The 121,896-nt window shown below is 43.8% G+C and overlaps 1 protein-coding gene across 4 annotated transcripts; it reads right to left on the reverse strand.

Annotated features, from left to right (window-relative positions):
• Positions 1 to 21,040: 21,040 nt before the first annotated feature.
• Positions 21,041 to 120,368, reverse strand: IARS1 (isoleucyl-tRNA synthetase 1). Of its 4 annotated transcripts, none has more exons than XM_054727720.1 (34): positions 120,326 to 120,368; positions 114,201 to 114,326; positions 110,941 to 111,097; positions 110,579 to 110,698; positions 107,957 to 108,039; positions 102,200 to 102,317; positions 94,522 to 94,669; positions 88,924 to 89,011; positions 88,573 to 88,633; positions 84,100 to 84,195; positions 77,825 to 77,947; positions 76,360 to 76,451; positions 74,478 to 74,576; positions 72,435 to 72,561; positions 70,660 to 70,733; positions 69,917 to 70,111; positions 68,264 to 68,350; positions 66,366 to 66,449; positions 65,061 to 65,205; positions 63,486 to 63,606; positions 56,063 to 56,154; positions 54,482 to 54,559; positions 47,001 to 47,122; positions 46,161 to 46,263; positions 45,828 to 45,911; positions 41,472 to 41,646; positions 39,503 to 39,615; positions 37,666 to 37,761; positions 36,696 to 36,872; positions 35,909 to 36,014; positions 28,591 to 28,716; positions 26,691 to 26,834; positions 25,963 to 26,115; positions 21,041 to 21,575 (listed from the first exon to the last, which is right to left on the reverse strand). In XM_054727720.1, the coding sequence occupies exons 2-34, from the start codon at positions 114,317 to 114,319 to the stop codon at positions 21,493 to 21,495; spliced, it is 3,789 nt and encodes a 1,262-aa protein (XP_054583695.1). In that variant the 5' UTR covers positions 114,320 to 114,326; positions 120,326 to 120,368; the 3' UTR covers positions 21,041 to 21,492. The 4 variants fall into 4 exon arrangements, with proteins under 4 accessions (XP_054583695.1, XP_054583698.1, XP_054583696.1 ...); XM_054727723.1 differs by having other exon boundaries at positions 120,291 to 120,363; XM_054727721.1 differs by lacking the exon at positions 28,591 to 28,716.
• Between the last annotated feature and the right edge of the window lie 1,528 nt (positions 120,369 to 121,896).

The raw sequence follows: 121,896 nt of genomic DNA on the forward strand, positions 1-121,896 counted from the left end.
ATTATACCAGCCTTGCACCCTGGGATGAATCCCACTTGGTCATGGCGGAGGATCTTTTTAGTATGTTGCTGGGGCCATGGGGTCGAATGTCTGCCAAGTTACAGGGCAGGTTCGCCTCCCGCCTGGGTGTGGCTGCTGTGTAACTGGGGAAGTGGCATGGGATCACAGCAGGCGGCTCCGGGCACGGGCCCTGCATCTTCTGGCCCAAACCCCAGCAGCTCACTGAGGTTTGGGAGAGCCCCTGGGGTCTGGGGAAGTGGAATTCCCGGCCAGGTCTGTTTCTTTTTCTGAGTCTGGAGACATGTTTCAACAGTAAAAGTGTGCGTTTCCTTGGGTCCCCTACGTCCCCCCCTTGTGGGGAGCTGGGCTCACGCGCATGCCCTGCACAGGAGGGGGCAGTGTGGCCAGGCCGCCTGGGGCAGGGCGGGATCTTGTTTTCATTGGAAGAGGCTGCAGTCGCTTAAATAGGAGCGAGGAGTGTGGAGGAGTACTGATTGCATGTGGAACCATGTGAGTCGCCGTGACACTGGCAGTGTCTCAGTCAGGCTGTGGGATGAAATAAGGTGCATCAGACCCCAATGGGACGTGGCTGCGCTGGGGGCCTGGCAGACTCATTCCTGTCCTCCTGGCCAGGGGGTCCGTGCCTTCTGCCTCTTAAATTCCATCTGCCTGAGTCAGACTTGGCTAGTGGTGCTTTTCCTGGGCAGTGACCCGCAGCCTCCCTGCCTCCTTGCCTCCCTGCCTCTGCTCCTGCAGGGCCCCACGAGCCTCTTCAGAGTCCCAGGGCCTCAAATTTGTCTCAGGGTCCTCGGGAGAGAGGCAGACATGATCCAGACCAAGAACTCAGGAAGGCTCCTGCGTCCATAGGCCCGGACAGCGAGGCCAGGACGCCTGCCATCCTTTCAGATTGCAGAGCCTGCCCCGGGTGAGTGAGGGTTTGTGTTTACATGTGCACAGCTACCGCACAATGCTGGCCACTGGATTGCAGGAAGTTTTTGCAATTCTATGCAATGAAACACACACAAAACAGGAGGCCTTGAGATGAGGTAGTAAGTGGTACAAAAGAGTATTTAGAGAACATTCACTCAAGGGAAAGATCAAAATCTAGGAAATTGCTTGGCCAGGTGACTCAGTTGGTTGGAGCATCCTCCCATACACCTCCCGCCTTGGACTCAAACCACAACCTTTTGTTGTGCAGGAGGCAGTGGATCCGTTTCTCTCACATCATGTTCGTTCTCTCTCTCTCTCTCTCTGTCTCTCTCTCTCTCTCTCTCTCTCTCATCTCTCCTCTCCCTCTTTCTAAAATCAATAACCATGTCCTCAATAAGCATAAGGAGTAAAAATATATAAAAAAAATAAAAAATCTAGGAAATTATGAGGGAAAATGTCTTTTGAGACATGATTTTTAAAAATCAACTGGAGATAATGAAACTAAGTTTACCTTTCAAAATAAAATCTGATTGCATTTGGCACCAATTCTTGGAAAGGGCAGAGAATGTTGAGACCTGACTGCTCTTGATCTTTGTAAAAAAACATTTGAAACATACAAAAGTGCAACGATAACAGGAACTTCCAGGCATAATCATACAGCTTTAAACGTTGTCAATTTGTGTAATTGTTCTTTTTAAAAAAATATATTTTATTGATTTTTTACAGACAGGAAGGGAGAGGATAGAGAGTTAGAACCATCGATGAGAGAGAAACATTGATCAGCTGCCTCCTGCACACCCCCTGCTGGGGACGTGCCCACAACCAAGGTACATGCCCTTGACCGGAATCGAACCTGGGACCCTTCAGTCCACAGGCCCACGGTCTATCCACTGAGCCAACCCGGTCAGGGCTGTAATTATTCTTTTTTTTTTTTTTTAATATATTTTATTGATTTTTTACAGAGAGGAAGAGAGAGGGATAGAGAGTTAGAAACATCGATGAGAGAGAAACATCGATCAGCTGCCTCCTGCACACCTCCTACTGGGGATGTGCCCGCAACCAAGGTACATGCCCTTGACCGGAATCGAACCTGGGACCCTTGAGTCCGCAGGCCGACGCTCCATCCACTGAGCCAAACCGGTTTCGGCTGTAATTATTCTTTATTGGAAACAATTTTTACCACAAAATTAGATAACTAGTGTCGGCAGAAGGCACACTCAATGGTGTACATGGTTGGCACTTTCAAGCAGTGAACTTCACATACACGGTCAGGGAGCAACTGGATGTCAGGGTTGGTGCTGGCTATAGGATTACTGGATTGAAGTGTTTTCAACATGCTGATAGATAGAGCTGTTAGGGCAAGAAAAAGGCCTCTTTTTCCTTACTGTAACCTTCCATAAGCTATGAGCAGTACCTGGCAATTAAACTCCATGGTTGTTAGCTCCTCTGATTCAAACGGCCCCTCTGTTCAAACTGCAAGACACCCTAAGCTACTTTCAAGGTTACATCCTTACATCCACCTCCTTCCTGCTGTGTTTACAACTCTGGGGTAATTTGCACCAAGGAGTCTCTAGTTAGAAAGTCCCCCCACCGCATCCCCACCCCTTCAAACAGGCCTCTTTAGACTTCTTCATAATTTTTGCTCTAAGCACGTTTTACATGCTTTGGAAAAATGCTTGACAAGACATCTGTCTGGCCTGTCTCCTGGAAAACCAACTCAGCTGGAGCCCTAAACCCCTCCCTCACCCTTTAAAAGGAGAAGCTGCTTTTTCCCGCCTTTGTATTCTTTATCCCTTTCTCCTCGGGACGTAAAATGATGTCCTCTCTGCAGCTCTCTCTTCTCCACTTGTGAATTCTTTCACAGCCCACATCACCGGCCAAACGCTAACAATAGCCAACCCGATTTCCATGAACAGTCTGAGAAACTGTGCCGCGGATGCTGGCCATGTACACATGCTTCTATGTACTTGGGTCGTCCCTGTCAGGACACATATAGTTAACCTAAAAGTAAAAGACCAAAGACAGGCAACAGCATTTATTTGAGATTGAAAACAAAACAAAATAACTGAAACAGCTGTTTGGGAAGCACTGATTCAGGCAGAGCCAAAGCCGAAGTGTTCCAAACAGAAGACAAAGGCCAAAGGAGCGATTACATCACCAGAATGAGGGGTGACTAAGGTCCAGACAGATAATACAATGATTGCTAATTCTAAGCAGTGTTTGTAATTTCCAATCTGGAATCACCAAACCAGTCGTCACAACACCTGCTCCTGTAAACGGTTCTTCGGAACACAATGTTCTTCAGGCCCAGCGCAAAGGGCCCTTTGCTCTTCATTTCCTCCTGGTCACTGACCAAGTGGGGCATCCCGTGCCGAGCCGATTGGGCATTTGTGTATTTTTATATGTGAGTCCATTCAAATCTGTTATACTTCTTTTGGATTGTCATTTATATTATGTCTGACTCATTCTATTCTGGATACAAGTCCTTTGTCAAATGTATGCATTGAAAATATTTTCCTCCAGTCTGCAATTTTCATTTTTATTTAATTAACATTGTATTTTGATGAACAAAAGCTTTTAATTTTGAGGAAGGCCTTTATCCAAGCCTTTTTATCCAGTCATCTATCAAAGGATACTTTGGTTGTTTCCATGTCTTGGCCACGGAGAATAATGCTGCAATAAACATAGGTGTGCATATATCTTTGCAAAAAAAATGTTTTCAAAATATTCAGGTCATATGGTAGCCCTATTCTTAATTTTTTAAAGACCCTCCAGACTGCTTTCCACAGTGGCTGCAGCACTAGACCTCCACGGGCAGAGAATGAGGGTCTCTTTTTCCCCACAACCCCTCCAACACGTGTTATTACCTATCTTATTGATGATAGCATTCTAACAGGTGTGAGGGGGTATCCCGTTATAGTTTTGATTTGCATTTTCTAACAGATAGTGAAGTTAAGCATCTTTTCATACATCTGTTGACCATTTGTATGTCTTCTTGGGAGAAGTGTCTGTTCAGGTCCTCTGCCCACTTTTAAACTGGATTGTTTGTTGGGTGTTGAGTTGTATGAGTTCTTTATATACTTTAGATATTAACCCTTTGTTGGAGCCGTTATTTGCAAATATCTTTTCCCATTTGGTTTTGTTGTTGGTTTGTTTGGTTGGTTTGGCAGTTTCTTTAACTGTACAGAAGCTTTTTAGTTTTATATATAACTAGAGGCCCGGTGCACAAAATTTGTGCATGGAGGGGGGTGTCCCTCAGGCCAGCCTGTACCTTCTCCAATCTGGGAACCCTCGAGGGATGTCCGACTGCCTGTCGATCCAGTGGGATTGGGCCTAAACGGGCAGTCGGACATCCCTCTCACAATCCAGGACTGCTGGCTCCCAACCGCTCGCCTGCCTGCCTTCCTGATTGCCCCTAACTGCTTCTGCCTGCCAGCCTGATCACCCCCTAACCACTCTGCTGCCAGCCTGATTGATACCTAACTGCTCCCCTGCCAGCCTGTTTGCCCCTAACTGCCCTCCCCTTCAGGCCTGGTCACCCCTAACTGCCCTCCCTTGCAGGCCTGGTCCCTCCCAACTGCCCTCCCCTGCTGGCCATCTTGTGGTGGCCATCTTGTGTCCACATGGGGGCAGGATCTTTGACCACATGGGGCAGCCATCTTGTGTGTTGGAATGATGGTCAATCTGCATATTACTCTTTTATTAGATAGGATAGAGGCCTGGTACACGGGTGGGGGCCAGCTGGTTTGCCCTGAAGAGTGTCCTGGATCAGGGTGAGGGTTCCCTTGGGGTGTGGGGTGGCCTGGGCGAAGGGCCTGTGGTGGTTTGCAGGCTGGCCACGCCCCCTGGCAACCCAAGCGGAGGCCCTGGTATCTGGGATTTATGTATCTTCTACAATTGAAACTTTGTAGCCTGGAGTGGAGCCAAGCCTTCTGCTCGCTCCATGGCAGCAGCCATTTCTGTTGGGATTTATTTACCTTCAATAATTGAAACTTTGTAGCACTGAGTGGAGGCCTAGGCCGGCAAGGCAGGCGGAAAGCTTGGCTTCCTCCATTTCCGGGGAAACCCAAGCTTCCTCCTGCTCTCTGTAGCCACGGCCATCTTGGTTGGGTTTATTTGCATATTTGCTCCTGATTGTCTGGTGGGTGTGGCTGGTGGGTGTAGCGGAGATGTGGTCAATTTGCATATTACTCTTTTATTAGAAAGGATAGTTCCATTCATTTATTTTTGCTTTTACTTCTCTTGCCTTTGGGGTCAAATTCTCTAAGACCAAGGTTCAGAAGTTTAGTATCTATGATTTCTTTTATGTAATTTATTGTTTCAGATCTTATATTAGGTCTTTGATCCATTTTGAGTTAATTTTTGTACCTGGGGACAAACATTAATCTAGTTTCATTCTTTTGCATTTGTCTTTTATATTTCCCCAGCACCATTTATCAAAGAGGCTTTATTTTCTCCATTATATGGTTTTGGCTCCTTTGTCAAAAATTATTTTCACATATACATGTGGGTTTATTTCTGGGCTCTCTTTTTTTTAAAAAAATAAATCTTCATTGTTCAGATTATTACAATTATTTCTCCTCCCCCCCCCCATTATATCTCCCCTCCTCCCAGTTCCCACCCTTCCCTCTGCCCTTACCTCCCCCTCTCGCTATCCTTATCCATATGTGTATGATGTTGTCCAGTATCTTCCCGTATCCCCCACACAGGCACCCCCTTCCCCTGAGAATTATCAATCCACTCCCATTCTATGCCCCTGATTCTATTATGTTCATCAGTCTATTCTGTTCTTCAGATTTTTAATTCACTTGACTTTTAGATTCATTTGTTGATAGGTATGTATTTGTTGTTCATAATTTTTATCTTTACTTTTTTCTTATTTTTCCTCCTTTTAAATGATATCTTTCAGCATTTCATGTAATACTGGTTTGGTGGTGATGAATTCCTTTAGCTTTTTCTTATCTGTGAAGCTCTTTATCTGACCTTCAATTCTGAATGATAACTTTGCTGGGTAGAGTAGTCTTGGTTGTATGTTCTTGCTATTCATCACTTTGAATATTTCTTGCCACTCCCGTCTGGCCTGCATGGTTTCTGTTGAGAAATCAGCTGATAATCGTATGAGTGCTCCCTTGTAAGTAACTAACTGTTTTTCTCTTGCTGCTTGTAAGATTTTCTCTTTGTCTTTTGCCCTTGGCATTTTAATTATGATGTGTCTTGGTGTGGTCCTCTTTGGATTCCTTTTGTTTGGGGTTCTATGCGCTCCCTGGACTTGTAAGTCTATTTCTTTTACCAGGTGGGGGAAGTTTTCGGTCATTATTTCTTCAAATAGGTTTTCAGTGTCTTGCTCTCTCTCTTCTTCTGGCACCCCAAAAATTCGGATGCTGGTACGCTTGAAGTTGTCCCAGAGGCTCCTTACACTATCTTCTACTTTCTGAATTCTCTTCTCTTCTTGCTTTTCTGGAGGCATGTCCTTTGCCTCTTTGTATTCCAAATCTTTGACTTGATTGTTGTGTTCCTCTAGTCTGCTGCTGGGTCTCTGTATAATATTTTTTATTTCAGTCAGTGTATGTGTCATTTCTAGTTGGACCTTTTTCATATCCTCGAGGGTCTCATTAAATTTATCGGCTTTTTCCATGAAATTCTTGAAAAACCTTATAACCGTGGTTTTGAACTCTATGTCCAGTCTTTTGTTCTCCTCCATTTCTTTTGTTTGGGATCTGTTTCCTTGCCTCCTCATTTTCATTTTTGCTGCTTCCCTGAGTTGGTAGGGTAGCTTTGTGTCCTATTGTGTCCTATTGGTTCAACGGGTCAGCCTCCCAGTTACCTGAGGTGGACACTCTTGGTGCACCCCTTTGTGGACTGTGTGTACAGCCTTGTTGTAGTTAAGTCTTGATTGTTGTTGGTGTCACTGGGAGGAATTGACCTCCAGGCCAATTGGCTGTGAGGACCTGCTGTATCTATAAAGGAAGAATTGCTGTGCTGGAGACATGCTTATGGGCTGGGACTTGTTGCATTAGGGTTTTGGTGCTCACTGAGTCTGCCTCTTGAATGTGTCCCTTATGTGAGTGGTTGAAATCTGGTGTCATCTCACACTGACCACAAGATGCCCTCGTTTCTGGGTCTCCAATGGGGTGCAGGTCAGCTACTGTCTGAGGCCACTCAGCAGGAGTTACAGCAAAAACTGCAGTTTTCTCCTCTTTGCTTGAGTGGTTTTGGAGCAATCTGACTGGAGCTGCAGTTTTTTTGGTTAAGCTGCCACAGGGCAGGCCATTTATATGCCATTTATATGCTGTGTGGAGCCTGGGCGGGTTTGTAGAATGTGCGGGGTGGGTCTCAGGGCGGGGCAGGGTCTCAGGGCGTCACTAGGCTAGGGCGTGGCAAACAGCAATGGCTGCTAGTCTGCCTTTTCTGCCTTTCCACGTTTCCAAGTCCCTGCGTCCCACGCTCCAGCGCAGTAAACACTGATTGCTGGGCGCACCACTGCAAAAGTCACTCTCACTTTCCGACACGATGGCCGAGAGTCCAGCTTCTCCCCATAGGTGTCTGGGTCCCCCGTGCGTCCCCAGAAACTGGATTTCAGAGTGATCGGGAGCTTATCTCCCTTTGGGTTGGAATAAAAGCCGCGCATCCCGTCGCCTGCCACCAGCCCGATTCACGTGCCTCAGTACCTCACCCCTTCCGCGTTTGTTCTTTCTTTTTCCTTCTTAGTTGTAAATCTACCATTCAGCCAGCTTTCCCGTGGTTCTGGGCGGTAGACGCTTTGTCTTTTAGTTGTATTTTTGAAATTGCTGTGTGCAGCGCAGTTTAGTTGTTTAACTTTGCCGCCATCTTGGTTCTTTCTCCCCTATTTCTGGGCTCTCAAGTCTGTTCCATTGGTCTGTGTGTCCGTTTTTCTGCCAATATCATGCTGTTTTTTTTAAATATATATGGTTTTTTTTAAAAAATATATTTTATTGATTTTTCACAGAGAGAAAGGGAGAGGGAGAGAGAGATAGAAACATCACTGATGAGAATCATTGAACAGCTGACTCCTGCACACCCTCTACTGGGGATTAAGCCCACAACCTGGGCATGTGCCCTAGACCAGAATCAAACCCAGGATGCTTCAGTCCCCAGGCCAACACTCTATCCACTGAGCCACACCGGCCAGGGCACCATGCTTTTTTGATTATTGTGGCTTTGTAATGTATTTTGAAGTAAAGGAGTGTGAAACCTCTGGCTTCATTCTTTTTTCTCAGGATTGCTTTAGCTATTCAGGGTCTTTTGTGATTCCATCCATACAAATCTGATTACTTTTGTTCTATTTCTTTAAAAAATGTCATTGGAATTTTGCTGGGGATTGTATTAAATCTGTATACTGCATTGAGTATTATGGACGTTGTAACTGTGATTCTTCCAACCCATAAATATGGGATACCTTTCCATTTCTTTGTGTCTATTTTGATCTCTTTTATTAATGGTTTTTGGGTTGCAGTGTATAGGTTTCTCACATTCTTAACATTTATTTCTAGCTTTTTTATTCTTTTTGTTGCAAATGCAAAAGGAATTTTTTTTCATTTCTTTTTCTGAAATTTATGGTTTGTACATAGGAGTGCAATAGATTTTTGCACATTGATTTTGTAGTCAACAACTTTACTGTACTAGTATTTATTGTTTATAATAGTTTTTTGGAGTTTTTTGTTGTTTTTTTTTGTGTGTGTGGCGTCTTTAGTGGTTCTATATAAAAAATCATCATCTGCAAAAAGGGACAATTTTACTTCTTCATTTCCAATTTAGGTGTCTTTCATTTTTTCTCTTGCCTGATTGCTCTGTCTAGAACATCCAGAACTATCTATATACTAGAGGCCTGGTGCACAAAATTCGTGCATGGGGGTGTGTGTCCCTCAGCCAAGCCTGCAACCTCTCCAATCTGAGACTCCTCGAGGGATGTCCGACAGCCCGTTTAGGCCTGATCCTACCTGGGCAGTCGGACATCCCTCTCACAATCCAGGACTGCTGGCTCCCAACTGCTTGCCTGCCTGCCTTCCTGATTGCCCCTAACCTGCTTCTGCCTGCCAGCCTGATCACCCCCTAATGACTCCCCTGCCAGCCTGATTGATACCTAACTGCTCCCCTGCCAGCCTGTTTGCCCCTAACTGCCCTCCCCTGCAGGCCTGGTCACCCCTAACTGCCTTCCCCTGCAGGCCTGGTCACCCCTAACTGCCTTCCCCTGGAGGCCTGATCACCCCTAACTGCCCTCCCCTGCAGGCCTGGTCTCCCCAACTGTGCTCACCTGCAGACCTGGGTCCCCCCCAACTGCCTTTCCCTGGAGGCCCAGTCGCCCCCAACTTCCCTCCTCTGCCAGCCTGGTCACCCCTAACTGCCCTCCCCTGAAGGCTTGATCGCCCCTAACTGCCCTCCCTTGTAGACCTGGTCCCTCCCAACTGCCCTCCCCTGCTGGCCTGATTGCTCACAACTGCCTTCCCTTGCAGGCCTGGTCCCTCCCAACTGCCCTCCCCTGCTGGCCATCTTGTGGCAGCCATCTTGTGTCCACATGGGAGCAGCCATCTTTGACCACATGGGGGCAGCCATCTTGTGTGTTGGAGTGATGGTCAATTTGCATATTACTCTTTTATTAGATAGGATATAAAAGCCTAAGTGACCGTCCAACTGTAGCTATGATGCACAATGACCACCAGGGGGCAGATGCTCAATGCAGGAGCTGCTGAGCTCTGGTGACTTGGAAGCTGTGGTTCTTCGGTGATGCACCCAGAACCAGAGAGGCGGGAGCCCGATTCTGGGATGCGTTGCCCAGAACCACCCTCTTGCAATTTGGGACCCCTAGAGCAGTGGTTCTCAACCTTTCTAATGCCGCGACCCTTTAATACCATTCTTCATGTGGTGGTGACCCCCAACCATAAAATTATTTTTGTTGCTACTTCATAGCTGTAATTTTGCTACTGTTATGAATCGTAAAGTAAATATCTGTGTTTTCCGATCGTCTTAGGCGACCCTGCTAGCTCTTCTCAACCCACAGGGGAGACACAGATATTTACATTATGATTCATAACAGGAGCAAAATTACAGTTATGACGTAGCAACGAAAATAATTTTATGGTTGGGGGTCACCACCACATGAAGAATGGTATTAAAGGGTCGCGGCATTAGAAAGGTTGAGAACCACTGCCCTAGAGGGATGTTTGAGAGCCAGTTTCAGCCCGCTCCCTGCAGGCCAGGCCGATGGACCCCTGCAGGCCTGATCATCCCTAACTGCATGGATTCATTCACTGGTGCATGAATCCATGCACCAGGCCTCTAGTCTTGAATAAGAGTGGTGAGAGTGGACATCCTTGACTTGTACCTCTGAGCTTAATGGAAAAGCTTTCAGTTTTTCACCATTGACTATGAGATTATTTGAGGGCTTGTCATATATGGCCTTTATTATGTTGAGGTGTTATAACTTATAAATGGATGTTTTAACTTATCAAATGGTTTTCTGAATCTACACTAATAAGAGAAAAATATGCAAATTGACCATCACTTTGTGACACCACCAGCCAATCTGGTGTGAGTATGCAAATTAACCCAACAAAGATGGCGGTGGCCCCACCCCCCCAGCCGCTCCGGGCCTCTGGGCAGCCGCATGTAGGTGCAGAGCGGCCAGGCAGGGCGGGATGCCTGCTATAACGGGGAGTGCGGGGAGAGGAGGGAGCGATAGGAGCGGTGCTCTGGCCGGAGCGAAGACTGAAGGCTCTGGCCAGAGTGAAGATGGAAGGCGGCAGCCAGAGCAAAGGCCTGGGTTCCAGGTGCCAGAGGAAAACTGGTGCCGGTAGCCAGGGGAAGGAAGGCCTATGGCACAAATCTTCGTGCAATGGGCCTCTAATCTATTAATAAAATCATATGATTTTATCCTTTGTTTTAATATGGTGTATTACAGTGATTGATTTGCAAATGTTGAACCATCCTTGTTCCTCTGGAATGAACCCCATTTGATGTATTTTTTTAATGTACTGTTGGATTTGATTTCCTAGTATTTGTTTATGATTTTTGTATCTGTATTCATCAAAGATATTGGTTTGCAATTTTCCTTTTTGTATGTTAACCTTGCGAGGTTTTGGTATCAGGGTTATATTGGCCTCATAAAATGTATTAGAAAGTATTCTCTCTTCTTTAATTTTTTTGTAAGAGTTTGATAAGGTTAAGTACCACATGTTTTTGAATGTTTAGTAGAATTCACTAGTGAAGACTCTGGTCCTGGACTTTTACTGTTTGGGAGTTTTTTTTATGGATATTTCAATTTCCTCATTGTTGATTGATCTATTTAGATTTTTCAGTTCATGATTCAGTCTAGAAAGGTTATATATTTCTAGGAACTTATCCACTTCTTCTAGGTGGCATAAATTCTTGATGAAATTTGATGGCATATTCTAGGTGGAATTTGATGACATATAATCTTTCATGGCATTCTAATATGATACTTCGTATTTCTGTGATGTTTATGGTGACTTCTCTTTTTTTCTGATTTTGTCAACTTAATTTTTTAAAAAAAAAGACTGTTGTATTTTTTTTGTATACTTTGTTCTCTATTTAATTCAGTTCAGCTCTAACATTTATTATTTCCTTTCTTCTACTGCTTTTCTTTTTTTTTTTTTAGTTCAAGATATAATGTTAGATTATTTACTTGAGATTTTTTTTGAGATAGGTTTGAAATGCTATAAACTCCCTCTCATTACTACTTTAGCTGCATTCCATAAGTTTTCATATGTCATATTCTCATTCTCATTAATCTCTCCATATCTTTTGATCTCACCTTTTATTTCTCATTTGACCCGGTCATTTTTTAGTAGTTGTGTAATGTGTGTATTTTATTATTTTTGAGTTCAAATTTCAAAGCACAGTGGTCGGAGAATATACTTGATATAATTTTAATCTTCTTAAATTTGTTGAGATTAGTTTTGAGTCCCAATGTATGGTCTTTTCTTGAAAATGTTCCATGTGCAGTGGAGAAGTATATACAATTTGATATTTTGGGATGTCAATAATGTCTATTTGGTCTAATGTGTCATTTAAGGCCAATATTTCTTTATTGATTTTCTGTTTCAATGATACATCTAAATCTGTCAATAGAATATTTAGGTACCGTACTATGATTATTTTTGTCTGTTTCTTCTCTTTACTTCTGTTAGCAATTGCTATATATATATTGGTTCTCCATGATTGGGTGCATATATATTGAGAAGTGTTATATCTTCTTGATGTAGTTTTCCTTTTATCACTATAAAATGTCCATCTTTGTCTCCTGTTACCTTTGTTCTCTTCACTATTTTGTTAGATATACATATGGCTATACCTGCTTTTCTATGGATATTATTTTCTTGGAGAATCATTTTGCACCCTTTCACTTTTGAGTCCATATATGTCTTTGTAGCTTAGATGTGTCATTGGAAGACAGCATTTGGTTGATTTTTAAAATATGTATTTTTGTATTGATTTCAGAGAGGAAGGGAGAGACATCCATGAGGAGAGAGAATCATTGACCGGCTGCCTCATACACACCCCCTACTAGGGATCAAGCTTGCAACCTGGGCATGTGCCCTGACCAGGAATAAGATAATCATTTCCTGATTCATAGGCTGGCCTTCAACCTCTGAGTGACACTGGCCAACCTTGGGTTTTGCTTTTTTATCATATCTGCTACTGTGTCATTCCATCGGTGAATTTAGTCCACTTACAATTGTGTTAATTTATGTATAATGATCCCCTATAGCCACTTTATCTCTTCTTTCTTTCTCTCTCTTTCTTTTTCTTTCTTTCCTTCCTTCCCTCTCTCTCTCTCTCTTTCTTTCTTTTTCTTTAAAAAACATTTTAAATTAAATCTTTATTATTGAAAGTATTACATATGTCCCCTTTTTTCCTCCATTGACCCCTTCTAGCCCACCACCACCCCCAGTCCAGGTCTTCACCACCCTATTGTCCGTGTCCATGGGTTATGCTCATATGCATACAGGTTCTCTGATTGATCTCTTCCCACACTTCCCCACCTTCTCCACCTTCCCTCTGAGATTCCGCAGTCTGTTCTATGCTTCCGTGTCTCTGGATCTATTTTTTTCATCAGTTTATTTGTTCATTAGATTCCACATATGAGCGAGATCATGAGATACTTGCCTTTCTCTGATTGCATTATTTCATTTAGCATAATACTCTCCAGGTCCCTCCATGCTGTCTCAAAAGGTTATAAGTCCTTCTTTTTTTGCTGCTGTATAGTATTCCATGGTATAAATGTACCACAACTTTTTTATCCACACATCTACTGATGGGCACTTGGGCTGTTTCCAGATCTTAGCTATTGTAAATTGTGCTGCTATGAACATAGGGGTGCATACATCCTTTCTGATTGGTGTTTGGGTTTCTTATGATATATTGCAAGATGTGGAATTGCGGGATGAAATGGCAGTTCCATATTTAATTTTTTGAGGAAACTCCATACTGTTTTCCATAATGACTGCACCAGTCTGCATTCCCACCAGCAGTGCACGAGGGTTCCCTTTCCCCACATCCTCACCTGCACTTGTCATTTGTTGATTTGTTGATGGTAGCCATTCTGACAGGTGTGAGGTGACACCTCATTGTTGTTTTAATTTGCATCTCTCCTATGATCAGTAACTTTGAGCATTTTTTTTTCCATCTGTCCCATGGTCATCTTTAGGTCCACTTAGGAGAAGTGTCTATTTAGGTCCTTTGCCCATTTTTTAATTGAATTGTGTGGCTTCCTTTTGTTAAGTTGTGTGAGTTCCTTATATATTTGGGATATTAACCCTTTATCAGATGTATCATTGCCAAATATGTTTTCCCATACAGTGGGCTCCCTTTTAATTTTGTTGATGGCTTATTTTTCTGTGCAGCTTGTTATTTTGATGTAGTACTATTTGTTTATTATCTCCTTAGTTTCCTTTGTCCTAGGAGATGTATCTGTAACCATAGTGCTATGAGAGACGTCTGAGATTTTGTTACCTATGGTTTTTTGTAGGATTTTTATGGTTTTATTGCATACATTTAAGTCTTTTATCCATTTTGAGTTTATTCTTATATGTGGTGTAAGTTGGTGGTCTAGTTTCATTCTTTTATATGTATCTGTCCAATTTTCCCAACACCATTTATTGAAGAGACTGTCTTGACTCCATTGTATGCTCTTGCCTCATTTGTCAAATATTAATTGAGCATAATGGCTTGGGGTCTCTGTTCTGTTTCATTGATCTATATGCCTGTTCTTGTGTCAGTACCAGGTTGTTTTGATTGTGGTGGCTTTGTAGTATAACTTGATATCTGGTATTGTGATTCCTCCAACTTTGTTCTTTCTCAAGATTGCTGCAGATATTAGGGTTCCTTTTGGTACCATATAAATTTTTGGGGTATTTGTTCTAGATCTGCAAAATATGCAGCTTGTATTTTAATAGGGATTGCATGGAATCTGCAGATTGCCGTGGGTAGTATGGGCATTTTAATGTTAATTCTACCAATCCATGAACATGGAATACTCTTCCACTTGTTTATATCTTCCTTTACCATTTTTTCCAATTACTGTATCTTTCCAAGTACAAGTCTTTTACTTCCTTGGTTTACTCTTAGTATCTTAATTTTTCTTGTTGCAATGATAAATAGGATTGTCTGTTTCTCTTTCTGAAAATTCATTATTTATGTATAAAAAAGCTACTATTGCCTGTCCGGTGTGGCTCAGTGGTTGAGTGTTGACCTCAACCAGGAGGTCATGGTTCAATTCCCAGTCATGGCACAGGCCCAAGTTGTGGGCTTGATCCCCAGTATGAGGTGTGCAAGAGGCAGCCAATCAATGATTCTCCCTCATCATTGATGTTTTTATCTCTCTCTTCCTCTCTGAAATTAATAAAAATATATTATAAAAAGAGCCATTCATTTCTGGGTGTTAATTTGTTATCCTGCTATATTGTTGAAATCTAGTACTCTTTTGATGGAGTCTGTAGGGTTTTCTATGTGCAATATCATGTCATTTGCTAATAATGACAGTTTTATTTCCTCCTTTCCAATTTGGATGCCTTTTATTTCTTCTTTTTGTCTGATCGCTGTGGCCAGGACTTCCAGGACTAGGTTAAATAAGGGTAGTGAAAATAGCCCTGACCAGTTTGGCTCAGTGGATAGAGCGTCGGCCTGCAGACTGAAGGGTCCCGGGTTGGATTCTAGTTAGGGGCATGTACCTTGGTTGCGGGCATATCCGATTGGTGTTTCTAACTCTCTGTCCCTCTCTCTTCCTCTCTGTAAAAAATCAATAAAATTTTTTAAAAAAAAGAGTGGTGAAAATATTCCTGTCTTGTTCCTGTTCTTGGGTGAAATGGTTTTAGTTTTGCCCATTGAGTATGATGTTCGCTATAGGTTTATCATATATGGCGTTTATCACGTTGAGATATGCTCTCTTTCCACTATGCTGAGAGTTTTTATCAAAAACGGGTGTTGGATTTTGTCAAATGCTTTTTTTGCATTTATTGATATGATCATGTGCTTTTTGTCTTTAAATTTCTTTATGTGATGTGTCACATTTGTTGATTTGTAAATATTGTACCAATCTTGCATCCATGGAATAAACACCACTTGGTCATGGTGTGTAATTTTTTAATATATTGATGGATCCGATTTGCAAATCCTTACCCCCATGCAAAATCTGACTGGATGGCAGTTTTTGCCTGAGAAAGAGGACCTCCACAGCGTGAGGGAATGGCTCCGCACAGGAAACTGGGGTGTCTGCTTCTGCGCTCTAACCTCAGAGCCCCCAACCCTAGCTTCTACTCACACAGCTCCAGTCCACTCTGCCCTCCCTCTGCCGGAGCACAAGATAAGTGGCTGCACACACGATTTTCGCATTGGCCCTTTAAGAGGGTGCCTGCATTTCCTGCCGTCCCTCCCTGGCAGACAGCAGCCTTGCTGCTTTTCGCAGCCAGAGGTTATGTGGACACCTCTCTCGGTTCTGGTGCTCTGCGCAGGGTAGGGTGGGGGAGCAGCTTAGGGTTTAGATCCGAGTTCTCAGTGGTACCCCGACCCCAGCTGAAATCTCTCTCCAGAACTTCAGGTGCTGTGTCTGGGAGCTTGGCCAGCCCTTTTGCACCTCCACCCCTCCGACCAGTCTCTGTGCCATCTCCACTTCCCGTGCTTGGTTATCAGGGTTCTCGCCAGCTGGTCTTCAGTTGATTCCTCAGGATTTTTTTTTTTTAATTTTATTTTGTATTTTAGTTGTCATTCCAGTTTAGTCCTGGAAGCATATCAGTGTAGCATCCTCTTACTCCATTGCCATTTGTAATCTCTAAAAGTATATTTTTATTGATTTCAGAGAGGGATAGGGAGATAGAAATATCAATGATGAGAATCATTGATCAGTTGACTCCTATATAACCCACACTGGAGATCAAGCCCATGACCTGAGCATATGCTCTTACTAGTTGAACCGTGACCTCCTGGTTCATAGGTTCTCAACCACTGATCCACACTTCCTGAGCTAGCCACTCTCTTGTTTTCTCTTGGCTCTGTCCTCCATTGATTTTCCCCCTTAGTGTTTCTATTAAGTGGTATTCCATACCTTTTCTGATTCATTGTGTCTCTCCTTTGGGGTTTTGTGTGGTTACCATTAGGTTTATGAAAAAAAAGTTTGATATATAGTGGTGTGTTTTTTTTAACGCATGTAATCTTCACTTGCAAGCTCAGAACTTTATCTCCCCTTTTGTTTTGTCAGAAATTAACCCTAATTATGCTGTATGTTTGTAAACCTCCTTGAGCATTCCCTGAAATGGAGGTCTTCTGGTGGTGAATTCCCTAAGTGTCTGTGTGTCTAAAGAAGTCTTTATATCTCTTTAATATCTGAAGTATAACTTTGCTGGATATCTTTTTTTAAAATATATATTTTATTGATTTTTTATAGAGAGGAAGAGAGAGGGATAGAGAGTTAGAAACATCGATCAGCTGACTCCTGCACACCCCCTACTGGGGATGTGCCCGCAACCAAGGTACATGCCCTTGACTGGAATCAAACCTGGGACCCTTGAGTCCGCAGGCCGACGCTCTATCTACTAGCCAAACCGGTTTCGGCACTTTGCTGGATATCTTATTCCTAATTGGTAATCTCTTTCAGTAGTTTATTTGGTCCCACTCTCTTCTAGCTTGTAGGGTTTCTGCTGAGAAGTCTAGTGATAACCTAATGGGATTTATTTTATAGGTTACTTCTTTTTCCTGGCAGCCTTGAGAATTTTTGTCATGAATCTATTTTAAGTTTATTTGATTTGAGAGAGGAAGGGGGAGGGGGAGGAGATATCGATTTATTGTTCTACTTATCTATGCACTTACTGGTATGTGCCCCGATTGGAGATCAAACCCACAAACTTGGTATACCGGGACAACTGTCTAACCAACTGAGCAGCCTGGCCAGGGCCTCATCATTGGTGCAGTATTAATACAATGTGCCTTGGAGAAGGCCTTTTGGACTGAGGTAACTAGGTGTTCTGTTTGCTTCTCGGATTCAAGGACCTAGCTCTTCCCATTAGGTTTGGGAAGTTCTCAACTGTTTGAAAATCTCCATTCCCTTCTCCCTCTCTTCTGCTGGTATGACTATTCTTACATTGCTCTTTCTGACGGAGTCATGGTTCTTGTAGTTATTTTATGCTCATTCCTCTCTTCTTCCCTCTGCATCAATTCTAGATTTCCATCTTTGATAGGACTAATAATTCATTTCTCCATTGGTCAGCTCTATTTCCTATGCCTACTAGTTCATTTTTCTCTTTTATTGAATCCTTCATCTCCAGAATTTGTTTGGGTCTTTTTAAAAGTTGTAATCTGTTTGGTAAAGTACTAATTTAGTTAGTTGACTCTGAGTTCATTAACCCTTTGCACTCGCTTGCTTTTTTCTCGATTCCTTTATTCTACTCGGGATTTAATTTTTTAAATACCCCAGATTTTACAAAGTGCGGCAGTAGAATAAAAAACTGGAGTTTCTTTTCATACAAACTTACTTATTTGGATTTTTTTATATTTCAAATTATTGATACATTCAAAGAGTAATTTTAATCTCTATAATTTTTCATGGTGTGATATTTTTTGAAACATTCACCCACATGAAGACCTGGTTTACATTCACATGTTTCACAAATATAAATCGTCTCTCTTCTTCCTCCTTTGATTTTTCTCTTAGAACAAACAACACAATCTTTGCGTGTTTTGTTAGGGTGAGGTGTGATTATATGGAGCTTTCCATCTAAATGTTGCTCTAAGTTGGTGGATAATAATCTACCCCTGGAAGTTAGTGTACTGGTCTAACCTTTTTCACGTGACTGACGTGTCTTAGAAACAAATAGCCTTTGAAGAGGCCATTGGTGAAGCTTAGGTGGTGGCATCAGTTGAGACGGCATTTACATTTTACTTGTCCTTTCATGCTAATGAAAACAAGAAAAGATACTGGAAAAATAGACAAAAATCCCCCTTCCCCCCCGCGGTGAAACTACGTGTCGAGTGTGGCTCGACATCCGAGCTGCTACCGATGCTAACCGTGTCGAGTCACACTCGACATCCGAGTGCAAAAGGTTATAAATTGCCCGTTTTCTTGTATCTTGTTTCTGAGAACTGAAATCCTGAATTCTCTGTCATTTAAATCAGTGGTCGCCAACCGGTGGTCTGTGAGGTCCGAAAGGTTGTCGACCACTGACTTAAATCACATATTTCCATTTTATTTGGGGGATAATTTTCGTTTTCTTTCTGGGCTGCCATGTTACCTTGGTTGTTCATGGTATTTGATGGATTCCTCCTCGCGCTAGATCTAGATATCTACGTATGAATGGCACTCCTCGAATAGATAAGTCTTCCTATTGCTTTACAGTAGGTGGTGCTGAAGCAAGATCTTTAAGTCTCCAGCACCTCTCTGGCATTCAGATGTATGTGGGTGGTGGGAAATCACCTGTGTTCCACTAGAAGGTATGTCTCCTCTGTGCTCTGGTCATCTTGGTCTCAGAAAACAAATCCCCCAGGGGAATGAATGTAGTGGCCACTGGGGTTCCAAATGCGTGAAAGGCCAGTGCTGTCACTTCAGCCAGACACGGCCGACAGAAGCTGTGACGTGTTGGTGTGAGGTGAACTGAATTTGGTCACTTCCTTTGTTGCTCTGCTTTCCCAGTAATGCTGACTGGCAGACATCTGTGGCATCAACTCCATGTCTCCACCCTACCCTGGGATTAGTCACATTGTGCCGGTCACTCAGGGAAAAAAATTTCAGACAATGTGCCAACCCTCCACCGCTCCAGCTTCTCCCGGGCCTGCTGAGGGCTCTGGGGGGTGAGGGGCAGTCAGGCCCCTGGCTTTCTGGCCGCACCTCTGTCCTTCCTCCCTGCCCCGCTCACTGGGCTCAAGAACCAGCAACCTCTCAGTGCACAGGCCGATGCCCAAGACACTCACCAGGGCTAAGTCCACGCCTTTAAAGTGTCACTGATTGGAATATCAGATGTTATAGATCTAAGAAAAGGGTAATCCATTGTATTTATCATATTTCTGCTCTATCTGTTGGTATTTCAAGGTTTTTTTCCTTTTGTATTTCAGTAACTTCCTCTAGCCATTTTTTAACAGTATGTCTTCCAGTGACAAATTATTTTCGTTCCAATTGTCTGAAAAAACATTTCACTCCTTAATTATTGAAGTACAGGGAATTTATAGTTCACAGTTTTGTTTTGTTTTTTTCCCCCTTACAAAATATTGTGCCACTGGTTTCTGGCCTCTAATGGGCAGGTAGCGTCTGACACATGGATGGATATTCTGAACAAAGGGATGATTCACAAACCAGCAAGGATGGACAACAGCTCAAGATTCATCACCTACTCAGACTATGTGCAATTTAAAACTGATTTTTAAAAAATAAGTGTTCTTTTTACTTACAGCTGACATACAGTAGTATATTAGTTTCAGGTGTACAACAGTGAGTAGACATTTATGTAAGTTAAAAAGCGATCCCCCTAAGTCTAGTACCCACCCGGCACGTGATCGTAGTATTGACTCTATAGTCCCTAAGCTCTACTTCACATCCGTCACTCTTCTGTAACTACCCATTTATACGTCTTACCCACCCCGACTCCCTCCCACAGGGCAGTCATCAAAATGTCCTATTTCTGATTATTTCAGGTTCCACGTACAAGTGAAATCAGATACCTGTCTCGCTCTGATTTCACTTAGCACAGCGCGTGGCAGGCCTCAGCACAGCTCCGTGGTGCTGCAGATGGCAAGATCTCGTCAGAACCATGGCCCTGGTCCGTGTGGCCCAGCCTCATGTCGGCATCATCACACACTGTGAGTCACTGATCGGACTCCAGGCTGCAGACTCAATCCCCAGTGGGGGCATGCAGCAGGCAATGGATTGATGTTTCCCTCTCCCTTAATTCAATAAAGGTATTTTAAAACAAACAAAAGTCGTATGCATTATTTTTGAACCACCGCTGACTGTGTAACTGAGGCCATAAACAAACAAGCTGTAGGTAAGGCAGACGGGGAGAACAGCTACCCAACCTGGACTCTGTTTGGAATCTTTCTCTGCCAGGGACTCTGGATTGGCCTGAGCAAGCTTCTCGGAGAGCTGCAATGCAGTCTCAGCTTTCTCCAACCAATCTTCCTTCTGTCTGCTTAACTTTTCACAGGTGTCAAACCTCCATTGTCGCCTGAAGGTTCCCTCTACCTATGTGTTACCCCCTCCCCCTTTATCCTTTATGTATGTTTCCCCCAATAAATCTTACACATCTAATTCTGTTTGGGCATCTGTAAACATAGGGTTTTGGGAAGAAGTAAAGTGAGATTTTTATTTAGCACATTATTTTTTTTAAGAAATCTTTAAAAAAAGACTTTTAAGAGAGAGAGGGAGAGAGTGGGGAGAGAGACTTGTTCTACTTATTTATGCATTCACTGGTTGATCTTTTATGTGCCCGGATGAGGGATCAAACTTGCAACCTTGGCCTACTGGGATGATGCTCTAACCCACTGAGCTAACGGCCAGGGCTTAGTCCACTGTCTTAATACAGAAGTCACTATATTAAGTTTTTGTGTTTTTTGAAGATTATAAATTTCAAATTTCAATAAATAATGGGAGAATGAATTACTTTTAACATATTTATTATCTGAGAAAGCTTGTTTATTTTTCTTGCTTTAATGGAACATATTCCATCAAATTATCCAAGGAAATCCAGATAATTATCAATTTCTTCAAGGTTTTAAGTATGTTTTAAAAGACCATAAAAGGATAAACATTATGCCACTTTAATAACTTTCTCCCCCTATACGTAAGGAATTCAAGTACAGAAATACACTCTAGTGCTGAGGTAACATTGCAATCTTCTCCCAACATGACTATATAGGTGCTTAAGGTTATGTGAATATTGCTGTGAGGATTTAAGCTACTTGATGAACCAATACCACGTCACATTTAGACCGAAGGCAGCAATTTAGATCAAATGCACCTGAAAGGAATATTTTCAATACATGAATATATGCGTGTGTGTGCGTGTGTGTGTGTGTAAAGGTTGACTGAACCACACTGGTAACAGGAAGTTAGAAGTCAGCCGTTGTTGGGAATACAGAAACATACACAGTCTTCGTGTTCAAAGTCTTCAGGGGTATTTCTTCTGTAATTTCTAGAGTGAAAAGAGATGAAAAAAATAAATAAATTTTCTTCCTATTATGCATACCATAAAAATGTCAGCAGCCTGAGTAAGCAATAAATTTGGCCTCACCCCAAGAGAGGTTTGACCTTTCACCTGATAATTAATGCAAGGGAAACAGCTAACTCGGAGGGAGGAAGCCACACTAGAATGACCAACCATATAATTCAAGGTAAAAGTAAGTTCAACCATGTGGGCAAGGACTCAATCATGCCTATGTAATAAAGCCTCAATACAAAGCAAGGCACCAAGGGCAAGCTTCTGTGTGGGAAGCCTGTACACTGACATGCACCAGGGCCAGGAGAAGGAACTGTCTATGACTCCTGGGAGAGGACAGCTGAAGCTCTGCGTCTGCACAGCTCTCATATTCGGCCCTACACATTCATTTATTCCTTTCCCTGGAGTAAACGTAGTCATGAATGCAAACGCTTCCAGTGAGTCCTGTGCAACCTGCTAACATATTATCAAACCCGAGAGTAGTTGCAGTTGGTGCCAGAAGTGACGGAGGCCTTGTATGAAGCCCTCCCTCCACGTTTGTAGTTGGACCCTGACTGCTTATAGCTAAGGGTTCATTCTTTGTTTAACTTAGGAAGGACTGTGCCTCAACTGAAGTAATCCTGGGCATTGCCCCAAATGTCCTCATACCACTCCCTCCATATCACACCACAGGCATTTCCTATACACACAGAAAAGGCCTAGAACAAAACCCAGCCAGTGGCCCAGATTGGTGGTCTCTAACTATTAACTTCCAGTGATGGGAAGAGCAGCTATCTCCAGGCCTGGGGGATAAGAGTACGGGGCACACCGAGGAAATGCCAGAAAACAAGAACCACAGTGATAACAGGAACTTTTCTAAAGCTGAAGGGCTCATGTCAAAGAATACAGGGTCCAGTCTGCCCAAAGAGAAAAATTCCAGTATCCAAAGTGTAACACACATGCAATTAACACCGAACACATGAAAACTCAGAACGAGTGACAAAAGGAAAACTTAAAAAGCTCTTCGCCTACTTTGGTGCTTTTGCTTCTACCCAGATCTGAATTCAAAGAAGCAATCAACTTTCTCTAAAAATGGCTCTTGTCATTAAAAATGGCTCTGTCCAAGCAGGAATCCTGAATGTAAAAATACTCTCAAAGCTGCCTCCTTAACAGATAGTAACTCCAGGATCTGGAGATGACATTTAGAATCTAGTGGAACAAGCAAGAAGGCATCAGTGAGTTTTTAAAACTGTGAGCATTACATGGTCCTTCTATTTACCAAAGTATTAATACTTTATGAAAGACAATTTTTAGAGAAAAAAATACAGTGAGAAGGAGGCCAAAGACAGCACTGTGTGTGTCGTCACCTGCTGTCTTGGTGGCGGGCTGAACGACAGCAGCCCCTGTGCCCAGTGTGGGACGCTGGCACCTATTTCTAGGAGGAACAGAGCAAAAATACTGTTTGTTCGAACCTCTCTGAACGGCTTACATAAGGTACTTGTCTCTGTTTTGCCTAACTTGGAACTCGGTCAGGGCAGAAAGTGGTAGGTATTGCTTAAGAACATTATAAGGCAAACAAAAATCCCACAGCTGCGTGGAATAGAAGATTATCACTGAAACATACATAGGCTGCCTAAGGCCTGGGAGGAAAAGTAGGAGAGAGACTCTTTGGATAATTGGGCTTTAACAATTGCCGAGCATCCTGAGTAATTTTAGAAAGCTACATGTATGCCCTGGCCCAGATGTTTGGACAGAAAACACTCGAGAAGATCCAAATCTTTCAATTCTGAAAAAGGTAAAAGGCTTTTCTGGCTAAAGCCGGCTGCTCTTCAGGCTCAGCGCATACCGAAGGAGAAGGTGGAGCAGAGCTACCAACAGCTTGGCTGTGCTGAATGAGCCAGTCTCCAAAGACTGGAAGGTGGGTATTTTGTTGTTAAGCTTTTAGCTCCTGGGGGTCAAGATAATCTGTAAAACAGTATTTGAAAACAAGCTAACGGAACAGAGACTGAACTGATTACACACAACAAGGAACACAGTTTTTGCCAGGGGTTGGGAGCAGTGTTTGGCAAAGTCATTAAACAAATGAACAATTACAGCTTTCAAAAATCAGAAATAACCCTAGCCAATTTGGCTCAGAGGATAGAGCGTCAGCCTGTGGACTAAAGGGTCCCAGGTTTGACCCTGGTCAGGGCACATGCCTGGTTGCAGGCTTGATCCCCAGTAGGGGGCGTGTAGGAGGCAGCCAATCAAGGGTTCTCTCTCATTACTGATGTTTCGATCCTCTCTCCCTAGCCCTTCTTCTACCTGAAATCAAGTAAAAAAGCACAGAAATAGCACAGTCTGGGAAGGGGGAGAGCCTAATATTCAAATGTCCAACTTTCAACATTAAAAATATCACAAGGCATACAAAGCAGCAGAAAAGTTATGGCACAGTCAGAGGAAAAGCTAAATTGACAGAATCTGTCCTTTAGGAAGCACAAATATTTGAACTTACACTCTATAGAAAACCACAAACCAATGGAAAGGCCAATGGAAGCCACAAATAATTAAAGAAATCCAAGAAAGCAATGTATCAACAAATTAAGAATATCAATAGAGAAAGTATAAAAGAAACCAAATAGATATTCTGGGGCAGAAAAGGAAAACAACTAAAATAAGTTCACAAGAGTTGCTAAAAAAAATCAGTGATCTTGAAATAGAACATCTGAAATAATATAGTTGAAATGGACTAACATATACATTATGAGAGTTTTGGAAGGAGAAGAAAAGGTAGAAAGAACATTTGAAGAAACAGTCACCAAATCTTGAAAACAACAAAAGAGAAGCTACATGACAGCGATACTAATGAACAGCCAATTTCCAATCAGAAACCATGGAAGCCAAAGGTAGTGTGGAATAACATATTTAAAATACTGAAAAACTATCAACATCTGGCAAAACTGTTCTTCAAAATTAAGAAGTTATTAAAGCACTAGAGGCCCGAGGCACGAAGATTCGTGCAAGAATGGGCCTTCCTTCCCCTGGCTGCCGGCACCACCTTCACTCAGGCCACCTTTCCGCCTTCACACACTGCCCAGAGGCCCGGAGCGGCTGGGGCGGTGCAGAATGCCTGCGCCCCGTCCTGCCCCGTCCCCGGCCACATGACGCCTGCATATGCAAATTAACACAATTTTGTTGGGTTAATTTGCATACTCACTCCTGATTGGCTGGCGGGCATCGCGATGGTATGGTCACTTTGCATATTACTCTTTTATTAGTGTAGATCCCCCCCCCCCCCACAAAAAAGAGAGAAAAGTTAAGGGAGTTCATTTCCACTAAATGTGATAAAGGGAGTCCTTCAGGTTGAAAAGCAAGTGTGCTAGGCAGTAACTCAAAGTCATGTCAGTTACATAACTTTCCACTGTTATTTTACAACTTGAGGCCGGGTGCATGAAATTCATACACTGGGGGGGGGGCCTGGAAGGGGAGGGCCTGTCCCTCAGCCCAGATTGCAAGAGGGCGCAGGTCAGAAACAAGGGACCCCACCGGTATACAACTGGGGCCAGGGAGGGACGCGGGAGGTTGGCCAGCCAGGGAGGGACCATGGGAGTGCTCCAGGGCATGTCCGGCCCATCTCACTCAGTCCCAATAGGCCAGACCCCAGCAGCAAGCTAACCTACAAGTTGGAGCATCTGCCCCATGGTGGTCAGTGTATGTCATAGCAAGCAGTTGAGGGGCTTTAGCATATCATTAGCATATTACACTTTGATTGGTTGAATGGCCGACCAGATGACCAGACATTTAGCATATTAGGCTTTTAAAAATATATTTTTTTAATTGATTTTTTACAGGGAGGAAGGGAGAAGGATAGAGAGTTAGAAACATCAATGACAGAGAAACATCGATCAGCTGCCTCCTGCACACCTCCTACTGGGGATGTGCCTGCAACCAAGGTACATGCCCTTGACCGGAATCGAACCTGGGACCCTTGAGTCTGCAGGCTGACGCTCTATCCACTGAGCCAATCCAGTCAGGGCAGCATATTAGGCTTTTATTATATAAGACTAGAGGCCCAGTGCATGAAATTCGTGCACAGGGTAGGGTGGCTGGTGATCAGGGCCTTCTTTTGTTTCATGCCACCCCCTGATGGTCAGTGCACCTCATAGTGAGCAATCGAACTTCCAAGGGAACATTTAGCATATTAGCCTTATAGATAGATAGATAGATACTGGGATCATTTTGATCCTGGGGAAGAGAACAATTTAGAATCAGCAAATTTAGAACATGCTAATTTTCCTAGAAGCATATTCAGGGTGGGGCAAAAGTAGGTCTACAGTTGTTCATATAGAAAATAATGCAACAAAAGAAAAATAAAACAAAAATTTAGCATGATCTACAATCTCACCATCCATTTGAGACTCATTCAGAAACAGCTTTAACTTCCTGCTGCGAAGGCCAAACATCTTGGCTGCTTCACGCAGAAGACCTTCATAGGTGAGTCCATTCTGCCCACGTGGGTTTTCCAGCAGGAGGGTGCCCACTGTTCCCAATAAACACTCTGCAGAAGAAAGAACAGACTGGATTAAACCCTGAGAGTCCACACCATCAAGCTACAGCATCCCTAAAGGGGGGACTACTGCAAGCTTGGAAAGGCAGCCGTGAGTGCAGGGCGCCAGTGAGACAGCGGTACAGTTTGCAGAAAAGTCTCAAACATCTCCCAGAGGGAAAGCGAAAGGAGAAAAAGAAAACCGATCAGTATACAAAGCCCTGCAGCTTGGAAAAGAGTCATTCAGCAAAAGCATCATGCAGACCCTAAAGACTTTAGTAACAAATGTGCACAATGAGAACGCCAACAACGAGAAAAACTAAGTTTTCAAAACATTTCCCAAGAAGAAAAAAGAAGGCTGAGTTACAATGTGTTGGCACTGAAACAATTCAGCTTCCTTTAGCTGTGACTCTTACCTATTCAATTTACCTCATTCCTTTCCGCATCAGACGGATGGTGTTTCTAAGCCTGTGTGCGCTCATTTAAATTCCTACGTTAAAGCCAATGTGGAAACCCACAGAAACCTTACCATCCAACACCCACCACTCACCTGGCAGAAGAGGGTTACAACGAGGGAAGGCATGTACCTTGAGGGTTTGCATTCAGGAGCTGTAAGTTGATATACTGACAGAGAAGAGCAGTAGGACTGTCGATCACGGAGGGAGCTGCTCCTGCAGTCACACCCAGCATCTTTCCACTAAGACTCAGTAAGTCGGTTTGGTTTTGTATTTCTACAAATAACAAAAAAATAGTAATAAGACATCATTCTTTCAGGCGCAGATAGTTTATAGACCTGAAGTCATTCACTTTTCCATATTTATTAAACTACTATACGTATATCTTTACAGTGATACTTTCAACTTGTTTATGAAAGGACATTGCCTTTTGTATAGAATCACATGCAATTAGTAGGAAATGTTATTGGTGCAAAATAAATGGCATAATATTCACAACCTAAAATGCAAACTATTTTGTTTCCCTTTAGTTTTTCCCTGTATAGTTGACTTTTGAAAATGGGGAAGAATGCAGATTTTTTCAAAAAACACAGTTGGCCCTTTCTATACACAGGTTTTGCATCCAAGGATCAGAAACAGTATTTTCACATTCTCAACTTCAGATGGAAAATACTGCTTTATCTGGAAGTCAGATGTGGTTTACAGAGCCATGTACAGATGCCTAAATCACAAGGGGTGGATGGTGGAGATTTAACTCTGCTCACTTAGCTAAGCTAAAAGTTTCCCAGGACTTTCTGACTGTCCTGGATTGGGTAGGGCTGACCAGAGAAAGGTGCACAGGGTTTTATTTACAGCCCGTTTCCAAAAGTCAACGCGGGGCCCAGACACCACTCAGCCTTCAGTTACCGCCAGAGTCAGAGGGGCAGCAACCCGCCTACACTCCTGTGCTCATCCAGCGGCCGGGCCAGGTGCCGAGCAACTCGCTCGCCAAGCGGCGCCTGCAGGGCCTGCCAGTGTTAGAGGTGCGGACAGAGGAGCTCCGGCCCGTCCTTGCTGACCTCGACTTCTCATCATGGTTCTCCATGGTGCTTCCCTCCACTTACAATCCAGCAGGGAATGGGAGTTCCTGTTACACAACAGCTCTGACAACACTCAAGGCTGTGAAATTGTTCTAGTTTTTGCCAATCTGGTATCAAGTAATAGCACCACATGTGGTTTTTACTACTGAGGTTCAGCAGGTATTCCTTTAGTTACTGACCATTTGGATTTTCTCTTTTAGGCTATTTAAAAGTTTCTAAAATAAGCATTCAGGTTCATAAAATGAAGTTTCCTACACCTGAGAAACATAAATGAGGGGCTTAAAACAACAGGAATGTAGTGTCTCCCAGTTTGAGGCAAGAAGCCTGAGATCAGGTGTCAGTAGGCCCTCACTCCGTGAGGCCTCTCGGGGCGCCCTCCCTTCCTCCCAGCTCCGGAAGTCCCCAGCAATCCTCGCTGTTTCTTGGCTTGCACCTGCACAACTCCGTCTAGGCCTGACATCACACAAGGTCTCCGTGTCTTCACCATCTTCCCACAAGGACACCAGCCACACGGAATAGGGCCCACCGCACCTCATCCCACTACCTCTGCAACGACCCTATTTGCAAAGAAGGCCCATGGTACTGTGGGTAAAGACTTTAATGTATCTTTTTACTTCCTTTTTTTGGTGGATTGGTCTCACATTTCAACCTGTGACAGTGGGAGAGAATGTACATACATCTTCTAAAAATTCTATTTATGATGATCTTACTGAGAATCTGGATTTAGCAAGATGCAGACACTATGTTTAAGCAAGTTCAAACACCCCAGCAAAGTCTGTGAAGCTCAGAATCCTGCACCTGGCTAACAAGTGAGAATAGGGGGAGCTTTCATCTCCTGAGAAGGATGGTGTTCTTTCTGCCATAGGCACAGGCAGGCACCGCCGAAGAGCCGGACTGATTCACACACTCCGCCTGTGTCAAAGGCCATGGCTAGCTTTCCCCCTTCTGCACACCTGATTCCCCGAGGAAGAGCGCCAGCTCTGAATCCTTCACACCAAAAATGCTAGTAACAACACTCTTCAGCTTTAGGAGGTCTAACCGATTGTCGCCTTTGGGATTTTCCAGAAGCAGTACTCCACCTAAAAAGCCAAAAATATAAGTAAATCTGAAGAAAAAGGTAAATTTGAATGTAAAGTGAAGGGCACAGAGTGTTCAGCTGGCCTTTCTTTCTTTTTGAGCATGTACACCATGCGCTCTCAGGATGCACGTGGGCAGTCCTGGTGGGTCTATTCTGGGGGGAACTCCTTCAAGAAATCGTTTTCTAGATACAAACTTTTGTCTTATGACCCTATCTGATGTTGCAGCATTTACGAATCCCTAGGGCTCAGGGTGGTAAAAATACTATCTAATTTAAACACAATATCTCAAATGGTCCTTCATATTGATTAATCTATACCTGAGATTTAACAACAGATACTTTATTGATCTGTTTTATGTATTTTGAGATAATTAAAGAATCATTAAACTGGGCCCTTTAACCAGTTAGTTTATCACAGTTAACATAAAACTATCATACAATATCATACTCAGGGACTGACATTAACAGTCAAAACACAACAGTTCAGCCCAACCAGTATGGCTCAGTGGTTGAGCATTGACCTATGAACCAGGTCACGGTTTGATTCCCGGTAAGGGCACATGCCCAGGTTTCGGGCTTGATCTCCAGTGTGGGGTGTGCAGGAGGCAGCCAATCAATGATTCTCTCTCATCATTGATGTTTCTATCTCCCTTTCTCTCTGAAATCAATAAAACTATATTTAAAAAAGCAACACCCCAAAACACAGAACAGTTCAATCACCATGAGAACCCATTGTATTGCCCTTTAAAATCTACATCTGCCCTGGCCAAGTGGCTCAGTGGGTTGGAGCTTTGTCCTGTACACCAAAATGTGAGGGTTCGATTCCCAGTCAGGGCACACACCCAAGTTGCAAATTCAATCCCTGATCAGGGCCCATGTAGGAGGCACCAACAGAAGTTTCTCTCTCAAAAGTCCATTAAAAGGTCTACCCCTAATTCCCTCAACTCCCTATCTAATAACTGCTAGCAAGCAATCTACTATTTCTGTAAAAGTATCATTTCAGGAATGCAGTATAAATAGAATCACACAGTATGTACTCATTTGCAAATGGACTTTTTACACTCGGCACGGATCTCTGAAGATTTACCCAGATTGTTGTGCTGATCAATGGTTTACTCCTTTTTGTTGCTGAGTCAAATGCCATGGTGTGAATGCACCACAGTTCGCTCGGCCAGCACCTGTGAAGAACACCTGGGCTGCTGCCAGTTTGGGCTGTTGTGAATGCAGCCCCTATAAAATACTTGGGCAGCGGTTTTCTGGCCAAAAGCTTTCATTTCTTTGGACTGAATACCCAAGAGTGCAGCCGCGGGATCCCCGTGGAAAACACAGGCTAACTGCCTCCCGTTTGACATTTATAACGGCACCACAGGAGCCCAGTTCTCTACGGTTCCACCAGCATCTGGCATTGTCACTATTTTTTATTTTAGCCATTTGATGTGTGCAGTGATAACTCATTGTAATTTATTTATTTGTTGTTCATTTGACTGGCTTATTTCACTCAGCATAATGTTCTCCAATTCAATTTAAATGTGTATTTCCCTATTGATGCTACACATCTTCATCTGCAGTCTCCTTGGTAAATGTCTATTCGTGTGTTTTCTCATTTCCTAACTGGATACTTTTTAAACTGTTGAGTTTTAAGAGTTCTTTATATATTCTAGATGCTTCCTTTGTTGAATGTGTGATTTGGAAAAATATTCTTCCAGTCTGTAACTTGTTTCTTTCATCCTTTACAGGATTTTTAATTTTGGTGAAGTTCAATTTATCAATTTTTCCTTTTATGAAATGGGCTTTTGGTGTCATGTCCTAAAAATTCTTTGCCTAGCCCTAAATCCTAAAGACAGTTTACCATTTTGCATTTTAAGTATGTCTGTGATCAGTTTTGAGCTAATTTCTGTATAAGATGTAAGACTAAGGTCAGGATATTTTTTTTTTTTTTAGGAAGATCTCATTGCACGAAAAGATCCAATCGAACTGCTTTTTCTCCTTTCTCAAGAAGCCTTTAGCCACCTGCCGTCTTTGGAGAAGTGTTTATTCATTTATTCAGGTCCTTTGCCCAATTTTAAATTGGACTGTTTGACATATAAAAAAATGCTCTATGTCACTATCATCAGAGAAAGGCAACCTGTGTGACCAGGAATCAAGCCGCCGCCTTTGGGCGTACGGGAAGGTGCGCAGGTCTGCCAGGTGTTTCTGAGTGGACCTCCCGGGACAGGCTTTTGTAGTGGATGCACTAGGTGGTCCACAATACATAGCAACAAATTATTTTCCTTTTCCTTCGTTTGAGAATGTGTTGACTTACTCTTCTTTGTTAAAGGTATTTTTGCTCGATATCATCATGGGTAGAAAGCACACACCTTTTAACATTTGAGAAACGTCCTTAACCCTTCGGGCCTTCATGGGTTCTGGTGAAAACGCCAGTATTATTCCAATTTCCCCCCTAAGTTCGGTGTTGCACATTCCTCTGCTTTTAAGATGTTTTCTTAACCATAAATTCTCTTAAGTTTGACTACGCTCTCTTGATGAAGATTCTTTTGGGTTTTTCATATATGCAGTTTCCTCAACTTCTTGAATTTGTAGCTTATGAGTTTTACCAAATTTAGGACGTTTTTAGCCAGGTCTTTAAGTATTTTCTTAGTCCTGTCCTTTCTTTACTTTCTCCCAGAATTCATGGACAAGAAGATTGAACTTTTACTACCCTACAGGTGCTTGAGGCTCTGTTCGTGGAGCACTGTCCCACACCCCAAAAGGCTGCAGGTTCAATTCCCGGCCACGGCACACACCTAGGTGGTGGGCTCCATGCCCAGTCGGTGTCACAGATGTTTCCCCTCTCTCTCCACCTTACTCTTTCTAAAACATGGACCTATCTCTGGTGAGGATTACACAAACAAACTTTCATCCTGGGGTTTATAATCCGCTCCCTTCCAGAGTCCATGGTGTGATGGATTTAACACAAGCGGGATGAGCCAGAGGCAGCGCAGGGGCATTTCCTCACATGTCCTGTGGGGATTGTGGAAGAACAGAGTGCCACACAGCTGGAGACAGGATCTCTTCCTTCCTTTTAAATTTATTATTGTATCATTTTTAATCCGCATCTGAGGATGATTTTTATTTAGAAAGAGAGAAAAGGGAGAGAAAGAGAAATATTGATCTGTCGCCTCCCATAGGTACCCAAACTGGGGATTGAACCCATAACCTGGGTTATGTGCCCTCACTGGGTGCACAGGATAACACTAACCAACTGAGTCACCTGGCCAGGGCTGCATTTATTTATTTATTTTAACATTTTCATTGATTTCAGAGAGGAAGGGATAGGGAGGGAGACAGAAACATCAATGAGAGGGAATCATGGATCGGCTCCTCCTGCACACCCGCTATGGGGGATTGAGCCCACATGTGCCCTTGACCGAAATCGAAAGGACCCTTCAGTGCAGGCTGATGCTCTATCCACTGATTCAAACTGGCTAGGGACATTTTAAAAAATATATATTTTATTGATTTTTTACAGGGAGAAAGGATAGAGTTAGAAACATCAATGACAGAGAAACATCCATCAGCTGCCTCCTGCACACCCCTCTACTGGGGATGTGCCCGCAACCAAGGTACATGCCCTTGACCGAAATCGAACCTGGGACCCTTGAGTCCGCAGGCCGACACTCTGTCCACTGAGCCTAACCGGTTAGGGCACCATTTTTTTTTTTTTTTAAAAAAACAAGTTTTACTGTCTGTGGATCAGAATGGAGAATTTCTATTATTTTATCCTCCAGTCCACAGATTCTTTCCCATCTCCTTTAAACTGTTGTTTACCTCATCCACTGAGTTTTTGTACTTTAGTAATATTTTTCAGTTCTAAAATTTTTGTTTGATTTTTCATTTCTTTGCTGAGACTCTACTTTTCATTTTTTCCTATTGTGTTTGTAATTACTTTGGGAAGCATTTTTATTATGGCTGCTTTATATTGTCGAATAATTTTAACGTTTCTGTTATCTTAATGTTCATTCACATATATTGCTTTTTTTCATTTAGTTTGAGATCTTCTTGGTTCTTTTCTTTCCAGCCGGCACCGAGCCATGGGTCTCTCTCAGGACAACTGGCACAAGTGCCGCAAGACCAGGGCAAGAGAAAGCCCTACGACAAGAAGCGAAAATATGGGCGGGGACGCCCTGCTGCCAACACTCAGACTGGACCTCGCCGCACACACAGTCTGAGTGCTGGGAGGCTGATGTGGGCAACTTCTCCGGGGTTCGCAAAGCGAGGGCTACTGATGTTGTCCACAGTGCCCCCAGCAGCCAACTCCTAGTGAAGAACGGCACCGTGCTTCCTGACGGCACACCGGACCCACACCGGACCGACAGCGCTAAGAGTCCCACTGGGCACTGCCCCGGGGCCGCAAGCAGGGGCCCAAGCTGACTCCTAAAGAGGGAGAGTTTTTAAACAAAAAACCATCACCGGAAATTCAGAAGAAATACTATGGAAGGAAAAGAATCCAAAGCAGCAGCTTCTCGAGGAGCAGTGCCCGCAGGCGAGCTCCAGACCAGGCAGGTGTGGCCACCCAAAGGGCTGTGTGCTCGAGGGCAGGGAGCTGCAGTTCTACCAGGAAAATCACTTCCCGCCCATCTTAGCTCAGGTAATCAAGGTGTTTATTCTAAAAAAAAAATAAAAATAAAAATAAAAATCTTCTCACTTCTTGGTATGATGCATAAATTTCAGTTAAAATCTGGACATGGTAGGTTTTATGAGACCGGCTCTTAATTAAATCCATTTTAGCTGACCTTGTCTGACATCGCAATGTCAGGGGAAAGGTGGTACTGCTTCATTGCTGCTTAGTGAAAGGAAAAGTCCAGGTTTCCGATCACTGACACTCCTTGTCACTGCTGGGGCACGGGGACAGTGACGGTGACAAGGGAGTTCCCACTTTTCTCTTGGCATTCAGTGATAAGCCTTCCTGGCTACGAAGAATTGAATGGCCTCCTCACTGCTTCCCGAATGGCCTTCAATGGTAGCTTGTCAGGATGTATGTGGCCTCGTTACCTCTGGGGAAGGGACGCCTTAGTGCACACGCCTGGGCAGAGGGCTGGCTGCCCACCAGGTAGGATGGAAGTCCGAGCTCCCCCCGTGGTCTTCTCTGACACCACCACGGCGGTGGGCTGGGAGCTCCGCAGCTCGGCAGAGGCAGGAGTCCAGGCTCTCACTTGGCCTTCGTCAGTATGAGGAGTAGTAAGGTTACAAATGTCCGTTATGTTCACGGGAAGACAATTGTCTAAGTTTTCTGACTCGCTGGGCCGCAGGCTTTTGCCGGAGTGTTTCTGTCGGTGCTCACTGGCATTTCCAGACTGCCGGCGTCTTCCACTCCAACTCTGGCATACACACGCGGCCCAAAGTAAACCCAGAGAACACAGCGCTGTTTGGTGGCTGGGTCCCTAGGTCCTTGGCTGCTGTGCCTTCTTCCCTGCACTTGGAAGTGTCTTGGAAACGTAAGCTGCACTTTTTCTTGTTTGTAAGGCAAGTGCCGGACTTAAGCTTTGCTTGCCTAGGAGTCCATTTCAAAGACAGCTGCGTCCAACACACACGTCGCCAGCCACTTGACTGGACAAAGCCAGACAGCTCCTGCACTGCGGCTCCCTTGTTTTAGGGACCGTGGTTGATTTCAATAACTGACATTTGAGCTACTTGTTTTCTTTCCCAATGCTTTACATCCCCACTCTTACGTTTCAGGTTCACCAATAACCCAGGCCCATGCATGTGTGTGCTTGCCCCAGCCCCCACAACCTTACTGGGCAGTCCCATGTGTGCCATGTAATTTCTAGGTTTTGTTAGTCAGAAATCTGTATATTCCCAGTTTCCTGATGGTTACTGCTGAAGGGTGTCTTAAACATAGTAAGACTCAAAGACAGCTGCGTCCAACACACACGTCTTCTCAGTTCTTGGTACACTACCAATATCTTTGGTTACCGATAGGCTGAGACAGTACAAAACAGTATTCTCATGTTGATTTTATATGTGGTGGTGTTTACAGCTGTCCTTGTCGGAGGAAAAGGGAAAAGTACATCTACTCCAGCATCCCAGTGGTGCAAGTCTGAAAATTCACTCCTGCGGGTTCATTTTTTAAAAATGTTTTTATTGATATTTTAGAGAGAGGAAGGGAGAGGGAGATAGAAACATGGATCAACTGTACATTCCCTACTGGGGACCAAGCCTACAAACTGGGCATGTGCCCTGATGGGGAATCGAACCGTGACCTGTGAGGATGGGACAGAGTTCAACTAGCTGAGCTATATCACTGGGCTTTTGTGGGTTAATTAAAATACATATATATATGTATGTATATATGTATGTGTGTGTGTGTGTGTATATATATATTGATTTTAGAGAGGAAGGGAGAGGTAGAAACATCAAAATCATGAGAGAGAATCATTGATTGGCTGCCTCTTCCCAATCCCACACTGAGAATCCAGCCTGCAACTGGGGCATGTGCCCTGACCAGGAATCAAACTGTGACCTCCTGGTTCATAGGTCAATGCTCAACCACTGAGCTACACTGGCCAGGTTGTGGGTTCATTTTGATGATTAAAAAGAAAAAATTATAGTTTACCAACCCTATTTAATAAAGAGCTAATATGCAAAATGGTCACGCCCTTGCGCTAGAACTGCTCAGACACTCAACACTGGGGAGAGAGGAATGGGGACCAGCAAGGCACAGATGAGCTCACGAGAGAGGAATGGAGACCAGTCAGGCTGGGCTCTAGGAGAGGGACAAGCTGTCCACCCTGCCGTCCCGGGCGCAGCCTCCCGCCCATGGTCCCCTGTGGCTGCAGCCGGCCTAGGTCCTGAGTGCCTGCGCCCGGCCAGAGGGAATCCTGGGCCTCGGGTGCAGGGCAAAGTGAAGGCAATTAGGGGTGATCAGGCCAGCAGGGGAGCAATTAGGGGCAATCAGGCAGGCAGGTAGACGTGGTTAGGGGCGATCAGGCAGGCAGGCAGTGAGTGGTTAGGAGCCAGCGGTCCTGGATTGTGAAAGGCAGTCGGACATCCCCCGAGGGTTCCCAGATTGGAGAGGGTGACCAGGCTGAGGGACCCCCTCACCTCCGTGCACAAATTTCATGCACCGGGCCTCTAGTTCTATTATAATAGCTTTAAAGATATTCATAGGTTTAAGTAAAAAATAAAATACAAACCATGGAATTATTTACTCTTACCTTGCTCACTGCCATTTGCACAAATGTGAAGATTGACATATGCACAAGCAGGGCCAGGTATGGAGGATCCCCTGGTGAGTGTAATTTCCAGGTCAGACCCCTTTAACTGAACAACAAAAAGAGGTGATTGCATAACTGCAGCATCTGACCACAGGGCACAAATAATGCAGCAACCATTTCTTTAAGAGCAAGAACTTTCTACAATTCTGAGAGCATATTCAATGCCATCAATAAAACAGTCAAGGGCTACATTCCCCCCTTTTTCTTTTTACCTTGCTTAAAATATACAAAACAGACAATGAAACCATCTTATAAACTGCCCCACTGAAAAGATAGTCATTTTCAGCCCATACCTGTCTATCTTATTTGTCCTATACCATGTAGGAACAAGATAGGAAGCAAACAATTAAATAAATTACTGACAGATTTTCTTCTATTATAAACGACCAACTTCTGGCCGTGCCTTGTTATCAGATTTCCATAGTCACCTCTAAAATGTACCAACAGAAAATGAAATTTTAGTTTTATGTATAACCTACTACCTTAAAAGTTAAATGCAGTTTAACAATAATTCTCAAAACACACGACACTGACTTCTGTGGTTTTAGACAAACTGTAACTCCTGGCTGCCTTCCTTCCCCTCTCCTGTTCTGGACGTCATCTCTCTGACCCTCCTGACTGTCGGCCAGAGCCACTGCTACTGGGGAGACTGAATTATCAAGATGTGAGCACATAAACTTAACATAAAATTTAAAACTAAATCTCTGAATAGTTTCACAGAACTCACCTGCATTTTTTCTTGAATAAGGATTTTATCTGATGTAGGGACTGGATATGGTTTCAAGGGAGCCTTTATGGTGGCAAATATGAACTCCATGTGGCTTTCAATAATGGTGCTCAGATAATTTCCTTCAGACTTTGCTGTGTAATAAACTGTTATTTCATCAGTGGGAACCAGATTGCACTGAAAGCACATACGGAAAAAGTAAAACGGGAAGCACTTGATTAGTCAGCAGGTAAGGTGCTGTTGAACAAGGGCTGACAATTCCATGCTGAGTCATCGTCGGAGGGCTGAGCCTCTGTCCTGCCCTCCTTGGAAACTAAGGCGAAGGCGTGGCACAGTGAGAGCCACTCCCAGAGCTCTGCGCCAGCCCAGAGTCCGAGGCGCCTGTTTCTCTGTTGGGAGTGGCCCCTTCAGACCCTGAACTACAGGTTTCAAACCTGGCCTCACGAGGAGGGCCGGGGGGTGCCCTCCTAGGGATAGCAGCTCCCTGGCTCTCTCACCTGGTGAGGGCAGGCAATGGGCTAGGCCCCTGTCCTGGCTCCCAGCTCCTGAATAAGGAAGAATCAATCCATCTGTCCAGATACAACACTATCTCCCCTGAACCAGAAGCCATTTGACGCTGACCTGATTGCATCTCTCCCCTTCTCAGACCCTAACGGTCCTCTGACGGCCTTCTGTACCCATGGGGAGGGCTATGAATCCAGAAGATGATTTTGTAGAAGCCCAGGGAGGTGGAAATAGGAGGAAAAGGGGCCCAGGCTGGCTGAAAGCTCCTAGTCAGAGAAACAGAACACCCACATCCAGCTGGGAGTGAATAAGCAGGAAGGGGCCCACCTTCCTGTGCGATCTGAACGAACTCATTTTCATTAATTCATTACCTTGGTTTATATTACCCACCTCTCCCATCCTCCCCAACAAAGAAGACAAAACAAACAAAACTCCAAATCAGCAGCTTACTATCAATGTGACAAACCTTTTTGCGAAGTTTCTGGATGCGATTGATGACCTCACGAGCCACTCCTTCATCCACCATCGCCTGGTCAGGGGTGACATCTAAGAGAACCAAAGCCTGCAGGAATTAACAGATCATACCATGACAATCAAATAGAGAAAAACAGTTCTTTCAAACTCAGCAAAATGCGATTTAAAACTAAATTCTGGGAAGTCTAATATGCAGCACTATTTATTCACAAAACTAAGCAAAGGACACAATCTAGTTCCTTTCTAGTTCGGTTCCTGTGTGTAACCAGCGATCCTGCAGATCTGGAGAGAGGGCAGCTTTCCTTTTTCTTCTGCAGGGTGTGCTCACAGGAGACCATGAGCCCGGTCCATTAGTCTCTCAGCTCTGCTCTTCTGGCCTGTTTAATGAATAGTGTCAACTCTTCCAATAAAAACATCAGTAGTCATAAAGCCTGTAGAACAGCTTTCCAAATGGATCTACCACAAACAAATGAATTAAAGGCCGTACCTACTATTTTCTTAAGCCATGACCCCTTTTTATTCTTTGGTTGATTAGTGGGAGTCAAGAAGCAAGTTCTACAATGGACACAGTTGTTGTTGTTGTTTTTTTTATAATATATTTTATTGATTTTTTACAAAGAGGAAGAGAGAGGGATAGAGCGCTAGAAACATCGATGAGAGAGAAATATCGATCAGCTGCCTCCTGCACACCCCCCACTGGGGATGTGCCCGCAACCAAGGTACATGTCCTTGACCGGAATCGAACCTGGGACCCTTCAGTCCGCAGGCCGACGCTCTATCCACTGAGCCAAACCGGTTTCGGCGACACAGTTGTTTTTATATGAGTTTAAATTGCCACCTTCTTGTCAACTTTGTCTATTTTTCTCTCTCACCTATTCTGAAGGTTGTCAAATGACGATGTACTAATATAAGTATCACTTCTATTAGAGGGGAATATACTTGTAAAGTAAGTAAGATCACCATTTATCATAAAGGAAACTCTATCAGAGAAGTTAAACTTTGCGAAGGTGCAGAAACCAGTACTGGAAATGGATGAGGAGTCGGGCAGGGCGCCAGGCCCACACCGACGACTTGAGGCCCTCCTTCCCACTGGCTGGAGCCCAACAGGACTGCGCCCACCGTGTTCACAATCCTCCCTGCCCTGCTGGGTCCCTCGCCTTTGGCTCTGTACCAGTCTGCCTACATGTTGTCTGCATCTAGCTTAAGCCCGGTGCAAAGGCTTGAGGAGGCTGGCCTCTTCAGCCCAGGTACTCCGCCCCTCCCCTCATCTGGCATGTTAGCCACAGAGGGTCTCCATCAAGCCCCCACTCCCACAGTGGAGCCCCAACAACCTATCGACCCCGAGAAGTCTGATCAGGAGTGAAAGGAGATGCTGTGCTCCATCACAATAAAAATGTCGACCCAAGAATCCAAAACTGCCCGCACTCCCTAGCCATCTATCTACCCACACTGGCTAGGAGCTCTTCCCTGTACTTATTTCTACCAGGTCATTTACCAGGCAGAATAACATGTGGCTCACTCTCCTGTCTCCATGACTGGCTTGTTCCTTAAAGAGTGGGATAACATCTGACCCATTTTAGTATGACCCAACACTTAGGACAAGTACTCCCATGTAGAAGTCACAAAATATCTATTTATGCACTGGTTAAAAGGCATATGTACAGAGCATATCATGGAGGAGTTTAATAAGCCAATTTAAAATAAATAACTGGTTTATTTAACACCACGACAAGCTGCAAACACTTTCAGGAAAGGCACAGGTACAGTATAATTTCTCCACTGTGGTCTTATCCTTTGATCGAGAAATGCTCTAGGGAACAGAAAAATACCTGAGCGTCCGAGTGTGCTTCAAACTGCGCTGTCTCAACTGTTGCTTGATCAAAAGTGTACAAGAGGCGAATGTCATCTTCATGCAATTCATGGCCTTCCACAACAATGGTCCCTAGTGGAGAAGCAATTGCCACTGTTAATCAGTCCCTCTTCCGCCACAAAATGCCCTGCTACAAGTACATTATGCCACTTTTTGATAAAATATTCGCAGCAGCCCTAACTGGTTTGACTCAGTGGATAGAGCGTCGGCCTGCGGACTGAAAGGTCCCAGGTTCGATTCTGGTCAAGGGCATGGACCTTGGTTACAGGCACATCCGCAATAGGAGGTGTGCAGGAGGCAGCTGATCGACGTTTCTCTCATCGATGTTTCTAACTCTCTATCCCTCTCCCTTCCTCCCTGTAAAAAATAAATAAAATGTATTTAAAAAATATTCGTAGCATTAATTTATAGAGGCTTCATAATATCAAGTCCTCCTAATCCAATGTCTCCAGCTGTATATAAACTCCCAGGTCCAAAGACATGCCAGGAGGCCATGAATCCCCCCATAAATACAGACTTCAGAATGGAATGAAGGATGCAGTCTTTAGAGTCAAATCGAACTTAGGCCCAGCCCTCAATGATGGGAGGGCCTCGGTCCCACTGTGTGCCATCAGGTAGGTTACATGAGGTGAACAGTGTGATATTCTCAGTGCCATCCCTGCCAGCCCACGCAGAGGAAGCACCACACAGGCAATGCCCATCTTCAGGAAGCCGTGTGGTTTCCATCATGCTCTTGGTCTCTGAGCACTGGGCTGCCATTCTCACTTCCTGTCACTGGGATCTCAAAACTATTTTGCTTTCCATCAGTGTAGATCAGTCTATTCAGAAACTACAGTTTAAAAATGGCTGCCTTTTGGTTTCAAATATGATGTATTTCAGAAATTTTTGACATTTTGGCTACCTACAACTTACATCCGTAACTGGAAAGTTGATCAAAGATTTTCATTTAACATAGCAAGTTAAATTAGTTATGACTCAACTTTTAGTTGCTAGCTTCTCATGTAAGATCTCCAGATAAATTTTATCAAACAACTTGAAAAATCTTAAGGACATTTCCATCAATTTCGATAATCACTCATATGAGCTGAGTCTAAATATCTTTTCATGTCACTTCTGTGCTTATGATTTTCAACTTTCAAGGGAGCACTTAACTTCCAACAGCTTGCGTCCCAGGACAGCTGCTGATGCTAAGCAGCTGTAAGAAGGCCAATCATGATTCTAATCACGGCAGAGCCGATAACTTCTGAACCCATAGACAGAAGAGGAGACAGAGCTGACTCCTTTCCTAACCTCCTCACAATGTGCCACAGGTTTCTATCCCAGCACTTACCAGAACAACAATTACCTCCATAAGTCTTCCACGTCCACCAGCAAGCACAATGAGGGTGAGGACAACGTCTGTCTCATTATTATTAAACTCTATGCTGCCAGTGCTACCCAAACAGAAGGGCTTTAAAAAATATTTGCTGGGTGAACAGAGCCAGCCTTGGCCAATTAAGAGACCAGTATGTGGATTCTAGAAATTTTAGAGAAACTGTGACAGGTTCTGACTTAAGTCATCATCCTCCCCCACTCCTCCCAATAGCACCCTTAAGGGTTCTGCTTTCTCTTCGACGAGGGCAGATTATCTGGGCCCATACTAACATCTGTAGAATTCAATGGTAACCATCTGATTCTGTAATTTCTACCTAGAAATTTAGTCCAAGGAAATCAATTTCATAAAATATTCACATGAAAACATTCATTGAAATATAACATGGTATTAAAAAGAATGAAAAAAACATAAGGCACCAATAATAAAAGACTGATTAAAACCATTACCAGGTATCAGTATAAAGGCAAATTAGACAGGCAGTGAAATAGCATTTTATGACAGTGAATGCCAACCAGAAGCCTCCCTGAGCCGAGGCTCCATCAGTGACACTCACCACGCTTCTGGAACTGCTCCAGCTCCTCACTGCTCAGCTGCTTGATGGATGTCATCACTGCCTTGAAGGCTCCCTTCAGCCGCTTCCCCAGGATCATGTGATCTGGCTCTGCCCTTAGGCGAATACCATACTTGTTTTTATCTGTAGACAGTGTAACCTTTCGAACATTCAACTCCTATGGTTGGTAGACAAGATGAAAAAACAAGTGAAATGACATAAATGTCGACAAAAAAGTGCTCACAAATACTGAGAGTAACGTTATTCACAATAAACAAAAAGTGGACACCCTTAAATGTCCATCAGCTGTGAACACAGCTTAGAAAATGTTGTCTAAAAAAAAAAAGAAAAAAAAAAGAAAATGTTGTCTATCCAGTCTGAGCTGGTGGATAGAACATCAAACTGCAAACTGAAGGGTCCCGGGTTCGATTCTGGTCAAGGGTATGTACCTTGATTGCAGGTTTCCTGGCCCTGGTCAGGGTATGCACAGGAGGCAACCAGTTGATGTGTCTCTCTCACATGTCTCTGTCTCTGTCTGTCTGTCTCTCTCTCCCCCGCTCCCTCTCTCTTCTACTCTCCCTAAAAAAGTCAGTGGAAAAATATCCTCAGATGAGGATTAACAACAACAAAAAAGACAAGAAACAAATGTTCATAGTAATAAAATTATTCACTAAACAGAAAGCAGACAACCTCAAATGTCCATCAACTGTGAACACAGATAAAAAATGTCATCTATCCAGCCTGAGCTGGTATGGCTCAGTGGATAGAGTGTCACCCTGCAGACTAAAGGGTCCCGGGTTCAATTCTGGTCAAGGGCACATGCTCGGTTGTGCACTCAATCCCCAATAGGGGACATGCAAGAAGCAGCCAATCAATGATTCTCTCTCTCATCACTGATGCTTCTATCTCTCTCTCCATCTCCTTCCCTTTCTGAAATCAATAAAGACATATATATTTTTTAAATGTGGTCTATCCATACAATGAATTCTTATTAAACAATTAAAGAAATGAAGCACTAATTCATGCTAAACATGAATAAAGTGGAAGATGTCATATACAAAAGACCATGTATCATATGATTCTATTTATAGAAAATGTCCAGGGACAGAAAACAGGTGTGTGGTTGACAGGGATGGTGGGATGTTGAGGAGAAATGGTGCATTAATTTAAAGGATACAGGACTTCTTTATGTGGCGATGAAAATGTTATAAAATTGTGGTGATTAGTTGCACAACTCTATAAATTCATACTAGAAACCATTGAAATAAAAGGTATGAAAACACGTTTCCTGTCCTGCTCAGTCAAAACAGTTTAGCATAAAATCAACTAAAAACAACTCTAGAAAAAGTTTCTCTCTCTCAAGGGGAGGTAATCTTTGCTGAAGCCATTTCAGAGCACCACAGGTTAACCAACAAGAAGAATCAGTTAACCAAAACATTTCATGCCTCCATCATGCTATTAAACATCACTAACCAAACAGGAGCTGATGACAGCACAGGAAATGTGACTGAAGCAAATTGTAAGGAAGTGTCTAGTTTTCCCATTACACATAACTGTGTTACATGACCTTATTATAGTGATTAAGATGTTCTATTTAAATATATTCTATTTTTATCCATTACTTACAAAATTTATAACTCTTTACTTTCTAATATTTTTCTGTAATTCTCTAGCAATTAATAGCCCATCTAATAAAAGAGTAATATGCAAATTAACCATCACTCCACAACAAAATGGCGGCGCCCATAGCCACAAGATGGCTGCGCCCAGTCCTCTCAGCCCCACCGGAGTCCCCCAGTCTCAGGGAGGGCTGCCGCTGAGAGCCTGCAGAGTAAGCGGCCTAGCTGAATGCTGCGCAGAGGCCCTCCTGATCCTTTATAAAAAACAAAACCAATTCACTCCCCACAGTCTGATCCCCTGCCAGCGGCGGCAGCCTGGGGTCTCAGCCTGGGAGGGGTGCGCACCCCACGGCACGATCCCCTGCCAGAAGCGGGAGCCTGGGGTCTCAACCACTGAGTCACACCAGCCAGGCAGATATGAAGGAATCTTAAATGTTTCTTTTTTATAAAAACATATTTTATTGATTTTTTACAGAGAGGAAGGGAAAGGGATAGAGAGCTAGAAACATCTATGAGAGAGAAACATCGATCAGCTGCCTCCTGCACACTCCCCACTGGGTATGTGCCCCCAACCAAGGTACATGCCCTTGACCGGAATCGAACCTGGGACCCTTGAGTCTGCAGGCCGATGCTCCATCCACCTAGCCAAACCTGTTAGGGATGTCCAATATGTTAAAGAAAAAACCCTATCTAATAAAGAGGGAATATGCAGGGGAGGGCAGTTGGGGACGATCCAGCTGGAAGGGGAGCAGTTAGGCGTCGATCAGGCTGGCAGGGGAGGGGTTAGGGAGTGATCATGCTGGCAGGCAGAAACGGTTAGGGGCAATCAGGCAGGCAGGCGAGTAGTTGGGAGCTAGCAGTCCTGGATTGTGAAAGGGATGTCCATCTGTTTAGGCCAGGGATCAGGCCTAAACAGGCAGTCAGACATCCCCCGAGGGGTCCCAGATTGGAGAGGGTGCAGGTTGGGTAAGGGACACCCCACCTCCCCCGTGCACGAATTTCGTAAATATTATAAATATTTAAATATTATAATATTTTCTACAATCTATACTAATAAAAGGGTAATATGCTAATTAGACTGGGAGACCTTCCAGGAGACCTTCCGGACGTTCTTCTGGACAAAGTCATGGTGGCGGGGCCGAGGTAGAGGGGGTTAGAGGCCAAGAGGGGAGGGCAGTTGTGGGTGATCAGGCCAGGATGTGATGGCAGTTGTGGGTGATCAGGCTGGTTGGGGGTAAGCAGACCAGCAGGGGGGCCAGTTGGGGGCAAGCAGGCCGTCGGTGGGGGTCAGTGGGGGAAGTTATCAGGACAGCGGGGGGGGGGGGGACAGTTTGGAGTGAGCAGGCCAGCAGGGGGGCAGTTGGGGGAAAGCAGGCCAGTGGGGAGGGGAGGTGGAGGCGAGCGCCCTGGCATGGGGGGGCATTTGGGGGTGATCAGGCTGGCGGTGGGGGGGCATTTGGGGGTGAGCAGGCCAGCGGGGGGGGGGGCAGTTGGAGGCAAGCAAGCCGGCAGGCAGAGTGGTTAGGGGCAATCAGGCAGGCAGGAAGGCAGGTGAGTGATTAGGAGCCAGCAGTCCCGGATTGCAAGAGGGATGTCCAACTGCCAGTTTAGGCCCGATCCCTGTAAACCAGCAGTAGGACATTCTTCGAGCGGTCCCAGATTGGAGAGGGTGCAGGCCGGGCTGAGGAACACACATACACACACACCGTGCATGAATTTTGTGCACCGGGCCACTAGTACAATATATATTTTTGTAAATCATCATGGAATAAAACTGTTTTGTAGGATAACTGACACTATTTTAAACTCTTGACCTCAAATCTTCCCTTCTAGGAATCTATCCAAGGTCCATACTTTGACATAGGCACAAAGATACACACAAACCTTTTGTTTGTAATGAGAAACCTAAATTTCCAACAAAAGGAGAGAAAGTAATTATGATACAGCCAGAAAGTGAACATGATGCAGCTGTAAAAAGAATAAAGTACATCTGTATATTTTAATCTGAGATGCACTTTAATGTGTGAATAGGTGTATAAAATGCTAGGAACAACCCAGGCAAAAGACAGCCTAGCGAGCATGCTTAGGAGGGGGTGAGATTCCAGGGAGCAAATGGGATGGGAAGGACTATGCTAGAGCTTGAACTGTTTACAACTAACATGTTCACTTGTACATATATAATCTGAAGGAACAAAGTTTTTTTGTTAATTATCAGAAAGTACGTTCCAGAAGAGAAGTGGCTAAAGGTATAAATGATCCAATTAAGGCAAGGAAATTGACCTTGATATCTTTTTGTGAATCCTTACCTAGGAAATTTTTTTCCATTGCTTTTCAGAGAATGGGAGGGAGGGAGAGAGGGGGTGAGAGAAACATCGATGCAAGAGACTCATCAACTGGTTGCCTCCCACACACAACCTGACCAGGGGTGGGGCGTGAACCCACAACCCTTGACCTGGAATGGGGATTTGAACCCACGACCATTCAGTGCAAGAGCTGATGCTCTAATCACTGAGCTGCCAGGACAACTTTGAAATAATGTATAGAGAATTAAAATAACAGTGTGAAAATTGATGATGATTCTTAGCAGCAAGGAAAAATTCAGAGAGTTAAATTATGTATATAAAAAATAAAAAAGGATAAATTATACACTCAAAGTGTAGTTTATTGGAGAGTCCTAATCAAAATAATCTTCTCAATGAAAGAAGTTTGTTTAGACCCAGAGACAAATCACATGCCTTACCTCAATAATATACTTCTCCAAAGATCTGATACTATCGAGAGCTTCCGGATCTTGATGGATAACGACAATTTCTTTCAAAGGATACTAGGAGGAAAAGATAAGAACGAGTTCACTAAGCAGCCAGTCCTCACAACCAGAGAAAAATGGAACGTTAAATGTTTTAACCTAATGTCAGGTTCCAAGAATAACTAGGCTCAACTTGTATTGTCATTCATACCCTTACTGTAGAAATGAATAAACACTTACGCCATTGCTGGAAGCTCTCTATACAAAGAAAATACTCAGACATAATTATTTAGGTCTGTGCAATGTAAAATAAACAAAATTTCAAACCTTTATTGGAATAGTTTTGCGGTCACGAATCACTCGCCCAAGTTCAATCACAGACTGCATTCTAGATACTGCACTCTCGGTTTTCTTGTCAATCAATTCCTCTCTGATTAGAAGCAGGGAAATAAAAGGTATTAAATTTTAAGGAAAAAATCCCAAATAGGCATGCCTACATAAGAAAGAAGGACAGGTTAGAGATATGATGGTGTGGCTAGGCCTACTGGTGAGGAGGCCCTTGGGGAAGGACGGCGTGCACGGGCCTTGGGGGTACATGGCATGAAGTAGGCGGCAAGCTGGAGTCTCCTAGTCAGTACCCAGCACTCCCCACCACCTGCCCCCGCACACACGCTGCAGCGCGGTCAGTGGTCTCACGCTGAGCATCCCGCTTCTGCCTATGCTGTGCCCTGAGGAGCAGCTCAGGTGAGAGGCAGGGACCGACGGCCAGCTGGGGCCCCCACACCAGTGCATCTCTGGCAGCTTCCCTTCCCATGTCCTGGTGAGGGTTACGTATATTTGATTCTTCTGTTTTGTTTTTTCTTGTTTTTTCTTTGTTTGTTTGTTTTTTCTTGTTAATCTTCAACCGAGGATATTTTTCCCTTTGCTTTTTAGAGAGTGTAAGTGAGGGAGGGAGAGGCAATGGAGAGAGAAAGAGAGAGAGAGAGAGAGAGAGAGAGAGACAGATACAGAGAGAAACATTGATGTGAGAGATGTTGCCTTCTGCACGTACCCCAACCGGGGCCGGGGATCAAACCTGGAACCCAGGAATTAAACCCATGACCCTTTGGTGTGTCGACGTATGCTCTAACCACTGAGTAACTGGCCAGGGCTGTATTAGATTCTTACCGAACACGGGGCAGCATGAGGTAGTGGATGCTGAGTGTGTCCTTGTCCTGGACAGAAACAGGGTCAATCAGCATCTTAAGATTCTGGTACATCAATTCAGTGAGAAAAGGTGTATACGGGGCCTATGTAAGGACAGAGAACATCATGTCATTCATATGCAACCATCATTAGCTGACCTCAGTGGAAAATGGGAACTAAACATTTTCGAGAAAGACAGATATCTGCACAGAAGTGGACATGAGGTAAATAAACATGTATTACGCAACAGAAAGGACCTCATTTTGACTTTGGAGAGAGGAACTTCCTGTGAAGCACAGTGGAGTACAGTCAGGACCCAAAGCATCCTGGAGGACTTCTGCAATAAAAAAAGAGTGACTGTCCTATGTCTAGACAGAAAAGAAAAATCCCAAGTAAACAACATCTTAAAGATCTAGAAAAAAAGAAGAACAAAAGTAGCCCAAGTTCCAGAAGAAAATAAAAATTAAAGCAGAATATAATGAAGTGGAGAACTAAAACACTACACAAAAAATTAATGCAACAAAGAGCTGCCTCTATATAAAAAGATTAACAAACTTGACAAATTCTGGCTACACTCATTACATAAAAAAAAAGAGAAATAAGCAAGATGAGAAATGAAAGAGAAGTTACCACAAACATCACAGAGGATCACACTAAAATAGATCACCAAATTCAATAACTTGAAAGAAATGAACAAGTTCCTAGAGATATAAAACCTTCTTAGACTGAATCTCAAAGAACTGGAAAAATCTAAATAGACTAACAGTGAGGAAATGGAAAGAATCATCAAAAATCTTCTAGTGTCAGGCAGTTGTGGCTCAGTGGTTGTGCACTGACTCATGAACCAAGAGGTCCCCGGTTTGATTCCTGATCAGGAGACATGCCTGGGTTGTGCAGGCTCTAACCCCAGTAGGGGAGTGCAGAAGGCAGCCGATTGATGCTTCTCTCTCAGCAATGTTTCTATCTATCTAAAAATCAATAAAAAACAGAATATTCGAAGAGTGAATCAAGATGGTGACGCAGGTAAATGCCAGTACTTGTTGCCTCCCACAACCACATTAAAATTATAACTAAAGCCCTAGCCGGTTTTGCTCAATGGTTATTAGAACGTTGGCCTGGGGACTGAAGGGTCCCGGGTTCGATTCCGGTCAAGGGCACATGCCTGGTTGCAGGCTCGATTCCCAGTAGGGGGTGTGCAGGAGGCGGCCAATCAGTGATTCTCTCTCATCATTGATGTTTTTATCTCTCTCTCCCTCTCCCTTCATCTATGAAAGCAATAAAAAAAATTTAAAAATAAACAAGGGATAATAAAGATGATTTAAAATGTATGTGTGTATGTGTATGTATGTATGTATGTGTGTGTATATATATATATAAAATAAAACACAGAACAACCATCATTCAGACCAGTTGCGATCTGGCTGAATCGAAGTCCTACAACTAGAGAAGTAAATAAGAAAGCACATGCCACACACCAGATCCCTAGTCCAGGTTTCCAGTACTGGGAAGAGAAGTCCCCACAACTTCAGGCTATGAAAACCAGCAGAAATTGAGGTTAAGTGACATGGAGTTCCAGCAGTTCCTCTTAAAGGGACGATACACAGACTTACTCAGACTTACTCCCTCTTAGCTCTAGTGCTGGGGCAGTGGCCTGGGGGGGATCCAGGGACATACGGGAAGGAACTGGATTGTCTGGTAGCAGAGTAAGAACTAGAATGTGGCTTTCTCCCAGAAAGGGGTGCTCACAGGGTTCATCGTTCCTATGCTGAAACCTCCCCCCTAACCCCTCCCATCCCAGAGCTGACTGACAGGTGTTATATCCGAGTCCCCATCAACCTTGTTCACACTGCTCCACCCTGGTGATTCTAAAACCCCGCCCCACCCAAGCTATTTGTAGTGGCTTTTCCATATGAATGTCCTGTCCTTGCTCAGGCTTCAGTCTTTCCTAAAATAGCTAAAACAAGCAGAAGCTGGCATCAGCATGCTCCATACCTCTTAATAAGAAGCCCCAGACCCAGAACTAGCAGCAGCCTGCCTTGCTTCACAGCTAGGCCTTGCCCAGGCACCTCCAAGCCCAATACAAATAGCAGCCATCTGCAGATCACTCTGTAGCTCCTGCCAGTGCACTCAGTGGACAGCTTCAGACCAGACCGTATTACAACTCTACCACATACACAAGTAACACATGCAAAGAATCTAATGAACAAAATAAACTAATGAATAAAATAGAAGCAAAGGCATGGAATCATGAAACGGACTGATGAATCTCAGAGGGAGGAGGGGAGAGGGTGGTCGGGACATCGGTAATACTCTCAACAATAAAGATTAAAAATAAATAAGTAAATAAACAACAGGTTTGAATATTTTTTAAAAAAATCAATGAAAACAGCCAAAACCGGTTTGGCTCAGTGGATAGAGCGTCGGCCTGTGGACTGAAAGGTCCCAGGTTCGATTCCGGTCAAGGGCATGTACCTTGGTTGCGGGCACATCCCCAGTAGGGGGTGTGCAAGAGGCAGCTGATCGATGTTTCTCTATCATCGATGTTTCTAACTCTCTATCCCTCTCTCTTCCTCTCTGTAATAAAATCAATAAAAAAAAATCAATGAAAACATAAAAAACAAATAAGCCATAGCCAGTATGGCTTATAGGGTAGAGCATTAGCCCACAGAATGAAGGGTCCTGGGTTTGATTCTGGCAAAGGGCACGTACTTCAGCTGCAGGCTCAATCCAGGGATTTGACTGGGACACGTTTAGGAGGCAACCAATTGATGTGTCTCTCTCACATTGATGTGTCTAACTCTCTCCCACTCCCTTCCACTCTCTCTAAAAAAATAAAAATCAATGTAAAAAATAATCTTGGGTGAGGATCAACACAAACAAACCAACAAAAACAAAACAAAAATGAGCCAAACTAAACAACTCCCCACAACAACAAAACAAACCTCCTAAAAGCCAAGTGCAGGACCAGAAGGCTTCACCAGTGAATTCTACCAAAAATTCAAAGATCCTGCTCAAACTCTTCTAAAAAACTGAAGAGCCAATACTTCCTAATACATCTTATGAGGCCAACATAACCCTGATACCAAAACCTGGCACAGATAACACAGAAAAATAAAATTACAGACCAATACCTCTGATGAATACAGATGCAAAAACCCTAATTAAAATACTAGCAAATTGAATACAATAGTACATTAAAAAATAATACACCATGATCAAGGGTTCATTCCAGTGGTACAAGGATGGTTCAACACACACAAATCAACTTAGCCTTTTATATATACAGAATAAACTTGCTTAATTAGACCTGCTTTCTGATGTAGCTAAACTTTTTCCAGCCCAGTGAAGCACCCCAACTTCTCTTTCAGGTAATTGTCAACAACAAAGCAGTAAATATCAACACAAAGAAGATTATTATTGTAGATCACGCAGTGAGAACAAAGGGTAAAATATTTAACTGCAGCAGTGTTTGACTATATTCTGTGCAGTGAGAAAACCTGAAGTCATTTTCAAGATCCACCATTTCTTCCTTCTTTTCAGTCAGGTTTCTAAACTTTCTAAATCTCCGTTTTCTGGCTAATGAGAAGAAAATAGAATCCCACCAAGTCTCCTTTCGACCTACTCCAGGACCTCTGTGAGGACCAAATGAGATGAGGCACGGGAAAACCTTCACAAACATTTGGTTAAAGTGTGAAATGTTTGCACCTGGCTATAAAGCAAGCTGTGTTCCTGAGCTGAAGAAACTGCAAGCAGGCTAGTCATTACTAGGGAGAGGAAGCCAGGCGTTGCTATGTGATGTCATTACCCAGTGCCCACACCAAACATTTCCGGGCTGGGCTGTGGGCTGCATTTTGCACCATGGAGTCTGGGCAGCATTAGCTGTGATTTGGTGGGCTGTCGCTCTGGGATGGTGGTGTGGCCTGTGTCCCACTTGGGAGAAGCCAGGTGTTGCTTTGTGGGCACCAGGTCCACAGTACCATTTCTCTGTCAATGGCCAGTGCATTGAGCATCTGACCTCTGGTGGTCAGTGTGCTTCATAGCGACCAGTCAGACACTTAGCATAAAAGCCTAATATGCTAAGTGTCCAGTTGTCCATTTAACCAATCAAAGAAGGCCACTCAACTGCTCGCTCTGATGTTCACTGACCACCAGGGGTCAGACACTCCGACCGGTAGGTTAGCTTGCTGCTGGGGTCTGGCTGATCGGGACTGAGCAAGACGGCCAGCCATGCCCTGGAGCCCTTCCATAATCCCTCCCTGGATGGCCAACCTCCCGCGTCCCTACCCAGCCCTGATCATGCACCATTGGGGTCCCTTGGCCTGGCCTGCACCCTCTCATAATCCGGGACCCCTAGGGGGATGTCAAAGAGTCAATTACAGCATGATTCCTCAGGCATAAAAGGCTAATATGCCAATTGACCAGTCACTATGATGTGCACTGACCACCAGGGGGCAGAAATTCAACGCAGGAGTTGTTCCCTGGTGGTCAGTGCACTCCCACAGGTGGAGCACCACTCGGCTAGAAGCTGGGCTCACAGCTGGTGAGCGAAGCAGCAGTGGTCGGAGCCTCTCCCACCTCTGTGGCAATTGGAAATCCCCCGAGGGCTCCCGGATTGCGAGAGGGCACAGGTCAGGCTGAGGGAACCCAAGTGCATGAATTTTGTGCACCAGAACTCTAGTATAAAATAGTAATGGAAGTCCTAGCCAGAGTAATGAGGCAAGAGAAAGAAATAAAAGGCATCCAATTTGGGAATGAAGAAGTAAAAGTGCCACCATTTGCAGATGACATGATTCTTTATATAGAAAACTCTAAAGACACCACCAAAAAAACTATTAGAAACAATGAACAAATACAGTAAGTGGCAGGATACAAAATTAATATACAAAAATACACTGCTCTGCTTTCCTATATACTAACAATGAAATTTCAAAAACATATTAAAAAAAGAACAAAAAATCTTTTTGCAATTGCAACAAAAAGAGTAGAATACCTGGGAATAAACTGAACAAAGGATGTGAAGAACCTGTACACTGAAAATTGCAAGATATTAAAAGAGTTTGAAAAAGACACAATAAATTGGAAAGGTATTTCATATTTATGAATTGGAAGAATCACAATAGTTACGATATATTATCCAAAGCAATATACAGATTTAATGCAATTGCCCATCAAAATCCCAATGGCACTTAAGAAATAGAACACAAAATCATCACATTTGTATTGAACCACAAAAGACCCCAAACACCCAAAACAATCCTGAGAAAAAAGAATAAAACTGAAGATATCACACTCCATGACTTCAAATTATGCAAAGCAACAATAATGAAAACAGCATGGTATTAGCAGAAAAACAGACACAAAATTCAAGGAAACAGAATTAAGAGCTGAGCCCAGAAACAAACCCACATGTATGTGGGCAAATGATTTTTGACAAAGGAGCCCAAAACATACAATGGAAAAAAGAAAGACTTTTTAATAAATGGTGCTGGGAACATTAGAAAGCCACATGCAAAAGAAGCAAACTAGTGTTTATCCATATATATTAGAACTTAGGTACTAAATTTTATGGACCTTGGTCTTACAGAGAATTCTATGAATTTGATCCCAAAGGTAAGGGAAGTAAAAGCAAAAAATAAATGAATAGGACTGTATCAAACTAAAAAACTTCTGAACAGCAAGCCACCATGAATAAAAACAAACAAACAACAACAAAAAAACAAATGAATGCGAGAAAATATTTGCAAACAATAGCTCTGACAAGCAGTCAATATCCAAAATATATCAAGCACACAACACTGAAAAAATAATCCAATTACAAAAGGGGCAGAAAACCTGGACACTTCTGCCCAGACATAGAAATGGCCAACAGATATATGAAAAGATGCTCAACTGCATCAGCTATTATGAAAATGAGAACCAAAACTAGAATGAGATACCACCTCACATTCCTTAGAATGTTATTATCAATAAGAAAGCAATAACAACAAGTGTTGGAGAGGTTATGAAAAAAAAAAAGATCATTCATTGTTGATGGGAATGTAAACTGTTACAGCAAATATGAAAAACAGAAACAGTATGAAGGTTCTTCGAATTTGTTAAGAATAGTTACTATATAATCAACAACCCCTCTTCTGGTACCTAGTGGAAAAATTTGAAAAAATTTATTTGCAAAGATATATGCATCCCTAGGTTCTGTGTAGCAGATTCATGGTGGACAAGACATTAAAACAACCAAATTGTCCTTCGATCGATGACTGGATCAAGAAGATGTGGTACATATATAAAATGGAATACTACTCAGCTAGAAGATGAAACACTATCATTTACAACAACATGGATGGATCTTGAGAATATCATGGAAGCAAAATTAAGTCAGAAAAATCTAAAACGATATGATTTCACTCATATGTGGGATATAAAATTGAAAACAACAACTGAACAAACAAGAAAAACAAACAAACAAAAACTCACAGACAGAGGTAACTATATACCTGTTACTGGAGGGAAGGGAGTGAGAAGGGAGGTATCAAATAAATGGTGACAGAAGATTTGACTGGGTGGTGGGCACACAGTGCAATATACAGAAAGGATGTGTCATAGAACTGTACACTTGAAATCTGTATGATTTTAATAATCAATGTCACCCCCGTAAATTAATTAACAAAAAAAAAAAAAAAGGAGTCACTGACCAGGTGTCAGCAAAGGCAATATAAAAAGGACTCAATGTCCCCAAAAGTTAGATCCTCATCTTCAACCTGGGGGAATACAACCTGCCTCCGAGGGTAAAATGAATGGGAACAGAGGTGTGGAACCAGCAGGAGACCGCACACAAAGCAGGCTCTCATTCTGGGTGTGGTTAGGAAATACACAGAAGGCTTATAATTGACAATGGAGTAGCCGAAATAGGATATGAGGAATTAAAACAAGTACAAATATACTGTATATTATTTAATTAATATTTTAATTGGTAGGAATACGTGTCAAGTAAAATACTGTTTGTTGTATGTTTGACGAGATATTAGTTCAAGAACTTCACTGTTACAATGACAATGAAGAAGAGGTCCGATGTTTAGGGGAACTTCGGCAATTCAATCTAGATGCAAGAACCATGACCTGAAACATACTGCCAGTGGTGAAAAGAAAAAAAATATCCAAATTGTTTTATAGTATTAACTTTTCACCGCCTATACTTTATTTAATTTTCCCATCACCATTTATCCCCCTTATCCCCTTCTTCCACCTCCCCATCACTCTCCCCCTGCAATCACCACAAAAATCCAACTTTTAAAACTATTGCTTAGTCCTTACTTGACACACGAAAGATTTCTGAAAAGGAACTAGAGATTTAAGTTGCTTTAAAACTCAGTTTCTATTTTTGGTGGATCCAATACAGAATATAGACAGAGGACACGGGTGCAGCGAACAGCCCCAGGACCAGGATAGAACGGGGCCAAGAATCTTACCATCAGTCTGCACAGAGAAAGCAGAACACTGAACAAGGTTTCCAAGGCCCTAACACAATCCTCCATCCCGTGTTCGCCCTAGTGAATGAAAAAGAAACACATACTGAACTGTTAAAACCAAGTAAGAAATTTACTAAAAAGAGGCAATCCAGCCCTAGCTGGTATGGTTCAGTGGAAAGAGCATCAGTCTGTGGACTGAAGGGTCCTGGATTTGCTTTGGTCAAGGGCACATACACACTGATCGAAATCCAGGACTCCTCAAGGGATGTCAGAGAGCCAGTTTTGGCTCGATCCCTTCAGGCCAGGTCTGGGGACCCTACCGGTGCATGAATCCATGCACTGGGCCTCTAGTATGCATATAAGATCTTTGGTTAATCTCTCCCCACCCTTCTTCTCCTCCCCTCTGAGATTCATCAGTTTGTTCCATATTTCCATGCCTGTGCATTGAGCGTCTGCCCCTAGTGGTCAGTGCATGTCATAGCTACCAGGTGAATAGTCACTTAGGCTTTTATATATAGACAGAACATAATTTATGAATGGCTTAAGTCTTGAGACAGGACTTATTCTTCACTCATTAAAGTCCCCAACATGCTCAAGGAACAGTTTTATCAGTCACTGACACTCTGGAGATCACAGTTGTATGACACCTTCGCTATGCCCGCGATTGGCCAGGAGGCGCGGGGGGGCGGGACTCGGGGTGGCCGATTGGGCCGGCGGGACACTGAGCTCACGTCGCCAGTGGCAGCTCAAGCTCAGCGTCTGCGCCATGGCTGTGCTGTGACACAGAAGGGGCCTCTGGGGCAGCAAGCTCACGTCCCGCCGCGGACGATCAAAAGCGGGGGAGCTGGGTGCCTGTCAGCTCAGGCACCAGGCCTTTCAGAAGCCTTCGCTGCGCCGGAAAGGACAGGCAACCAGCTCCCCCGCGATCAAAAGCAAAAGCGTGGGAGCTGGGTGCCTGTCCACCCAGGCACCAGGCCTTTCAGAAGCCTCCACCGTGCTGGAGGCTTCTGAAAGGCCTGGTGCACCAGCGATCAAAAGCAAAAGCATGGGAGCTGGGTGCCTGTCCGCTCAGGCACCAGGCCTTTCAGAAGCCTTCGCCGCGCCGGAGGCTTCTGAAAGGCCTGGTGCACCAGTGGACAGATACCCAGCTCCCCTGTGATGGAAAGCAAAAGCGTGGGAGCTGGGTGCCTGTCCGCTCAGGCACCAGCGGACAGGCACCCAGCTCCCCCGTGATCAAAAGCGAAAGCGTGTAGGGTACCCTACATGTGCATGATTCAATCATGCACTGGGCCTCTAGTTTGAAAATATTGGCAAAACTTGTTTTGGGTTTTAAGAGGTATACTTAGTTGACTCTTCCATGGCCCTGAGCCTCCCTCCAATATGGCATGTCCATAATTGTGTTCTGAAAACATGCACCATGACTTTTAAAATTTATAAGTCCCTATCCATCAAATGGCGATACATAGAGTTAATATGCAATGTAAAAAGAAAATAATTGCTTCAAAACATTATGGCATTGGGCTGTACTCATCTTCACACTTCCTACACTTTCTGCTCTTCTGAAGAACAGCCTGGACTTACCTTTAATCTTCGGCGGTTCATCCTGACATACCAATTGGTCAGAACATCGACAAACTTGACCAGGCGGGGCACCACAGTATAGAGCCTATAAGCTAAAAGTAAGACCAATCAATCAGGAACTGAGAATAGACTAAGCATTTAGGGTACTTGGGGAAGGGGTGAACACAAGGAAAGAACGAGTAGCCCTGTCATCCCAGGGTCCCCATGCTTGTTGAGACAGAAAGAACCAAAGGGAAGCAATCACACTGGCTCATGCACTGAGGACATACTCAACGGCCATAAAGTGTCTTGGGGTGCACACAACTGCCCTGTGAGTCACTGTCAGTGAGAGAAATGGATCCTGTATGTGTGGCCAAGAGGCCAACACTGCCCATCACACGACGCCAGGAGGCAGGTTTACCTGGAGCTGTGCTGCTCTGTACATCAAGTAAGGCTGACACACAGAAAGCCCTAATTAGGTGTTAAAGGGCATAGCATAGGTCAGCATTTCTCAACCAGAGCCACTCTGTCCCACAGGGGACACTGGCAATGCCTGGAGACATCCTTGTCATAACTGAACTTGTGGGTGCTCCATGCATCTGGCAAAGGGACCCCAGTGATACCTGCTGCTCAACATCATATAACACACAGCCCAGCCCCACCAGAGAACCCACAAGCCCAAGCTATCCTTCATGAGGCCACTGAGAAACTTAGCAAGAACCATAAATAAAATAGGATAGGCTTTCTGAAGACCAAAATATGAACACACCTTATTTTACCGTACTTGTTTTACTGCATTTCAGATTTTTTAAAATACAAACCGAAGGATTGGCAATCCTACAAGTTAATCGGCACCATTTTTCCAACATCATTTGCTTGCTTGTGTCTGGCTTGATTCTTTCAATATTTCAAACTATTTCATTACTATATTTGTTATGATCTATGGTCAGTGGTTGTTGGTGTTACTATTACAACTGTTTTGGGGTACCACGAACTATCCCCACAAAGCATTTCAAGCTTAATCGATTTGTGTTCTGTGTTCCAATTGCTCTACTGACTGGCCATTCCCCTATCTCTCTCCTATTCCTCAGGCCTCTCCACTCCTTGAGATACAACAACATTGAAATGAGGGCAATTAATAAAACTACAATGGTCTCCAAGTGCTCAAGTGAAAGAAGAGCCGCACAATGACTCCTGGTGAAGATGCTGTGAAGACTGTTGAAATGACAACAAAGGATTTAGAGTATTATATAAACTTAGTTGGTGAAGCAGCAACAGGGTCTGAAACTGACTCTAATTTTGAAAGAATGTCTACTGTGCATAAAATACTATCAAACAGCATTCCATGCTATAGAGAAACTGTTCACGAAAGGAAAAGTCAACTGATGCAGCAAACTTCATTGTTGGCCAATTAAAAAAAAAATTGACACAGCCACAACCACTCTGATCACTGAGCAGGCATCAAGATGAAGGAAAGAAACCCAGCCTGGTAGCTCATTTGGCTCGAGTGTCATCCCAATATGCCAAGGTTGAGGGTTCGATCCCTGGTCAAGGCACATACAAGAATCAAACAAATGCATAAATAAGTGGAACAACAAATCAATTTCTTTCGCTCTCTCCCCTTCCCCTCTCTCTAAAATTAATCAATAAATCCTATATAATAAAAGCTTAATATGCAAAGTGTCCGGTTGTCTGGTGACTGGTTGACCGTTCAACCAAAGTGTAATATGCTAATGATATGCTAAGCCACTCAAATGCTTGCTATGACATGCACTGACCACCAGGGGGCAATGCTCTAACCAGTAGGTTAGCTTGCTGTTTAGGTCCGGCCAATTGGGACTGAGTGAGAAAGTTTGGACACACCCTAGGCCCCTCCTGCAGTCCCTCCCCGGCCCTGATCGTGCACTGTGGGGTCCCTTGGCCTGGCCTGCACCCTCTTGCAATCTGGGACCCCTCAGGGGATTTCAGAGAACCAGTTTTGGCTCAATCCTGCAGGCCACTTCCCTCGGGAGGGCGCCAGACGCAGGGCTTATGACTGGTGAGTGCCACAGTGGCGTCGTGAGCCTCTTCTGATTGGGAGTGATTGGGCACGAGCCCACGGTAGGCGCAGTGGGGTCAGGATGAGTGGGAGCGACTGGTAGGAGTTGTAGGTGGCGTTGGACTGTGGGTTTCAGCCAAGATCCTCATAGGCCACCCAGAGGGACCCCATCCATGCACAAATTTGTGCACTGGGCCTCTAGTAAATAAATAAAAAAAGGACAGAACCCACACCATCAAAAAGGTTCCTACTGAAGGCTCAGATGATGGCTAACATTTTTTAGCAGCATTTTTGTTGTTGTTAATCCTCACCCAAGTATATTTTTTCTGATTGCTTTTTAGAGAGTGGAAGGGAGACAAGAGGAAGAGGAGAGAGAGACATCGACTGGATAACTGCAACACATGCCCCAACCAGGGGCAGGGAGTAAAGCTCAAACCAGGTACATGTCCTTAACTGAAATTTGAACCAGTGACCATTCCGTGTACGAGTCTATGCTCTAACCACTGAAAACATCAGCCACGACAAGCAGTAAACTATTTTTTTAAAATTAAGGTATGTACATTGTTTATGACACAATGCTATTGCACACTTAATACTATAAGCACAACTTATATATTCACTGAGAATCAAAAAATTCATGTCACTTGCTTTTTTGAATATTCTCTTTATTGGATACTAGTGGCCTGGTGCATGAAATTCATGCACAGGTGGGGGGGTTCCCTCAGCCCAGCCTGCACCCTCTCCAATCTGGGACCCTTTTGGGGATGTCCAACAGCCAGTTTAGGCCCCTAAACTGGCAGTCAGACATCCCTCTCGCAATCTGGGACCACAGGCTCCAACTGCTCACCTGCCTGATGGCCCCTAACTGCTTCTGTCCACCTGCCTGATCGCTCCTAACTGCCCTCCCCTGCTGGCCTGATCTTGTCCCCAACTGCCCTCCCCTGCTGGCCTGGTTGCCCCCAACTACCCTCTCCTGCCGGCCTGGTTGCCCCTAACTGCCCTCCCCTGGTAGCCTGATCTCGCCCCTAACTGCTCTCCCCTGCCGACCTGATCGCCCCTAACTGCCTCTGCCCACCTGCTTGATCATCCCTAACTACCCTCTCTTCCTCGGCCCCCACCACCATGACTTTGTCTGGAAGGGAGTCGGATGTACAGAAGATGGCCGGTCAACCTGGTCTAATTAGCATATTACCCTTTTTTAGTATAGATTACATAGGATAGGATTCCTTAAATGGGGGGGAGGCTTTTTCAGCAGGAGGAGATGCTCTTGGCAGACAAAAATACATAATCCCTATAGCTGGACTGATAGCCAGCCATATGCACTATGCTGCAAAACCGGTCATTAAAAAACTGAACCGCTTTCTTACACCTTACACCAAACAGCTGTTGCCCTTAAAACTCCTCCTCAGCCCTATCTTAGGTTCTGCCTTCACAGTTCACCCAGACTAGGTTCTGACTGGTCAGTTCCTATGCCAGTCAGCATCAAAAGCTCCACGTCCTAGACAGCCATTGGCTCCTCGCACTTCACCCAGATTTGTTTCTGATTGGCGATTTCTATGCCAGTCAGTGTCAAAAACTCTGCCCCCTTGGCAGCCATTGGCTCCTGACAGTTTACACAGATTTGGTTCTGATTGGTCCGTTTCTATACCAGTCAGTGTCTCCAGTCCTATCTCTGAGCCTGATCAGAGAGGTGGGGCTGATCAGCAGCCCCCTCAGCTGCTGACAAGGCCCAGAAAGAGAAGCAAGGGCTGATCAACAGCTGCCACAAAGGCTTCAGATCAGACCCTGCTTCTCTTTCCAGGCCTCTCTCCGGGCCTGATCTGCAGCCCCCTCGGCAGTCAGTGCTGGGTCATCACAGCAACCCAGCACTGAATGCAATACTGACTTCCTGTTGGTCGAGCCTTCGGTCATTACAGACCATGGATTTTTATATATTAGGATTTGCTTCATTGTGGTGGTCTGGAATCGAACCCAAATATCTCTATGCCATGCCTACAGTTAAAGAAGGAAAGCTAAAGGGGGTAATGAAAGGCAAGAAAATCTGTAAAGCATTAGAAAGATTGGAAGGCTCCTGTGAGGAACTCAAGGGCCAACAGGAAAGTAAGGGTGTCTAGCCCATCTTGTTTGAGGCACAGGCTTATTTTAGGGATTTTCCCACTCACGTCCCCTTTCTCTGTCGCTCAAACAACACAATTTATTTTAATGTTCAGCGACTGTTAATAATGCTGCTGGTCTAAGCATACATGGTGAGAAATTGCCAAGGGCAGAGCTGCTCTCTGCTGTGGTTCACAAAGAGCAGAAAGAGGTGCTGCAGGCCCACCCCCTGGCCAGTCCCTGGCTGTTTGCACATTCCCAGACAGGTGATGTCTGTGAACAGAGGCCTACTCTGTAAAGCAAGCATGTCAAACTCTCGGCCCGTGGTCTGCATGCAGCTCATAAAGAATATATTTGCAACCCAGCCAATTTAACTGTATATAAGAAATGTTTTAATAAAAATTTCGTAACTTAATTTTTACAATATTCCTATCAGACATAATTATTAATAATGAACTATAACGTTCGCTAATGGCCGATTACTATAATTGTGTTGCATTCATTTCCCTTACATGCCTATGCTTACCATTTCTCTCCACTAATACGAGCAGTGAATATTTTAGCAGCTGATAGCCACGTCATTAGTCTTGAACTGACTTGTTTGGTGTGCGCAACAGTAAATATTTCGCTTTCAGAGAACAAGAAAAATAGGTTTATTTGTGTTATGCTAATTAATTTGTGCAGTTATTCAGTGTCTGGTATGTTAATGTTCAAGAAAAAATACTATTAAAATGTTCAGTTATTTTATGATAACGATGACTCATTTATTTTAGCCCTCTGTATTCAGCATGTCTCTTTCTATGAAAATTGAAGCTTTTGTTTTTTTGCGGCCACATACACTTAAACCTTGTTTATTTGGTCCATGGTAGCCTTTGAGTTTGACATGCTTGCTGTAAAGAAAGAGGCCTGCCCTGGCCGGTTTGGCTCAGTGGATAGAGCGCCGGCCTGCGGACTGAGGGGTCCCAGGTTCGATTCCCGTCAAGGGCACATGCTCGGGTTGTGGGCACGATCCCCAGTGGGGGGCGTGCAGGAGGCAGCCAATCAATGATTCTCTCTCATCATTGATATTTCTATCTCTCTCTCCCTCTCCCTTCCTCTCTGACATCAATTAAAAAAAAAAAAAAAGAAGGAGGCCTGCCCTAGATGGTTGGGCTCAGTGGATAGAGTGTCAGCCTGTGGCCTGAAGGATCCTGAGTTCGATTCTGGTCGGGGGCACATGTCCAGGTTGCAGGCTCAATCCCCAGTAGGGGGTATGTAGGAAGCAGCCAATCAATGATTTTCTTTCATCATTGATGTCTCTCTCTCTCTCCCCCCCCCCCCTTTCCCTTCCTCTCTAAAGTCAATAAAAATATATTAAAAAAGAAAAGAAAGAGGCCTAAGTTATTCTTAGTGTTCATTACACTTTTCTTCTTCTAGGAAGCCATCAAAACCTACTTCCTATATTCAGGTTTCAGCTGAGAGAGAGGAAGCCCATGGGTAATGAGCACACAATAAACAGAAGCCGTGGCAAATATCGCTGAGATCACTATAAAAGTGTCACGCTTCAAGGATGCTAATTCAAACTCTGTTACGAGGGGCTGAGGGCACAAGCTGTGTCACGCAGCCTGTGGAGCACACTGGCCTCTCACACCTGGCTCTTCCTTACCACTAAGCTGATGTGCACAAGCTGCCTGACCTCTAGCACCCAGTCAGACTGGGCACACTCTTCAGGAGGGCACAGCTGCCTGAAGATGCAGGAGCCCCAAGCAATAAGCCCAGCAGGGCTTTCCTCCCATTCACATCACTCAGGAGGAAGCGAGCATGGCTGGGAGCCCGTGTCCTGGGAGCCTGGTGAAATCCCACTCAGTAGTCTGCTTCCCACACTCATTTCCATCACCACTTCTGTCCAATAGCTTGGCAGTCATATGATCCTTACGTTTAAAGGGGCGGACACAGTCCGTCAGGATGACTGGTGAGCATGTGGAAACTCACCGTCCTTTGTGCCAGGATCAAAGGCACCTACTCCAGTGGGAGCCATGCACCAGCTGAGGACGGCAGGACCCTGTCTGCACCAAAGGGTGGCTCTGCTCCTTGAACCCATGAGCACTGCACCTGCACAGCAGCCCCTGGCACCCACAGGTGCTGAGGGAGGTCAACCTTGCTAAGGTGTGCAGCACTGGGAAGCCCACCTACTTCATCAGACCCACCCATCTCAAGTATCTGAATTAATGCTTTCTAGAATTTTCCACCCTGACTTCTGGTTGTTCCATCTCCAACCTCGAGGAAACCATCATAACCTACTTCCCAACTGCTGTATAAACCAAATTCATTGCTGTAGGTAACACAAATATAGGAAAATGTCTACTTCATTGCTGCTTTTCTGTATTTCCTAATTTTTCTAGACTGAACAAGGACACTTATTTAATAAAGTAGACTTGACAATAAATAGAAATTAAAAAAATCTATATACATAAAAGGCTGAGCAACCATCCAACTGGTAGCTATGATGCACAGTGACCACCAGGGAGCAGATGCTCCGACTGGTAGCTATGACGTGCACTGACCACCAGCAGGCAGCCACTCAACGTAGGAGCTGCCGAGCTACGGTGACTTGGCAGCGGGGTTCTGAGGTAATGCACCCTGAACCAGAGAGGAGGTAGCCCGATTCTGGGGTGCATCATCCGAGAACCGCCCTCTTGCAATCTGGGACGCCCTCAGGGGATGTCGGAGAGCTGGTTTTGGCCCTATCCCCGCAGGCCAGATTGAAGGACCCTACCTGCCAGAGGGACCCCACTCACTACGCAGACTCCCTCCGAGCCACGGGTGCCACCCCAGGTGCGGTCGGCCAGGGAGGGACCGCTGGAGGTTGGCTCCAAGGCGTATCCAGCCTGTTTAGCCCAGTCCGGCCCCGCTGGCCATCTTCTAATTAATTTCCTTTCAATGTGCATGCACCGGAGCAGTAGTAACAAAATAAAGGACCTACTAACAAGTACTACTTACTGAGTACCCACTACCTACCAGCTACTTGATGTACACGATCTCTATCAGAGCCTTCGAATAACTCTAACCAGGTGTTTTTCACAGAAGGAAACTAGGGAACAGGCACAGAGTCACCCAGCACTGGGCATCCTTGGAGACGATTCCCTAGGCCTTGGAACAGCATCTTCTATCACTAGCCTTGACAAAATTATATTTGAGTGCTGAAAGAAATAACTATTTATCTCTTAAAATTTCTATAAAATATCCTTTGTTTATAAATAAAAAGTTAAATATGTAAAGAGCAACCAGATTAAGAGTCCTTAGTCCTGGGAGGAGGGACAAAGAGAGACACACCTGCCATTTCGGTCTCAAAGAAGGCAATGAGCGACTGCATGAAGGACAAGACCCACCGGTCTGTGATGTTGGCACTTTCTTTAACCGTGTTCTCATTGTAGAAGAATTCCATTTCTTCCTCCTAGGAATTGACAATTATTGAAATATTCTGTTTGCTTGGGAAAATTCATGTGAAGAAATGAGCTGTTTAAAGCACTTAAACTGAAATAGCCAATACCATGCCCCGCCTAGCCCAATCCAGGCCCATTGGCAATCTAAATTTCTAATTTTCAGTAATATTTTCAGGATAAGCTCTAAACTTGGGATATTAAGTCCTCAATTAGTGAATTACGTTTTTGAGAGGAGAATTTAGGAAAATAATTATTCTTCTGCACCAAAGAATGATTATGAATTGAGAAACATTCTAAAATATTGTCAATAACTCCAGAGTATAGTTACTTTAAATCTGAGGGAGGAAAGACAGTAAAATTTGCAAGCACTGGATGACTGTCTACAAATTGAAAATGAGCACTAGGAATTAATGTCTCAGCTTATATTATTCATTTTACCTAGAATGCTTTATTATTTCACCTGTTCTTCCTTTGCAAAATCTTCTTCAATTGTGAAGGCCCATCTCATCTGTCCCTACACACACAGCATCACCACCAGTGGCAGAACAGTGGTCATGCTAATCCTTGCCCAAATTCATGGGCCTGATGGTAGAACCGGTGTCTTGCTGCCATGCCCAGACCAGGCTCCACACCGGCAGAGGCTGCAACGTGGACCTGCCTAAGAACTGTGGGCCCAAAAAGGTGGTTGGAACAAAAAGCCAGGAGTACTAGGGACCTGGGGAAAATGACTGCCTTTCTCAAATACAGGGAAAATGACCCCTGGGAAGCTTTGTTCAGACCCAGAAAAGCCAGAGGCAGAAGTTGCAAGTGACCAGACTGCTGGAGTGTGATGTTCAAAGCTCAACTTTCCAACCCATTTCTCAGGAAGGAATAACATCCCATGTTTAGTCAACAGTAATTTACTAAGCAATTCTACTTGTAAGATGCTGGAGGTAAAAAGATCAGTGGGACCAGGCCCTACCCTATGGAGTCCTGAAAGCGCAGACAGGAGCCTACATCATGGAGCAAGACAGGCAGCTTCTCCAAGAATGCTCCCGGGCAGCAGGGCACTGCTCGAGGCACTTTCATATACATCACAATCATTACTTTAGTCCTAAGACCCCAATGAGAATTTCTCTCACTCACGAGCATCAGCCCAAAGGCACCCACTGAGGGCCTTTACTCTGAGACAGTATATGACCCTTCACTGGCTCTGCCCTGCCCCACCCCCACTGGTTCCACGAAGAGAGGGGAACTGGCTGACTAAATGAACATCCAATGCAACTCTTCTACAGGTGAGGCTGCTGTCTGCACAGGTGAGCTTGCCGAGAAGACCCAGTCGCATGCTACTGGCCCAACAAGGGCCCCAGATAACTTCACCAATGGCCTCCCAAGAGTCTCTGACCCTCCACATCACAGGGACTGTGCAAACCCAGCTCAACACAGCTGGGAAGGCAGAGCTCAACCACAGCACCGCAGTCCACACCTTCTGCAGCCTCAGGACATTCTGGATGAAGAAGCGATAGGCGTTGTACCAAGGGAGTAGCACGTCCTTCAGAACATCGCGGACACCTTCCTCCTTAAAGCGGAGGTTTTCTGCTCTCACCACAGGGGAGTTAATCAGATACAATCTGGAAGAGAAAAATCACACCAAAAAGGAACGTAGACAGTCAACAATTATTACGTGACATTTGACAGGGCAACACCAAAATTAGTATTTCTTCTACAAAAGGGGTAACTGTGAATACTCTTCTCATAGTCTATTTTAAACTGATAAAGCTCTTACTGTTATATGCATGAGGCCAAGCACATTATAAAAGGAGATGTAAGCCCAGTGCAGGCCACTGGTGGTGGGTGCAGCAGAACCCAAAGGTGGCGGCCAGGCGCTCCTCCCAGGACAATGCAGGCACCAAAGACTCACCAGGAGCAGCTGTGTATGCTCTGCTAGGGCAGAGGGCTGTGTGTGTGTGTGTGTGTGTGGGGGGGGGGGGGGGGGGGGGGGGGGGGGGGGGGTAATTTGAACACTCAGTGATCTCTAGATTTGAAAATGTCATCATTACTTTAAAAACCATTTTGGGGGGTTTGAGTCAACATCATACAAATTTAGCTCCCCCTGTAGCAAAGATACATTTTTTGAAAAGCAAATTCTAAACCACATAAGGAACATGACTAACAGAATGAGAAATGCTTACATAAAAACGACAAACACACTCTAGCCGGTCTGGCTCAGTGAATAGAGCATCAGCCTGTGGACCAAAGGGTCCCGGCTTTGATTCCGGTCAAGGGCATGTACCTTGGTTGCAGGCTCCTCCCTGGCCCCACCCTAGTCAGGGCTCCTGCAGGAGGCAACCAATCGAAGGTTTCTATCACATCAATGTTTCTCTGTCTCTCCCTCTCTTCCATTCTCTCTAAAAATCAATGGAAATAGCCGAGACCGGTTTGGCTCAGTGGATAGAGCGTCGGCCTGCGGACTCAAGGGTCCCGGGTTCGATTCCGGTCAAGGGCATGTACCTTGGTTGCGGGCACATCCCCAGTAGGGGGTGTGCAAGAGGCAGCTGATCGATGTTTCTAACTCTCTATCCCTCTCTCTTCCTCTCTGTAAAAAATCAATAAAATATATTTTAAAAAAATAATAATAATAAAAAATAAAAATAAAAATCAATGGAAATATATCCGTGGGTGCGGACTAACAAAAACAAACAAAAATAAATAAAGGTGATTAAATGTAAAAAAAAAGAAAAGAAAAGAAAAAAGACGACAAACACACACAGGGCAAAGCATGGGCGTTTACCTGAGGGCGTCAGCACCGTATTTATGAATGATGGAAAGTGGATCTGGATAATTCTTTTTTCGTTTGCTCATTTTCTGGCCATCACTTGAAAAACAAAAGTCAATGTCACAGTTTACCTTTATATATGGTTACAGCTATTTTCAACTGGAACACATAAATGCACAGGGCATACAGCCGATGTTCAAGTACAACAATAAAGCTGTCTGTCAGTATCTGTAAGCTTCTTTTTAAATACTGTGTTGAGTCAACAGAGAAGTTTCAGGAGAGATGAAGGAAGACATTATAGTGTAACAGTTAAAAATACAGATGAGGCATTTACCTTACAGAAATGAAAATCTATAGTGATATAAACCTTACAACAAAGTTGACAGCTTTATTCATTGTCAGCAAACACTGAAACAACTCACTTGAGCAGGTGAAGAGTCAAACTCTGGGTCACCCATAAGCTCGTCAAAGAAAAGGAAGGAGCCACAGATACACAAGGCCCCCAGCACCCTCCAGGGAGTAACACTGAGCAGAAAAGCCAATCTCAAAAAGTTACACGTGGTAGGATTCTATTTACATAACAGACTTGAAATGACACCATTTCAGAGATGGAGAACTGATCAGTGGTTTGCCAGGGGTTGGGGAGGAGGCTGAAAGGGCAGAAGGATGTGGGCGTAGTTATGAAAAGGCAACAGAGGAAGCGTGAGATGTTCAAAGGATTGAATATCTTGACTGTGCTGGTGGATATAGGAATCTACATGTGATAAAGCTATATGCAACTGAACACACACATAAATCAGTACACATAAAACGGGGAGACCTGACTAGGATTGGTGGATTGCATCAACGTCCTGGTTGTGATCATGTATTATAGTTTTGAAAAATGTGACCACTAGGGGAAGGAAACTGGGAAAACTTAAAAGGGGCCTCTGTTATTTTTCACAATTGCATGCAAATCTACAATTCAATAAAATTTTCAATTTAAAATGTGAAAAAGCACAGCCAGTACAGCCAGACTGCCTGGGTACTTGAATTTACCACTTATTTATTGTGTGATTTGGGGCAAGTTACTTACTTTTCCTGAACTTCAATTCCTCAAATGTCAAAAGAACTCTGGGGATTAAGTGTGTGAAGATGTGTAATAGCTCACAACAGGGCCTACTGCCACCCCCCTCACTGCACATAAAGCTGGGCACCTATGTGAACATTCTTAGTTTCTTATTTTTACTTGTTTTACTTTTAATAACTTGAGGAAGAACAGGGAAAAGAATAAGAATTAATGCGTTATAGAGGTTTCTAGTATCCTATGCATAGGGAAAAACTATGTTTACTTGTTGAACTGAATTTCTGTTTTGGATCTGTTACACTTCTTGATAAGCACATAAAGCAAAGGTTCTTAATTTTGGTGACTTATTAAGTCATGTCAGGATCACTGGAAAAAAATTATACCCAGGACCCACTGCAGAACAGCTCCTGATCAGAAACCTCTATAACCCATTAATTTCCTCATGTTAAAAACAAGACAACAAAAATCTATATTAAAGGACCAGTGTACAGATTAAATTATGAGCTATAAGCAAAAGAACTTCATGAAATTCTAAACACACACACACACACACACACACACACACACACACACTATTTTATCACTAGAAGATCCCAGAAAAGACCTCCCCTTCCATTAGGCTGAGCTCTCAACCCAGTCCTGCTTCCTAAGACAAACGGGAGTGGGTGGGAGACAGAACGCAAAAGATGAACAAGTGCACAGGACAGGAGTTGGATGGAAAGTACAGAAAAACATAAAAAGCAGAGAAGAAATAGTAGGAACAGAGTGGGGGCGTTCCTGAATTCCTCTCTTCACAAAGGATGGTTAAGGGACGGAGAACCTAGTCATTACCCAGAAGTGCACCTGCCTTGCAAGGACGAGCCCATTCACAATCACGTTCCTGAAAGGTGGTTGTCCAAAGAGAGCTGTGGCCAGCACCAGCAGAGTGTAAAACCTGGGAAAAATATCACAAAGAAGAGTTAAGAAACAAAGCAAGAACCAGAAAAGAAATCCAGCATAGGGAAAAACTATGTTTACTTGTTGAACTGAATTTCTGTTTTGGATCTGTTACACTTCTTGATAAGCACATAAAGCAAAGGTTCTTAATTTTGGTGACTTATTAAGTCATGTCAGGATCACTGGAAAAAAATTATACCCAGGACCCACTGCAGAACAGCTCCTGATCAGAAAATGAACTGCGTTTCTGAAAGCGAATACAGGCCTGGAGCCAGGTGCTGGCCCAGGTGAGGACAGCACCATCACTCTCCTCGGGAAGCCAGCCGGACAGCTCAGAGAAGGTCAGAGAGGAGAGGTCCCTCAGGACCTCCCCAAAATACAAATCTTAAAATCAAGAGATACCACCTTTAGCACAGGGCCATATGAGACAGTCTTATGACAAAAAACAAACAAACCAACCCCTCTCCCCCAAAAAACAACATATCTCTCATTCAAAAGTCAAAAGATAGACGACAGTAGCAGAGGCAGTTTTTATTCTGTCAGTCAGATATCAAATATGTTGTTTATTTTGCTTGCTAGCTTGTTTCCTAAAAGGACTCCATCACATCCCTGTAAGCTGTCCCGGTAAGTGAGGCTCTTGTCACCTCTAACCTGATTCGCACTCTAAGAAGATCCCAGGACATGAGCAGATGAGGTTGGAGACCAGACCCCATGGCTACATGAGCACCTGACAAGACATCCCATTCCCTAAGCACTGCTGACAGCTGCCAGATGTCACCACTCCTCTGAGAAGCTCCCTGGGAAGAGGAGTTTGTGCCTGGTACAGTTCCTACAGGTACATGGACTGGAAGCTGAAAACAGCACATCCCAAAACATTAGGCTGGAATTTAATCAGTTTGTGATGACTAGTGCAATTTGTAAAAGCAGAAAACACCACCAAAATTCCTTAAACACTCCTGTAAAAACATTACTAATGAAAATATAATTAGAACCTGGACCAACCCATCCACAAAAAGAAGGTAACTTAACTTTTTTGTAATTCAGAGGGCAAGGGTATGGCTTTAAATAAGTCACCAGGTAAAACCAATACCCAAATTCTCTCCCCATGATCTTTTACATTCTAGATGTTTTAGAATGTTAATTTTGTAAAGCTAGTCTAACATCTAAGCACATTTCCAAGCATCCCTTTTTGCATTTGTAGTACCCCACTCTTTATCCTATATTTACTAGAAAATACTCATTATACATTTGAGTAAATGATTTGAAGTACACAGCTATGATCATCACACATTAAGTGTTTCTTATCACTTACAATTCCAGTGAAACAAATCTCTATACTCCAAGGTATCAGTGAAATAACTGAAACTCTAAAACTACAGCCTACCATAGGGAGAGACACCTACTCAAGACACTAACGGGTTGCTTGGTATAAGGAGCAGTGGGCAGAAGGGCCTAGCTCCCTGACACAGTCTTCCCTGCACAGCTGATCAAGACCACGTGCTCAGTAAAGTAGCTTCTAAATAAAATGAAATCAACAAAACACTTAAAAGAACAAAAAACATACCATCCTCTGGTTTGATCAATGCCTTCAGCAATGAAGTCTGCAGGAAATGCATCTTCAAACTCCTTCTTATTTTCAAATGGGTAATGAACTTGAGCATAGGGCATGCTGCCACTCTCAAACCAACAGTCAAACACTTCAGAGATGCGACGCAGCAATCCCTTCCCACAGCGGGAAGGGATGGTCAGATGGTCAATGCTAATAAACAAAAACGTGTTAAACACAACAGAACTTGCAGTTTAATTGCCAGTAGGAAACACAATCTCCTGAAAGTTCTTCCTGTGAAGAGAAATACCGGCAATTCTCACAGGCTTTCAGAGAGCACCAAGAGTGCTCGACCTCGGTTATGCACCAGAGGCCCCGCCATCTACCTCAAGGACAGAAGCCACCCTTCCTCATTATGACACCAGTTATCAACAATGTACTTCAGCAAACTAGTTGGACTTCTATATGCCGCTCTAGGATCTGCTAGAGAGACCACATTTTAACACATTGCGGACAGATCACGAGAATTCTCGCTTCATATTACACAGTGTTTTACAAAGTATCATACTTTGGGCATTTAATTTTAAAGCGTGCCTTTAACATTTATGTAAAATGTTTTTTGTACTCGTTCAATAGAAACTTATCTGGCCACTGGGTGAAGCTAGCAATAAAACTACCGGTCCGCAATGTGTTAATAGGCTAAACCTAGGCCAAAGCTCTGAATGACAGAACTGACATGAATCACACACTTAGAAACTGACCTCTCTCTGTGGAGATCTGAGATCTTTGTTCCCGACAGTTCTTCAAGTTCTGCCATTGACCCAATGCATACTATCTGTCAAAACAAAGTTAAAAAGCAAGAGTGCCACAGAGGCAAGGATCACAGAGATTATTTCTGTAACATTTGTGTTTAGTTTTAGAGACCACTAATCTTCAGGACAGTTACCACCAACATGGCTAACCCCCAGGAAAGACAGGTTACTGTCTGAAGAAGTGAGCAGATTTCCCTTCCTTGCTACAAACCCCATATCAGAGGAGGCTCTACACAGAGATTTTAAACATTCACGGCCATCATCTCAACAAGCATTTTTTGAGGGTTTACTGTGTCCAAATCTCTGCCAAAATGACCAGCAGACTTGAAATGCCTAGAACAGTGGTCGGCAAACTCATTAGTCAACAGAGTCAAATATCCACAGTACGACGATTGAAATTTCTTTGGAGAGCCAAATTTTTTAAACTTAAACTTCTTCTAACACCACTTCTTCAAAATAGACTCACCCAGGCGGTGGTATTTTGTGGAAGAGCCACACTCAAGGGGCCAAAGAGCCGCATGTGGCTCGCGAGCCGCAGTTTGCCGATCACGGGCCTAGACTGTTCTCTAAGGCATCGTAGTTTCTTCCTGGCACTTGAATTTGATTCTTTAAGCTTCTGAAGTGAACGCTAGAAGTAAATTACTGTGCTGAGTCAAAATAGTCAGTCCTATTGCAAGATGTTAGAATTATGTCTGGGTAAGGAGCTGAGATGGGCCCTCCGAGGCTTCTCCGCTACCCGGAAGCACCCTGGTCTCTTTGCCCGCCCATCCTGACTGGTCCTGAAAGCCTTGACTCAGCCACACTGGGAATTCACTGAGGTCCCTGGACTGCTGTGGCTCCTGACGGCTCTAATGCTCTCAGCTTTCAGTGATGGACAGAAAGCCTCATCTGAAGTCCTACATAGAACATTTACATAGATCTACACTCACATGCAATCACTCCTACATATAACATTTACATAGACCCACACTCACATGCAATCACTCCTACATATAACATTTACATAGACCCACACTCATATGCAATCACTCCTACATATAACATTTACATAGACCTACACCAGTGATGGGCAACCTTGTGAGCTTGGTGTGTCAAACTTTGCCAAAAAACTGAGCATAACTCGGGTAGTGTGTCCCTTTAAGGAAAAAACATTATTTCGCGATATTTATAGTTTAACATAAATGTTTCATCCTCGGCATGCGACCGCCTCAGCGGCCACGTGTCATCAGAAATGGCACTGACACGCGTGTCAGAGGTTCGCCATCACTGACCTACACTCATATGCAATCACTTGGTTTTGTCGGTTAAAGGTCTGCAATGCTTGGGTAATTTTTTTTCAGTCTTCCTTTTCCATCACTATAAGTTGGGCTTAACATACTATGACTTAGTGCAGAGTATCTGTTCTGTTCATAAATAACTCACAAGAAGAAACAGATATGAGCAACACAAACAATTTAATCTTTGGCTTCCCTGAGAAAAATGCAAATTATATTCACTTTTACACAAAGGGAAATTGTTAAAAATTGCATTAGAATCAAAATAAAGTTAAAGCTCTAAAAACATTCTTATTTATGTCATTATTATAGGAAGGAATGAGAAAAAGATGAAATAAGGGGCAAAAAAGGAAAAGAAAGCAGCCATATTCTTTTACCCCATATTCAGATGGAACAAAAGCACAGAGGGCCTCAATAACAATCAACACAGGAAAACACGGCCAGCCTCACCTCCTCGAAGTCCTCGCTGACCCACAGCGGGATGGGGGTGCCCCAGTATCTGTTTCTGGAAATTGCCCAGTCACGCGCATCTTTCAGCCAATTTCCAAACCGCTTTTCTCTCACAAACTCCGGGACCCTGGATGAGCAGGTCAGACACCAGATCACCTGAGAACATTACTGAGTAAATCTGTGAAGGACTCCGGCATAGGCCTTGGCATAGGCTCTGTGGACCAGACACCCTGGAAATGCTGAGCTCCCTCCTGAGAGGTGGTTTTCCACATGGGCAGCACCTGCTGTGAATTCATCCCAGTGAGGATGCTCTTTAATGGGAAACATCACCGCACCCAGGCCTCCCTACCCGGATTTCCCTGGGGGACGGCCACAGTCCTCTGAACAGTCACACGTGCTAGCTAGCCTGGCCCCGCTCCTATTTAGTTTCTGGGTCATCCATACAAGAGTGCTTTAATTGCAACTCACTGGCGTGGGCTCCCAATCACCTAGAGCAGTGGTCGGCAAACTCATCAGTCCACAGAGCCAAATATCCACAGTACAACGATTGAAATTTCTTTGGAGAGCCAAATTTTTTTAAACTTAAACTTCTTCTAACACCACTTCTTCAAAATAGACTCGCCCAGGCCGTGGTATTTTGTGGAAGAGCCACACTCAAAGGGCTGAAGAGCCGCACGTGGCTCGCGAGCCACAGTTTGCCGACCACGGACCTAGAAAATCAGAGTCCGAACAGGTAGGGTATTGGTAGCTGGCTGGTAGATGCCTCCCCAGGCTCACCGGCACATTGTGCATTAGGCTCCAGCAATGAGGCAAGTTCCTTAAATGCGCTTCTCACCTCAATGCCTTCGCTATTACTAGCCCTCCTCTGTGATAACCTTCACCTGGCAGAACTCACATCAGCAACTCTTCCCCCAGATTTTTCTTGTCTCAGATTGATAAATGACATCTATCCTTTGAGGTTCAGCTTTGCAGAAAAACTTAAGTTTAAGACCAAGTTAGGGTCCCCTAGTCCTGTATCATAAATGTCAGTTTATAGGCCGGCACCTCCCGCAGGACTACGAATATTCCATACCCAGCACATCACACATTAGGAGAATGAGAGCGTTCTAGGTATAAAAATCAAAGAACAGCTTTTACTTGAGAAATCAGAGTCACTTCGCTGGAAAAAAATAGAAAGCTATAGCCACTTCCTTTTACTACCCTGAGATGCTCCCCATTCTTCCAAAATCAAATGCAGTCTTTAAGTTCTTATCGGGAGTAAAAAATAGTGATTACCCTACAAACTCTCAGGGAAAAACATACTTTTGCAATACATAGATCCAGTCTTCCTTCATTCTTGTAACAGGTCGAGTAACACTTCTTTACAACGGATATTAGCTAAGAGCTTTTGTCCCCTCAGTGCAGCCAGCATGAACAAGACCATCACAGTCTGGGAACTCAACAACTATCAAAAGTAGGACAGCTGATTCTTGAACATGTGTTTGAACTACAAGAGTCCAATGATATGCCAATTTTCTCCAGTGACCCACGCAGTTCAAACCTGCATTGTTTAGGGTCAATGCCAAGGCTGGGAAATCACAGATGTGGAGAGCCGACTGTTCTACATGGATCTGTGACTAGGCAGAGATCCGCGCCCCTAACACCAGTGTTTTCTAAGGGCCAACTGTCATCACAAATGGCTTTTCTGGATATATCCAAAAACAAATGTTTACCCTGAAAATGACTATTATTTAAGGCTAATGAACAGAGAGTACAGCCAGATGTTTTTCAGTCATCCAATTCTGTAAAATGAACAAACAGCAGTTACTTATTTCCATTTGGCTTTAAAAAAAAGGTAAAAATACTCTATATGCCTTATAATAAAAAAATGGCACTTTGTTATATCTTATTTAAATTGTTTTGTGTTCCTAAAAAGAAAAAAAAAGATGTTACTACAATATATAATAAATGATGGCTATTAAAATTATTATGATTTGGGGGAGTGTAAACCAATACTAACTATATGACAAAGAACATTCTGAAGACACACATCTTACTGCTCACCAGTAACACAGGTCATTGTTCCTCATCAGCTGGTCCACCATGTGCTCAACCCGTACAAACCAGCTGGGCACCGCTTTGTAAATGAGGGGAGTATCTGACCTAGGAAAGCAGAAATGGAAGTGCAGCTGGTCAGAAGGTGTGCAGGCACCCAGGACAACCACCTTTAGTGTCTCACTGATGTCACCACCAACTACTTGGCCCTCTGCAAAACTAAAGTCTACATCCTCAGTATTGGTCACCACCCTCCACAAAACCCAGAAAGGCAAGCTAGTAAAAGAATACAAGAACAAACATATAGTTCTCCTGGTGTGGGACAGCTGACCAGAAAAGAGATCATATTCACCCAGCTTGTATGGCTCAGTGGGTGAGCATCAATCCATATACTAAGAGGTCACAAATTCAATTCGTGTTTTTGGGCTTGATTCCCAGTGGAGCCTACAGGAGCAGCTGATCAATGTTTCTCTCATCAATCTCTCTCCCTCTCTCTCTCTCAAATTTATAAAAACACTGAAAAAACAGATATCACTCTCAGCAAAAATGAGGACTGAGAACATAACATACCACGGAAGATTCCATTTCACCCAAATCTTTATAATCTTGTATTAAAACTTATTATCACATACACCTCACTTAATTCCATTAGAAAATTTTAGAGATGTTTCTCATCCTAAAGAAATGTGACCCCCACCACAAAAGATATTTGTCCCTGTAGGATGATAGAAAATATGCACATAGGTCTTTGCCCCTGGATCCTGGCACAGAGCTCGTGAAACGCTTCTAATTTCCTGGGTGACAGGAGTGTCTTTTGTTCTAATGAGGTGATTCTGTGTGGGCCTCTGGATGGGGGCTGGTCACTGGAAAGACGAAGCCATGATAACTTGGAATTCCAGCCTGTCTCCATCCCACTGAGAAGGAGAAGGGCTGACAACAGAGCTAATGGCTGATCATGCCTTTGTGGTGAAGCCTAAAATCTCACAGTACGGGAGTTGAGCGGTTTCCAGGTTGATGAATGCATCCATGGGAGGGTGACACACCTCAACTCCACGTGACACATGCTAATGCCCACAGGACCCTCTCAGACCTCTCCATAAGGCTGTTCACCTGCATCCTTCAATAGATGTGTTTCCTGGAATTCTGAGCCTGACTAGCAAATGAACTGAACCGACCCATGGAGGGGACAGAGGGAACCTCTGAACTGAAGCCGATCCATCTGTCAGGGATTAATCCTCGGGACCTGATGATACCTCTAGGCAGATGGTGTCGAACTGAATTAAACTCTATGACACCCAGCTGGTGTCACAGAGAACTGCTTGGTGGGGAGAAAAACATCTACAATACTGGGGACTGAAAAATGTCATAAATGAAATGTTTTATGTAAGTTGTAAAGAAGATCAAAGGATAAAAAAACAAGTAGGGCCCGGTCAGCATAGCTCAGTGGTTGAGTATTGACCTATGAACCAGGAGATCACAGTTTGATTCCCGCTCAGGGCACATGCTGGGTTGCGGGCTCGATCCCCAGAGTGTGGTGTGCAGGAGGCAGCTGATATTCTTTCTCATCATCAATGTTTCTACCTCTCTCTCCCTCTTCCTTCCTCTCTGAAATAAAAACATATTTTAAAAACAAACAAAAAAAACCCAACAAGAAACTAAGTAGGGAAGAACTAGGTTTTTTTCTTTACAATCTGTGTCTGTATTTCTAACAAACTCCTGGGAAAAGAAATAATTGCATGCATTCTTAACATTCTCCTTGGAGCAAGAAGGTAGTATCCAAACACAAGCTCTAAAGAATACAAATGAGATGGAAACCACCAACTGATGGAGTGGCACAAAAATAAGTGAATGCACAAATCGAAAGCTCTGGCTAAATCAGTCCCCTCCTCACCTCCAGCAGAAAGGGTAGCTATGAGTGAAGGTGCCGGCAACAAGAAGTCGGCCTTGTTCCTTCAGCATCCTGATGATATTTTTGTCAGCATCCTGTTAAAAAATTAAAATGTAGCTACTAAAATATCCTCCAGTATTTAGTAACATAATATAATTGAGTATTTATTACTAAAATCTGGTATTTGGATACCTTTACCTTGAGTAAAAGGCACAAATAACAAATGTATTACATACATGATGCATCTGTATTTTAGCCACCGTGTAACTGCACGCACTTTTAAAATACATGCCATATCATTAAGGCAGTGCAGTTTTCAATCAGCAATGACTAACCCAAGGTCACGAAGTTGCTACATGAGTCACCAGTCAGAGTCCATTTTTCCCAACTCCTTGAAACTACAGCCTGCTTCCTCTGAAGATACTAGACCCTCGAATGCAGCTAATAATAACCATCTACGTTTACTGATTTTAAGTGCTGAAGCCAAACAAAACAAGCAGCTTCCTAAAAAAAAAAATATCCCAGATGTGGAAGCTTTTTGATAAAAACTGATTAATAAAAACAGCCGGATGAAACCGACTCCTTTCTTTTTTTTTATTTATTTTTTATTTTTTTAAATTTCTTTATTGATTAAGGTTTTACATATTTGTCCCCATCCCACACCCCTCCCCACGGATGCCCCCACCCCCCTGTTGTCCTTAACCATTGGTTAGGCTCGTATGCATGCACACAAGTCCTTTGGTTGATCTCTCTCCCCTACCCTCCCTCTGAGGCCCGACAGTCCGGTCGATGCCTCCTTGTTTCTGGGTCTGTTCTTGTTCATCAGTCTATGTTGTTCATCATTTCCCCTAGATGAGTGAGGTCATGTGTTACTAGAAATATACCTATAAGAACTGAATGTGAGACGAGCAATAATAGTTATGCTGACAGGCAAATGAATCAGTCTGTAGTGAGTTTCTTTCTGGACCAACAGTTCTTTTGAGACCCAATTTCAATGTCCACCAGTTCCTTATGTGTACATGTCGGCACTGACTTTTCAGTTCTGGATGGTGGACAAATGTTGGTAATGCAGGTCCGACTCCCTCTGGTTTGGTCTCGCCCAGACCCAGGGGCGCGGCCTCACCCGGACCCAGGACCCAGCCTCACCCGGACCCAGAGGCGCGTGGCCTCACCCGGACCCAGGGGCGCACGGTCTCACCCGGACCCAGGGGCGCGCGGCCTCACCTGGACCCAGGACCCAGCTTCACCCAGACGCAGGGGGGTGTGGCCTCTCCCGGACCCAGGGGCGCGCGGCCTCACCTGGACCCAGGACCCAGCTTCACCCAGACGCAGGGGCGAGCGGCCTCACCTGGACCCAGGACCCAGCTTCACCCGGACGCAGGGGGGTGTGGCCTCTCCCGGACCCAGGGGCGCACGGCCTCACCCGGGCCCGGGACCCGACTCCTTTCTATGCCTTACAGTCACAGACCTTCACATACTGTCCCATGAAATCCGTCACTTCCGCTGTGAAACAGCCTGAAGCATCCACAGGGCACACAGGGACAGAATCTTTCTGAATGATGTTGAAGTCCATACAGACCCGATAGTCATCCTGGGGGGGAGGGGATAAGAATAAAACAGTTCAAGTGTATGAGGCAGTGCAGTTTTCAATCAGCAATGACTCCCACAAGGTCACCAAGTTGCTTCATGAGTCACCAGTCAGAGCCCAGTATGAGGAGGGAGGTGTACAGGAGTAATTTTCTGTATTCTGATACAAATCTCTCATCACGGTAATTATCTCCCAATGGAAGTTAATTCAAAGACTGCACAGAGAATTTAACAGAGCATCAAAGTTGCAGAGGATTATCATCTCACCTCGTCTAACCAGCCATTATTTCACAGATCCCTACATATATGAGTATCTATCACTAAGTGAGAAGATTGCATATTAAAACAAATTAAATTTGACTTATAACATCAGCATGTATGCACATACAAGTATCACCAAAACAGAAGCACATATAGGTGGTAAGGCATGACCTATTCAGTCCTGCATGATACTTGATATGCATTAGATTTGCACCCTGTCGAGGGGCAACTGAGAGATCACAACACTGAGTATCGCTCACCTAGATTACCCACAATGCTTCAGGAATACATTTTGAGCAGTGAGAATTAGGGAAAATTCTATATAATGCTGGGTCACACAGTGCTCTGACATTTTACTACTTAGCTCATTTAAGTTTCACCTCTGTGAAGAGGACTGACTGGCGCAGTTTAACCAGGTGTTCCTCTTGCAAAAACCAGCAACTATCTCCACTCAACAGAGGAGGAAGCTGTGGTAATGCTCCCATTCAAAACCAAACAGCCTGGCTCCAGAGTCCAAAGTCTTTATTGTGCTATGTTGCCCAAATCTAAAAGAGACTGTCTTAGGGTTAGATGGAGAAACCATACTCTGTTTGAATCCAAAACACGATGGAAAGCCAGTGTGTTCGCACCTGGCCCTGTGCTCTGAGGGTTCCCTGGTGATGAACATGTGGACACCTGCCCATAAAGACAGACCTGAAGTCCAGCAATTTGAAGTATTTAACAGCTCCTTTGACAAGCTAAGAGCAGCATTCCCGAGTGGAGCCACAAGGACAGGTCACGGTCATGCAGAAGTATGACTCTGCAGAGGTCACACAGTGTATCACCTGGCAAAATGCCACAAGGGAGGGCTCTCAGGAAATCTCTACCTAAAGGGGTTTAGAGGCTGCAGTTCAGAGATCTGATCGTCTATAACATTAATCTGCCTGGCATTCAGGGCAGATGTATAAGGTACATTACTACAGTAAATGACAAATAGTCATATGTACAGTTAATGTAGATTATTATATTAACATCAGGTGTACACCTCAGTGATAAGACATGACATAACTAAGTCCTGATAAATCTCCCACCCATCTGACACCATAAACAGTTATTCAAGTATTGTGGACTACATATTCCCTATGCTGTACATTGCATGCCCAGGACTATTCTGTAATGACCAATTTGTACATTTTTAAAAATATATATTTTTATTGATTTCAGAGAGGAAGGGAGAGGGAGAGATAGAAACATCGATGAGAGAGACATATCGATCAGCTGCCTCCTGCACGCCCAACACAGGATCAAGCTTGCAATTTGGGCTATGCTCTAACCAGGAATCGAACCCGGGACCTCTTGGTCTATGGGATGATGCTCAATCCACTGAGCAACTGCAGCTGGGCCAATTTGTACTTAATCCTTTCACCTTTTCCACCCATTTCCCCAACTTTCTCCCACCTGGCAACCAACAAAATGTTCTCTGTATTTGAGACTGTTTCTGTTCTGTCTGTTGGGTTTTTTAGACTCAATTGCTGATATGGATTTATTGCCATTTTATTGTTCATAGTTTTTTATCTTTTATTTCCTTCATTTTCTCAAAGACCCTTTAACATTTCATGTAATACTGGTTTTGGTGGTGATGAACTCCTTTAGCTTTTTCTTGTCTATGAAGCTCTTTTATCCATCCCTTAATTGTAAATGACAGCTTTGCTGGGTAGAGTAATCTTGGTTGTAGGTCCTTGCTATTCATGACTTTGAATATTTCTTGCCACTCTCTCTGGCCTGCCAAGTTTCTGTACAGAAATCAGATGACAGTCATGTGGGAGCTCCCTTGTAGTTAACCAACTGCTTTTCTCTTGCTGCTTTACAGATTCTGTCTTTGACCTTTTGTGTTTAATTCTGATGTGTCTTGGTGTGGGCCTCTTGTGTTCATCTTGTCTGAGACTGCACTTCCTGGACTTGTATGTGTATTTCCTTCACCAGATTAGAGAAGTTTCCTGTCTTTTTTAAAAATAAATTTTCAATTTGTTGCTCTCTCTTCTTCCGGCACCCCCATGAAGCGAACATTTGATACACTTGAAGTTGTCCCACTCTCCTTACACTATCTTCTCAATTTTGTATTTTTCTCTTTTTGCTGTTCTGATTGGGAGTTTTTTGCTCCCTTTTATTCCAAATCACTGATTTGATTCTGGGCTTCATCTACTTTACTGTTGATCCCATTACATATTCTTTTTTTTTTAAATACATTTTTATTTTTTCATTGATTTCAGAGAGGGAGAGGGAGAGAGAGAAACATCAACGATGAGAGAGAATTACTGATCAGCTGCCTCCTGCACGCTAACTTTGGATGGAGCCCACAACCCGGGCAGGCGCCCCTGACCGGAATCAAACCTGGGACCCTTCAGTCCACAGGCCAACGCTCTATCCACTGAGCAAAACTGGTTAGAGTGCGTTACTTATTCTGCATTGCAGTTGGTGTTGTCTTCTGACTGGTCCTTTTTTATGCTGATGAAGTGCTTACTAAGTTCACGGAATATCCTTATAGCCAGTGTTAGACCTCTGCATCTAGATTGCTTGTCAGTCCTTTGTCTACTTTTTCTGAAGTTTTCTTCTGCTCTTTCCTTTGGGACATGTTTGTCTCCTCTTTTTGGCTGTCTCCCTGTGTTTGTTTCTATGTGTTAAACAGGGCTGCTATGTCTCTCAAGCTTGGCAGAGTGGCCTCATGTAGTAGGGGTTTTGTAGGATCCAGCTTCCCCTATCACCTAGGCTGGGCCCACGAGGTGTACCCTGCCCCTGCTGTGGGGATGTGCCACCATCCTCTTGTAGTTGAGCCTTGATTGCTGTTGGCACGTCAATGGGAAGGATTTATCCCCAGGCCGATCAGCTACAAAGACTGGCTGTGACCACAGACCAACAACCTCCAACTACTGCAGGATCAGCTGTGTAGAATACCACCCCAAAGAGCAGGACTTAACTTCAGCGGGGCTCTGGTGTATGCTGAGTCTACCCCTTGAGTGTGTTGCTTGTAGAGGTGGGTGGGTGGTGGTGCTTCCACATGGTCTGAAGGTGACCACTGGGTGTGCTGGTTCTGGGGCCTCCCAGGAGGTGCAGGCCAAGGTCAGCCACTGCCTGTGTTCTGCTTGGGACCACCCAGTATAAGCTATAAGGTGATATGCAGTTGGCTGCTACTTGTGCTGGGCTTAGACGTGCCCAGGTGAAGTCAAGCTGCTGGAAATCAAGACAGACTACTGCTAGTGCCAGGGCTTGGGGCCACTTCATGAGAGGTATGGGGCACACTGAAGTCAGATGCTGCTTGAGAAATCTTAGGATATTCTTAAGCACGAGCCAACATAGGCTTCTGGTATGAATAAGCCACTGGAAACTGCTTGCGTAGGCCTGGAAAACCACCAGGTCTGGGAAACAGTGATAGCCCAGTTGACGGAGTCTGAGATGTGATGCCTGCAAGACTCTGTGCCGGGAAGGCTCATCAAAGGAACACTGGCCTCTGCCAGCACTTCTGTCCTGAAAAAAGCTGCCCCCACAGCTCTCACACTGAGGCCAGGCCCATGTGTTTCTGCTGTCTTTCAAACTGCTGCCTCAATGCTGGAGATTACAGAGAGGGAGTCTGAGTAGGTTCACACAGGGGCCCTTTAAGAGTAATAGCTGGGGGGTCTAGCTGCTTTAGTCTCCCTTAATTCCAGCTGGTTTTCACAGCCAGAAGTTATGAGGACTGGCACTAGAAACTGAGGCTGGGAGGTCTGGTGAGGGGTTGAGAACTCCCCAGAGCAGGACCTCTGCAGATGAAATATCCTTCCGAATTTTTATCTGACACATGGGGAATGGGACCAGCTGGCCTGCAGCTCCACCCCTCCTACTATCTGGGTGTATCTTCTACTCTAGTTGTAGGACTCCCATACAGCTAGACTTCAGGTGGTTCTGAAGTTCAGTTGTAATTTTAGTGTGATTGTGCCAGGAGATAAACAGAGCTCCCACCCAATTTGAATAGTGAACAGGTTCTAGGTGATTTAAAAAGTCATTCATTTTATTGGGTTCAACATTAACATGGTGGTTATAATAAAAATAAAATGTCTTGTGTTGGAGTATACACCAAAGGTTGTGGGTTCAATTCTCAATCAGGATGTATACAGGAGGCAATTGATCCATTTTTCTCTTTCCCTTCCCCTCTCTCTAAAATCAATAAAAACATGTCTTTGGGTGAGGTTTAAAAAAATAAAAATAGAAAAATAAAATTTCTTATAAATCAGAGATGTGTGCAGAAGTATTTGCAGACAAAGATATGATATTCAGGATCTGCTCCAAAACTGTCTAAATTAAAAGCATGAGGGAAGGTGAGGGAGTAAGATAGATAAAACAGAATTCCCAAAATGTTGATAATATAGCCGGGTGATGTGAACATGAGGACTTACATTATCTTACTTTGCTCTCCTATCACAGGCAAAATGATCAGGTGGAGAGGAGTCCACAGGGCCAGTGCGTGCGGCACTCGCAGCAGTGTGTACACTCTTCGAGCGTCACAAACTATAGAAACACTCTCTAGAGAAAGATCCCATTTAATCCTTCCCAGTCTCCACACAGGCAGGTAGTAACTCCGTGTTACAGGAAAGGAAAAGAAAATCTAGACAGGTCAAGTAATTTATTGCAGAGCTTTGACTTAACATGAGGTCTGATTTGCTCTAAAACATGTGCCCTTAATCCATGTGCCCTTAATCCATTTATTCAAAATGTAATTATTTTAATATACAAATTACATTAAAATAATTACATTTTGAGCCCTTGCTGGTTTGGCTCAGCGGACAGAGCGTCAGCCTGCGGACTGAAGGGTCCCAGGTTCGATTCCGGTCAAGGGCACATGCCCAAGTTGCAGGCTCAATCCCCAGTAGGGGGCGTGCAGGAGGCAGCCGATTAATGATTCGCTCTCATCATTGATGTTTCTCTCTCTCCCTCTCCTTTCCTCTCTGAAATCAATAAAAATATATTTTAAAAAAAATAATTACATTTTGAGTACTCTTTTATTCATATACAAATTACATTAAAATAATTACATTTTGAAAAAAGAAGAAAAAAAAAAGGAAAGGAAAACAAAAAGAAAATTAAAGAAAAAAGGATTACATTTTCATAAAAATTACTTTGGGCAAAATTTAAAATTCAGCACACTCTTCCACCTTGAAAAGAGAGGTCAAATTCTCCCTCTGAACATGCAGCATTTAGAGAACTGCACAGCAGAGGTGATGGGAACCTTGATTTATCAAGGGACTGTGTGACTGCATGCCCTCATCAAAACTCAAAGAACTGCACATCATAAAGAGCAAAGCGTCTCCCTAGCCAGTTTGGCTCGTTTGGCTCAAGTTGACAGAGCGTCGGCCTGCGGACACAAGGATCCCAGGTTCGATTCTGGCCAAGGGCATGTACCTTGGTTGTGGGCACATCCCCAGTAGAGGGTGTGCAGGAGGCAGCTGATTGATATTTCTCTCTCAGCGATGTTTCTAACTCTCTATCCCTCTCCCTTCCTCTCTGTAAAAAATCAATAAAATATATTTAAAAAAAATAGAGCAAAGTCTCATGTAAATCAAATATGAATGACTCAAAACACAGCATGCCTTTGAAGACCAAATGTTCTTAGCCCACCATTTTCAGAAATCAGCTAAGGGTGAAAAGACATTGCAGATACAAGTTTTAGAAGCTTGAAAAGAGGTTGACTCCATGGCTTAATCAAGAGTGATGACCAACACAAAAAATGCATGCACACAGGCAAACACACATACACAAGACATTTCTTTATAACATTGGTAACACTGGTAAGATACATACTACTCACAGCACCAAAGTAAGGAGCACACAGGCAAACACACACGCACAGACGTTTCTTTATAACACTGGTAAGATATATCTACTCACAGCACCAAAGTAAGGAGCTTGATGCACCACCCCAGTGCCTTCTTCCTCCCTCACGTAGTTGTCAACAAGCACTGTAAAAGCGCCATGCTCTTTCCACTGGAAAAGAAATGATGGCAGGATTAAAGATGAAACAATACCACATCCTATCTAATAATAGAGTAACATGTAAATTACCATCACTCCGCTATGCCCACGATTGGGCGGCGGGAGGCTGGGGGGCGGGACTCGGGGTGGCCTATCCGGCCATTGAGAGGCACGGATCCGCTGCCACTGAGGGAGGCTACCCTGCTGTTGAGAGGCGCAGGGGGCAGGACTCCCGCCTCCTGTGCCTCTCAATGGCCAGATCCGCGGCCGCTGAGGGGGCCTGCCGCGGACACCCAGCTGCGCCTCTCAATGGCAGGGTAGCCAGGTGTCTGTGGCAGCCCCCCTGGGTAGCCCCCCTCAGCGGCCACGGACCATCAAAAGTGGGGGAGCTGAGTGCCTGTCTGCTCCGGCACCAGGCCTTTCAGAAGCCTCCTCCGAGCCGGAGGCTTCTGAAAGGCCTGGTGCACCAGCGGACAGGCACCCAGCTCCACCACGAAAAGCGAAAGCGTGTAGGGGACCCTACACATGCATGATTCAATCAAGCACTGGGCCTCTAGTCATAATATAATTTGATAACCATTTTTAGAGCCCGAAAAAACTTTTAACCTGAGATTATGTTCAGCGATGGAAATGGCAATAATTCAGACTGGAAAGAAACATGCTAGTTCTATACATCACATTATGAATAATGCATCCCTAATAAATGAAATAATTATCTGAAGTGGCAGGAAAAAATGTCCAACTTTTTTAGTGCAAAAACTGGGGCTTTTCATTATTTCTCCTGGACTGAACCCCTCTCCCCCAGCATGCTGTTTATCATAGTCTCAGAAAACATACTCCTCAAATTATTCCCTTCCTGGTACATAGTTAACCCTTGAACAATGCAGGGGTTAGGGGCACCAATCCCCACACAGTGGAAACCTGAGTGTAACTTTTGACGCTAAAGTTGGCCCTTCCCATCCTTGAATTCAACCAACCATAAAGTGAAAACTATATTTTCAATTTGCATTTCAACAGAATGCAAAAAACTGTTATCTATCCATGGTTGGTTAAATAAAATCCATGTCTAAATGAGCTGGGCCTTATTGAAGGGTCAAGTGTATTTTCAATCACTGCATACACTTTGCTTCTCTTTCTCCTTCCAGTCCAGCTCAAGTGATTCAGCTGTAAAAGGTAAACCTTGAAAGAAATGGGGGGAGGGCCGCGAGCTACAAGTTCTATGTTCTATTTGCAGACATTGTAACCTCAGGGGGGAAATGTTTCCAATGTGACTTCATTTCTAACAACAATAAAACATGTGCCCTTCATCCCTATAGGTTAGTACATATAAAGCTACAGACTTATTTTCCTACCTTCATCTCTTAATATTTCTTTTCAGATGCCCTTTGTTTTAGCCCAACTAAAACCCTTTGCTTTCTTACCTATCTGCGTTTGCAAAAAGTACGTTCAGAAATGATTTTCACAATTAAACCTACACTGTGAAAAATGTATTAGTATTTCCATGTTTTAAAAATATTCTGGTTGCCAGAGAGGGTCGGACCTGCATTACCACTATTTGTCCACCATCCAGAACTGAAATATCATTGCTGACATGTGCACATAAGGAACTGTTTGACATTGAAATTGGGTCTCAAAAGAACTGTTGGCCCAGAAAGAAACTCACTACAGACTGATTCATTTGCCTGTCAGCATAACTATTATTGCTCGTCTCACATTCGGTTCTTATAAGTGTATTTCTAGTAGCACATGACCTCACTCATCTAGGGGAAATGATGAACAACATAGACTGATGAACAAGAACAGACCCAGAAACAAGGAGGAATGGATCAGAATGTCGGGCCTCAGAGGGAGGGTAGGAGAGGGTGGGGATATAGGGGAGAGATCAACCAAAGGACTTGTGTGCACGCATATGAGCCTAACCAGCGGTTAAGGACAATAGGAGGGTGGGGGCATTCGTGGGGAGGGGTGTGGGATGGGAATGGGGGGATGAGGACAAATATGTGACACCTTAATCAATAAAGAAATTTAAATAAATAAATAAATAAATAAAAATATTCTGGTTGCATTTGTATTTCACAGTGAACCCAGAACAAAGTTGATGAAATGGTTTGCCTAAATCACACACCAGCAATGATGAAGCTGGGTCCTGAAAGAAGGCCTTCTGGTTCAAAATACAGCACAACGACCTCACAGCTCTTGAACTGTTGGTACTTGCTTAAAAGTAAACATGACAAGTAACTATAGATTTTCAACTGCTGTAACCTAAATCACCTGTAAATGCTTATGGTGTGGTGTGACAGGTACTGAGAGGTGTGTCTTCAATGATTTAAACATGGAGAGAACATGTGTGTTCTCAGAATCAGATGTAGCAATAGGGAACTCGAAGGTATTTTGCTCCTTATCACTGTACACCAAGAAACCCCAACCTGCATTCCCATCTCTCCGGGCGCAGCTCTGGATCAAGCAAGCCCTGCCACGGCTGGCCAGCAGTCCGCACAGAGGACTACAGTGTGTTCAGATAACACACTCTCACAGCTCCCATTTAATATGTCAGAGCATGTGTATTTTAGATATACATCAGATGATTTTGTCCTAAGTCAAGGAATTTGTAGCTTTTGTCTAAAATTCACAGAAGGTACCAGAAATTTCAGGAAGCTAACTGAATGAATTGGATAGATCTTATTTATCATCTATGTTCTGAGTGCATATTTCAATGACTTAACCCAAAGCTCCTATCGAGAGTGTCCATGTGCATTTTCTGAGAGGGCTCAGCTGTCCTCAGGCTCTCAATAGGGCCTGTAGTTCAGAAAGTTGAGAAGTCATTGACCTAGTGGCAGAGTTTTAAGACAAACAAAAACACATGAAATATGTTAACATACATGAGAAAAGAATGCAATAATGGCATTATTCCAAGGAAGACAACTAAGAGACACTTCAGAAAACACTGTTTTGCAGAAGGCATCCAATACAGGCCATTCCAGAAAGGTGAAGCAAATTTAAAAAGAAGGAGAATGTAATGAAAAGAAAGGCAGAAAGGGGAGGGAAAAGAGGGCAATTTGACTGAGGCAAAAGATAGGTTAGGGGATGTGACTAGGAAGCAGGTCTGCCTCATGCCAAGTGGAGAGCACCTGGCGAGGAACGTGTTGGCAAACGAAACGACTACAGGCTCACAGGAAGGGACCAGGCCAGGCAAAGCGTAGGGATAACCACCAGCAGCAACATGTAATGAGGAAAAGGGCCCCTAGTTAGGAGACAAAAAACATGGGGAAGCACTCAAGGAAAGAAACATGTGAGCTGTGAGCAATATTGTGGAAAAAGTCCACATGGCTGAGGTCATCTGCACTAACCAAACTCACCCCTGCACTGAAAACAGAGATAAGCACATGTTTCGTCCTGTGCTGCAATGCCAGTTTTTTATGGCTAATGCTATGCCAAGCTGAATATGTTTCCTACACAATATACAAAGCTAGGTCAGTTCTGAGGCCGTTGCTCATCATTTGACTCTAAGACAAGCATGTCAAATCATTCACTGGATGACCAGCAGCCAGTGGGCCACAGGCCTCCTTTCAATAAAAGACATGCTTGCTCTAAGACCTATAAATAAGTATCAATTCCTGCTGACCTTGTTGTTTTGTTGGTGGTTAGGTTTGCAACTATAGCTGCAAATTCTCTGTTGTCAGAAAATGAAAACCACATAAAACAGCTTTATGAGCCCTAACCAGTTTGGCTCAGTAGATAGAGCATCAGCCTGCGGACTGAAAGGTCCCAGGTTCGATTCCGGTCAAGGGCATGTACCTTGGTTGCGGGCACATCCCCAGTGGGGGGTGTGCAGGAGGCAGCTGATCTATGTTTCTAACTCTCTATCCCTCTCCATACCTCTCTGTAAAAAATCAATAAAATATATTAAAAACAAAACAAACAAACAAACAAAAAAAAAACAACAGCTTTATGATTCCTATGAGAACGAAGTTCCTAATTGTGTGAGCTTTGCTGTGGTGCCTAGATTTAAAGGACTCACCTAATCCACTTATTGGAAATAAATTGTTTACTTTTACAGTTTTATTCTGAGCACTATCCTAAACAATCCCTCATATTCCTTGGCAATAAGCATACCATAAACAATAAATATATACACAATGAATCTTACGAAATGTAAGTGACTTCTTACGCAATTTGAGAAAAGTATTTTTTAAATTATTAGTACAAGAAGGCAATACAAACAGAATTGAATCCTGTTAACACTAAAGTAGACTCTGCTTCAGGCACATTCAGGGAAACAGCAGACCAATCAGTTCATGTGAAGCCCACGCCGGCTACCATTACATTGGTCCAGGGATCAATACTACAGAGCGTGGTGGAGAGCACTGTGGCAGAGCTCCCTGAGCTCACCTTCACAAAATAGTCAAACAGGGGCCTGTATCTCTTGCCTTGGAGAGAGGAACCTGGAAATCTAGGGAAAAAAGGAGGAACGCAAACTCACAATTAGATTCAAATTATCAATGAAATTAGGTTGCAACCACATGAAGTCACCACTGCCTTCTAGTTTACTTGTTCCTTAGTCATTAATGCTGGCACAGGTTACCAAACATACTCTACTTAAAATAGTACTGAAGTACTTAGTATTTAAAATGGTAATATACTTAAAGCTAAACTTGAATAATATAACTTTGGGGGAATAAAGTGTCTTCTTTTTTTTAAACTAAAGACACACATGCATAAATCAATGACTTGCATACTTACCTTTCAAGGATCTCATAGTCACTCTCCAATTTGTAGAGGGCCGGTAATCTGGCTTCCATCAAAATGAATGATTTTCCTCTGACAACATCTACAAGAGCAACAGGAAAAGAGGACTTCAGTGACAGCCAGATTGTGGCTTACTCTAAAGGCTCAGCTCAGCTCTACCGCAGGCCCCCGAGCCAGCGTGCCCAGCACTCAGAGCAGCACTGCCAATAGGGCCAGGACACACTGCCTTCTACATACATGACAAAGCATAAAAAGCAGCATGCAGCTCAATTGTCGTTAATTGCACCTCTATCCATTTAAAGTGAATTAATCTTTATTTTCTCCTACCAAAGTTAATATACGTGAATGATTCCAAGTTCTAACATTAACACACTGAGAAGCTCACAAATACAAGCCCCTATAATCACATCTATCCTCAGGCACTATCATTTGAGTGCCTATTCCTCCAGGGACTTTCCTATGCATATAGTAATGTATATATTGTATGAATGGGTACTTTTTAAAATATTCTCATCCAAGGATATGTTAATTGATTTTAGAAAGAGAGAGAGTAATGGAGAGAAACATCTATGCGAGAAACATCTATTGGTGGCCTCCCGCTTTTCCCTCGTACTGGGGATTGAACCCACAATCTAGGGATGTGCCCTGACAGGAATGGAACCCAATCTACTGGTGTACAGGTTGAAACTCCAGCCAACTGATCAACCCAGCCAGGCTGAATGAAAATATTTTTTAAAATAATTGTGGGATAAGACTCAATATAGTTTTACATTTGTGTTCAGATAATACATTGTGCACATCTCAGATATTAGCATACATATCTTTCTTACTCTTTAAGATAGCTCAATAGTACTTCACTTTACTGGAGTACAAGTTATTTTTACCACATCAACTAATAAGAGACTCTAAGTTGATTTCAAATCATTGCTACTATGAACATTGAGAAAATAGTATCCTGTTCACACTTTTGCAACCTTATTGAAAATGAATTATATAACCTGAGAAATAGAAAAGCTGAACAATTACGTAAATATTTAAAATTTAATAGATACTAGCAAATTGCCTTACAAAAGCTTAGGCTAACTTAAACTCCCATCTATGAAGTATGACATATCCAAGAATTTACTAGAGCCGTGGTCCGAAAACTGCGGCTCGCGAACCACATGTGGCTCTTTGGCCCCTGGAGTGTGGCTCTTCCACAAAATACCACGGCCTGGGTGAGTCTATTTTGAAGAAGTGACCTTAGAAGAAGTTTAAGTTTAAAAAATTTGGCTCTCAAAAGAAATTTCAATCATTGTACTGTTGATATTTGGCTCTGTTGACTAATGAGTTTGCTGACCACTGTACTAGAGCATAACGTACATACAGTACAGTTCACTGTAAGAAAAATGAGAATCTGTGAATCATTGTGAAGGCCCCTGCAATTCATTAAATAACTGCTATAATTAGCCCCCCAGTGGTCGGCAAACCGCGGCTCGCGAGCCACATGCGGCTCTTTGGCCCCTTGAGTGTTCTAACACAACTTCTTCAAAACAGACTCGCCCAGGCCGAAAACCGACTTCTGCGCATGGGCCATGAAGTTTCAATTGCACTGTACGTGTGCCCACACGTGGTATTTTGTGGAAGAGCCACACTCAAGGGGCCAAAGAGCCACAGTTTGCCGACCACTGCCCTAGCTGGTTTGGCTTAGAGGACAGAGCATAGCCTGCAGACTGAAGGGTCCTGGGTTTGATCTGCTCAAGGCCATATCCCCGGGGTTGTGGGCTTGATCCACAGTGTGGGACATGCAGAAGACAACCAATCAATGATTCTCTCTCATCATCAATGTTTCTATCTGAAATCAATAAAAAAAAATGTTATACATATATATTCAAAAACTGCTGTAATTAATTCTGACACTCACCAGCTCTGACATCACAGGAATTTCAATGTAAGTGGAGTATACATTTCTGAAGAAAACTCAGGACCACATGTTCCACCAAGTACAAGAGGCGTATAAAGGCAGAGGAGTGACATGATTGAACTCTTGGCCAGATGGCCCCTAAGGCTGTCAGGCTCACTACAGAATGGCCATTATCACAGGTACACCGGAGAAGCATCCCCTTACACCTGAGCCAGGCTCTGCACCAACAACAGCTCTTTTCCAGCAGGTATCCTAGGAAACAACACTAGGTCCTATCCACTCCCAAGGCACAGCTAAGTAATAATAAAAAACCAGCTGTTTTCTGACCAACAACCTCTCCTGTTCTTTATCAAAATGTTTTTCTTGCCAGCAAAAGCTATTTAAAAAAATCTTTATTGCTGCCCTGACCGGTTTGGCTCAGTGGATAGAGCATCGGCCTGCGGACTCAAGGGTCCCAGGTTCAATTCCGGTCAAGGGCATGTACCTTGGTTGCGGGCACATCCCCAGTGGGGGGTGTGTAGGAGGCAGCTGATCGATGTTTCTTTCTCATTGATGTTTCTAACTATCTATCCTCTCCCTTTCTCTCTGTAAAAAATTAATAAAATATATAAAAAAATCTTTATTGCTGAGTATTAGAGGTGATCTCTTTTCCCCTCACTGCTCCCAACTCGGCTGACACCACACCACCCTACTATCTGTTGCCATAGGTAATGCGTATCTATATATATAAAAGGCTAATATGCAGTGTCCCCTCGGAAGTTCAATTGCTCACTTAGACGTATGCCGTCAACCAGGGGCAGTGTGGAATGAAGGAAGGCTCCAGCTGCTGGGGAAGGGAGGCCCCGGCTGCAAGGCAGAAGGCCCTGATCAGCCCTGATCACCAGCCAGGCCTAGAGACCCATATAAGATCTTTGGTTAATCTCTCCCCTCCCCCTCTCCCCCCTTCCCTAAGATTCATCAGTCTATTCCATAACTATGGTTCTAATGTATTCATTAGTTTATTTTGTTCATTAGATTCCTTGTTCATTTATTTTTATTTTTAGATTCAATTTTCAAGAAATAAGTATTCATTACCATTATTCATGTTTTTTATTTTTTCCTCCTTCATTTAACTCATCTTAAAGAATATTCTTCAACATTTCATGTAACAGTGGTTTGGCTTTTTCTTGTCTGTGAAGCTCTTTATCTGACCTTCAATTCTAAATGATAGTTTTGCTGGGTAACCTTGGTTATAGGTCCTTGCTATTCATCACCTTAAATATTTCTTGCCACTCCCTCCTGGCCTGCCAAGTTGCTGTTGAGAAATCAGCTGACAGTCATATGGGCATTCCCTTGTAGGTAACTAACTGCTTTTCTCTTACTGCCTTTTTTTTTTTTTTTAAATATATTTTATTGATTTTTTGCAGAGAGGAAGGGAGAGGGATAGAGAGCTAGAAACATCGATGAGAGAGAATCATTGACCAGCTGCCTCCTGCACACCCCCCTACCAGGGATGTGCCCACAGCCAAGGTACATGCCCATGACCGGAATCGAACCTGGGACCTTTAAGTCCGCAGACCGACGCTCTATCCATTGAGCCAAACCGGTTTCGGCTCTCTTACTGCTTTTAAGATTCTCTTTGTCTTTAGCCCCTGGCATTTTAATTATGATGTGTCTTGGTGTGGGCCTCTTTGGGTTCCTCTTGTTTGGGACTCTGTGCTTCCTGGATTTGTAAGTCTACTTCTTTCACCAGGTAGGGGAGGTTTTGTCATTATTTTTATTTTTTAATATATTTTTATTGATTTTTTAGAGAGGAAGGGAGAGGGATAGAGTTAGAAACATCAATCAGCTGCCTCCTGCACACCCCTTACTGGGTGCCCACAACCAAGGTACATGCCCTTGACCAGAATCAAACTTGGGACCCTTCAGTCCACAGACTGATGCTCTATCCACTGAGCCACACCAGTTAGGGCTTGTCGTTATTTTTTCAAATAGGTTTTCAATATCTTGCTCGCTCTCTTCTCCTTCTGGCACCCCCAAGCGAATGTTGGTATGCTTGAAGTTGTCCCACAGACTCCTTACATTTTCTTCATATTTTTGGATTATTTTTTCTTTTTGATCTTCTAATTGGGTCTTTTTGGATTCCTCATATTCTAAATTGCTGATTTCATTCTAGGCATCTTCTATTCTACTGTTGAATCCCTGTAAATTACCGTATTTTCCGGCCATATAAGACGACTTTTTAATCCAGGAAAATCTTCTCAAAAGTCAGGGGTCGTCTTATACGCCGGGTGTCATCTTATAGGGCAGGTATATCCCAAACTCTATATTTTAACTGGAAAAGGTGGGGGTCGTCTTATATGCCGGAAAATACAGTATTCTTTACTTCAGTGAGTGTATGCTTCATTTCTGACTGGTCCTTTTTCATGTCTTTGAAATTCTCACCAAGATCCTTGAAAAGTCTCACTACGTCCCTTGATGCTTAATATTCTTGAACAACCTTATAACCATTGTTTTGCACTTTGTATTTAGTAGTTTATTTGCTTCCATTTTACTTAGGTGTTTTTCTGGAGGTTTTTTTTCTTTTCCTTCATTTGTGACAAGTTTCTTTGTCTCCACATTGTGGCTGCTTCCCTGTGTTTGTTTCTATGTATTAGGTAGAGCTGCTATGTCTCCTGGAGTTGGTAGAGTGGCCGTGTGTAGGAGGTGTCCTGTAGGGCCCAGTGGCTCAGCCTCCCCAGTCACCTGAGCTGGACACCCGAGCTGTGCCCCTGTGTGAGCTGTGTGCACAGTCATGTAGTTGAGCGTAGTCCCTTACACCAAAAGAGTGTTGGCTCCATCCCCAGTCGGGTGCATATGGGAGGCAACTACATATGAATTTCTCTCTATTTCTCTCTCTCTCTTCTGCTCTCTAAACACGTCCTCAGTGAAGATTAAAAAACAAACACACATCAGAGATTCCTACGAATGATGAGATGCCAGCTCTCTGAACCTTTAATACTTCATCTATAATGGGGGCACGATGTGCAAAAGTATGGCTAAAATCAAAAAATTATAAAGGAATATTTACTTTTATATCTGCACTATTTTACTTTTTGGTATGCTATATTTTTAATCTGCCAAAGAGAAAAGCACAGAGCCAAATTGTCTTCATTCATGCGAAAAGCCCATGATACCAAACCCAGGTTTATTATTTGATCTAATTGTTGTCTCAACCTCTCCCAAAAACCATCTTAATCAACAAGTCTGGAATTTTCTGGTCAACCCAATGAGGTAATCTGTGGCATAGACTCTGACCATATCCACCCCAAAGGAAAAGGAGGCAATCTGAATAACAAAAAAATAAACAAAAATTAGCTTCCTCAAAAAATACTCACATACCAAACAGATGTCCCAGTCTAAAAATAATCCTTTTTTTTCTTTCCCTAGTAGCTCTCCTTGCCCCACCCCTCTTCCTATAAAAATGCATCATTTTGTACTATCCTTAGCAGCAACCTTCTACTTACTAGATGGGATGTTGCCCACTTATCAAAGCCAATTAGACCTTCAAATTTAGTTGGCTGAATATTGTTCTTTAACAGATTAGAAATGAAAACAAAACTTTTACAGATTACTGTTTACTCCACAAAAAAATGTAATGTTTACTCTTTCCCAAAATGTTAACAATTACCGTATCCATATTAATCAAAAGTCATCAGGCTCACACTTACCTTTAATCTTTACATACTGCATATCCGGATTAACACAGAGGGCAAGGTTACTAGGCAGAGTCCAGGGAGTAGTTGTCCAAGCAACCAAAGATATATTTTCATCTTCCACCAAAGGAAAGGTAATAAATATTGAAGGATCTTGAACATCCTCAAATAAAATGAGACAAAGTATTTTTTTTACAAAATCCATAACAACGGACATTGAAGAAAAAGAAAATAATCCTGAAGAAGAAATAGATTGTCAGTGTAAATTGAGCTTTTAAAAAACCATTTGCCACATTTATAAAAAAATACAAATCAAGAAATTACAAATATATTTTTTAGTATACTTTAAAAGTTTTAACAATTATACACTGAAGATATGGTGATGACCCTTAAGATTACAATGGAGCTGAAAAATTGCTATAAGACTAGGCTAATGATGCCATAGGTTTCCTAAGGTCATAAGGCAATGTATTACACAAGTACTTACGTTAGGGGCAAAAATATAATATTGGGGACTAGCTCTGGTTATGGGAAATATTAATCATGCTCTGTTAACCATGACTGCCTAGTGTTGGTTAAAGAAAGGACTTTCTGACCTGGCTGGGAGTTGGATGCCCCCAGGCCCAGGGAGTCAACCTTGGAACCATTCTTATTCAAGAACTGCCTATCATCATGGAAAGATTAACGGCCTCGTTGCCCAAACAATGGAGTCCCACCCCAGCTTCCTACTTCCCCAGGCCTGTACTCCCTACTTCCCCATGTAATCCTAGTCCTACCCTATATAAGAAGCTGGCTTATTGGAGGGAGGGGGGGCCTCTACAGAGCAGATGTTTGTGGCTGACCTGCTGCTCTCCCATACTGCTGGCAGTATTGGAATAAACGCTCATATATGATTCAACCCTGTCTCTGCTTAATTGGCTCAAATAGTGACAGGCTGCATGGACCCACTGATTGCCGGTTACACTTAGTAGCATTGCCTTACAATTGTCGACAATGTTTAGTATAGTAACATGCTGTGTATATAGCATGTAGCCTAGGAAGTGTAGGGAAACAGAATATGTCAATTAACATAGGAAACAGCAGATATGGGAGAAGCTCTGAAAACCAAGAAGTTAGCCTTTTTTAAAAGACATTTACATTTGTAAGAGAAAACTCCACTTGCAAGGGTGTCTACTCCATATACCAAGAGGAGGAAGACCTTATCATTGGAAACTTTCATCAATGCAGGAAACTATGTAAATCCACTTAGCAACCTTACTTTTGTTTGCTGTGATTTTCCTAGTAACCTCCCACAACTGATCCGCCCGCAACATCTCTTGCCTTCAGCTGAATTTTGGCAAGTTACTCAGTTTTCCTAGGTATCTACCATGTATATAGGAGGTATATATGCTACTTAACTCTTTTGTTTTTCTCCTGTTAATCTGTCTTTTATCACAGAGTATTTGAGCCAAGAACCCAGGAGGGTAGAGGGAAATTATTTTTCTACCCCCAAAGAGCAATAAGCTATACCATGTAGCCTAGATGTGTAGTAGGTTGTACCATGTAGGTTTGTGTGCATGCACCCTGATCTTCTTGCAAGGACAAATGGACCTAACGGAGCCTTAAGCAGAGCATGATTGTAGTCACAGATCAAACATTTTAAGTGTATCAGTATCCTATATAATAAAGAGGTAATATGCAAATTGACCATCACTCCAACACACAAGATGGCCGCCCCCATGTGGTCAAAGATGGCCACCACAAGATGGCCAGCAGGGGAGGGCAGTTGTGGGCGATCAGGCAAGCAGGGGAAGGCAGTTGGGAGGCCTGCAGGGGAGGGCAGTTGGGAGGAACCAGGCCTGCATGGGAGGGCAGTTGGGAGGGACCAGACCTGCAAGGGAGGGAAGTTGGGAGGGACCAGACTTGCAGGGAAGGACAGTTGGGGGGGACCCAGGCCTGCAGGGGAGGGCAGTAGGGGGGACCAGGCCGGCAGGAAGTAGTTAGGCATCGATCAGACTGGCAGGGGAGTGGTTAGGGGGTGATCAGGCTGGCAGGCAGAAGCGGTTAGAGGCAATCAGGCAGGCAGGCAGGCGAGCGGTTGGGAGCCAGCAGTCCTGGATTGTGAGAGAGATGTCTGACTGCCCGTTTAGGCCCAGGGGGATCGGGCCTAAACGGGCAGTCAGACATCTCTCGAGGGGTCCCAGATTGGAGAGGGTGCAAGCTGGGCTGAGGGACAAACACACACACACACACACACCCCATGCATGAATTTCATGCACTGAGCCTCTAGTGGATATGTAATGCAGGTTTCACTATTATAATGATCTATTTCATAACAAGTTCATAAAGTGGCACACAACAAAATAACTGTTTAGGAAAAGTTATTCTTTATTCAAAAATCTAAGTATGAGTCCTTCTGAAACACCATATACATGAACTTATAACACACCAAAATTTTAACAGAGTGAAATGCTTGGTCTCTCTGACTCCATCTTGTTTAAGCCTGCTTTGTTCCCAGGGCCTTACAGCTTCTACTTAGTTTTGCAAATAGACATGCTAGTCATTGGAAAATTCTGCTCCGGGCTCCCAAGGAGATAAAGGAAGTATATACAAAAATGATTATCTAAGATTTGAATGGACTCACATAAATTAGAGTAAACACCTCAGAACAAGTAAGCTTTACAAGCTTCCTTGGACCCCTGCTGGCATTCGAATGCCTGCAGCTGTTAATCACCTCTTTGCCTTCTGTCTTCCTCTTCCCTTGACACAAGAGGCTGAATTCTGTACTTCTAGCCTGTCATCTTGTTGGCTGTGGCTATCTGAATAAAGTCACTTACCTTGCTCTATCACCTTATCACTCAACTCACTGGCTGGAGTGCAGCAAGGAGTAGGAGCTTGGACTCATTTACAATAATTCAGTTCATCCAAGAAAAACAATACAAAACAAACCTAGAGGCAACCAACACACAATCCTAATATGGCGAAAGTGAAAACATAAAATGCTAAGTGTTGGCAGGATGCAGAGTAATCAGACCTGTCTAGTGGGAGTACACATCAGTAGAACCACTTTGAAGCACTCTATTCAAGTATCAATTAGAATGGAAGACAGCAAACCAGAGCTCACAAGCCAAATTTGGTGGTGTCCTGTTTTCATACAGCCCAAGAGCTAAGAATGGTTTTGACAGAGTTGAGTACTTGATTCAGAGACCATTTGGCTCACAAAGCCTAAAATAATATGTGGCCCTTTACAGAGTTTGCCAACCTGTATATTGGAGCTAAATGTAACAATTGACTCAACCATTCCAGTCCAACAAAAATGTGTACAGTATATGCCCAGACAAGTTCTAGAAAGTTCACAGAAGCACTACTGATAAGAAACAAACTGAAAATTAGTGAAATGCCCATCAACAGTAGTAGAAATAAATTAAATATCAGGTAGTAATGAAAATAGTGACCTACAGACACACAAAATGGACGACTCTAAACGTAATCTTGAGCAAGAGAAGTCAGACACAAAAAAGAACACATTGTAAAATTCCATTTATACGTAACTTAGAATCAGCAAACAACTCAATGCAGTTGAAAGTAGGGGTGAGGTGTGTGTTTAACCTGAAGGGACCATTACATGGGAGAGCTACTGACAGGTTGATAAGGTTCTTTAATCTGGGTGCTGGCTTCAGAGATGTATTCATTTTGTGTAACTACATGGAGTAGCGCAAGAAAAGGAGCAAAAAAAGCCTTATCATTAAAACAGGGAATAGGCATTAAGATGTAAAACATTAATTTGGTATGTATAGAAATGACGGTTCAAAAATAAGCTTAAAAAACCCCTCTAAATGGGAACCTAAATAAAACACTAACTAGTGTTGTTTTCTCTCCTTCTATATATCTTCTAATGGTTTCCATGTATCTCACAATGAAGATGACGTTCCTAACAAGTATTTTTCTATCCCAAAGCTGGTCTTCCCTTTGGAACAGTTGGAGGGACTTTCTCCTGAAACTCAATTTACTTCTGCACAGCTTGCTCTTTCCAAAAAATAAAAGGTATTTGTTTACTTATGGAAGAGAATGACTTTTGAAAATTCTAGGCACTCACAAGCTATTATGGAGATCTAACATGTAAAAATTTAGTTGCCAAAGGAAACTCAGCATTTACATTTTCATAGTAACATTGTTACGATGAAAAAGGAAGTTACACCTTTCAAAACCACTCAAATATCTATTAAAAGAATGACACCGTAACCCATTTGCTGTACGGAACACTATATAACAGTTAAAGTAAATTTAGCCCAGCCATTGTGACCCAGTGGTTGTGTGAACCAGGTCACGGTTTAATTCACCATCGGGGCACATGCCCAGGTTGTAGGCTCAATCCCAACGTGGGCATGCAGGAAGCAGGTGACCAACGATTCTCTCGCATCATTGATGTTTCTATCTTATCTCTCTCCATCTCCCTTCCTCACTGAAATCAATTAAAAATTTTTTTAAAAATAAATAAACAGAAAATTCCAGGATGGCTGCAGAGTAGCTGGAAGCTGTAGTTCCCACCCCCAAAATGGGTTTACAGCTAAATTATAGAACAATCAACCTGAAAAATCTAATAGGACCCTAGCTGTTCTGAAATACTATAACCAAGGAGTACAGAGACTGGTTAAGAGACTGGTAAGAAGGGTGGAGAAGAGGCAAACCAGAGGGATACTGCGGTTGTGGAACTTCCTCCTCCTAGGATTGTGGGTTATCAACCCCACGTGGGGATCCCAAACCCAGAGAAAAAGAGGGGGAAGAGGAGCCCGAATGATGTCTGGTGGTGGGAGTGTGTGGGGATTCCATCTGCCTGCGAGGCTTGGACAGCACCATCTCAAGGAAAGAGCACTCTTAAAGTTACAGCACCAGTCTGGGGAGTTCACCAGACTCCTACTGCTGGAGAGGCTGTGGAGGGTTCTGCCGACCACACCCATCAGAGACTTAGTGGCAGCAGGGGTAGGTGGGTGGGTGTCCAGGAAGCCGTGCAGAGCTGGGATTTCTGGACCGTATCGCCCCGGGTCCAGATGGGCGAGTGCTGGGCTGGGCATTGTGGGGAGACAAGCCCAGGCTCCCCTGCAAGGTGAGCACCGTACTAGCCTGGAAGGATCAGTGCCCACCCCCAACAGGAGACTGACGGGATCAGCCTGCCAAGTCCCAGATAACCTTGTTGGGCGCAGGCTCTTTGGGGGAGGGGAGAGTAGCTCAGAGCAGGGACATTCAAAGCATGAGACCCTCGGAGGCTATTGGCTTGGGCTGGGAAGGAGAGCTTAGCCACCAGTGAGCTGGACCAACATCCTCCTCAATGAAGACTCTTCATCTATCCTCCTGACCTCAATGGAGCTCAGCTTAGTCCCACAGTGGGGATGGCTGGTTGTACCCAACCTGAACCAGCAACAAGGCTCCTTAGGGGAACTAGAGTTGAAGACTCTGGCAGAGAAAGGGGTTTGGTGCCTTACAGTGTGGTCCCCAAGTAGGGGACCTACTAGCCCTATCTTGGTTAGCCTGGACTCACCCTACAGTCTCTCCTGGGAAGGTTCTGGAGGCAGACCTTGCAATCTCGTGGGGCAGCAGAGTAGCTGACAAGTAAAGGTGGACCTGGGGGAGCCTTAGTACTTTTACACATGTGTGATCAACTCTGAGCTGGAAGAAGCCAACCCTTTCACATGGACTGGCCCCTCCCATGCACACTCAGGTCCAGGAGACACACAAAAATTGATCAGCGTGGTAACTTCAGACAGGTAGCCCAAAGCTGGTTACACACAATGTCTGAAAGCAACCTGCACCTGAATCCCACCCAAGTGGACCCAAAAACCAACAGAACCAATGGTAGGCTTCAGACCTCACCAAAACTCAACCCTACTAGCCACAGGGAGATGATACGGGAAGGCACGAGACCCTGCCAGAAAAACCCCACTTTGGACACAGTGTCTCATACAAGGTGATTGAGGTTTATCCTTATACTCGAGGCCTGGTGCACGATATAAATGCACTGGTAGGGTCCCTAGGCCTGGCCGGTGATCAGGGCCTTCCGGCTGCCGGCCAGGGTCTTCCTGCGTTCCACGCTGCCCCTGGTGGTCAGCGCATGTCATAGCGAGCAATCGGTCTCCCGGTCAAACTCCTGTGGGGATAATTTGCATATTAGGCTTTTATATATATATATACTAGAGGCCCAGTACACGAAATTCATGCACGGGGGGCAAGGGGTATTGTGCCCCTCAGCCCAGCCTGCACCCTCTCCAATCTGGGACATCCCTCTCACAATCCAGGACTGCTGGCTCCAAACTGCTTGCCTGCCTGCCTTCCTGATTGCCCCTAACTGCTTGCCTGCCTGCCTTCCTGATTGCCCCTGATTGCTTCTGCCTGCCAGCCTGATCACCCCCTAACCACTCCCTTGCCAGCCTGATTGCTGCCTAACTGCTCCCCTAACAGCCTGTTTGCCCCTAATGCCCTCCCCTGCAGGCCTGGTCCCCCCCAACTGCTCTCCCCAGCAGGCCTGGTCCCCTCGAACTGCCCTTCCCTGCAGGCCTGGTCCCCCCCAACTGCCCTTCCCTGCAAGCCTGGTCACCCCCAACTTCCTTCCTCTACCGGCCTGGTCACCCCCAACTTCCTTCCTCTACCGGCCTGGTCACTCCTAACTGCCCTCCTCTGCCGGCCTGGTCACTCCTAACTGTCCTCCCCTGCAGGCTTGATCGCCCACAACCAAGGCACATGCCCTTGACTGGAATCGAACCTGGGACCCTTCAGTCTGCAGGCCGACACTCTATCCACTGAGCCAAACCAGTTAGGGCCAGAATGAAAGTTTTAATAATATTTTCAAATTTGAGCTATAAAGTAAGAATTCCCCCCTAAAATCAATGTCCTTTAAAAACAAAGAGGGTTAAATAAATTTTTAGAAATGAATAAGAGCCTAATATGCTATGCAACCAATCGAAGGGTAATATGCTAAGGCTGCTCAACCACGCGCTATGACATGCACTGACCACCAGGGGGCAGACAGCTGACTGGTCAACCAGTCCCTATGGCATGCACCAACCACCGGAGGGCAGAGTCAACCAGTTGCGATGACGTGCACTGACCACCAGGGGACAGATGCTCCAACTTGTAGGTTAGCTTGCTGCTAGGGTCCAGCAGAGATGGGCTGGACATGCCCTGGAGCCCTCCCACAGTCCCTCCATGGTTGGTCAACCTCCCGCGTCCCTCCCCGGCCCCGATCGTGCACCAGGCCTCTAGTACTTTATAAACGCCAGGCATGTCTAAACTCTTCTATCATACCAATGACAGAAAATTCCATTCATTACAGAAAAGCTCATAATACTGTGCTCCAATCCCCAATCAGAATTTTTCTCAAATAAATGAACTATGAGATCCCAGATGAGGGATAAAAACCACTAAAACCAACAACCCTTGTGAAACAGTGATTGGAGGGAAACAGGGCAGAGATGAACTTGTAAACCTAAGAGAAGCACAAACATGGTCCAAACAAGCAAAACCTATGCCAGTAAGACACATCAGTAACAAACCTCCGGGAGGGAGAGCCTTGGTTCAGTGACTGACAACATTACCAACAGGCAGGACGAATGACCAAATTCACAAGCCTCCCGAGGCTGACACTCCACATTGGGACTATTACTGTGCTCACACCATTTACCTTCCATGTACGTAACTTAATGCCCAAGGATCTTTTACATACCTTGTAATTCTGGTGAGATTCGAAGTTGGAAAGTGGAGTGTTGCATGCAGTGGAAAAAGGCATGACTTTCATACCTCTATACACAAGGCCTTTATCATAAAGTTGTTTGAAGACCCACCTATCAAGCAAAGAGACATTTTAGAATCCTATCTAATAAAGAGGGAATGTGCAAATTGATCATCACACTGTCAGAAAGATGGCGGCGGCCAGTCCCCTCAGCTCCACTGGAGTCCTCCAATCCTTTCAGCCCCACCATGGGGGTGGCAGGCATCCAGTGTGGCCGGATGCACCACTCCTTGTGCGTTCCGTGGAGTCCCACAGTCCTTTCAGCCCAGCTGGGAGGGCGGGGGGTGGGGGGGTGGTGGCGGGGAGAGTGGCAGGCACATGTTGTGGCCGGACCCGGCCTCAGCCGTCCAGGGCGGCCTGAGGCACAGGCAAGCCTTGGATGTCAGCTGCCCAGCCGATGCCTGAGGCACAGGCAAGCCTCAGATGGTGGCTGCCCAGACACCTAGGTTCGCCTGAGGCTTGCGTTGCCGGCAGTTGGCAGCAGAAGAGGTGTGATGGGGGCACTGCCTTCCTCTGATTGCCGGGTCCCCTCCCACCCGAGGGCTCCCTGACTGTGAGAGAGGGCAGGCCGGGCTGAAGGCCCCTCCATCCCCCAGTGCACCAATGTTGTGCACTAGGCTTCTAGTAATTATATAACCAAAATTCTATATCCCCAAAGACAAATATTTATGCCAGGTTTTATTTATACACTTTGACATGAAAACACAATGTCTCTCAACTGAAGATTCACTGGTAAATTACAACAGATCAGAATGAGACTTTATATAGACATGAAAGTGCTAATATCTGTTGACATGGAAACATGTGCATAACTTCAAGTTGACTGAAAAAAGTTACTGACACCATAATGTACAGTAAGATACCAATTACGCAAAACTGCACATTCAGTACAGGCAGTCCTCAGGTTACATCAGATTCAATGTATGTCGTTTCATGGTTACATCGCCATCTTCCATTTAAAAAACAACGTTCCATCATTTCGACGTATGTATACATGTGCTTTATGCTTTTTATTATTTATTTACCACAAGTAAACGTCAGGAATTATCTTTCTTTTAAGTTTTTTTTCTTTTTACTGTTTCACTTCATTACTGCTGTGTATGTGCTCCATGTGAGTGACGTAGGTGCTTATGTAGGTGGGTTCCAACTTACGGCAAAAATCACGTTATGTCACATCGTAGGAACAGATCTCTGACGTAACGCGAGGACCTACCGTATACATATTTACATTTTTCAGGAGTGCTGAAAAAATAGATTTCCAATAATATCTTAACTATGGCTGGCATTTCATTTTTTGTTTTTTAATAGTTTTCTGGTGTATTTCTTAAATTTCACTATAATGGGCAGTTTTACTCCACTGGGATTAAAATTACTATCTCCCCTACAACTAGACAAAAACTTTTATTGAACACTTAATCATGTTGTTTTAAGTTAAATGTACTAATAGGACTGCAAACATCCATAAGAGTCATCCTAGACCAGTGATGGGCAACCTTTGGAGCTTGGTGTGTCAAACTTCGCCAAAAAACTGAGCATAACTCAGGTAGTGTGTCACTTTGAGGAAAAAACTAACTCCAAGACTCTAGTCGCAAATGTTTCATCCTCGGCATGCGGCCGCGTGTCATCAGAAATGGCTACGTGTGTCAGTGCTGACACGCGTGTCATAGGTTCGCCATCACTGTCCTAGATTTTCCCATGGCCTGGGGTTATCGGGCCCAAACCAGCAGTCCAACATCCCCCGAGGGATGCAGTAGTGCGCAAAGCGGCAGGTGGCCAGGGAGGAGCCCAAGCCCGGCCGGATGACCTCCCGCTCATCCCGGCCCCACTGCGTCTGCAGACACCACTGCTTGGTAGGCTTGGTGCCACTCTGCTGAGGTCTCTGCACACCTGTCCTAGGGTGACACTGGCAAGCCCATGACTGAGAAGCAGCCGTGGGCTCGCACCCAGTCAGTCCTGAGACCAATCCTGATCCGGATGGGGGAGGGGCGCGCAGGGGGAGTGTCTGCGGGAGAGGCCCTCGCTGTCGCAGCAGCGCTTGCCAGCTAAGCCAGCTGAGTGGCACTGGGTCCCAACAGTCAGCTGAGTGGCACTCCCACAGTGGGAATGCACTGACCACCAGGGGGCAGCTCCTGTGTTGAGCGCCTGCCTCCTGGTGGCCAGTGAGCATCATAGCGACCAGTTGAACCATCACTTAGGATTTTATATAGATAGACTAGAGGCCCGGTGCACGAAATTCGTGCATGGGGGGGGGGTGTCCCTCAGCCCAGCCTGCACCCTCTCCAATCTGGGACCCCTCGAGGGATGTCCCTCTCACAATCCAGGACTGCTGGCTCCCAACTGCTCGCCTGCCTGCCTTCCTGATTGGCCCTAACCACTTTTGCCTGCCAGCCTGATCACCCCCTAACGACTGTCCTGCCAGCCTGATTGATGTCTAACTGCTCCCCTGACAGCCTATTTACCCCCAATTTCCCTCCTCTGCTGACCTGGTCACCCCTAACTGCCCTCCCCTGCAGGCTTGATTGCCCCCAACTGCCCTCCCTTGCAGGCCTGGTCCCTCCCAAATGCCCTCCCCTGCTGGCCATCTTGTGGTGGCCATCTTGTGTCCACATGGGGGCAGGATCTTTGACCACATGGGGACAGCTATCTTGATCTTGTGTGTTGCAGTGATGATCAATCTGCATAGTACTCTTTTATTAGATAGGATAGAGGCCTGGTGCATGGGTGGGGGCCAGCTGGTTTGCCCTGAAGGGTGTCCTGGATCAGGGTGGGGGTTCCCTTGGAGCATGGGGCGGCCTGGGCGAGGGGCCTGTGGTGTTTGCAGGCCGGCAATGCCCCCCAGTGACCCAAGCGGAGGCCCTGGTATCTGGGATTTATTTATCTTCTATAATTGAAACTTTGTAGCCTGGAGCAAAGCCAAGCATGCTCGCACCGTGGCTGCTGCCATTTCTGTTTGGATTAGTTTACCTTCTATAATTGAAACTTTGTAGCCTTAAGCGGAGGCCTGGGCTGGCCAGGGCAGGTTGAAAGCTTGGCTTCCTTGGTTGCCAGGGGCAACCCTAGCCTGCTCTCTCCAGCTCCATGGCTGCCGCCATTTTTCTTGGGATTTATCTTCTATAATTCAAACTTTGTATTCTTGAGTGGAGGCCTGGGCCCGCCAGGGTGTGTGGAAAGCTTGGCTCCCTCTATTGCTGGGGAAACACATGCCTCCCTCTTGTTCTCTGTGGCGGCAGCCATCTTGGTTGGGGTTAATTTGCATACTCCACTGATTGGATGGTGGGCGTGGATGGTGGGTGTAGCGGAGTGATGGTTAATTTGCATATTACTCTTTTATTAGGTAGGATAAGTAAAACCCATTTTGAAACAATTATTTGCACCAGGCCTCTAGTTGCAAGTAATGCTGTAATGAACATAGAACTACACTCAACTTTTCTCTCAGTATAAAACTCAAGTATATAGTCTCTTAGACTTAATTCCTTAAAAAAAAACACAAAAAACAAACTTCTGAAACTAGTTTCCCTAAATGTTATACCAATAAATTTGGCAAATATCTTTAACTGATATTTCTTTTGAATTTATTTTCAATTACAGTTGACATATTATTTTATTAGCATAAGGTGTACAGCATGGTGATAAGACATTTCTATAATTTATGAAGTGACCTCCCACCCCAAGTTTAGTGCCCATTCTGCACTAGTTATTGTAATATTATTGCCTATATTCCCTCTACTGTACTTTAGACTGCTATTTTGTTAACTACCAAATAATCTCTTCACTCTTTCACCCAGCCTCCTATTCACCTTCCCATCTATCAACCACCAGTTTGCTCTGTTTATCTATGAGTTTGTTGACTAACTTTGTCCTTTAAATTCCACATATAAGTGAAATCATATGATATATTTCTTTCTCTGATTTATTTCACTTAGCATAATGTCTTCTAGGTCCATCCATGTTGTCACAATGGTAAGATCTTACTTGTTTTTCTCAGTGGCTGAGAAATATGTCATTGCACATACGGATCACATCTCCTATGCCCACTTGTCTATTAATGGACAGTTAGGTTGCTTCTATACTTTCACTATCATACTTAATAAACCCTAATACATAAATTGACTGAACAGCGGAATGACGGTCACTATGACGTGCACTGACCACCAGGGAGCAGATGCTCAATGCAGGAGCTGTCTCCTGGTGGTCAGTGCGCTCCCACAGGGGGAGCGTCGCTCAGCCAGAAGCTGGGCTCATGGGTGGCAAGTGCGGCGGTGGCAGACCTGAGGCAGCGCTAAGGAGGAGCGAGCTCAGCTTCTGGATGAGCTGTGCTCCGCTCAGCCAGAAACTGGGCTCACAGCTGGCGAGTGCAGCAGTGGTGGCAGGAGCCTCTCCCACCTCTGCTGCAGGCGGGCGGTAAGGAGAGAGGGGTCCCGGACTACAAGAGGGCGCAGGCCGAGCTGAGGGAACCCTCCCCCCATCCAGTGCACAAAATCTCATGCACCAGGCCTCTAGTTGCAAATAATGCTGTAATGAACAGAGGCATGCATGTATCTTCTAAAATTAGTATTTTGGATTTCTTCAGCTAAATATCCACAAGCGGAATTGCTGGGTCATAAGATAGTAATATCTTCAATTTTTTAGGAACCTCCATACTGTTTTCCAGTGGTTGCACCAATGTCCAATCCCACCAACAATACATAAGGCTTCCCTTTCTCTACATCTTTACCCAAAGTCCATAGTTTACTTTAGCATTTACTCTTTTTGAATATTCTATGCTTTGGAGTAAATGTATAATGACATGCATCTATTATTCTAGTGTCCTTTAGAGGTTAGTTTCGAATTTAGTTAATTTTGGATTCTTGATAGTAAGATATCTATGTATTTTGTCATATACAATGGCCACAGAAGATTGTCCATCAAGCAGTAATCAAATACACTGGTATTTCTGCATCAGTGCATGCAACTGCTCACACTAAGTAGAATGAAAAATATAAATGGTCTGTTATCAAACTGGAGCTCAAAGACAAATCTCTACAGGATACTAAAATGATACATACATGTCACTATACATTTATACCAAACCATAGAATGTTCAAAAAGAGTGAAAGCTAAAGTACATTATGGACTTTGGGTGATTATTATGTGTCAATGAAGGTTCAATTGTAATAAACTGTTCTATAATAACAAACGTAATAATGGGTAGGCAATGTGTGTGGGGACACAGGGCATACGGGAAATGTCTGTACCGTGCTATTAGTTTTGTTATGAACCTAAAAATGCTATAAAAAAATTAAAAGTTTTAAATCTTTAAACACCAAAACAAACCTATCATTACTCTACTATGTAATACAGGGGTGGGCAAAAGTAGTTTTATAGTTACAAGTATGCAAAATATAGTTCATTCTTATATTATTTAATTATTGTATTTCCTTTTTTCCTATTTTCTAAAATTTATTGAATTGAGAGAGAGAGATTGATCAATCTGTTGCTTCACTCATTCAGGCATTCATTGGTTAATACTTGTATGTGCCCTGACCAAGATCAAACCTGAAACTGTGGCACATTAGGACAACGCTCTAACCAACTAACCTACGCAGCCAAGGCTAATTACTGTATTTTCTATATGAAAAACTGGAAAGCTATTTTTGTCCACCCCTGAATGACAAGAATATTCATTATATTTACAATTTCAAATAAACTTACCAGACAGATTCCATGAATTCTGGATAGAGTGTTTTATAGTCATTGTCAAAGTCAATCCATCGGCCAAGTCTGGTAACAGTAGACTTAAAAATATAAATATTAGTTGTTAGAGAATATTTGTTATTGTAAATCAATGTGTTTTACTTTTTTATCAGCACATGCAATGATTCTGGGAAAACAGAACAATCAATGATTGAGGTAAATCTATATTGCTATCAACATACTATGTAAGATTAAGCACCAGATTATTCTGACATTCATCCCATATAAAAATCTTATTTGTAAGTTATTAACATGCCATTAAAGTCTAGCAAAGTTACCATTTGACAAAAGCTATAGCTATAACTGTTGCTGGTAAGAATCATTAATGGATACTAAAACTACTGAGTTAAAATATGAGATACAGGATATTTGCAAAGAATCTCCCCACAGAATATTAATGAGAAAGGAAAAACTCCAATTTTATAATAAAGAAACCTGACACAGATCACCTTAGTAACCAAAGTTAACATAATTAACGAGACTTATCAGTATCACAGGCCTCCTGATGACAGACTAAGAGTATGATGTCACTTCTGAGACATTTTTTCCAAAAATGTAAATCCTAAACTGAATCATGAAAAAACAGTAGATATTGAGGGAATTTCTTAAAAATAACTGGTTTGTACTATTTGAAAGTGACAAGGGCAAGCCCTGGCTGGGTATTTCATTTGGTTAGAGCATCATCATCAACTTACACAAAGGTTTTGCGTTCAGAACACATTCAAAAACCAACCAATGGCCCTAACCGGTTTGGCTCAGTGGATAGAGCGTGGGCCTGTGGACTGAAGGGTCCCAGGTTCGATTCCGGTCAAGGGCATGTACCTTGGATGCGGGCACATCCCCAGTAGGGGGTGTGCAGGAGGCAGCTGATTGATGTTTCTCTCTCATTGATGTTTCTAACTCTCTATCCCTCTCCTTTCCTCTCTGTAAAAAAAAAACACACAATGAATGTATGAATAAGTGGTTAAGAAAACTGCTGTTCCCCCCTTTCTAAAATATAAATTTAAAACTTTTTAAAAGATTTTAAAAAAGTGACAAGGTCATAAATGACAAAAAGATTGAGGTCATGTTCCAGATTAAAGGAGACTACGGAGGTATGAAACTAAATGCAGTGTCTGCTTCTAAACTGTATTTTGGATCAGAAATAAAAATTAGTGGAATTGGTTAAATTTGAAAAAGGTCTAATGTAATGTATCAATGTTCATTTCATTTTGACAATTTGCTTTTGTTAATTGTTCTATAATTATTGAAGGTGTTAGCTAATAAGTAAAGGATAAAAGAAAACTCTTGATACAACTTCACAATTTTTAACAAACTACAATTATTTCACAATGAACAATTTAAAAATAAGGGGGGTGGGGGAAGACCTACATACATATTAAAATCAGGATTTTTCCCTACTGGTAACCAGGCAAGGAAAGTTAGGAGAAAGTTTAAAAGCTTTGCTATTTTAGGTCCATGATATAAAATTTTATTCACCAATGAAGAGAAGTTACTCAATGCTTTGAGCAGAGAAGAGCAAGATGAGCAGAGTCCTGTGGGAGAGGAGAGAGAACTTCACAGGCTGAGGGGCAAGAGCACGAGGAAGAGACTAATTAGAAGATGGTTACCGAAATGAAGAGGCAAGAAACTAGGGAAAGGTTGCTGGAATGAAAATAAATGACTAGCCCTAACCAGTTTGGCTCAGTGGATAGAGCGTCGGCCTGCCGACTGAAGGGTCCCAGGTTCGATTCTGTCCAAGGGCATGTACCTTGGCTGTGGGCACATCCCCAGTAGGGGGTGTGCAGGAGGCAGCTGATCGATGTTTCTCTCTCAATGATGTTTCTAACTCTCTATCCCTCTCTCTTCCACTCTGTAAAAAAACGCAATAAAAATGTTTTTAAAAAAGAAAGAAAATAAATGACTAAATAAGAGATGCTAAGACGTGATAGAATTTGACTGTAGATTTGATTAATGTTTAAAGCCTGAGTCCACTGGCAGAATAGTGAGTTCTGAAGAATAGCAAGTTTAGGAAATCAAAGTGGTAAGATGGAGAAGATAAAAAAAATAAAACAAAGCTGTTAAGTGGCACAAGCTAATTAATGAAAAGGCCCGGGAGAAAACGAGGAGCCGAGGACCTGTGTTCCTGAGCCCCGAGGAGGGCGGAGCTCTGACAGCTCGACAGGCAGGTCAGGCGCCAGCTGTGGGAGCTCCCCCGCTGGTTCAGGTAACAGTGAGTCCAAACTAGAACTGTTTTAACATTTTATTTTCTTTTTCTTTTGACAATATTCAAGCTCACCTATCTGCTAGGTCAGCCTGATTCCTGTCCAACACTGTGGGCAGGTAAGAGATTAAATATGGAAGGTTAACCAAGCACACAGAAATGACAGGGGCTTCAGTTTAACCTAGTCTCTGCACTAGGGTTGGAGGTGGAAGCAAAACACCCCTTTAAAAAGGAAGAGCTGACACCTGAAGTTCCAACTTCACATGGACACCCATCCTTCGGGGAGCATCATAAAACGCACAAAGGACCATAAGCCACTTCAACATCCATTTAAACTAGAAGTTTTTGTCAATTCTACTGAAAATAGCTGAACATACCTTCCACTCAGTAGAATATCTCATCACAATTGCTCGGCACTGATTGTTGTACTCCACAATCCCCATTTTGGCTACATCCTCTGGTCCTCTGATTCCTAGTATCTTATCTATTTCATATTCCTGAAAATTTACAATAACATTGTTAACAACCCTGCCCTATGAAATAAAATGCAATTGAACTCTAGAAAATAAACATTTAAAAATAAGTTCTCAAAAAATCTAGAGAAAATAAACTATAAATATTACAGAAATGAAGAAAAAGTCTGATTACAGTAAATATTCCATCATACTAATATAGGTTATATGATGAAATCTAATGCTCACTGAAAAATCAAAACATAAGGCTGGTGACTCAAACATACCACAGGTAAGCCATGACAATCCCATCCAAATCTTCTGTCAACATGAAACCCACTCTGGTGAGCATATCTTGTAACTATATCTTTAATTGTCCCTGCAAGTATATGTCCATAGTGAGGCAGTCCAGTTGCAAAAGGAGGTCCATCATAGAAAGTAAATCTAACAAAAAGAATAAAAATATGTGATTACTTTAAAATAAACAACAAAAATGTAGGACATTTTTTTAATAGATGGCAACTGTCTCAGTGGAGTGTTCAGGAAGAAAAGTGGGGAATGCCTGGCTGGCATGGCTCAGCTGTTGAGCGTGGACCTATGAATCAGGAGGGCACGGTTTAATTCCCGGTCAGGGCACAGGCCCGGGTTGCGGGCTCCATACTCCGTGAGGGGCATGCACGAGGCAGCCCATCAAAGATTCTCTCATCACTGATGTTTCTATCTCTCCCTCACCCTTTCTCTCTGAAATCAATAAAAATATATTTAAATATATATATTAAAAAAATAAAGTGTTACTAAAATCTATTATGTTTTCTTAAAATTTTTATTGATTTCAGATAAATACATGAAATTGGCAATGTAGCAGAATACAAAATCAAAACCAAACATCTATGGCTTTTTATTTATTTATTTTTTAAAATATATTTTGTTGATTTTTTACAGAGAGGAAGAGAGAGGGATAGAGTTAGAAACACCGATGAGAGAGAAACATCGATCAGCTGCCTCCTGTACACCCCCTACTGGGGATGTGCCCGCAACCAAGTACATGCCCTTGACCGGAATCAAACCTGGGACCCCTGAGTCTGCAGGCCAACGCTCTATCCACTGAGCCAAACCAGTTTCAGCCATCTATGGCTTTCTTATACACCAATAATGAATTCTCAGAAAGAGGAACTAAACAAAACAATCCCATTTACCACTACAACAAAAAAATTAAGAAAACTAAAGAATAGCCGAAACCGGATTCCAGGGTCCCAGGTTCGATTCCGGTCAAGGGCATGTACCTTGGTTGCGGGCACATCCCCAGTAGGGGGTGTACAGGAGGCAGCTGATCCATGTTTCTCTCTCATCGGTGTTTCTAACTCTCTATCCCTCTCTCTTCCTCTCTGTAAAAAATCAATAAAATATATATTTAAAAAAAAAAAAAAAAAAGAATAAACCAAGGAGGCAAAAGACTTGTAATTGGAAAGATACAGAACATTGAAAAAAAAAAGATAAAAGAAAATATAAACAAGTGGAAGAGTATTCCATGTTCATGGATTGGTAGAATTAACATTAAAATGTCCATATTACCCACGGCAATCTGCAGATTCCATGCAATCCCTATTAAAATACAAACTGCGTATTTCACAGATCTAGAATAAATACTCCAAAAATTTATATGGAACCAAAAAGACCCCAAATATTCGCAGCAATCTTGAGAAAAAGTCACTGTAATCAAAACAGCCGGGTACTGGCACAAGAACAGGCATGTAGCTCAATGGAACAGAAAAGAGAATCCAGAAATCAACCCAAGCCAATTACGCTCAATTAATATCTGACAAAGGAGGCAAGAGCATACAATGGAGTCAAGACAAGTCTCTTCAAGAAATGGTGTTAGGAAACAGATACATGCAAAATAATGAAACTAGACCACCAACTTATACCATACTCGAGTAAACTCAAAATGGAAAAAAAGACTTAAATGAATTTAGTGAAACCATAAAAATCCTATAAGAAAACATAGGCAGCAAAATCTCTAACATCTCTCGTAGCAATATGGTTAAGGATACATCTCTCGGGCAAAGGAAACTAAGGAGAAAATAAACAAATGAGACTATATAAAAATAAAAAGCTTCTGCCCAGCAAAAGAAACCATCAATAAAATGAAAAGAGAGCCCCCTGTATGGGAGAACATATTTGGCAATGATACATCTGATAAAGGGTTAATCTCCAAAATATATAAGGAACTCACAAAACTAACAAAAGACAAACAATCCAATTAAAAAATGGACAAAGGACCTAAATAGACACTTCTCCAAAGTGGACATACAGATGGCCAAAGAGACATATGAAAAAATGCTCAAAATAACTGATCATCAGAGAAATGCAAATTAAAATGACAATGAGGTACCATCTTACACCTGTCAGAATGGCTACCATCTACAAATAAACAAATGACAAGTGCTGGCGAGGATGTGGAGAAAAGAGAATCCTTTTTCACTGCTGATGGGAATGCAGACTGGTGCAGCCACTGTGGAAAAAAATATGGCCGAAGCCGGTTTGGCTCAGTGGATAGAGCGTCGGCCTGCGGACTGAAGGGTCCCAGGTTCGATTCCGGTCAAGGGCATGTACCTTGGTTGCGGGCACATCCCCAATAGGGGGTGTGCAGGAGGCAGCTGATCGATGTTTCTCTCTCATCGATGTTTCTAGCTCTCTATCCCTCTCTCTCTTCCTCTCTGTAAAAAATCAATAAAATATATTTAAAAAAAAAAAAAAGAAAAAATATGGAGTTTCCTCAAAAAATTAAAATATGGAACTCCCATTTGACCCAGTGACCCCACTTCTAGGAATATATCCTAAGAAACCTGAAGCACCAATCAGAAAGAATGGATACACCCATATGTTCATAGCAGCACAATGTACAATAGCTAAGATCTGGAAACTGGCTAAGTGCCCATCAGTAGATGAGTGGATAAATTCAGATAAATGATTAGATATTTATTGCAGGTCCTGCCTTCAAAAAAGCTAGTTATGTGGGAGCTGGAGAGGCCTCCATTGGGCCATCCATTCTTCATTGGTTATTCATCCTGATGCTAAACGATAAAGCTATTCATCAGTAAAATAGGACACCAAACGCCTATCTCATAAAGTTTTTGAGCAGGAGACACATGATTAAAAACACAACAAAACTGGTCGTTAGGTGAAGGGAAGACTATAGGCAGGAGGCACCCTAACAGAAGGCTAGTCTAAGTAATTAATGAGGTGGTAATGAGAAAAGTAGAAAGATATGTGAACGCTATTCAATAGTGGTCCAAATTTAAATATTGTTTCACATCTGAATTTCATTAGATCATTCAAGTTAATCTATTCAGAACTCTTAAACTGAATCTAATCTAATAATTAAGAACTCATTCATTCAATGTATATTTACAACTGAGAGTACCTACTATATAGAGCTAGGAGTCTCTGGTACTACAAGGTGAATAAAAAGTTCCTGCCTTAATTGAACATAGTCTAAGAAATGACCAGTCTTAAGGACTCTATCTTTTCCAAGAAATTCACATACTTTGGCCTATGTTTTGACTGCTTTAGGCATTCTTGAAAACAATTAAATTTGGACCAGAACTGCAAGATTTTCTCTTCTTCAGCAGGAAAATTGATGTTTTCTGGAACTTGTTGAACCATTTTGTTGCTGCAAGAGAAATCAAATTTATTATTCTCAAAGAGAAGTCTAGCCTAGAAATAAATACCATACATTAACACACGTGTACATATTACTACCCATGATACTATATGATACACATTAGCAGTTACTCTTCATTCCCTTTTTTCCAGCCCCCTGACAACCGTAATTCTGCTGCTTCTATAGATTTTCCTGATCTGGACATTTCATATAAATGGAATCATATATGTACAGCCTATTTTGTCTGGCTTCTTTTATTTAGAATTGTGTGTTCAAGGTTCATCCATGTTGTAATATACATATCATTTTTTATACTGAAGATTTCATTCTATCAACATGCCATGTTTGTTTACCCACTCATTAGGACTCTTTCCACTTTCTGGCTATTATGAAGAATGCTATGAATATGAATGTATGTTCTTGTGTGGACCTAATGTTTTCAGTTCTCTGGGGTATATATCTAGGAGTGGAACTGCCAGGTCCTATCGTAATTGTGTTCAACTTTTTGAGAAACTGCCTAAATTTTTTCCATAGCTGTTGCCTCATTTTCTGTTATTCCAGCAGTGAATGAGGATTCCAGTTTCTCTAAGCCCTCACTCCTTATTACTATTATTAGATTATAGGAAATCCTAGTGGTTAGGAAGTAGTAACTCATTGTGGTTTCATTTGCATTTTCCTAATGATTAGTTATGTTAAGCGTGTGCTTAATGGGCATTTTTTGTATTTCCTTAGAGAGCTGTCTATCTTTTGCCCAATGTATAATTGTCTTTTTTATTGTTGAGTTGAAAGATATTCTTTATATATTCCACATACAAGCTCCTTCTGTTATATAATTTGCAAAAATTTCTCCCATTCTGTGTACTTTTTATTTTCTTCATGTTATCCGAAACGCACATACTTTCAATTCTAGTGAAGTCCAGTTTTTTTGTTGTTACTTGAGCTTTAGATGTCATGTCTAAGAAACCACTACCTTCCTGCCAGTGTGGTTTAGTAGTTGAGATCCTTAGACCTATTCATGCACCCAGAGGTCCCAGGTTCAATTCCCAGTAGGGGGCCATGGAGGAGGCAGCCCATCAGTGTTTCTCTCTCATCCATATTCCTATCTCTCTCTCCATCTCCCTTCCTCTCTCTCTGAAAATCAATAAAAATATATTAATAGAAAAATAAAAAAAGAAAGAAACCACTACCTTAAACAAGGTTGTGAATTTTTAGCTCCTATATTTAGGTCATTGATCCAGTTGAGTTATTTGTATATACAGTGTAGAATAGGGATACATGGTCTTTTTATTTTTATTTATTTATTAGAGGCCCAGTCCATGAAATTCATGCCCTCTCACAGTCCAGGAGCCCGCAGGGGATGTCCGACTGATGGCTTAGGCCCGCTCCCCCCAGTCAGACATCCTTAGCACAGATGTGGAGGTGGGAGAGGCTCCTGCAAAGGCTGCTGTGCTCACCCAGCTGCTCCTGCAGTGAGCATCTGGCCCCTGGTGGTCAGTGTGCATCATAGCAACCAGTCATTAAGCCGTTCAGTCAATTTGCCTATTAGCCTTTTATTATACAGGATTTTTTAAAAAGAGTTAGAGTCAAGTTTTATTTTGGAGAATAAATAAATATGACTGAGGGTAGGATAAGAATGATGAGTTTGTTATTTCCATTTCTTGGGGATGGTGATATATGTTATTTTTAAATTATTGCAAAACTTGTGTCCAAATCACATTCTTCACCAATTTTTCATCTACAATGTAACCTTTAGTAATTGTAGACAATATGCTTCTAAAAGTAAACAAAAAAATCTTGGGAGATCCTTAGACCTAACCCTAACCCTAGCCCTAACCCTAACCATAACTCTAGCTTTAACCCTAGCCCTAGCCCTAAAAAAAAAAAAAAAGAGAGAAAAAAAAATCTTGGGAATTCTATCTAATGATAATACAAATTCAATAATTTTAAAAATATCAAAATAGGTAAGAATTAGCCTTAGCAGGTTTGGCTCAGGGATAGAGCATCAGCCTGTGGACTGAAGGGTTCCAGGTTTGATTCTGTTCAAGGGCACATGCCCGGGTTGCGGTCCCCAGCAGGCGGAGCAGATCAACGATTCTCTCTCATTGATGCTTCATTCTCTCTCTTCCTTCCTCTCTAAAATCAATAAAAAAATATTTTCTTAAAAAAATAGTAAGAAAGATGGCGGCATAGTTAAACGGCTGGTCTGCTGCCTCGCACAACAATTTCAAGGGTACAACTAAAAGACAAAACATCTACCACCCAGAACCACGGGAAAGCTGGCTGAGTGGAAGATTTATACCTAAGAAGAGAAAGGAGCACAAACGCTGAAAAGCTGAGGTACGGAGGCACGCGAATCGGGCTGGCGGCGGGCGGCTGGGTGCACGGTTTTTCTTCAACCCGCAGGGAGACAAGCTCCCAATCACTCGGAAATCCAGTTTCTGGGGACACGCGGGGGACCCAGGCACCTACGGGGAGAGGCTGGACTCTCGGCCATCCGGTCGGAAAGTGAGAGTGACTTTTGCAGAGGTGCGCCCAGCAATCATTGTTTACTGCGCTGGAGCGCGGGGCACAGGGACTTGGAAACGTGGAAAGGCAGAGACGGCTGATGGCAGCCATTGCCGTTGGCCACGCCCCAGCCTAGTGACGCCCTGAGACCCCGCCCCGCCCTGAGGCTCCGCCCCGCACATTCTACAAACCCTCCCAGGCTCCACACAGCGGCTTTTGCATATAAATGGCCTGTTCTGTGGCAGCTTAACCAAATAAATTGCAGCTCCAGTCAGACTGCTCCAAATCCGCCCAAGCAAAGGAGAAGAAAACTAGCCCTTGCTGTAGCTCCTGCTGGGGGACACACAGTACACAAGGGTACACCAAGAGTGTCCACCTCAAGTAACTGGGAGGCTGACCCGTTGAACCAATAGGACACCTAGTACACAAAGCTACCCTACCAACTTAGGGAAGCAGAGAATATGAGAAGGCAAGGAAACAGATCACAAACCAAAGAAATGGAGGAGAACAAGCGACTGGACATAGAGTTCAAAACCACAGTTATAAGGTTTTTCAAGAATTTCATGGAAAAGGCCGATAAATTCAATGAGACCCTCGAGGATATGAAAAAGGACCAACTAGAAATTAAACATACACTGACTGAGATAAAAAATATTATACAGAGACCCAAAAGCAGGCTAGAGAATTGCAAGAATCAACTCAAAGATTTGGAATACAAAGAGGCCAAGGACACTCCTCCAGAGAAGCATGAAGAGAAGAGAATTCAGAAAGTTGAAGATAGTGTAAGAAGCCTCTGGGACAACTTCAAGCGAACCAACATCAGAATTATGGGGGTGCCAGAAGAAGAGAGAGAGCAAGATGCTGAAAACTTATTTGAAGAAATAATGAACGAAAACTTCCCCCACCTGAGGAAAGAAATAGACTTACAAGTCCAGGAAGCGCACAGAACCCCAAACAAAAGGAATCCAAAGAGGACCACACCAAGACACATCATAATTAAAATGCCAAGAGCAAAAGACAAAGAGAGAATCTTACGAGCAGCAAGAGAAAAACAGTTAGTTACCTACAAGGGAGCTCCCATACGATTATCAGCTAATTTCTCAACAGAAACTATGCAGGCCAGACGGGAGTGGCAAGAAATATTCAAAGTGATGAATAGCAGGAACCTACAACCAAGACTACTCTACCCAGCAAAGTTATCATTCAGAATTGAAGGTCAGATAAAGAGCTTCCCAGATAAGAACAAGCTAAAGGAGTTCATCACCACCAAACCAGCATTATATGAAATGCTGAAAGGTATTCTTTAAAAAGAGGAAAAAAGAAGAAAGATAAAAATTATGGACAACAAATACATATCTATCAACAAGTGAATCTAAAAGTCAAGTGAATTAAAAATCTGAGGAACAGAATAAACTGGTGAATTTAATAGAATCAGAGGCATAGAATGGGAGTGGATTGATAATTCTCAGGGGGAAAGGGGTGTCTGTGTGGGGAGTATGGGAAGAGACTGGACAAAAATCATACACCTATGGATAAGGACAGTGGGGGGGAGAGGGGGGAGATAAGGGCAGAGGGGGGTGGGAACTGGGTGGCGGGGAGATATGTGGGGAAAAAGGAGAAACAATTGTAATCTGAACAATAAAGATTCATTAAAAAAATAAAAATAAAATAAAATAAAAATAGTAAGAATCAGTACCTACAATCACAAGACAAAAAGCACCTCTTTTGAAATAACCTCATCTCTTTAACCTCATTTGTTATACTTCAATCACAGTAACTTGCTATTGAGGAATGAGACCTAAAAATTTTTAAAGCTAAAAAGACGAGAATCTCACATTCAAATAATTACCAGCTCATTCCAATTTACTATTTTGTCCTTTTTATTGCTTATTTGTGGTTTTCAGATAGGACAAACCTTATAGTTATCTGATTCAGTCTCTAGTGAGAGGTCTTACAAGTGTCCTTATAAGAATTTTGCTAATAATCTCATGTAGAAACACTCGACTATATGGTTGAGTATCCTCACGTCCATTCCCCCTCAAGGCCCATGTAGTCTTACTTTATAATCCTAACTAGGTTGGTGACCAGGTTTCCAAGCCAACAGCAGATTAGAAGGGGACAGGATAGCTGATAATGAGAAAACAGAGAAGATGGAAAACCTTAACAACTCAATAACTATAGAAGTCTGGGGTTTCTGACTAGAAATTCTGAAAACATCAAAGCCTAATCACAGAGATTGAGCCATGTAATCAAAACAAAAAGTTTGTTACAAGAGATTTTTTTCCTTGCCATTATTTTTAAGATGCAACAGTTTTATATAGGGGAAAAAGAAGAGAGGTACAAGCGGCCTTTAATTTACTATCCATTTCTGAGTAGAGTGTGCCATTGAACGGTTTTCAACAGAAGTTAAAGGCATTTTGGATCTTCCGCTCTGGTTACAACCTCGTCTTTCCGGGTCCTACTTGTTCAGTACCTTATCTCAGGACAAGTTAGGGGATCGCACTGGAAGCCTAGATTTAGCTACCAACACGTTTATTTCGGTCACTTCCAATGCCCCAAGGCTGGTCCTGACTGCCAGGCAGGTCTGTGGGCGCTATCAGAGCAGCCTGGCCGCCCCGCTCTGAGCGGGGAGTCAGCACCTACATTTCCACAAGCCGCAGGGGATTCGCATGTACAGGAACGTGGGAGCTCAATGCTCTGCAGCTGTTCTGACCATTCAGGCAGAGGTAGCTGAACTTTCTCTTTTTTTTTTAAATCCTCGCCCGAGGGTATTTTTCCATTGATTTCTAGAGAAAGTGGAAGGGAGGGAAAGAGAGGGGGGGGGGGGGAACATGGGCACCCCAGCCTGGGGCGGGGTAGGAACTGCAACCAACCGAGGTAAGTCTGGACCAGGAGTGTCAACGCGCCACCCGTGGTCCCCGGGCTGATGCTGTAACCATTGGCCCACCGGCCAGGGCTTTTCTTTCTCTTTCTTCCTTTTTTCTGAGAAAATGAGACTTATGAAGATGGCTCATAACTCTGATAACATTTTTTAGGGAGCTACTACCGCTCAAAAGATGAAAAATCACTGCATTATGCCAAACACCAAGACCTCAACTCCTACCGATTAGCTCAAGGCCCCAACCCCACCGCAGCCGGAGAAGCCGCCTCCTCCCGCCTCCGAACGCCGCCAGGGCGCCGTCAGCGCCGAGGAGAAGCGGGCTCACTCCCCGCTTCTAACGGAGACCTCGACTTCCCAGTAACTTCCGAGCCCGCCGCCTCCGCTCCTCTGCGGCCGGTCCCATCCCACCACGGCGGGCCCTGCCCAGCCCGCGCCACGGGTTCCCGCCGCGCCGCGGGGAACGGGAGCTCCCAGGCTGCAGCCTCGGCCCGGCTCCGTCCTTCAGCCCCGCTGACCCCTCCCGACCTTCTCCTTGGAACTAGACACGCGCGCACCAAGCGGCACCCGGGAGACATTTACAAACCCACCCGGCCGCGCTCCCTGCGCCCCCGACGCGCCGAACCTGAGGGCCCGCCGGGAGCCCGGGAAGAACCGCACGCGAGGCGCCCGGAGTCCGAAGTGATGCAAGGCGGCTCCGCGAGCTGAGACGTCACCGCACCGGCCAATCAGCGCGTGACGGCGGGCACCAGGCAACAAACCCAACGCCGATTGGACGCTCTGGGCGCTCGGTCAGGCCCCGCGGTGCGTGCTGGGAAGACAGCTGGGCGATTCCGGAGAGGGGGCCGGTGACGGTCACGCCGAGGAGCCGTCCCTCCGGTGTCCGCGGCTGTCACTGCTCACTCCCCGTGAGGGCCAGTGAAGCCCCGACGGGGGCCTCGGTGACTGCACTTGGGGCTGTGAGCACGGTCCCCAAAGCCTGGGCCCCTGGGCTGTTTGGCAGCGCAGTGCAGACCGTCACCCATTACCCAGGAGTGGGCGGGAGTGCGGAGGCCCGCTGGAACCGGCTCCGCGCGGCTCAGAAAAAGCATTTTTGCGCCGTCCGGGTACTCGGTTTGATTAGAGTCTCATCCCTAAGGTGACCAGATGTTAACACTGGTAAAGCGGGACACCATTGACTTGGCGGGGGGGTAGGGGGGTGTTCTTTCTTTTTTAAAAATATATTTTATTGATTTTTTACAGAGAGGAAGAGAGAGGGACAGAGAGCTAGAAACATCGATGAGAGAGAAACATCGATCAGCTGCCTCTTGCACACCCCCTACTGGGGATGTGCCCACAACCAAGGTACATGCCCTTGACCGGAATCGAACCTTGGACCCTTGAGTCTGCAGGCCGACGCTCTATCCACTGAGCCAAACTGACTAGGGAAGGACATGACATTTCTTAGCCCTCCAGCAGCAGACCTTCGTGTTTTCCTCCAGGAGCGAGGTGGAAAAACTCTAGATCACCTCTTATTACCCAAGTTACCAGGAACAGTGTGAATGGCGGCATACAGGGAGCTTAGCCAATGAGCGGTCAGAAAAGGTTTTTCCTCTGCAGCTCATGTGGAGAGGAACCCCTGTGTTGTGTCCACTGGGGTGGGGGCGTGCCCCAAGCTGTGCGGTGGTGGCTCAGAGCATGTCCCTAGCCTGTGTTCTGTCTGCTGGGCTGGGGGTGTGCCCCGAGTCGTGTGGCAGCGGCCTGGGGTACACCCCCTGAACAGCAACCCCACATTGTGTCCGCTGGGCTGGGGGAGTGCCCCAAGCTGCGTGGCGGCAGCCCAGGGCACGCCCACAGCCCGGCAGCCCCATGATGTGTCTGCTGGGCTTCTGTCCATTGGCCCCGCGTTGTGTCTGCAGCCCTCCCTCTCTCTGCGGACGGGGCGCTATGGGCGCCACCATCTTTGTTGCGGAGTGATGGTTAGTTTGCATATTACCCTTTTATTAGATTAGACTAGAGGCCCGGTGCACGAAATTCGTGCACAGGGGGGTTGTCCCTCAGCCTAGCCTGCACCCTCTCCAATCTGGGACCCCTCGAGGGATGTCCGACTGCCCATTTAGGCCCGATCCCACTAAACGGGCAATCGGACATCCCTCTCACAATCCAGGACTGCTGGCTCCCAACTGCACGCCTGCCTGCCTTCCTGATTGCCCCTAA

This window comes from Eptesicus fuscus, chromosome 15 (genome assembly GCF_027574615.1).
Source record: "Eptesicus fuscus isolate TK198812 chromosome 15, DD_ASM_mEF_20220401, whole genome shotgun sequence".
Classification (NCBI taxonomy): domain Eukaryota; kingdom Metazoa; phylum Chordata; class Mammalia; order Chiroptera; family Vespertilionidae; genus Eptesicus; species Eptesicus fuscus.

Excerpts from the sequence above, each read along its gene's own strand:
- IARS1 (XM_054727720.1), bottom strand. The coding sequence starts at position 114,319 with ATGGTTCAACAAGTTCCAGAAAACATCAATTTTCCTGCTGAAGAAGAG. Across the intron at positions 108,040-110,578 it reads GATATTCTACTGAGTGGAAG|TCTACTGTTACCAGACTTGG; the intron begins GTATGTTCAGCT and ends TATATTTTTAAG. Across the intron at positions 36,015-36,695 it reads TTATTCAAGAAAAAATGCAG|TTAAAGGGGTCTGACCTGGA; the intron begins GTGAGTTCTGTG and ends TTTGTTGTTCAG.